A 144,179-nucleotide genomic window follows, 5' to 3' on the forward strand; every position below is an offset into this window, starting at 1 on the left:
TGCAGAAAAGGGCCATAGGAATGGATGAAGACGGGAGGAGGGACAGCAGAGACAGTGCTGGGATTGGTGGGGAGATGTGTATCTGTGACCAGGGAAGTGAATATGGTATGTCATGGAGGACAGAGACCTACTGAAGCCAAGGGAAAAAGTTGAGAAAAGTACAATGCCGCACAGTTAAGTCATGGGGAAAAGAAACAATGACCTGGATATGAGAAGAGAGTTTCCATATACCAGAGAGTTAAGTTCCTGGAGCAGCTTTCAGAAGGTAACCAAGCAGTGTCAGAATGAAGCTGATGTATTTATAAAAAAAAATTATATAAGCGGGATGTTACAGCTGGCAGGAAACTGATCATACCGGTCAACAGATCCTCTGAAGGATCTGTTTGTCAGTGTTATCCCAAGTACACATCTTATCCAAATTAAATTCTTGAAAGGGGCCTTGGTCTTGAATCCTCACTGTAGCGCAACATGGGAAAAGTCGTTGCCCCTCTTACCCATCACGCATGCACCAAAGCCCTTCCCCACCACCGTGGAGGTGACCAGCTGAGGCTTTGCTATGTTACACCTTGCTTGTCCTCTGGGATGAGCCAGTTGGGCCCTTCCCAGTGCGAGCACCCTCAGGGCTCGCCGGGGTGTGAGGTGGGCTACAAACTGGCAATGAGAAATAAAGGACAATTAACACATTGTAGTTAGATAAAGATGTCCAGTGGCCAAAGTGTAGGTTAGGAAGCCAAAGCATACACAGCCAGAAGGGTCATCCTTGTGAGCTGCAGCTAATGCATTATCTGTCGTTCTTAATAAAACCAGTTTTAATCAAGAGATGGATCAAATGCCAATGTGTCTTGACAGCAGGGATGGTTAGGTGATGAAGAAATATTTCCAATAGCAAGGAAATGCTGTAATCCACCTGGTCCGTGCTAGAAATGAGAGGTGGCTTTGAGATGTGTTTGCTTTTTACTGCAAATGTATTGTACAAGTGTTGAGTTTCACTTATGCTGCTGGCCTCTGATGACGAATTAATTTGAATAAACACATTTTCCATTTCAAAGAAAACCAAGATTTTTCTCATCCTTTCTATAGCACAGAAAAATTTTCTATGAGCTTCTCCACTTTATAATAGTTTGTTATAACATTATTTAAGCAATGCAAATATAAAACAATTTAGGGATACAGTTGCATATTTCACACTATTTTCGGTCTTATTTTACATATCTTTGTGACGAAAAGATACAGAATGGAATGCTGCAGATTTTCAGAAAAATGTATCTTTTATGCATTGTACCTTTTTGCATTTGCTGAACAAGACATTTTTATTTTTCTTTTGTGGAATATCCAGTGTCCTTTGAAGGTTCAGTTAGTAGAAACTGTCTATGGAGTTATTAAAAATATATGCTTGGCAAGAATAGTCTATTGTGAGTAATGTCTAAATATTTGTCTCCTTTAATAGGCAGTTTACAGATTTAATGCTGGAGTATTTTATACATATATACATGTATATGTATTTTTATATATAAATTTTTCAAATGTATCAGCTCCAAAATAATTTCCAGGATTGTTTTAAGTTATTGGGTGCAATAAAAAGATAATTTGTTGTGATGCAATTCAACCTTTTCCAGAAATTTAAACCAAATTGCTATGTGAAACTGCTCATAAATATTTAGTAAGCTCTCCAGAACTTTTGAAATTATGTACAGCATTATTTCTGCTGCGGACTTGAGAACAAAATAAATTATATCTATATTGCTGCAGTGTATATCAGTATTTAGCATCACTGCCTGTCCCTCAACGCCCCAGCCAAGTTCCTCAGCACCCTCCATAGTTTTATGATCAAAGAAACTTACTCCAAAAGACCCAAATAATACAGATATCACTACTGGTATTTTGATGCTTTATCATAAATTCTCCCCGCTCCCAGAATGAGATACAGTTTGTCCTGGCTTTGTCAAGCTATGGAGACCCAATAGATGTCTGTTGATTAAGGGGATCGCTATCTCTTCATTAGCATTGCCTCTCATGAGTTAAGTTATTGCTCAATAAAGGAGCAGCACCACAAAACAGCTTCCCCATCCACACTATAACTGCACCAAGCTCTGCTATCCCATTCACAGAAAATGTCTCAGAGCTACTTGAACTTTTTTAGCTCACTCACAAAATCCTTTTAGTATAGAAATATCTTTTTTTGAGCTTGTACACAGAACATAGCTACTACCCAGGAGGCAAAGAAAGTATCAGGGACATCAGCTGGATATTTTTCTGTCCTGCCAGCTGTAAATGGCATCATCGCAAAAACATGGCAATGTTTTTTGCAAAAAAAAACTCTGGGAAAAAATTGGCTTCCTCTGGGTCCAGGCTACAACAGTGCAGGTACAGACAGGAACGCTCTCTATCCACATTAGCTGAGCCCTTCATTTCCATGGTGGGTACCACATAACCCTGCCACTGTTTGCTCTCACCCACCCCAGAAAGCTTGCTGGCTGCAATGGCACTCCTACTTTCTGTCCTTCCTTTTAACAGAATTTTCATATTGCATCTTCTCAGGTGTGTAGTAGCATATATATATACTCATCTTCCTGGGAGGAACAGAGGAAATGACCATCCCTTCACCTCTATTTATTATGACTTAAGTGTGCCATACTGTTGAGACCTAGTGGTGAGCTGATGAGGAAGGAACCTGTTTGGCTGAAGGTCAGATGTACTAGGTACTGCTCCTCACCAATGCCTCTGATGCTTCCATTTGACCCAGGAGGAAGAGGAGAACAGAACAAGTTCAACACAGAAGGAAGGAGTTCCTTCCCATGCCATTGCACAAATTCAGCTTCAGCCATGCAGGTACTCTTCTAGCTGCACTGTGAATTTAACCTCTCCAAGCATGAGTAAGTAAAGTATCACCCACAAAGAAAACCCCAGCAGTGTGTGCCTTGCAGCAGTACCAGGAGTTCAGGTATTTTTTTCAAAGGTAACTCTTTCCCTGTGAAGAAAGAGGCCAGACATCAACAGCATCAGCATGAAGACAGTCTGTTGTTTTGACTAAGCAAATCCTACACTCATATACTAATATGACTCAATCCATCATTCTTTCATTGATTCTGGCAGCCAAGATATCAGACATCTGATTGCTGCAGATTCTTGAAGTTAAGAAGTTGTATTTAACTTTTCTTTGCTAAATGTCTACTTATAACACATGGGAACTTCAGGTACTCTGAGGGTCTTTACATCTGGTTGATCGTTCCCCTTCAAAAAGGAAGGACGGAAGTACATGTTGCACAACAGTGGCTTTGGAATAAATGTAATATCATATCCCTTCATCTTTGAAGAGACAATACATAGTTTTTATGACAATGGCGTAATAATTACTCTGTTATTATTTTATTGTAACTCTCATATAACCAATTTCTTTTTCCATTCTGAGTTGTTGACATTGAGCTAACCTTGCTGATAGCTGTATCGTGTGAGTAATTTTCTTCAGCATGATCTTTTACTTTGCCGTGCTTTTACTTATATCCAATGTGTGATGTCTCTTCTAACATCAAGAGCTGAAGAAGCAACTCGATATCACAAAGCCATAAAATGAATTTATGTATTGATAGAAGAGGTTGGTAAATGGCTGAAAACCTGCATTTCTGCAATGAATTTGTTCAGAATGTGTTTAAATACTTCTCTGGAATCCTGAGCACTCAAACATTCTCCACTACAAGACTTTCCTGCATGTGATACCTTCTCTAGTAAAACCCTTTCATCTTGTCTTTATTACATACCATGTCCCCCTTCCCTTAACTCCAGTAAGTGTGTGCGTGGTAGACATAATTTTTCTTTTTAAAACAGAATCAGTCTTAGCATAAAAGGATCCTCCTGTTTTGTTAGTTACACAAAGGCAAAATAACTTGTTGCATAGCTAGCTTATTTCCACTTTCTGAATGGGTTTGTTCAGAAAAGATTATTGAGCTTAATAAGATAAAACAGTCAGAAGGCAGTAAAGGAAATAATATCTAGACCTTTTAGCAACATATACTTTAATTAAGCACTTTCAATAAGAAATTTTTACCCTTGTAAGTGGTGGCCTATCTCCTGGATATTCTCCTCGGTGAATGATTCATCTGAAGTCAAACCAGGCTTATCTGACACAAATAAGGTAAGTTTTCACCTCTTTACTGCTTACAGATGTCATTCATATCATGACATTGAATTTGGGTAGCTTAACAGGGTCCCTCTGCATTTTACAGATGTGCTGAAGCTGTTCTGTGTACCTCACCTGGGATCTTGGGGCTTGTCAATGTGGAGAATTTAGTGCACAAGCTGTAGTGTTAATTTACAGATCCATAGTGCTCTTTGCTGATTTATTGTGTGGACTGTAGGTGCACATCAAGTGTACGGAAGCATTATCCTGTCTCTAAGGGATCAACATACTTTATAAAACATCATGACTAGGATATCTTGTAAAAGACCTTGAAAAGGTCAGAGCTCAATGTGTCCTACTGGCTATTATCCCTGATGGGAATAGAAATTTGAAAGACCAAATTTGCCAACGTCTGTTTGTTCATCATAATTAAGACCATAATTAAAGACAATAAACAGTTTTTGGTGAGCTGTGGCGCTGCAATAGTCTTAGTAAAGACAAGTAAATATACATAAGACTGTGTCATCTATACCTGACATATATTTTCTACCATTCTTGCTGAACGTTACATACCCAAAGATTACAATCAATGTCCTTGGCTGTCAGGAAAGGTATGAGATCTTCACAAGATTCATACCCTATAGAAATATTTTAATGAACCAATTCCCAGCTGTTCTATAATCAATTATTACTCACTGCTATCGTAATGTTCTTGAGGTTCATCAGAAGCTTACAACATCATTGCTTCAGCATTAGGGGAAATTGGTTCTCACTTCATGGTAGGAAAAGAGACGTAATTCTTACTGTAGGCTAATATATATTACATACATCATTAGATAACAATCCACATAGGGGTTTGGTGCCGACTTATTAATATGCTGTAAATTTGCATTCTAATTTACTCTGTGTAATAAGAAAAATGTTATATAAGCAAGCCTCATATAACTTCAGGAGTAGAAAGTCCTTTCTGTAAAGTTGTATGCATCCTATATGTAGACTGCAAGAAAATTTAGCATAGCCTTTAGGAGAAGTTTTACAATAAAAATACAATAAAGCTGATCACAGCATTACTATCACTTGTTTCCTTTCCAGAAGCATACCTTTAGGAAGACAGAGAGTAGTGTTTTGTTATTTATTATTTTTGCTTCTTATTGCTTATGGGTCCACTGAGACAAGAAATGGAGCTTTTGCCTGGAACGTTTACATTGCCTAGGGAAAGGGAAGCCGTACGTAGAAATGCAATCAGCTGGCAGTGGAGCATAGGCAGAGCTGGTGTGCCTTTTGTTATTACTGATCCTTACCAACAGCTGAGGCTTCGTAACCGAACCCACCATTTATACTCATCTATAACTTTTCCAAACCTAAATCACACGATATTTCCATGCTAGCTTTCTGACTTTAATAATGGTATTTCAGAATGAGAAAGAGCTCTCAGAGATAGTTCATGATTTATGTACGAATTTCCTGTGTTCCTGCCTAGGACAAGGCTTACAAGGTCAGAGGCTTATGTGATACTTTTATTAGTTGGAGAGATGCACTTGCAGGCAGGAATAAATAGCCTTCAGACAACTGATTTGGCTTCTTTTATTTGTTACTGCAAGGTGATGTTGGAGAACAGCTCATGAGAAAATGAAACGTGATTCTACTGAAATGTTTTGTTTTGTTTTAATTAATGTAAACGACCATTCTTAGGATTTTTGATGACGTAGCTGCCTGTCTGAGTGAGCTTCCACAAACCTGTCAGGTATGTGGCTGTACACAAATATCTCTTGGACTCAAACATCTGCCTAAGCACAAGATCCTCATTATCAGGAGTGGAGGGTGGGTGAGGAAGGCTGAAGTGAGAGTGGGCAGTGCTTCTCTGAACGCATGCAGGTGAAGTTTACTCATTCTCTAATGAGCATCAGAAGTGCTTTAACCAAGGTGATGCACTCCTGACTTACTACTGCTCCCCCCCAGACCTACTGTTTGCAAGACATGGGAATGGATCTAGTAGCTATTATCAAATAGGTATCTGCTCTCTCTGCACCTCCCACGGGTAGCAACAGTTAAGTTCAAGCTCTGTGGGGAAAGCAGAGCTAGGTATTCAGGTATTTTCTCTTCACAAATTGTTTCAGTCTTCCTCCTACGTGTCAAAATGCTTCTCTGCAGCTCTGTGCCAGAGCTTTCTTCCGGTCTTCTTGCAATGCACATCAAGGCTTACCAGTACATCTGCTCCATTCTGCTATGCCCTAGCAACTTGTGTAATAGGCCGTTATGTGACTCAGGATGACACCAGCAGCTGTGGCTTATTCTCCCAAACTGTTTTTAAATTATTTATTCAATTTACCGAATTTGATGGGTTTTATATCAACTTATCGTACTGTTTACTCATATTTTGAAAGTTTATCCACCACTGCCCTGCTCATTGCTGCATTTCTTTTTATTTTTATTTAATTCTGAAATTTAAGAAATAGAATATACTGCACAAGCAGTTCTGACTTCCTTAGAGAGATTTTAATAAACATACAAATTTAAGATGCTTTATTTATATTACTATAAACCCTCGTCACAACTAATTCTAAATGTAGATGTCTACTTAAATTTTCTTATCACCCTTTCCCTGCTCCCATTTTTCTTACAGTAACATTAGTTCTTTGACATAGGCATCATTAGTTTGTACGACCGGTAAAACCATTTCCTTTACATCTCTGTACTAAACAAGACTAATTCATCCATTGCTTTGATTGTCAGGGTTAATACGTTACTTTGAAAAATACTTGCTGAGAAATATTTGCATTATTAAAGATTATGAATAAACTGAAATGAGGGCAATTCATCTGATGAATAGCAGCATACTCTGCGAAATAACCTTCCTTTTGAATGATGACCTGCAAAGCGGGTAGTGCAGGCCAACCAGGGTGAGGGATGCCATGGAAACTTGCCCAGAGCACTGTTGGAAAACTGGGGCTTTCCAGGTCCCTGCCACACACACTTTGAAAATTTTCCTACATTTCAGACCCCAAAGCCTCGGACCTGACAGTTCATGCTGCTACTTGCCTGCCATTTCAAGAGCAGGCAGGCAACCTGGGCAAGGGTGTGGCTGGAGATCTGGGGTCATGGGGCCCTCGGAAAGTCCACGTTGCACCAGCTTGGTGAGACAAGCTCTGGGGGAACACCTCGCCATCATACCCCTCCTGCTTCCAGCGCAATGAAAAAACTCAAATACACCTACCTCGCCCGACGCACTGGAAACACGAACTGAGAAAAATTTTTTAAATGAGATGAGAAACAATGAATTTGAAGATGTGCAGACCAACGGAGGCAACTTCTATCCCTGTGACTGCTAATGGCAGCAGAGCAGGGGATTCTGTGAGAGTTGAATGCAGTACATGTACTGTGTCCTGGCCTGGCACAGCCAAGTCCTTGATTAAATTCTTAGTTTGCACATCTTTCCTTTATCATGAACAAATCAGCCTGTCTTACACAGTAAGAGGGGTTAATTGTGCTCTTTTACTGAAGATCAACTGAGTACTTAACAAAATAATTAGGCAGGCTGACAGGTAAATGGATCTGGGACCTTGTCAGGAGTGACTCCTAGTATATCTTTACAAAATAATCTTCAAGCTCAGTCAGACCAATTACCAAGTGAATGTTTCAGTGAGCATGGCATGATTAAATTTCCCACTCATTTTCCATATCATCTTACTTCCGTCCCATGGGAGTCAACCTTATATGACCCACCATTAACACCACGTAAATGCAAGATAATTAAAACATAAGTGTGATCAATTTTTGCAAGTGTATGCTTTGTGTTTCGTAAATAGAATACAGGATACATGCCTATAATTTTTTTTATATCCCACTGAGTATGTTTTATAAGCCTAGAGCCAATGATGTAGCATAAGATTAAAAGATTATATCACTTTATATTTTGCCCTCTCCTAATCCTGATGTATTTATAATTGCTACGTTACATGTTGCATTTTATTCATTACATATCATTAATCAATTAAATGTAATTTAGATTGGTCTATAAGTTTTTTCCACCTCTTCCCCCCCCGGCTTGCTATTCTGTATTTCAGTCTCTGCTACATTCTGCTTGTGTTTAACATGAATCATTGTTGCTGTTGGAAACTGTGAAATGATTGCCTGTGAGCCTTCAAATTTGCTATCATAGGACTGAAAATTATATTAAAAATGGTCTATTACTTCTTTGGCCAAAAATTCTAGTAGCAGAATTTAACTGAAATCAGTGGAATTATGCCAGCACATAATTTCTGCCTAATATCAGACTAGCATCAAAGAGTCTTACAAAATCAAAGTTATCATGGAACAGTTTTTGTCTCTATCAGTTCTGCATTACTATGCACATGGAGTTATTTTGTAATTGTGTTATTGAATATCCATGACAGTCAGAAGAGGTTCACACTTCAGTTACCAGCACTTCTTATTTCTAATGTGAGAATCACAAAGAAACACAAAAATGTCTCTCGCTAGTCGTCTCAGCAATTGTTGATGATTCCACAGAACATAGTGAGTTTAGGTGTGACTTTGGGTGACTTCAGGAAGGTCATGTGCCATGCCAAGATTTCAAAAGTTTAACTCAAAGGTTCTGAATTTGACTGAGTTCTCAATGAAAACCTAATTTAGTAAGCAAAGACCTTGGGTGACTTATTAATATCAGATTGATCTAGATTCTGAGTTTTCTCCATCTTAGTGACATTTCTTCTTCCCTTTTCAACATTACAAACCAAAGATATTCATAGCATTAAAAGATAGAATAATTTATTTAAATTTATTGAAAAACACATCTTTTTTCTTGGAAAAATCTAACAGATTTTAGTGCAAAACTGCTCCAATTATGCATTTAATAAGTATTCACATGTAACCTCTGTATCACTTGCAATACTTTCTTTAATAATTCTATAACCAGAATTATTTGACTGGGTACCACATATTCACACGGTGTTTGTTCTGTTTTGTGGGAGTTTTGAAAAACAAATAATCTGGCTAATATTCTCACAAGTATTTGTCTAAGGCCTCAAGAACAACTAACAAAATGAGAGAAAGGATATCAGGCATCCCACAATCATGAATGAAACTTCTCGGTTCATTTTTCCATTATTTGACTACTTCTGCTTTAGGTCTATTGCATATCATATGGAAATTCTAGAAAGACTGAACATATAATAAGAAACAACCTCTTCCTCTGTGCCTATCCCTTCCGAAGAGTTTACAGCCATGCATTGCAGCACTCCAGTTGTGCGAGTCATCCCACCATGTGCCTGCGACTGCAACTATATCACCGTTTTCCAGCTCTACAGTGGCTTCCAGCTCCTCCTGCTTGTTGCCCATGCCGCATGCATTGGTGTAGGTGCACCTTAGCTGGGCTACCGATCCCACCACATTTGGTTGGGGAGAAGCCCTAATTCCTGTGCAACTGCTCTCCGCTGCTTCTGTGATTTCTAATGCAATGACAACCCTCGTGTCTTTGCTGCCGCGTGGATCTCCATCCCCTACTGACCCTGAGCCAGCTAAGGTGCTGCACGCATTAGTACAGGGACATTTCAAATTGTCGTGGTTTAGGCCTGGTTGGCAGCCAACCACAATGCAGCAGCTCTCTCTCCCTTCCCCTCTGGCAATGAGAAGGGACAGAGAGCCAGGCTTGGGGTTCAAGATAGGACTGGGATGGGGGAAAATCCCCCTTTTATGATCACGAGCAAAAGGCAGACTCGTTAGGGGAAGAAAAAAAAGAACATACATTTATTACAGACACTAACAACACATAACAGAGTAGGACAGTGAGAAGCATTGCCACATCTTGAGAACACCTTCCCCCCACCCCTCCCTTCTTCCCAGGCTCAGCTCTGCTCCCGATATCTCTACCTCCTCCCCCAGGGGCGCAGGGGCAGGGAATGGGGGGTGCAGTCAGTGCTGCCACTTCCTTCATCTTCGGTGAGGGGAGTGTCCAAAACTTGTTACCCCCTGCTCCATCGTGGTCCCCCTCTCACAGCAGACAGTCCTCCACAAACTTTCTATGACATGAATTCCTCCCACGGGCCGCAGCGTTCCCCACACTGCTCCGTCATGGGTCACTAACTTCCTCCGACTGGATTCCCTCCCACGGCTGCAGCCCTTCCCGAGCTGCTCCGGCGTGGGACTCCCCCGCATGCTGCAATCCTCCCAGCACTGAATTACAGCAGCAGGGCTACCTTTTTCCCATGAGACCCCAGCCTTCTTCGGGCACAGAACCTTGATCATCCGAGCAGGAACAACAGGCTGTAAATCAATGTCTGCTCCACCGTAGATCTTCATGGGTGGCAGGGGGGGCGCCCTGCCATCTCCCCACAGGATACAGGGGTGTCTCTGCTCCAGCACACCTCCCCCCTCCTTTCTTCCTCCGTTCCTCCACTGACCTTGGTGTTCATGCAGCTGCAGCAACTCCTCCTCACAAGTCCCACTGCCCGTCACCACGTCCCTTCTTAAATACGTTATCGCAGAGGTGCAGCCGATTGGCTCAATTTCCCAAACAGAAGTGGAGCTGACGTGGAGCTGGGGGAGCTTCGAGAAGCTTCTCACAGGGGGCCGCCCCGATAGCCCCCTCCCCTGCCACCAAAAAACTCCACCACTCACTCAACCCAGGACACAAATGTGCTCCAGTGTACTCAGCACGTTGTGGTGGAGACCTCAGTAGCATACTGCCCCTCTAACTTTGGCATGCTGCCGTCAGGCTTCTCTCTAGTGACCCTGGCTTCACCCCTTTCCCCCTTCAAATCTAGTTCATTATTTCATTGGTTTATTATATTATTATTATTATTTCATTATTTATTAGTTTATTAGCAGGCACCCAGTTTTCATATATGTATCAATTGATGCTGAATGCTGAAGTGGATGAGGGGTGAGGATGGCATAACCCTCTCTACACAGTCTGTCATCTGTACTTTTAGCACTTTATGTGAACTTTGAGAAACTGGAGGCAAGGAGGCAAAGATATTCGAGTTTGATAGTATGAAATATTTCTTGTGATATACAAAGGAATTATATAGGATATTCCTTACGTAACCCTGTAAAGAGCTGTAACAGCCTCGGGTATGCTCTAACTGGGAAGATTTATTGGTTAGAGGGACTGCTCTGTTTAAGAAAGGGACTGTTCTGTCTGAGGTACACAGATCAGTATTTACTTTGAAGGAACACCAGGGACCTGAACAATCTCACTGTGAATTTGGCATCCAAAGAAATGGTACAGAAAAGAAATAGTACTACAACTGTATGTAGCCTCACCCCTCAAACTGAATTTGTATTGGTTGAAATATCCAAGAGGGAAGTTTTAAAGAAAAGGGCAGAAACTGATTGCATGGTAAGCAAAAGGAAGAAGAAATATGCTTAGAAAACACCTCAATGATATGGGCTCCCTAGGGTGAAGGTAGGAGATAATTAGTATCATTTCACACCCTAGGAAATGCCCCTTACATGACTGAGACAGTAAAACTACTGTTTAGGAACCTTCTTCCTAGGTATAGTTTAATTTTACAGTTTATTAGATTTAGCAGCTGAGACATTCAGTTTAGTATATAACCTGTTAATTAAGATTTCCCTCTTTGCTTTGCAAGAATAAACTTGTTATTGTTATTTTTCTCAAGCTTGTCTCATTTTTCAAGTGAGTCCAGAATAATTTAACTCTTTTAACCATGTTCTTACTTCCAAAAAGAGACTGAATACAAACAAAGTGAAAGGCACAGGGCAATCCTTTGGGAGCCTGCAACCATGAGCCCAAGAGCAGCAAGATTCGGGGATAAATTTTCCTTGGTGGGCTTAATCCAAGGAGCAAGCTTGTCTTTGCAAAGTGAAGCCTGGCTGTAGGTAGCTCCCAGCTATTACAGGTAGCACGGGCACTGGGCTTTATGTCTTCCAAACTGAGGGCTGAAGCACTGGTTCAGCAGCGTGAGGTTTGCTGCTCCATGCCAGTTCCAGCTTTCACATCCTGCAGAGCAGGTGGTACAAGAGCTAATGGACCTTGAGATTTTTGAAGTGCCCAACCAGAGCCATATGCTGTCGAACAGTTTGTCTCAGATTCATTTCAGCAGGCTGATGAAAGCAGAGACATATTTTCTGCTCTGAGAGGCTCTCTCCAATCAATAGAGCGTGTTGCAACCTTTGCAGAAGGGCCTGGATGAACTGCCACAGCCATGGGGAACAAGAATGGTGGAAAGCCAAACAAATGGCTTATTTTACATCAGAAAACACCCATGGTTTCAAACAGCTTTATATGCTGGAAACTCTGAAAACAACTTTCTGTAATGACACCAGGCTCAGTCTTCAGTCACAAAGATGGAAAAGTGCACCTCCAAATAGTCTTTTCTGCCACGGTTCTTCTCTTGCACCAAGCACAGCAGTATAACCAAGCTCCAAAATACGTTGGAAGCAGGTGCTGATCGAGCCCTTCCACTTTTCTGTCTGAGAAAACACTGTGTACAATACAGTATAATGGGTATCAGTGAATAAATTTTAAATAGACTATCACTACTGTCAGAAACAGAGGGTAATTTTCTTTAGAGCACAGTATCTTAAGAGTCATAAACTTGTAATGAAGTTATTCAATGCTCTGAATCATGAATATATACAGGAATAAAGAAATCTTATTTTTCAATTTGATTCCAATGGAGAAGCCACTTTCTGCTACCAAGTAGCCTAAAGATATACAATCAAGCAACCAAAATCACTCCTGAGACAGCATGATATCAAACATGCTACACATCCTAATTTAATAGTCAATATATTCTAGATGTTTAACAAAACACCTTGAAATGTGTGAAATTCAAAGCTATTCTGAAAAGGCATGTTGGAACAGTGTAGGAGAAATAAAGAGTTGGTTTCTACTGCAAAAGCGTATATCAAAATAGAAGATTACACAGTGGGGTTCTTTTCTAATAAGACAATAAATAGAAAACAATCACTGGGATGTAACACCTGTCTGCATGAAGCCCCTTAAGTATTGAATTTGCTTAATAATATTTTGTTTGTTTTACTGTAAGCATATGTTAGGACTAACTTAAATATAGTTGCTTTTTCCTTGAGATAGAGAAAAGACTGTATTATCCCATGAGCTCCTTTCCAGCAGAATTTTCCTTTGATTCTCTAGGGTTTTTAGGTGCATGGAGAGGAGTTATCTTCTCAGTGACTTTGGTATGGGATATGATTAGAGACATGGGGTTTGTCTTGTGCGTCAGATCACCTGAAAATGGGATTGTACAGATCACATTTAGGTAATGCTTCCTGTGGTAGAGCTTACCCAAGTCCTGTATAGGCAACAAAGAATGTAGTCTGTACCCATGGCAAAGTGGAAATGGATTTTCACGTGAGAGATTACCAGATTGCAGGCTAAGAACTGTTCAGAAGGGACAGTCAAGGAAGGGGGGTCAGCGAGATTGCCGTTTATGTAGAAGAATGGATTGACTGTACAGATCTGTCTTTGAGAAACTAGTGACAACTGACATGGAGAAGTCCAAGGTATTCAACAATGTTTCTGACTCAGTTTTCAATAGTAATCTCCCTTCCCAAATATTTAAATCCCCTGAACCTCAAGGCAGGGACTAGGGCAACAAAGACTCTTCCATTGTAGAAAAAGATAAGGTCCTAGACCACCTGAGGAATGGCGACATCTACGAGGAATGGCAACATCTACAAGTCCACAGGTACCAATGTGATGCATTCCAGAGTCATGAAGGAATTGGCTGCTGTGGTTACCAGGCCACTCTCTATCATATTTGAAAAGTCATGCCAGTCAGGCAAAGTCCTCAGCGACTGGAAAAAAAGGAAACATCACACTCACTTTTAAAAACAGTAAAAAGGAAGACAGTGGGAATTACCGATTGGTCAGCATTAACTCCATTCCCGGTAAGATCATGGAGCAGATCCTCCTGGAAGACATGTTGAAACATATAGAAGACAGGGAGGTAATTGGAGACAGACAACATGGCTTAATCAAGGTCAAATTGTGCCTGTGTAAACTAGTGGCCTTCTACCGTGGAGTGACTGCATCAGTGGACAAGAGAAGACCTACAGATGTCATCTCCCTAGACTTCTGTAAGGCCTTTGATATAGTCCATCACAACATCCAAATTAAAGAAATATGGGTTTGATGAGTTGAACGGGTAATAAATTGACTGGATGACTTTGTCCAAAAAGTTATAGTCAATGGATCAATGTGCAAGTGGAAACCAGTAACAAGTGGTGTCCCTCAAGGTTCCGTACTGTGACCAGTACCATTTGACATCTTCAACAACAGCATAGATCATGGGATCAAGTGCACCCTCAGCACCATGCTAAGCTGTGAGGTGCAGTTGACACACTGGAGGGAAGTGATGCCATCCAGAGAGATGCTGACAGGCTTGAGAGGTGGGCCTGTGCAAACCTCATGAAGTTCAAAAAGGCCAAGTGCAAGATCCTGTACATGGATTGTCACAGTCCCATGCACAAATACAGGCTGGGCGAAGAGTGGATTGAGAGCAGCCCTGTGGAGAAAGACTTGAGGGTGTTGGTGGATGAAAAACTGAATACGAGCCAGCAATGTGCACTCACAGCCCAAAAAGCCAACCGTGTCCTTGGCTGCATCAAGAGAAGTGTGGCCAGCAGGTCAAGGGAGGTGATTCTCCCCCTCTGCTCTTGTGAGATCCCACCTGGACTATTGTGTCCAGCTCCGGGGCCCCAGCACAAAAAACACATGGACCTGTTGGAGTGGGTCCAGAGAAGGGTCACAAAGATGATCAGAGTTCTGGAACACCTCTCTGATGAGGTCAGGTTGAGAGAGTTGGGGTTGTTCAGCCTGGAGAGGAGAAGGTTCTGGGAACACCTTATTGAGGTCTTTCAATACATAAAGGGGGATTATAAGAAAGATGGAGAGAGGCTTTTTACCACAGCCTGTAGTGACAGGACAAAGGGCAATGGTTTTAAACTGAAAGAGGGTACATTTAGATTAGAGTTAAGGAAGAAATTGTTTACAATGAGGGTGATGAGAGACTCAAACATGTTTCCCAGAGAAGCTGTGGATGCCTCATCATTGGAGTGTTGAAGTCGGATGGGGCTTTGAGCAACCTGATCTAGTGAGCTAGTGAGAGATGTCTCTGCCCATGGCAGGGATATTGGAATAGATGATCTTTAAAGGTTGCTTCCAACACAACTATGATTCTGTGATTCTAAACACTGAGAGGAACATAGGCCACCTAAGCATGGAGAGAAGGCTTAGGTTAAACACTGATATCTGTAAATGTCAGAAAAAACTGGGACTGTGATTTTTTTAAAACTAAAAAGCACAGGGATTTTGTAGCAGTCCAGACTTAGCGTCAGCTTGTACAGATCTGAGTGTCCTGACTGCCGCATTTCTGCCATCGTGTCTGCTGGAACCAATAAGTAATTTATAATGAGCAAAACTTAGCTTAAAATGTAGCAAACACATTACAAAAAATAGCGTTTTATTTGCATGTTCTAACCCTCTGGAAGTGAGTTTCTGGTGACTTTGACAAATGCCAAAAATAGCCAGCATAGGTTTATACATTACTTTTATCTTCCATATAACATTTTGTGGGCAAAAGATATTCGATCAGGTTCTAGAGAACACATTTAAATATTTTAGGACCCTTTGCAGTGTGTGTGTGGTGGCTGAACTCTGATCAAACATGAGAGTATTTGTGACAGGTAGACTTTCAAGATGTATGGCTAATTGTCTACTCATAGTTCAAGTTAATTTTAACATGTACAGAAAGAGTACTTTCTCCAGGAAAGTTTAATTTTCCTTTGTCTGTCATTGGCTAGAGTTAAAACCTGAAAGAAATCAAGGGCACAGTTATTTAAGTGGAGGACTCAACACATATATTGTATTCTGTATCAAATAAATTACCAACCCTCTTTTCGCCTTCTGCTGAACATACGACATGCATTAAAGAGTAGTTTCTAGGATCTTAGGATGAATTGAGGACAGAACCATGGGTTACAGGACACGTAACATTTAAAATCAAACAACTTTCAGTAAAGGAAATTAACATAATTCACATCCTTTCTTTTTCCCAGAAATTATAATGTAGAAAAGTTATATACTTGACAATTTTTAGAGGCATAACATGTACAGCATTTTTTTCCCCAAGTCAAAATAGGGAAAGAAATAAATTTCAAAGACATCATACTTCAAGGGGTGCCAGAATTTAACACCTCCTACCATGGTCTTTCACTTTCATTTTCCTTTCCTCCCAGAATATAATTGCATGCCCTCAAGGTGATGAAAACAGGTAAAGAAAGTTGGTCATGGTCAATTATTTGCAACAGGGTTCATCTGTGTAAAATCTTATGTCTATATTTGAGTTACCTAACCTTGGTTCCCTTTATAGTAAGTGAAGGGAGATTTTCAACTATATTAAGGAGATATTCAAGATAGGTTAGATAAATTGAATTCAAAAAGCATCACTTTCTTTCTGCTGACTTGAAAGGGAGCCTAGCTCAGCTGAGGATGTAGTAAGGTCAGATGAGTCCCATTCTGGATGTTTCCTTTCTTGTCAGCCCTCCAACAGATAATAGATTTTCTCATGGCATCTACAGCAATAATCAAAATCCAAAAGGTCACTCTGAAAGCCTGATGAATCTGTCTTCTTTTCAGTTTCTTTTGAGGAAGGTTCATACTCTGAAACCAAACCCCATCTAAAATGAGACAGTCAAAATTGCCTTGGTTTTATGGAATGGTATGAACCTATAGTCTTGGTTTTACAGTTTTTACAGTCCTTGTCCTGGGAAACACACCTTGACCATACCTTGACTGTGACATATGTTGAAACCCGGATATATTTAGATCCCTGTTATGCCTGTTATGATTCCTTTTAGAATAAACTCATATGCCCCCAGGGTGAGAACCAGAATGTGCTTCATAACAGTTCTCTCTTATGTGTGATTAGGGGACCAGGCTTGCACCACTGAATTCAGTGTAGGCACAGACAGGTGCATTGCTATTAAAAAAAAATTACCTCTTTGGATGTATGAAAAGAAATAAGAATAGTAGTGAGATCCTACCTCTGCATTTGTGAGGCTCACACCAGAATGCCACACATGGGTGTAGTGTCATAATATCATAGAAGCAATTTGCAAAACTGAAGAAAGACAAAATGAAGGTGTAAATGATGCCCTACAGAGATAGTCACCTATCAGGTGTTTAAAAAAAGACTGCAGGTTGCATTAGGACTATTAAATCAATGTTTGGTAAGGAAAAAAAAAAAAAAGTCAAGCAGTAAGAAGTATCCACCTGGAGATGCAAGGCATTGAAAGAAACAGCAACACTCTTGAGAAGTGGCAGGATCTTTTTATTAAAAGTGCACCAGCAGGATTAACAACTGAAACAAACTGTAAGGACAGTAGTTGGTTCCCTCCCATGATGTCTTCAAAGCAAGACTTGACTTCTTTCTGGAAGATTTTATAGACTATGTTTTGTAACAAGTGAAACTAGAAGGTGTAATGATCCCCTCCAGCCTTGGAACCAATGAACCCATTAGCGACTTGGAAAGTGTGTTAGAGTTAGCACATTATCCTGCCATCAGGCTGTATTATCTTCCCTGTTCTTTAAATGCACTGCACTCTAAATCCCTACTTCTAATTTCAGGTTATCTTCTCGAGGAACCAGGCTGCTTTTCCTTCTCTGTTAACTCACAGAACAACTCAGTATTAGCAGCCAGAAATTGCTTGTCATGCGCCTCAGCTGGTATTAACTAAAAAGGTGAGTGTGAGTGACAGTGAATCTCTAAGTGGTTAGAGAACCTAATATTCCCTGCAGCTTCTGTCTCTTTGAATGTACTGAACATCCACTATTTAAATTTTTTTTTTTTTTTTTTTTTTTTGCTTAAAACTGAAGAAGTTGTTAGGTTTTGTTGTTCACTGCAGTGGAAGAACAAATGCCTTTCTGTTAAGGAAACTGAAACAATTATGCAAGGACTGTTCACAATTGGTAATATCACCCTGACCATCCAGACTTCTGCCTGTCATCCCATTCACCCTTTTTCATACCACTTTTTATATAAAAAAATCCCTTCTGCATGGCAGGTACTCCCTAATTCTGCTTCAGATCCCTGCTGAGGCCCCATTTCTTACTGGAATTGTAGAGCAATGAGTCAAATATATTAATTCAATTTTTCTATGCAGTCAGAGAATTGTGCACAAGGGCTAATCTGTGCCAGCTGCCCTCCCTGAGAAGTCATATATGTCACAGAGCCTTGTAATTATTCTTGTGTATTTATTCTCTGATTTTCCTATTGTTTTTGTAGCCTTTTCCCCCTTCTCCTCAGAATCTTATTAATCATGAATAAGGGCATCTGTGGAGCTCCACCGCTAGCCATGAGAATTTGCATATGTATGAAGTTTTGCCCCGTTGTACTTCCAATGCAGGAGAAGAACTGAAACTAAAAATCTTAAGGGGAAAATTAAATACTGAGCTCTTGCATCTCATTAAACTCGGGGGAGATCCAGTTGCTATGGAGAGTTATTCAGATCATGCTAAAGTGGATATGTACATGTGGTCAGCTGGAGAGCCCCTGGGTTCCATTGACTTAGCTACCTCGTGCACACGGAGATACCTACATCATAGACACTTAATCTGAATCTCACCTTACTGTGATTTTTCCAGCCGTCGTTTTCATTGAAGTCTTCACACAACAGCCTGGGTTTCAACAGAAGTTTTGAAAATTACCTTCATTCAGAGTAGCCTTGTTGACAGACACCTCTAGTAGGAAGGGAAAGAAATGGACATGGAGCTGTTCAAGTTAAGGATGGCTATAGATCCAAGCTTTTCACTTTATGGGCAAGCTCTCAGACCACTATTTTGTAATAAATAAGGGAGATATAACACCACCATCTCTGCTTTGAAAGAAAACTCCATTTTGTTGGCTCTGTGATTTTGATGATGTGTGTTAGGTGTGTGAATGTCTACTCAGTAGGATCTTCAGCTGACAGATAATTGGAAACATCTGCTTTCTGGGTCCTGTTACTCTTGTGTGTGTCATTTGAAGATACGTGCTGTGCTTATCTTAAGCACCAGGCTTGCAGAGATGGGTACTAAACCTATTTTCACATCTAAGACATTGAGTCAATTTAGCCTGTTTTTGTTCCAGAAGCTAGCTCAGTGCAAGGATGCAGGAACTATTCTCTTCTATAGCTTGTCCCCAGTAGTGTCTCAGTTTCATGCCCCTCTTTTCTCTGACGTTGCTATGAGCCTGCTTAAGACCTTCCTTGGTTTGACTCAGTATCACATCATCTGACTCATGAAGGAAACTCTGTTCTTATGCATTCCATAGCGAACTATTATAACATTATGTTTCATGGTTTTTACCTGTGTTTTATGGGTTTTAGGACACGAGTCAGAGAATCACAGCTGAGTTTGAAAGGCACCTCTGGAGGTTGTCTTGTCAAATTACCCTCCTCAAACAGAGACACCCAGAATCAGTTGCTCAGGACTGTGTCTAGACAGTTTTTTAATATCTTTAAGGAGGGAGACTCCACAACATTCCCGGGCAACCTGTGCCACCCTCACAGTAAAAAAGGCTTTTCTGATGTTCGGACAGAATCTCCTTTGTTTCAAGTTGTGCCCATTTCCTCTGGTCCCGTCACTAGGCACCACTGTGAAGATCCTGACTCCATCCTCTTTGCACCTTTCTTTCAGTTATTTATTTCTATTAATAAGATTCCCCCTGAGTCTTCTATTCTCTAGACTGAACAGTCTTAGTTCTCTCAGACTTTCCATACTTCACGTGCTCTAGTCTCTCAACCATCTTCGTGGTCCTTTGTTGGACTGGCTCCAGTATGTCCATGTCTCTCTTGTACTGAGGAGCCCAGAGCTGGACACACTAAATGGTAGGTTCTCAGTCATGGTATACTGGCACAGCTCTGGAGGAGTCAGCCCTCACCCACTACAAGTTATTCCCTGGAAAGTTTCAACTCTTTGTTTCCAGAATTCACTGAGATGTCATTTGTCAAACACTATTCAACTTTAGTTTAGTTTAGCTTTGTTCAATCACTGCTTTGCTGAATAGTAAATCAATGTCAGAAAAGGTTTATGAATGTAATGGAAAATTGAACATCAGTTAATGAAAGAGTATGAATAGATAATCAGGTTATAAATCAAGTCAGAGTTTTAGACAGAATTACAAACTGTGCGAATAAAGCTTGGATGGTTAGTCATAGCTTCAAAAACTCATCTGTAGCTATCACTTTCTCAAAATTCGATTATTGTTCTCTGGACAGAGTTGTGCTTGTGTTTGTGTATATGGGCTTATGTTGTCTGGCCAGATTCCAATTTAAATAATTATATTTGCATACATCAAATTTCCTGTTATGTTTCACATTGTTCCGCATTTCCCTCTCTAAAGCTTTCATTAACATGAGAAAACGATAAAATGGTCTTGTGTTGCTAATGCATTCTAACAGCTGTAATTTGGTGATGAACAAATAGTCTTTTCTGATAGGTATAGATGCAGATATATAAATCTACCAACACATTTTGTATACTTTATTGGTGAAAAACATGAACAACCTGGTCATTGTTGATGCATACTTATCTAATTATTGAACTGTAGGGCAAGAGAATACATCCTGGCCTTCAATTGCCATCTCCACATTTTGCCCACTGATTTATTTCCCCAAGTCTTTTTTTACCAGTTGACACTACTCTGACAAAGATGATGCAATACCAGTGAAATGTTAAGGTCTAATATTAATAATTGTATTTTTAAAATTTATAATTTATTATAACAGTTTAAAGTTAAAATCTTCTCATTTTGGCATATATTATCTCCCATCCTACTCCTAGTGCCAGCTCTGTTCTATGTGACTCGTAAAGGTAGTTACAGATTTGCTCACTGCTGATGTATCTTATACCCAGGATTTCTGGAAATGCGAAACCTCTCTGACCATAGCAGGAATGAAATAATCATCATTGGTAGGAACATTTAGGATTTTATGCTTTTTCCATGGAAGTAAATTGGGTTATAGTCTAAGTGATTTCATAGACATGTATCAAGTACTAGGGAAAGGAAGTTTTTATTTTCACAGTACATGGTGAAGCGAACTGTAGTAAATTGATTTCCTCATGCGCTAGATAATTTGATTTTGCTAACCAAATATCTTCAAAGGAAATTAATAAAATTAATATCCCCACAGAGTGCCAGGATTCTCACTCTTTCTTTCAAACTGCTATCTACCACCTTCTACCTGGTTTTGCCTGTATCCCAAAAATATCTTCAGTGGATGTGAATAGGTTGCCTTTAGTGTAATTGTCTTTAGTGACTCATCCCTGCACATAAGATGAGAAAAGCCCTCCAGACTTCCTCCAGAGGACTTCTAGACATAAGCAGTCTAACTGCTGATTCTGATTCATCCCCTGGAAATGTCATATTTGAAAGTTCACTGGGTTTGTTGGCAAAGACATCTATGTCTTTGATAGCTTTCATCTGGGGCTGGAAGTGTGGTACATTCGCTATTGTACTGTACGTTTGAGGAAGACAGGACCCCATCTCTTGGAAGCAGCATGATAACATGAGTCAGACAGATTTTTAAGACCCTTCCTGTGACAAGGGGGAAAATAAGCAGAAAGAAAAGGGAAATAATTTTTCATGCCCAAAGCAGTATGCCAAAAAGGCTTCTAAATCAAAACAAGGTTGTTCTAGATAACATTTCTCCTTCCCGATTCAAAGTCAAAGGAAGGGAATTGGAAATCAATGATCCATGAAAATATGTATTTTTAGAAATGTATTAAACGAAAGGAAAACAAAATTCTGCTGAGATCTGAAACACTGGTAGAATGGCTTATTTTCCACAGGATGAAAAACATTTCTTCCACCTCCCTGGCTTACAAAAGAGATGTGTAGGTTTTTTATAACTAATTTTAAAAGAATTTGAGTTTATTTGTTGTAATGTACAAAATTGAAAATTAAAACCACACTGAGATTATATCAGACTACCCCTCCATCTTTTTCAATGATTAAAATTCTGTATTGAAAGTGGTTTTATTGTTGGTGGGTTTTGTTTTTTTGTTTTTTTTTTTTTTTTTTTTGAAGTGATTGAATTATACTTATAAATAAAACAATATACAGGGCCATTTCCTGACCAGTTGGAATATATCTCAGCAGAGATTTCATCCCAGCTAGATTAGCCATCCAAAAAAAGTAATTCTAATTCTGAAAACATACTTTAACATCTGTCCATCTCAACATCTCATCAGGAAAAAGTGTTCTGCTGACTGATTTTTCAGCACTGTTTTGAGCAGACAATGCTCACCAGAAGCATATGCTCACCATACCAGCACCCTTTGTGGAATGTGGATCTCTCCACTGGAGGTAACTCAGGAGATTTTCATCAAAGACGATGAGGCAGTTGCAAAGCTGTAGTTGGTTATTTTATTAAAGGACGGCAATTTGTAATTTGTTTATACATTCCTTCTATCACTCAGTGAGACATCTCTGGCACTAGACAGGATACAATTATATATTTGTTTTAGTCTTTATCCTCCATCCTTAGCAGTTTTTCACAACACATTGTCTGTTATCCTTCAGGCCATCTATCTTCTCCACCAGAACCAATGATAATCTGAAAGCATCCCTGTTCCTAAAGAAAATTATTCAGAAAATAGTAAATATTTAAATACATGCAGCTAACTCACAGAGAGATTTTGTTGTTTGCAAATCCCAACTGGTAAGTGCCTTGCTATAGGTGCAGAAGTAGTCAGAGTGCCTGCACATGCACGGATCAGAGCCAGATGGGCAGGAGGGCCAGTGCAGAGACACCCAAGCTGTTTGCATTAGGATCTGAGCAATGCTGTGCTGTCTCATGTGGCTTTACCACTTTGATCTCTGAGAGCTCAGATCCTTACACCACACATTACAGCTTATATACATGCCCTTGCAAGCCAGGAAAGTGCCCTAATTACCAACCAAAAAGCAATCACTACTATAAAGAAATCGACTAAATCAAATATGAAGCCAAGATTTAACAGGAATACTGCACCACATGTGCTATTTCATTAAAAAGGTGCACATCTACTTTCCACAGTCACCTGCAACAATCTGTAAACACCTGGCCAGATGATCCAGGTTTTTTATGAGTGAGTAGATAGAACAGATGCCTCTTTGAGTCTAGCTTCAGTACTGCCAATGTTAGGATCACAGAAAGTAATTTCATTGCTTCACTTCACAGCTCACCCCAATTAGAAAATTGTACTAACAACAGTTTGGGAGTGGATGAATTTTTAACTCTCTACTCTCCTTTTCAAGAAAGTACATAATGTAACACATGATATTTGCCCAGTGCAGAAGTGTTGGTTCTTCCTCTCTACTAGGAAAATCTTACTTGATCAAATCTGATATTTTAACTGTCATATTTCATTAGCTGTTCACAGTCCTTTACATGGCTAAGTAATATAACAACTTTTTCTTTTCACCTGCAGCCTTCCAAATGATGAGTTCCTGGCTTATAACCAAGCTTCTTATGATTGATTACTAAGTGCATTATGTTTGACCCCATTCCTACAATTCCCATGGCCATACAAAACTTCCTTTACTACCTCCTCATCCTTGTATGAATTAATGCCTCCCAACCTTGTGTTAGTAGCAGTTTCTGTTAACATAGTCCTGCTCTTTTTCTCCATTTCTATTCTAATTCTAATTCTAAATAAACTTAAGATCAAAACTGACATTTGAGTAACAACACTGGCAAGAGACTTCTAGTCTCATGGTTTCTCTGCCAAGGAAATCCATCCTTGGCTCCCAGCATCCCTACACAATTTGGATGTTGTGTGAACAATTCATAGAATCATAGAATCACAGAATGGTTTGGGTTGGAAGGAAATTTAAAGATCATCTAGTTCCAACCCCCCTGCCCCGGGCAGGGCCCCCTTCCCCCAGCCCAGGGGGCTCCCAGCCCCGTCCAACCTGGCCTTGAACCCTTCCAGGGAGGGGGCAGCCACAGCTTCTCTGTGTCTCACCACCATCACAGTGAAGAATTGCTTCCTTCCAATTTCTGCACTCTCATGTGGCTATACTTTCTGTTGAAGTCCGTGTTCAAAATGATCACCATATTAAAACACACTCAGGTATCTGACTCTAATCAGATTTGTCTTATACAGAACAGGTGCTTCAAGATCAACAGCAGCTATTTTAAAGAAACATTTCAAAGGTTTTAAAAACATAAGTGGAAACTATTTTTAATTATTTTCTGATCTATTTGCCTAGGGAAATGAGTGTATTAGTTACCATGAAAGCAATTACCAAGACTTCTAAGCGAGAGGAAAATTAAAAGAATAAATATAAAACTCCAAAATGATCCAAACAGACTCTTAATACGTGAGATTGTCTTAGCTTTAACTCCCAGTGTCCTGTAATCTGCCAACACTTTTCCCACAAAATACTAGTCTTCTCTTGAGAAGCTCCTTTTCCTTAGTCTCATTGATTCCATTTATGCATTTCTTGTGTTCTGTTTGTAATGGTTATGAAAGTATAAGCCACAATTAAGTTTTTGAGACATCTATCTGAAACCTAGTTCCCACAACAAGCACCAGGCTATTTGATATAACAAAGAAGAACCAAGATAGAACCTTGGTTGTAAAATGTATAGTGGTTTGTCTTTAATGTAAAAAGGGTGTGTAAAGTCTGTTAATGGAGTAGTTAACAAAGAAAAAAAAAAAAAGAAAAAAAAAAAAACCTCCTTGATAATTTGGTAGTTCAGCATGTGTTAAATTAAAAAAAAAACACAGATGTTTTCATGTGAAGAGACCTTACAAGACATCATTGAAATCCAGCTCTGCTTTTTACTATTTTTTAAAATAAACATTTCAGAACTCTGTGATTCTAGTAATGTTGGCGATGGAATGACATGTATGTAGCATTAACCAGCAGAATAATACAGCACAGGCATGTTACAAAGAATATGTAGATCAGGTGGTTTTACAGAGAATGGTTAGAAAAGAATGCTGACATCTTCATTTATCTAACTCTTACCAAATGAGAGGTGTGGTCTGTATAAAAGTTGCTAGAGTTTCGCTTTATTAAAATGCTTACATAATGTTGGTAATAGTGTTAATTACATATTTTTCTGTACTTAATGTGCACATACTATATTTCCTATAATTTTAATAACTTTCCTACCACTGTTTTAGAGAGATGAACCTCCTTAAAAAATAAGAATATGTAACCTGTGCCTTTCTAACACTCAGTAGCCCAGCAGCCAGGGAGGATTTGGTATTTAAAGCTGCAATATCTGATACATATAAATCTTGTGTTATCAGGGATGGATCTTTAGGAACAGGGCAGAAATTTCACATTTGGAAGAGAGAGAAGTAGTTTCTCTGAAAGGCTGATGCATTTAAAAAGTAATAAATAATTTTAATGACCATCTAATGGTAGACGTTACACAATGTTCTCTAATTATTAATCCACTGTAGGCATGATCACTGCTCAGAGAAAGTCTTTCTGGTACATAACTTCCTGCAGTTTGATAAGGTCACAGTTCATTGTTTCTGATTGAGATCTGGCACTGAAGAGGTTCTCTCATGTCTTTGCTGCTTTCCTCTGCTGGGTGAAAAAAATCCTGTCAGAAAGGTGTATCCATTGCTGTTAAACCTGAGATGACTGTTATCACACTGTGCCACCTTCTCTGGAAATTTTCCCTTCTTCCCCACCTCCATTCATTGTGTAGTATTTTGTCACCTGTAGTCCCCATCCCTTCCCACCATTTCCAGGGTTTAATGGTCTCAAGGTTTCTCAGCCCCCGTCATTACAGGAGTCTATCCTGGTGCTTTAGGTCTCACTGCACGTCATGTCTCCTTGACTTTTTTGTCACTTTTTGTCTTATGAGATAGACTAGATGAGCAGTTATACACTTGAATCAATGTAGTGCTGTGGAGAAGATAAAAGTTGATGCAATGCTGTACATGAGCTACATAATACTCCTATTAATCTACAAGATAAAGTCAAGCATTTCCAGTATGGGATTATGGTGATATGCCTAATTCCTCAGCTAGGTTGGATATTTTCAGATCATATATATCTTCACCTTGCTTCACCATGCAGTAAGTCAGATGCTGATACCAGACATAAATTTTTCAGGTCTGTCACCCCTCAAAACTCTGGTACATCAATAATTCTCTTTTTCTTCTGCATCGGTAATTTCCTTTCTTTCTCGGCTGCTCTGGGACTCTGTTTTTCTCTGTAGCAAGTGTATTTCTATAGACTATATTCAAACTTTTAAAAGATAAAATATTCCTTAGCAAAAAAGTCTTTCTTATCAAAATTCTTGTTGACAAACAACTAATCCATAATGTTTATCCTAATTCCTGATATAAAACATAACTAGAATTTACTTATGAGTTTTGACTTGACTATGAAAGACTTCAATAAGTCTAAATGCTGTACAATGCTTAATTGGAGAAGTGAATTTCATATCAATTTAAACCTCTCAGATTTCTTTTGCTAGTCCCCATGTTTCCCCATCTCACTTGTTATGACAATATTTTCTTTCTCTCTCTCAGAAGAAGCCAGGACTTGCATATAAAAAGAAAACAGGGAAATAGAATAAAGCCAATGTTTTTTCAACCATCTTGAAAGCCTGCAAGGGTAGCAGGCTGAGTGTGTCAAATTACTGTTTGTCATTTTCTTTTCTATGCTGTAAAGAGTTTTTCTGCTTGTCTCTGCTCATTTTCTTTGTGAGTTGTTCAAAACCATATGCTTCAGTGTACCATCAATCAGAATGGATTTTACTGCTTATACACTATTGGGCATATATTTGCAATATAACAAAAGATCTTGACTTCAGATATTCCAGAGAAGAGCCATGAAACTTTCCTTTCTGCTTAACGATGCAGAAAATTTTCCTCTTTGGACTGAAGAAATTCTCAAGAAGATTGCAGTTTGCCCTGAAGTATTCAGCTTTACATTTAACCTGAGTCTTTCAATCTCTTCATAATACAGAAATCGTATGCTGCATGGTCTACCCACTGATCAGCCTGGGAATTTGGCTCTTTGTAAAAATGAAGGATTCTGATATATTACAATTTTATCCTCTTTTTTTTTAGGGAAAAGCTACAGTAAGATTTTAACTACAGCTTTTCATACTTATTTTCCATATTTAACATCTGATACCTATTTCATATAAAAAGAGTAAGAAAATATCTTCTTCTTCCTATGTCTGGAAGATCAATAGCTTGAAATTAAGCCACGCAAAGATAGTTTAAAGCTAATGAAGATGGCAAATAAAGTTGGTAAATTTAATTAAAGTGAATTTGAATTATTTTTTATTAGAACCTTATGAAATGTAATATGATATTGCAAAAAGCACGCTTAATGATAATTGCCAATAGATGAAAGTAGAAAGTCAGGAAGAGACTGCTGTTTTGAAGAAATACTTAGAGTTGACCTACATGTCAAAAAATTTAGTCTAACTAAACCATGTCAAACAAACAATGGGAGAAAGGACAGATGTGTCAATGTCTGATAAACTGAGACACAGTCACAGACCATCACCTTGCAAACAGCACTTCGGTGTGCAGGTGCAGCAATGACAGTGGTCCTGTTACAGGCCCCGGGATTATTTATGTGTTTAAAATCTTCAGCAGAACTAGGAGGTAAGAGCTGTCCCCCTTCCTTTGCTGACAGCACATGGCACTTCACAGGCTCTCTCCACAGATGAGTATTCGAGCTGTCCTTTCCTTTGAAAAAGCACCGCTCATCAAATGTCTTTTGTGTAACCAGAAAATTGTCTAGGAGAAAAAAAAACAAAAACCAAAAAAACCAACAACAACAACCAAAACAAAAACAAAGCAAAAAAAAAATCGCAAAAAACAAACAAACAAACAAAAAAACACCAAACAAACACCTCAGATTTAGAGGGAATTGATTTTTTACCTGACAGGTATTGCTGAAATGGTCTTGGAACATGGGTCAGCTAGTTAAGAAACCAGGCTGACACAACCACTTGTGGAAATGCGCATGTGTGTTCTCACTTGTCAGCTGTTTGGAGAATTGCAGCCAAATTTGGCAAAGGGGGAAAAGAAAGGAAAAAAAAAAACAACAACAACAAAAAAAAAAAAGAGGCTTGTATAGTTTTAATGAAAAACAAGCTTCTAAAAAGAGGAGAAGGTGCCTACAAGTGCCTTGACTGGTGAACAGGGTGGCGTCCTCGTGCAAACCCTGTTAGACACAGCAGAATCCGTGTGGTATAAATGCCTTACCTCTATAAATGCCTAAAACATGTAACCACAGCAAAAGCTGCAGAGGAGCTCACTCTCCACCGCCAGCCATAAAAAACATCCTCGTTTCTTATGCTTAGAGAATTTTTCTTCTGGAAACATTTGGGAACAGCTATTGCTGTTAATTAACGTGTTAATTAATTGTTAATTAACATTCACTCTGACTTTCTACGGAGATGCCTGTTGGAACACAAACAACGCCGCCAAACCAAACTGTTGGTGAGCAATTGCGTGCGAACTGGGCGGGGGACCCACCATGGCCGGGGGTGGGGGGGACCCCCAGGAGCCCCCCCAGGTCACTGGGGTCCCCCCGCCATTCCCAGTGCCACAGGAGCCCCCGGTGGCCCCGGGGACCAGGCCAGACCCACCTGGGCCCACAGCAGAGGCTGCGGGGTGTGAGCAGGGCCCGGTCGGTCAGTTGAAGCCGGGAAGGCCCGGTAGTGCCCTCGCAGGGCCCCAACGGTGTCCCCAAAATCCCTGCTTTTCTGAGGAATGCGCAGTAAGCCCAGATTAATGGCAGCTATTTGGGAAATTGTGCGCATCTCTGAAATGCGTTCGTAAGCTTTTTGTTTCAGTCTTGATGACGGGGATGCACTTGAACTCCTCACAAAGAAATTTTATATCAAAAAATACCTTTCCGCAATACACAAAATGAGGCATCTGGGGAAAACAAAACGAAACAAAACCAAACCAAAACAAACAACAAATAAACAAACAAACAAAAAAATCCAACCAACAAAACCACCTTTCTTGTCACCTAAAGGGTGCATTTCGGTGTAATATGTTTGTGAACTCGCTCTCCTCTGAACCCTCTCCTGCAGCACCCAGTCCTGTGCACAGCTACCCGTGTCCTTCCAGTAGGTAATGCAGTTTGCCCAGAGTACAAGGTAGAGCTAATAGAAGCATGTAAAAATTAACAGGCGGGAAGGCAGGCAGAAGCTTGACAAGCCACTCAGGAGACACTTTAAACTGTGGCTGTTACATTATACTTTTGAAGCACCCCATTAGTGTGTTCAGCTCTGTAGCATGCACAGATACTGCTATGGTCTGCTGGCTGAAAAGACAAGCAGTTGACAGCCCCATGTGTAACCTAGACCTAACAGAGATCCCAGCCCCGAATCCTCTCTCTGCAATAACCTATAAATCCGTTTGTCTGTCCGGACATGACTGTATCCCATTTGTTGCAAGATGCATGCATAACCCTTCGCTAAATCTTGATATACACACAATGATTTTTTAAAATGCTGGAACAATTTTTGTACTTCAATAATAGTGTGATGTGGGAAAAATGCTTACGTTTATGAGAAGTCTCCTGTAGTTTTTGCTTGGTAGCTGTAGGCTCTGTAAGATATGCTAAATAAAAAGGAGGAGCAACATACAAGGAGAGAATCATGTTACATGGCATTCATACAGAATTCACAGAGAACCAGAGTAAACGCATGACATCTCATAAGCTAGCCTCAAATGCAACACCATGCATAGCTTCTTAGGGTCACAGCATGAACACTTAAATACTTGAAAAACTAATTGACAAAAGCATCTTATGTTTTCTTTTAAATTAAATGATCATGCAAGGGAAAGTCCTTCCTGGAATACTAATCAGGAAATAAGGATCAACTTTAAACATAGAGGCAGCTATGAGCTAATTCATAAAGAGGTAAGTTTCGAAAAGGTTTAATAATCCAGCTCAGAAGAGTTTTGTTGTTTTTGTTTTGGTTTGGTTTTTTTTTTTTTTCCCAAATTTATATTTTAAGGATGTACTTTGAAACATCTTGTACAATGAAGATAAACTGTTGCAACATTCTTCTGTAGAGATTCTCTTTTTCCTTATTAAATTTTAGTTCTGTTCCTACCTGCCACTTTCTAACCAAAACATTTTTTCTCCCACATCAAGTTGTAGTTCTTCCTTTTTTTATTGCAATTTCACCCAACTTTCCCACAGGGTTATTGTTTAATCTGGTGTTTCTCCTCAGCTGCAGTTCTGTAAAGATGGTCATCTGTGTAGACATTTAGTAAAGCTCCAGCAAAAGATACTCTGTCTGCCTTAATTTTCTCCAAGTTTTTCTTGCTTATGCAAGTTGGAATCCATCAATTTTTTTTCCCCTTCAAGAGACGTAATGCTTCATAAAATGAGTAGAATCCAAAGTTTCTTTAAAAAATATTATAGCAGGAAAATCTGGGCTTTGTTAACTCATTTAGCAAGTGTTATATGATCTATCCAGGCCCAGAAATTTTGCTGCCTGTTCTTCCGGGTCTTTGACAAAGTTGCAAAATACTCCCCTGTAGATTACACGTAGGCTAAAAAATACATGAAATCTAATGCAGTGAGTTCAGATTTGCAAAACAAACCTGAGGTTTAGAAGTTTTGCTGCAGAGGATCTCAGGAAAACTAGAGAGGAGACAACCTAGTAAAGTTGTCAAATTCAGTGCAAATATTTGACTGTTGTCACAAGTGTATTGGCCAATTCACAGAGGACAAAACATAGAAGTTATCTAGTAAACTAGTCATCTGACAACTTTATCAAGATCACAGTACCAAAATTATGTGAATAAACACGAGATTTCGGACTTACCATCATAGATGCCAATCATGCTTCCTCTTCCTTCTCTGCAAAGCATCAAAGCCTGAACTCTGTCACTTCAACTTTTAGTCCTTGCCACTTAAATCCAACACATAAGAAACATAATTTTGCTTACAAGAAAGGGGCTTGCTTTAAACTTGTGCCTGCGGTCCTTGAGAAGTTAATGTAATAGCGAGTTGTTCAATGCAGTGCTTTGAAATAGACCGTCCTCCTCTCCCCTCATTATTTCTATGAAATGGGCAAAATAAAAGCATAAAAAACCAGAGTATGTACTTACTTAGTTTATAGAGGTTTCATGGGGGAAGTGTTGCGTAAATACTAGCATTAATGGGGCTATTCCTTTTGCATACTAACCACCAGGATATGTAAAAGGCTGTTGGTCCTCTTTTCAGTGACAAAATAGATCTTCAGAGGAAGAGGAAGTCAGAAAAAACAGAGTAGAGCTGAAAATGAAAATGTCAGGGAAAAAGAGAGAATACAGGGAAAATGGGAGCAAGAATTGTCTTTTCCTGTGTCCTGTATAACCATTTATAAATCTAAGTTGCAGAAGGTGGGTGAGCAGAAGCAAAAATCCATCCATTTTACCTAAATCAGTTCACCCATCCTGTTAATGCTGCTATATACATTATTGCAGCTATTAATCTATTAATGACACCATTCTTATTGTAAATCTACACTTGTTACATAGCCCTCGGGGAAAATGTCAAGTGTTATTATTTAAAAGAATAATTAGGGAACTTACTGAGTTCAATCAGTGTGTATGTGTGAGGGAGAAAAAGAATTAGCAATGGGCTTTATGAATTTGAAGACTCTTGATATTCCTCCATTCTTCCTAAATACTAAAGCTTTTTTACCACTCCCAAGAATAGTGGAAGACAACCAGCAAATGTTAGATAGACGTCAAGTCACAGTATCAGGGATATATTAAATTTCAGAAGATACTTATTGGGAAAAGTTTTCCCAGGCACTGCCATAGACCCAGGCTGATCTGACAGCTTGTGTGACGACAGAACTGTGCCTTACTTCTAGCTAACAGGACTCTTCAACTCATCCGGCTTCTAGCCCTGCAATGCATGCTTCACATATGAAGTCCTCTGCTGTGGAGGTGTGTAGGACTCATCTTTACAGCACCACCTGAAGCACAGAAGGACACCAAGGGAACGCATCCTGGTATCATCCATTCAGCATGTGCATGGCAGGCCAGCAATAGTGCTTCTGTGCAGCGGTCAGCGTGCCAGTGGAAGGTTAGGGAATGGTGATACCGAGCAGGCAGCATTTGTACAGAGCTCTCTTATCTTGGTTAAGAGCAATAAGACCCTAGTGTTTCTGCAGCTTGGGAATAGGGACTCATTCCCTTACAGGATGATCTAAAATGTGTTTGCCACTGTGAACTGAATCAAGGAAATGAACTTGCTGAAATACAGAAAAATCCTGCCTTTCCCTAGACATTTTTCACCCATATCAGTCCTTGGCTTAGGTTCATAAGGAGTCCCAACGAGCCCTGTGGGCAAAACTGAAGGCAGCCCCCTCACCTGAGGGCTGGAGGAGAAGGGAGAGGAACAACATAGTCAGCATGGTAGGAATGCCTAATGCTAAATATTGCCCATGAATTTGGGCCCTCACTGTATACATTATACTGGTAAAAGTAATAATTTTTATCTGGAATTTTACCTGTATCCCCAAGGATGGAGGCTGTTGGCCTGTCCAGCTATGTGGGATTGTTTTTGGAGGACAATGGCCACATTGGACAAGAGCAAGACTTTGGCTACATCGCAATAGAGTAGGCTGCGACCTTGAAGAGCCCTTGAGGACGTGCAAAGAGGAAGAAGAACTGAGAGAGTGCTGTACAGTTAGTGAATGATGAGGACATCTTGACCCTGGTTGGCCAGAAGCCTTGGGAGCAGCAAACAGGAATGTAGAAAAACAAGATAAGGATGCTGAGCTTTGTCTGAAGAAAAGGAAAACATCTGGCCATTTCTTAAACAGTGGAAAGTTTTCTACCTTGAGCTAAAAGTGTATAGAGCATTGTGTTTGTGCTTGTAAGATTTAATTAGCCAATAGGCTTAGGATAGCAGTAATTAACTTGCAGCCAATGAGTTGTCTGGTGTATTATGGACAGAGGGTAATGACCAATCAAATGTTAGTCTTAGGCGCGTGGACAGCGTGTGGAGAATGCATGTAACCAATCAAGCTTATTGTTTATGTGTGATCAGTTGCTAGTAAGATATATAAATGCGCTTGTATCGACAGTAAAGGTCTTCGATTTATGATTCTTACAGAGTTGCCAGCGTCCGTTATTCTCCTCACAGCTACACGAGCTCGGTCCCTGGTCTAACGGAGCAGGTCAGGGAGCACGCTGAGCCTCTGCAGCTATGGAGCTGGATCAGCCCCGGGCCGCGGCAGCATGCAGCCTGCACCGTGGCCCCCCCTGAGCGGCCGGAGCAGAGCTCCCCACTGTGGGGCACGCCAGCCACGGCTACGTGGCTGCTGCTTCAGAGAAAAGGCAGAGGGAACATACGTCTGATCCCAAAAGGCCACGCAGACACCCTCAGCGGGATGTGAAACATGTAGTGAGCCGTAGTAACTCCTGCCTCATACCAACAGCTAGAATTTCAAGCTAGGTTATAAAGAGCAAATAACAGATTTTATTTCTTCGCCAACATTTGTCTGCGTGTTTTTCTAAACATGTATATATCACCCTCACATTATCTATCAAAGGCAAACACTCACTGAAGATAAGCATTTCACTTATACTGTAAGCATCCTTTAGTTTGCATAAGTATATTTATGAGCCGTCAGAAAATCCCCAGCACGTCACGACTGCTTTTTACATAATCTAAGAGGCCACATTATTTTATAACTAATCCCCACTCCATCTGTTGACACACTCAAACTGAGGAATGCATCAGAAATGAGGAAACATTTTTCCCCTTGTTCCCTGTTAAAACTCTGATTCTGCCAACTTGACCCGTCAGGAAATCAGAAGCATCTAATTCTGAGAGCAGCCTCCTGAGTCTGTGGAGATGAGTTTACTGCTGGAGCAAAGCAGCAGCTGGCATGAACAAGGGTGGCAGAATTAGGTCATAAACAACTTGTACAAGTGTCTTTTTTTGGAGGCATATGGTCATTTAGTAGCATACTAACAGTGGTGGTTTGGAGCTGGCAGTAAATTATGCTTTTTCAGGACTGAATCTAACAAGTCTAAGCATCTTCTATGATTACTTCTATGAAGTCTTTTACTTCTCTCTAAATATTGTTCATAATTTTTGCTTTTCAGAAATTGAGGAGACTTTTCTGGGGATCGTGCGCATAAATAATTCTGAAAGCCTGAGTCTGCTCCAGGGCTGCCTTACCACCATGGTGTGTCTCTGGCTGCAACTGTATAGTACTGAGACATTTTCTCCAATTTTTGGCACAGAGTTCTCAATCTTTTCTGGAATGTAATGGTTACCAAAAGAGAACTTTATGAACATCATATGTCCCCAGGTGGTCCTTCACAGAAGAGCTCAGAACAACACTCTGAGGAACAGACCCATTAAATCATGCTTTTGGAAGAATTTTCTAGCTGCATGTGTCTCTGTGTTTACCAGTTTTCATATAAGCTGTGCCCACTGAATACGACCCAGGTAGAACTCACACAATGCCTTATCCACCAGAAACAGCCCCAGAGGAGCACTTTATCCCAACATGTTTTACTCACGGGGAATCAGAGTCAACACAAGGGCATGTCACTGCTTTGTTTTATGCTTAGGGCAGTAGTATTCATGCTGTGGTTAAAAAAATCCCAACAGTCTGAGATCTGTGCTGAAGGCACTACACAATAGGCAATGAAGGCTACAGTTCAGCACATGCTTTAGATCATCATCAGCCAGGACTTCTGGTAAAAAAAAAAAAAAAAAAAAAGCAACCCAGACCATAATTTCTGTCCCCAAATTACCTTTTGCAACGTTCTGGCACAAATGTTTATGTGGTTACTTTGTAAGCTAGAACAAGGAGCTGCCCTGACAGATTTGCTTTAGGCAGGTTGCTCTTCAGCCAGATTGGTACTCTGGTCCTGTTCACTAAACAGTTATAAAAATGGACTCACTGACTTAAATTATTCATCAAACAGCAGATTAAAAAAAAGCCAGCCTAGTGTCGGTAAGTTTAAATTCATGAAGTAGAAATTCGGATACACCAGCCTGCCATATCTAGGGTCTGCCAGTGGAAAAGTATTGAAGACCATGTATATATAAAGCATGATGTGCACTCATCTGCATTTGCAGTCAAAGTTGTGATAGGGGATCTGCTCCCAGCAGGGAACATGGGAGCCTGTGGCAGTCACAGCTCAGGAGCAGGTTACTGCCTGACACGCTAGTTATCTCCCACAGGCTGTTTGCTAAGAGAAGAAAAATTAGTCACTAATGAGGAGCCAAGGCTGTCTGCAGTTAGGCAGCCCCATCCGTTGCCTCTGTAAGGCTCCCAAGAGACTCCGTGGAGGCAGGATGTCATTTGGTGCCCCGGCTGGGGATTTGTCACGTACGCTGCACAAGCATGTCTCACCATGGAGCCTTTTAGTGTTCCCATGGGACGTTTCTGCCCGTAACAGCTGCCGGGGCTGTGGCCAGAGGGAGACGTGCCCTGTGAGCACTAGGGCTGCGGGTTCAGCCATCACCTCCTTGGCATGCAGGGATCCAGATCTGGGCCCCATCTGCTCTGGAGTCACCCGCAGTTGGGACCCTGCTAATGTCTTTCATACTAGTTTTTTCCCTTTGCTTTCTTGGAGTAGTCTTTTAACGGGGAGAATACAGTTCAGAAGAGATTGCCTGCTGCCAGAATTATTAGTGGAAATATCAACTGTGCCCTTCCATAGTGTCCTGGTTCATTTCCCTCCCTCTTCCCTGTTGATTAAATGTCAGCTCCTTTCTTTGTTCTCTTCCAAAGGAAGATAATTCTCTCCTCCAGCTGCTACAGATCCCTTTAGCAGCACAAAGCAATGCTGCCCAGCAGTTTTACAAACCTTTCCAGCACACCACTCCTTCCCCTGTTGCCTCCCCAGACCAGAATGTGGCAGCCTGGAGAAAAGGCCAGGCACTTGTCTTTTATGATATACCATGTGTGTGCCACCACAGGACCCAGATGGCTAAACAGATGAGAAAAGTACAGCAATGACTGTCTGGAAAAAATTGGTATAACAGTGCCGGAAGAGCAGAGGCCAAACTAAGCATTAAAAATGATAGTGCAAATAAAAGCCTGCAGATTCTTAAGGGTATGATTTATAAAAATGTCATTTTGTTGAAAATCTCCCTTTTTAAAGTGCACCTCTCCTACTGTGGTTTAAGCTTAGTGACATTTCCTAAAGCTAATGTTGGTAAATAATTTACAGTGAGCAATTTCACTTAATTTAACTTCTGTGCTATGTGAAGCATCTGGGTCAAGGTCCAAAGAGCACTTAGCAGCTTCCAAAGGCATGTGAGTGAAATTCAGAAATCACATTACTGATCCCAAATATTCCACTTATCTCACCACATTATCCCAGACACCTGTCTGAAATATCAAAACATTGCTTATGTGATTAAAGCATTGCATTTGCACTCTGTCCAGAACTGTTTTCTTGCATGAGCTAAGCGAGTACGCAGTGGCGCTCTCAGGTGGAATCTAGTTCTCTGACTAAGTCTCTGTTTTGGTTTTTTTTTTTTTTTTTTTAGGAATACTCATCAATCAAAGCATACTTTGCTGTCTCAAGTCACCTATTGACAAAAGGATGAATGCTTCTCACATCACAGTATAGTGTGTAAAGCCCTGCTCCAAGATTTGAGGAGCCTGTCTTCTTAACTGTAACCACAATCCCAACCAGTAGGAATGCTTCGTACTGAAAGGTTTAGAGCAGGAAAATATCTTCCAGTTCTGAAAGGTTTAGAGCAGGAAAATATCTTCCAGTTCTCCCACTGGAGCCTGGTCATGCTGCAAAAAGAGTCTTAAGTTTGGAACGAGAACTGAAGCATGAGGAAGAGCCTAAATAACAGATGAGGCACTCGGCTAGCAGTATAAACAGCTTACCTAGATTTTACTTAAAGTCTCATAAAAAATAGCAGCCATCACCACCTGTTTAATATATCATCTAATTCCCTTTGCTCTCTGAAACCCAATCCCTGCCTGGGAACGCAAAATAACTTTATTGAAAAGTTGAAAGTAGGAGCAATTTTAATAACTGGAAGTGACACTGTATAATTGGAATGCTTTAGAAATGCTAATGATGGGTTTCAGCAGGCATAGCACCCTCAGAAGAATGATCACATCTCATGCTGGTAAAATCTCTATGGATTTTCTCAGGAGGGCAATGCAGCTGGGATTCTACTCCAATCATTTCATGCAAGATGGTTTCAGATGGGAAATGAAAAACAGCTTATTTAATTGAAACAATGGGGGTGGCGATGAATTTTTACTAATTAGGCAAGTTCTTACATGGTAAGAGTTTAGAATTTATATACCTCACAGAAATATGGGATACAGTAGATGATCTAATCACTTGGTCTTCTCCTGTACATCATTTATACATTTATATCTTTGAAATTTTTGGTATAATCAGAATAGGAGTTTTCAATAAACTGCTGCAGTGTTTCATACAACATATGCAAGACCTCACAGTGGGATGGGTGTGTCATACAAGCCAAAACCAGGGAAGGCAGCACTCTGTGGCATATGACACAGGCAACACTGATACTCAAAAAGATTCCAAGGTCCTACTCGCTTCTGCAATTGTGGGTTACACCTGAAACTTGACTTCTTGCAAGAAGAAACATAGCAGGTCATCAGGAAAAGAGTTGTATGTTGTTATTTTGACCAGTTTTTCTTTGGACCCCGCTTAAGTCTTTTTTACAGAAATGCAATGTACATATCAGGTCAGGAAAATGTGCAATGTTAGGGATCCACTTAACATAAAGCTAGTTCCTCACAGGCACTAATCAATGTTTAGGTACTCCTTGCTTGCACCATGTTTTTAAAATGGGATTCAGTCGATAACTTGTTATTTGCTAACTACTGCAGCCATTAATTCTCACTGATATTTTGTCCCATATTTGAAAAATACCTGATATTATCTCAGTAAATTTATATTTTCCTATTTCTTTGTCCTGAAATTCTGAGTCCAACAACTTCAGAGGATGATTTTCCATTGCCTGAAACAAGGCAAAGACCTTACAGTTGTGTTTTTGAAAGTCAGAAGGACTCCTGTATTACGTAAACTTAACGATCATATCCTGTAGTCCCTGAAGTGGAAGTTTTTGCTCCTTCTAAAGCAATTAATCACTTCTGGATTCAAGAGCTATGGTTCAGCTGGAACATCTTTTCTATTGCAAGTCACAGTGTGCCATTAGGAACACTCAGAATAACCTTGGATGTATGCATCTCATTGTAATATCTTTTGCTGGCTTTTTTGTTTTACCACTTTATGTAGTTTATGCCGTTTCCTCCAGTTAAAACAATTCCAGTGTTATATGTATGCACATATGTATTTGTACACACACTTTCCATTTTGTAGAGCAGCTAAAAATAGCTCAAGGGACACATTTTGCCCTTATAGCCAGCTCATAATTAGAGTTGATTTTGTACTGGGCATAGATAAAGCAATAACCCTTCCACACAATGACACACACATATATCCTCACCCGATCCTTCATTAGATAAATTGTGTTGTTAACTTCCTTAGCCTGAAGCACACATTGGCATAAGCCACTCACTGGTTAACCTTCCTGCTGTCAAATCCATTCACAAAGTATTCCTTGTTTGAATATCTTCAGAAATGCCAGGAGCAGGACCAACGATTGCAAGGAAATTGTTTTGTAGCATTGCAAAGGGTTAAAATGAAAACCAGAGACTTGCATGGCACGGTCCAGTTCCCATGAATTTCACAGGAGGAGACATACATTATGGCAGGAAAACAGATTGAAATTAGTAGGATTTAAAGGGTGCATGAGGAGTAAACAGCCAAGTAAGTGCCTGTAAAGCAGTATACGTTGTGCAAAGTCTGAGGACCATACTGAAGTCAAGGGTAATTGACTTACATATGGTCCTATGGAAATTAAGAAGACTAATGTCAGAGAAGGTGAGTGTCTTCTTTGCATGAGTAGTTGCAAGATGAAACTCCTAGGAATGAATCCTTTCTTACCTACTTTCTTTCTACCTACCATTGGCTCTGCCTCCAGTCACACAGGTATTTATTTACAGGCAAAGAGGAAAAGTTATGGCCCTTCTTCTCTACCACACCTGTTTTTACAGCTTGATAAGTTACACATGCTCCAGCTTATACAATTTAACCTTGAAGAGCTTATTTCCCTTGTCCGAGTCACCCCTGAGGCTGGCCATGGTCCCCTCAGGTCTGGAACAAATTTCTATAAATAGGGTTTAAGTATTAGGTACACTGACAGACTTTATTATAAAGCAGCATTACCAGTTCTGCCAATGGTACTGTCTTTCTCAAGAAACCTTTCGGAGTACTCCATCATTTAAAACACAGAGAGTAAACCCTGCTCACGTTAGCAAGGCACAGATTCAGTTAAGAGCATGCAATATTGAAGGAGTGAAAATGAGAAACTTTAGGTTAGGGAGCGGTTATTTTCCAGTACTGCTATTTAGGGAGTCTTAGTAAATGAATGATGTCAAGCTTCCTGCTAAATGCACTTGCTTAGAAATTATTTTTAAAATTAAAAAAAAAAAAAAAGAGATTGTGTAGAATTAATTTTTGCCCAAATATGAAACTGCAAAAGATCAGGCTCTACCAGTTGTTTTTCTATTTATTTATAACATTCTTCTACTGGAAATAAAATTTCCAATCAATTGAGCAAGTATTGTGATAAAACATTCTTGAAAACTGTAGTTAAACTTGTACCTAGAAATATGCAAGTCTGTAAATTATTTTGTATGTATTTTGGACCTGATTAAATGAATCAATATTTTAAAAATTTAAAAATGAAAAAGCCAGCTAAACAAAATCAATTCCACTGAATTTAATTTTGCACTACAAAGAAAACTTGAAAACTTTGTAAATATATTGTATTGCTTGGAGGTACAAACATCCTGGGCACTGATGATCTGACTCCTGCAGTGCTGTTTAGATGTTGAATTACAAAAGAAACACAGGTGATCAGCTCCTCTACCAATTTTCCAAGGTAAAGCAGTGATACCAATATAAATAAGGCAATCTGGCGGCCCAGGTTAGCTCTGCTTCTATGATTTTATGGAATGGTGGTTTTATGAATTGAAAATTGGTGAGCTTAGTCTCTTCCTTTTAAAAAACACAACAGTGCAGTAGGCCAGTGCAGTGCATTGAACAGTCTCAAACCTAGTAGTGACAAAGTTTTGTTTGCTTTGAATTTATAGATATAAATTCATCTTTCTGAAAAACAACCATCACAGTCTAAAGCAAGTGCCTTCTATATATAATATTTTGGGGTTTATATTGTCTGTTTATTAATTTTTAAAAATCATTTAAATTGTTTGCATAAACTAATGTTTGCAGTGTACATAAAATTCAATGCATTAAACCAGAGTACATTATACGTAAATTGTGTATTCATATATAAGCAGCAGTATCTGTCTTTTCTGAATAAAACTCAACAGGTATATTCACTTCATAGTTGATATTAATCTTGTGATTTCCCATCAGATTTTAGCACAAGTGTGTCTTAGCTCAGTTAATAATTCACGTTCCCTTGGGTTTCTAGGATGAGTTATTTCATAATTGAAAAAATGCAGATGAGCTTAACAACAAACAGCAAGGGCAGGTGCTGTCATTTTCATATTTCTTTAGGAAGGAGACTATCACATTAAACAGAGAACAAGGGCTTCAGTTATATCCAAGTCGCTAATCTTCATAATCCAACCATTCAGTTTATCTACCTCTCTATAAATCAAAGCAGTCAATAACAAGGCACGAGCTTTTGAGCACTACAGGGAAGACGCAAAATGTATGAACATATAAAGATGTCATTCACAGATCTTATTTTCTTAAGTTTGTAATTTAGTGTCATGGGGAAAATAACAGAAATTGCATAAATTTTCAAGTATGCAAGTGTTTAGAGATTAGTTGAGTTAATGGCTTGCTGGTTAAAATGCAGTCCCTGTCACACCTAAAGGATGCAGAGAAGGACAGAGCTACCCGCACCTAAATAGCCACTAATTTTAGTTTAATACAATACTGTTTATTGATGATGTCTTCAAGAAGTGATACACAAAACAAACTTCAGAGAAGTTGTTGGATAAATTTATTTACAATTTAATCAGTACTCCATACGGAGTAATGGTAACGATAGTAGTAAAGACACTAACTAAAAGGCAGAAACAAAGAAAGAATGAGAACTATAAGCCACCAATTGCTTCCTTGGTTTATGATTTAACCCAAAGGTTTCCACTGACACTTCCTACTCTTTTCTAGTGATATTTCTGAATAGCTGTTGGACCCCAGCGCATCACAGAATATTTCAGATCAGGTTGTGGAGCTGCTTTGTAAGCAGATCTGTAATTACCAGCATCTTTCTAATTTTATGGAAAAAGTGTGACAGGTCTTACAAAGTGATATAAATCCTATGGGAGGTAGCATTTATAGCCACACATAATTTAAGGACTTCTGGCTTATTTCCATAGTTGAGACACCCATTTTACAGTCCTCCTCTCTCTAAATAATAAAGGAGAAATACATTGCTGAAGTAGATCTATAAGAAAAAAATGTAGTGCAGTAGGGAGGTGAAGTCAGCGCATAATTTAAGGTCATGCCTATATTAGAAAGTTTTAATAGCAACATTACTGCTGGCATCTATTTTCTGAGTATATCTATTTAATATTTATATTATCTGAAAATATCTATCTTCAGAACATTTGCTTCTACCTGTGTAATGCACCATCATAGCAGTGTCCTCAACTGACAGAAGATATAGTTTACTGTGTTGTAGAGAGTCATCCCTTGTTCCCCATTGGGCTCCATGTCCTAAAAAATTGTAGAATACCAATATTTTTTGCAGGGAACTGTGAGATTTTGCGGTCCTTTTCCCATTACCCTACTTGCCCAACATCACAATTTCCTCTTTTCTTTTTCTAAGAAGTTTTTTAAGAAGTCCTGCATCTTTGCACCAAATAATTTTCTCATTGTCAGTCTCTGTCACTTCATTGCTGTGTTCATGGGTGAGTCAATTCTGAGGACACTCTTGTCTTTTTCAGACCTACAGTACCTGATACTGTCAAGCTGTGAAACTTTATTATCTTAGAGGTAGTCCACTATGTTACATCCTACTGATCAATCAAGATATAAAATTTTAAGATGGTCACAGTCCTGTAATTATTTGGTAATCACGAATACTGAGACAACAAAATAAAAGTTTTGTAAAAGATATAACCACAGTAGAAACATAAAACTACACGTTGCTATCAGGCCGTATGTGATCAGTTTAGACTTGGTTAATCTTTGCAAGCTGATTAGAAGCTGAAAAAGAATTGCCATCGCTCTCACAGACACTTAGCTTCTGGACAAAAGAGAATGTAAAAGTAATGGGGTCATTTAAAGAGGGGAAAATAGTCTAAAACATTATACCTAGGACTTTCAGCTGGTAGAGTAAAAAGGTAAAGGCTGTTCCTACTTCCTGATGCTGTTACCATTTTTTGAATATATTTAAGTATTCACTGCACAGTCTGGAGACAGATGTGATACCAAAGGTGGAACTTCAGACTCCCCCTGTAAGGGTCTTAACCACAAATCCCGAGTCACACACGCTCTTGTACTCCAGCTTTTTAGTATCATAAATCTTCACTCCTACCTGCACTGGCTCAAAAAAAAAGTAACGCAGAGCTTTTTTATTTTTTTGTGGATGAAGAAGTGAAACTCTACTTGCCAAGAGAATTCTAACATGAAATAAAGTAACCCCAGATGTGAACAGCCCCAGAGCCCTAGGCTTTTCATGTTGTTTGGAATTAAGGTATTAAAAACTAACTAAATCCTGAATTTGTTGTCCGTGTCCCTTTTGACTCTGAACAACTAACTACAGAAATTGGTGTTAGAAATGAGAACTTGACACAAATGTATTCTTTCTCAATTAAGTTTTTAATTTCTAGATCCAACCTCTTGTTTAGAACTCAGAATCTTTCTGGTTTACATACATCATGCACATAGTTAAGATTGTTCAAATTCAAGTTTATATTTTCATTCACCTTTTGTCATCCCTTTTATATCAATATTTCTATTTTATTTTTCATAGCCCATCTTCAGTCAAAGTCCCTCACTAATGTATCTAGTACATTCCCTTCTTATACAGCTGAGAACATGTGTGAGTGATACTGCTTTATTTTAAGTTACAGGGGAAGGCTGCAATCCATGGCTTTCTCAGCTGAGGCTGTGAAGAATCAGGATTGCAATGAATAAATGTAATAGAAAAACAGAAGCCTTAGGGCTGTTCTGAGAAGGATTTATAATGTATCCTAAAGACAGACTACGAGAGTTTCACCAGTGAGTGCAAGCTATGGAAGAGAGAATCTGAGCTGCTACCTTTAACTTTCTCAGTATCATATATGCAGGTTGGCATGTCCTACCATTTTTTTTTTTTTTTTTTCCTCTTCAGTTGCCATAGCTTTGCAATGAAAAAAGTAAATCAACATATATTGTGGAAATATCAGAATGTAATTTTCACCACGTACAAAAGGGATTTAAAAATTTGTTCTTAAAATTATTATTTTAATGAGACTACAACTGAATTATAAATTGTTTGTTAGCTAATGCAAGTAAATGGAACGAAACAGGGTAAAACATAGTTGAGCAATTGCTCTGGGTTTCATGACACGCAGTCTCTAAAATATGCTAATAAGTATCATATACACATTTCAAAAGACAAAGTGAATCCAGCCTATTCATACTAGCTCACATTTAGGACAGGTACAAGGAAGACGTCAATGTTTCAGCCTCCTTTGAGGTAAGATTTTCTTGTGTACACTTTATTCAGTAAAACTCCTAGAGAAATGAATGAGAACCACTATAGACGAGTGATTTGACTAGACCACTGTCTAGCCAAGTAACTGGAAATCAAAATAAAGATTCAGCAATATTTCTTCCTGTAATTCAGGCACTGGAGTGCTCCTTATCCAGGGGAGTTTCAATGGAAACCACTGGGTACATCCCCTCTTGCGCTCAAGTGCAGCAAAACAAACCACTACAGGAGAAAATGCGGTACACTCATTTCACAAAGTGGAATAAGACAAGGGAAACTGTAGGAAGGAGGAAAATGATCATTTTTTACCAATTTCTGTAATTGCTGTGTCACCATGGCAGCATGAACAAAATGCAGGTGTCTCAATTAAAATAATACCATTGCCTGAGACAGAGGTGCATCTAAAATACCAAAGATAAATACTTCTAGGCTCGCCTAACTTTGAAACTGTTCAGAATAAGTTTGCAGATAAGTTGAAAAGATTTTATTCACCAGCAGTACTTTGAACTGGATCCTGAGAGTATCTCTCCGTTGACTAAGACTTTTACTAGGATGCTGCAGAGGCATATTTCAAATGTTGTGCCATGGTGCAGGTTTCTGCCTTGTACACTCACTGAATGGTTCTAATAAAATTGATAGCAAACTGCATTTGGCAGAGGAGCTACCGTTTTCTTCCTCAATACTAGGGAAAAACTGACAGAATAGCAGGCTGGGAAGGGATATCTCTATATATCTAAAACAATGCAATATTGTGCAGAGAAGCCCAAGCTGAACCAGCTACCTTTTTTCCCAGGTATTAGGTTAATGTAGCCTCCCACTTACATTAACTATCCTTTCTGATGAACTACAGAGAGGGGGAAAATCTTTGAAGATTACAGTGCAGTAAAAGAGAAAAGTAAAAGACAGAGTAGCACAATGAGGCAATCGCATAGCTAGCTAGATTCTGTCAAGATCTCTTACAAAGAATATGACCGGTAAAGGTAAATATGTAATCAATTTTAGAAGCAAGTGTATCAGTTGGAGTACAGCAGTATGTCATGAATTAAGAAATTAGACTGTTCTCTTTTCCTCGAAAGCATGAAAATTGCCTTGTGACCTTGCTGTATGTTACAGTTTATAATTCAGTACAGATTTACATGGGCCCATCTTATTTTAGATGTCTGGTAAGTGAAATTTCACTCTTGCTGAAGGACAGTACCTTTGCAAATGGAGGTTAATACAACATGCATACCAAAAGAGTTTGTTATGTCCATCACTATTACAGAGAGCCAAGTGAATCCATAGTGGCTGGGCTATGAAGTGTGACTTAACTCTGTGATAACAGAGAATGATGTTTTTATAAGTATGCTTGCTGTGTGCTGTTAAGATATAGTCAAATTGACAGCCATCACTGTGAGCAGGATTTCTTTAAATGTAGACACTATTGAAGAGTTAAAAAATAGTAATTGTCATCTGCAATAATTCAGAGTTTTCATGATTAAGATCACATTTCGTTATAATAAATAGAGAGAAACAAGTTTTGGTTAAGTTTTGATTATAAGAAGGGTTGAGGTGACTAGGCTGGAAAGAAATACCTGTTTTTCATACCTGGATTCAAAAAACCTGCAGGTTCATCAGCTGAATCCTCTCTGGTCTGCCTGTTCTTCCCTGTTCTCCTACTTTACATTGTGTAACAGCCTTTTCTACTATTGCAGTATTTACATCTATAGTGTATTTGTTAAGTTCTGCAATATAGTCTTCACCTTTACACCTTCACCACTGTAGAACGCAAAGGCAATGGAACGGAAAGAAATAAGAGAGTCTTGTTTTTATTGAACAGCACTACCTCTCACGTCTTTAAAGATAGATCTTTTTGACTGGGGCTATCCACTCGTGAATCAGCAAACACCATATCAACCTAACACAAATCATCAGAACCCTATATTCACCTGAGTCATATGAGCAGGTAACTAGAATCAAAAAGAAAGATCTCTCTTTAAAGCTGTCAGTTGCCACTGTGACAAAAACCAGTGGGATCACATCAGTAGCACTTTTGCCAATCCCTTCTCCTGCTGCAGCAAATGATACACGTGTTCATAAACACTCCAGAGGATTTATCAGCTCATCCTGCACATCTTCCCAGAATGCAAAAATGAGCTATAAAGTTTTTACTTAAGAGGAAGACACTGTTTTCCCTGTTCCTGTTCCTCAGAGTGCCACACTGCATCAGATAGATATAAAAAAGATTTCAGCAATCCATGCTTAATAATAAAGCTGCGTGATGTGCTCCAAGACTTAACTTGGAATTACTTCACAGAGAAGCTCTGCAGAGCGCCGAGGCTGTGTTTGTTACGATAGACGTGCAATGTGAAATACCCACCACCAGTGCAGGTCGTGGTCCGAAACCAGTGCGATGCAGTGGTGTTAAACCAGGAGATCTCCACCCTGCAGAGCCCCAAAGAGAGACACTTACTGTTTTGGGGACGAGCACGGGGATGGGTGCTTGAACCACCTTGCAAGCTTTATTTACCAATCTACAAACTTCATCTACCGACACTTTGTATTTGGTTTAAATTATACCTGCTTTCTGGCTTGATTTTTCAAATAAGCTACTAGGTGACTGTTATTATCCAAGGCTTTTTACCAAGCCCCTTATATATATGAGTGAAGTTACAAATCTCAGAAAATACTACGAACAAAATTAATCTGATTTTATGTAGTTCAAATTCAACCCACATAAGCCTGAACATTTACAGCAGTTCAAATTAGAGTCAGCGCAGTTTTATTTCCTTCATCTTCGCTTTCTGTCACAATAAATTATGTTTGTTGTTTTGAGATTTGTATTGTTTTCTGTGTTCTTGCTGCTTAAATTAAAGACCCTTCAAATCTGTGACATGATGTCTAACAACCTCAGAAATAAGTTATGACATCAATAGGATTATACTTTTACGAAAACGATGGCAAGTCACAATCAATAAGATATTCCACAATGTTATCAGCAAAACAGAAGAAATATGAGCAAGATTTGAGAACTTAAACTCATATGAGAGAAGAGTAATATAAATATGTAGGCATATTTTCACTTGATATTTTGGAAGTTGTAGTTGTAATTAAAACCTAATAAATGATTAATGGATTGATATATGCAACAAATTAAACTTTTGTAGAATAACCACATATGGCACCAGAAAAATTGATTATTCAATTTATAGTGTTTGTCTGGTTTGTTCTGAGCTTGATTTATGTATTACTTAGGTGTAATGGGTCAGAGAAGATACATGTTATGATTCCTACTCATTATCTGGGTAAGTAGCTTCCCAAATCTTCTAAAGAACACATTTGAATTTGGTAATAGAAAATGTGTTTTCTATGATTGATTCCACAATATGAAAAAAAAAAAAAAAAAAGCAATGTTTTTGCCATTAAAAAAATAAAAAGATTGCTTGAATAATTAATTGTGCCCTTTAGAAATGTATTTCCTTCTTCTTTTGTTCACATTTAGCTTGCTAATATCCCTACCACAGAAAAAGCTGTCTGGGCTGTATGTGGCATTTTTGTGATGTATACAACACCACTACATTTCATCAGCAAAGACAATGACAGATCAGATGTCCTCTGCTTGTAGTTACATGGCAGTTCTCAAATGATGGATAATTACCAGTGGCAGACCCAAGACTGGAATGGGCGGAATCAAGGGTCAGGAGAAAAGATGGAAGTGACAGTGCAGAGCACTCTAGGCAGTGGGCATAGAGACAGGAAGCAACAACAAAAATCTGTACACAGGCCACATTATTCATTTATTTATTTTCACAGGAAATGCAATATCGCAAGCTAGAAGCTGCTCATTCTGCCCGTATTTGTGGTTTGTGGTTCAGAAATTCTTGACAAGGGGAAATCATTGCTTTCTTCTTGCCTCTCTAACTGGCAGCAATTAGCTACAGCTGAATGAGAGGCATTTCTGTAACCTCAGGCAATGGTAGTTGGAAAACTTGTCAGGGAGATTTCTCCATTTATAGCAGAGTAGAGAGTAACACTTTGTAGTTGTGGGAATACAATAACTTCAGGATTACAACTTGCTCATAAGGACAGGCAACCTTTATGGTATAAAAGTTGTGTTTAAAAAAGAGTGTTAGCAAAAAGTAAATTGTGTATTTTTCCTCATGAGCCTGTGCGGAGCCACGGACGAATGACACGCCGAGACGGGGTCCGGGTACATATATTTATACAGACAACGCTAATTATTATGCCTACTAGTCACTAGCTGATTGGCTTAAGCTCTAAAGGTCGTATTCGCACGGTCCACCTACTTGCAGTTAGCTTACAGCACAAGCTTCTCATAACACTAAGTTTCCCATGCTACTATTTCTAATTCCTCTTGACTTGTTTTCAGTACACGACAGTACCGTAACACAATGTTTCTCAGACCACCGTTACCATAACACTGGGTTTCTCAGACCACTATTCCTAATTCCCCTTAGCCTGTTTTCGACACACCACGGTACACAGGGCTGAAGCGTCCTTGACATTCCTCCTGTATCAGCAGCTGCGAGCAGCTGCAGGCAAACCCCAGTGAGGCCCGGCATCAGCAGCTAGAGCAGGCTCTGATCATACAATTGCTCGGTGGGCTCAGGACCCTTGTCTCTGAGCCATTCTCCAACAATTCCCCCTTTTTCTTTTTGTATGAGCAGAGCCTGCGCCAACGTTCGTTCAAAGATTTTCTTAATACATGACAAGGCACAACTTAGGCACGCAGGCTTACAATCTATTGGCTAAAGGCACAGGACCCTTGTCTCCGAGCCATTCTCCAACAAGCCTGCTGTGAGGTAACCCTGCCTGATCAACAGGGAAGCAGAGCTGCAAAGTCACTTGTGGCCATCTATTGTAATGAAACTCAGAAAAAAAACTTGTTCCAGGACTTGTCTTTGAGCTGAAGAAGCAACCTGTTCAGAAAAGACAGAGCTGATTGAAAGCACAGTGCTGGTTTTACTGACAGTTCCTTAAAACAAATATGAATATCTTCCTTACATGGGCTACTTGATCTTGCATATGATCACTAAAGATACTATTTGGAAGAAAAGCCATTGACAAAGTTGTCTTTTGTACTCAACACCTATATCATGGCTGTGCACCTTCTGGGCACAGAGGTTGCCAGTCGTTTGCCAGCAGTACCTATTAGAAGACAATTGATAGTAAAATCCTATCATTATCCTGCTTCAGTGATCTAATTAGTCAAGTCTGACTAGTCAGGTGTGAGTAGGAGCTTCTGCCTTGGTCTGAGAAAATGAGGGTGCTTCCAATGTTTGCTTGCTCTGGGAAATCCCAAAAGGATCCAGCTTCCTGGGAAACCCACGTACACACATGTTGTGCAGATAATCGGTTAAAGATGTCATGGTTTATGTCTAATATGACAAAAAGACTTAGCTAGCAGAGCTTCTCAGAAATAATAAATAGTTACATACCAGAATGGAAAGCATGAATGGAGAAAGTGAATGCCATAACCTTCTAAAAATCTATCCCTACTGGTAAGTGTGAAGACTTTTCACTGAAAAACTCCACAAATGTCAAGCATTACCTCAACCATAAAGCTGGTAGCTCTCCCTGAGGAGGAGTGCCATCATTCAGCAGCCGAACAACACGAGGTAGAAGAAGGTTTGTGAGGATGTTGACTTACCCTGTGGCTTCTGCACTTTCCCCCACGTGAATTCCTCTGCTTCTTACATCCTCACTCTTGTCACCATCACTTTGTGACCTTAGAGAAACCAACTGCCCTTCAGCTTTGCGGAGGAAGGAATAGAAACCAAAAGGCCCTGGAGTACCAAAGCTATGAAACCAGAGGAAGTTGCCTCGCTCAACCAAATCCCTTCTTGCCCCCCTCCTGAGAGCCTGCCGTGGGACACAGCCAGAACTCCCGTGACTCAGGGGCTGCCTAAGGCCTGGGGGGGACCCCCCCTGGAAGGACCCCCCCAGGCGGAGGCTGCCCACTGGGTTTGCCCAGGACATGCAGCTGCTCAACATCTGCCTGCAACGCATCCACGTTGGGTGCTGCTTACTGCAGTTGGATATGCCTTTACAGTTAGTGACTGGGAAAGAGAAAAGAAGCTTTGAAAGCTTTGTCCAGCAGTGTGGAAAATGGTATGTAAGTTGAACAACAGTTGTACATGTAGAAGTGCTAAAAAGAGACTATCCTTTAATTTTATGGCCAAAACATAACTTAGAATTTGAGAGATAAATATCCCTAGCACATGCCAAGAGGTAGAGGCAGCTACCCCCAAAGAGAAAAAGGGAAGCTGCTGGAGGAAAATATAAAATTATATTCAAAGAATATCTATTGATTGACACTATTTCAGTAGCAAAGGACTTCAAATAGCCCCTTCTAGAAGATCTCAAAAATAACCAGGGAGTGTTTCAGATATTTGACTCTCCATAATTAATATTCCTCTTATATGTGTGGTGAGTAATTTTATTTCCCTTAATTTTGCTGGCTTATGTTAATATCTTTTTGCCTTTTATTGATTTCATTCTCAGAATTTAATTTGCCCGAGAGGATTTATAGTGTGAATCTCTTGCATTCCCTGTATCTTATCCATCATCATTAGTATTGGGTTTACTACTGCCAACTATCACTATTACCTGATACAGAAAGGTGTAAGACAGAAACTTCTTTACATGTTTTGACTTACTTTTAAAAACATTTTTTCCTTATTTACATAATTGCATAACTTCTTAGAGATAAGATTTCCTTTACATCACTAAATTTCCTTTTGCTCATTGGTCATCTATGCTCAATGAAATTCACTTCATTCCCAAACAGAGTGATGTTTAGTTGTTGTTTTGCGTTTAGAAATTGGTTCATGACCCCTAGGGATATTTGTTTCACTCTTGTCTATGCAAAGTGAATTCTAACTATGCTGTGTTTTCCTATAGGCCATAATAATTAAATTAAAGCTTATAAAATAAAACCAAAACTTACAAAATCTATGCATAAGTTGGTTTCTCATCACTAGAAAAACATGATCTTCAAAGAACTCTTTTCTCAACAGAAATGTCAAGCAGAATAAAGAGGACAAGGCATGTTAATTCTGTGGTATTAAGGAAAGGCTGATTGGAGCTAACAATAAGCTTACATGTGGACATGTGTACAGGTGTGAGAAGCTGAGATTTTGGATCAACGGTTCTGAAGTCTAGTCATTTTGGACTAAAAGTCAGGTCCAAACTCTTCTAAAATAGGAGGATTTTCTCCCAGGACTGAAAAAAAAAATATACTCTATCCTGAAAATCTTCCACCCATTTTCTTTTTCTTTCAACATAACATCCCAAAGTGATTTTCTTTTGTTTGGCATTTCATTTCATCTTATTTTGACTACTTGTTATCCCATTTTCGCTTGATTACAGAATCCTCTGTTGCTCTCCTGTATCTCTTGTAATTTTCAAAAGGTGAAAAAATCATATTGAATTTCATATCCCACTGAAGAATTTTCATTTACAGTTAGAAGAAACATATACTCTTTTTAATGTGTATATAAATCACAGAAATAGAAAACTGTTGAGTTATAGAATGCACATAATCCTATGGTGCTGTTTGACAGAATCCATTTTCAGAGTAGAAACACATTTAATCTCTAAAGATATCATGACACATTTATGATTTACTTAAAGACTGGTCCTCACAGCCTTACTAGTTTTCATGTAAACTCTCAAGCACACATTAATTTTCATTAGTCCCTGTATGATTTTGACAGCCTCTTAAGTCTAACGATCGAGAAACAATTTCATCCATGGATTCTGTTTGAGAAAACATTTACCCTGAAGTGCTCCACACACAAATTATGTCATTAAAAGAAGAAATAAAAAGAGCTCATAGTTGAGTTTGACCTGAAGTCCTCAGGAGTACCATAGCCCTAACAATTTCTAAATATCCCTCTTCCCTGGGTATCACTTAGGAGAAAATTCCTGGCTCTTTTCGACTATGGCAGAGAACTGGGGAGCCGGATGGAGGAGGGAGGCCCGGTGTGATTCGGCACATCGCCTGCCCCGGATGATGGGCAGCAAGGCCAAGCTGTCAAGCCCCTGCCCTGCCCTACCATGTAGAAATACCCTTGCGGATCTCTTAGCATACGCCTCAGAGCTTTTCAGTTATTTTAAGCATAACTATAGCGTAGTATGACTATTTTCTGAAAATTTAACAAATCTGAGAGTTTTTATATACGTTCCTTGTTTTATATTTTCCTTTCAAAACTTCAGACTGGTGTTTGCTGAATATGATGACTGAATGGCATATCAATATTTCTTAATTTCTCCATGCACAGAATTACAGTTTTGGTATTTTCTAAGCAGAAGCTTTTCAGTGTATGGTTTCTGTTGCAAGGGAACAAAAGAAAAAATTTTAATAATGTCCCTCACAGTTTCTTGAGAAAAATTTGCCTTTGAGTTTGGTCATAAGGTGCGTGGCCTAGGTGGTTTATCATTGTGTTTTTTGTGCTTTTTTTCTTTGTTTATTTTACTGATTTATCATAATTGAAAACATTATGATCCTACAAATATTTTCACATTTTGAAAACTACAGGAGATGAAGGAGAGCAACAGAGGTCGTTCACATTAGGAGAATATGGAACAACAATTAATACATTAGGCATTCCCTGCAATTAGATTACTTCAATTTTTTCTGACCTTTTTTCAAAGAAAGGCTTAAATTAAATAATATTTGAATGGGCAGCAACAATGTGTCCAACAGGAATTACACTTGTTTAAGTTAAGGATGAACTTAGTCCACTCACTACAATATACAGGCCAGTGCAGAGCATGCAAAAAAAAATTTGCTTTTTTCTCAACATATCACCTTTCAGACCTGAGAAAAGTTGCTTTGTGGATAACCTTACATTTTTCTCCTTATGAATTATCTGTGTACAAACACTGATTTAAGTGGATATTAATTTTATGCTGTTATTGAGGAAAGGTGTTTCAGTCTTTTTGTTCTTCACAAATCCTTTGTCTGGCCTGTATAAGAAATGGTTTCACATGATCAGGATTAAATGTTGTCACATTTTCAGTGTTAGCTCTTCTACAACCTGTTTACTTTATTGGATGCATTTGCCCACATAATTCACCCTAAACTGCAATTTATTTAGATCAGAGACCGACCTGACAGTTAGGGATTGTGATTCAGACCATTAGATATTTTTCTGTCCAATATTCATTTCCGCATTTGCCAAAATCTCTTTTTCTAAGTATCTATTTAAAACCCTTTCATTTACTGATTTACTTTTGGCTTCCTATATGGATTCATACTGATCTAGCTGCCTTAATCAATAATTCATTATTCCCTGAAGCGGAATTCTTTTTTTTTTTGGCTCCAATATGTTGTGATTACAGAAACAAAATGAAATAAGAAAAAGTCAAATTTATGGGCCCAAATGTGTTAATTGAAATTAAATTATATTTTATTGAAACTGTTCCTATTTGAAGTTGAATATTCCCTTGGTAGTTGAAATGGTCATACCTTTTAAATATATATGTTACTAGCATCCCTTTTGAGGTAGACTTGGCACATGGATTACAAAGCAGAGTTGCAATTTGGCTCCTGTAGTGCAGTGCAGGGATGCTGTTTGATATGAGGGACTCTGTGTGATCTCCATGTGACCGAAAATTTAATTAGGAAGAAAACGTAGGTCTGTCCGGTTCACCCATCTGATGGCCTTACTCCAGTAAAAGACTTGCAAACCACAGCAGTTTGGTATGAACAATCAATTTGCAGGAAAGGTGCATGATCCTCTGCCTGTGTGGCATCGTGTTTAGGTAAGAAACCCTTGAGTCTGGTTTCCAGGGGTCAGGCAGGCACACAGTAGATCGCTCAGCAAGTCTGATCACGTGTCTCATCTGACAAAGGATATATATGTCAGGGCATCTGAGGAGAGCAAGAAGAAACAGAGCAGAAGAAAACCAGCTGCACAGGAGACAGAGAAAGTCCTATGATTTGGAGGAGAAAAACAATGAAAGATGGGGATAACAAACTCTTTGGAATTACAAGGTTCAGAGAGCACATGGTGGTGTGGTGAAAATATTAGTTTTCTTTTGTATATTCCTTAGCTCAGCGATTAGGTTTCAGCACCTATATGTATCTTTGATATTGGTTCGCTTCAGTTATGACGTGTGTCTGAAGAGGGGAATTTTGAACCCAAACCTCCCAGAATACTTTCAAGATCTCGAAAAAGAGTCATCGTTAGGCTTCAGGGCAGCCCACATGGCTCCTGAATGCCCTAAGGTGGTGGACCCGTAGGACCAGGCGGTTTCTGTCCTCCCCCCCCTCCACCAGCTCTGCCCCTCCGGCCCGCAGTGCCTGCCCGGTGGCAGGGGACCCCGAGGTAAGCCACCTCCACCCGCCTCGCACCGCAGCTTGCAGCCTGGCACAGGTACACAAACACGTGTTGCCAGAGAGCAGTGTGCCACGGAGACCGAGGGAGCGTTGCGGGTAGGGAGGAGGCGGAGATGAAAGGCTGAAAACCTTGCTTCCAGTATTACACCGTGTGGTAACGCGCTTTCTTTCCACTGTACAATAGGGCAGAGATTGCGTCTCCACTCAGCCCACACTATAGCTACTGCAGGATCATGCCCAGGCTAGATTTTTTTTTCCAGATTTTGCAAGAGAGAATCATGCTTTAAAGTTCCTCCTTGGCAGGCACAACATCAATCATCCAGCGGGTTGTTTGTCTTCTCCTCACCGCCGAGACACTGAGAGGGATTCATCAAGTATTCATAAGTCCTCTAGGTTGCTTGCCGTGAGCTATAAAACTGCAGCCTGTAATTCCATGCTTTGAAAAGAATATATCTCTCTGTCTCAGTGTATGTTAAAGCTGCTTTGTGAAATAATTAAAAAACAGAAAGACAGGGTATGGCCAAAACACTAAAACCAGGAGCCCAGTAGCTTCCCATGTTATTCTTCAATTACTTTGTTGAAACCTTTTCATCTCTACCCATGATAACACCTCTACACAGATGTGCCAGACAACATAGGCTTGGCACTGAAATAATATTGAAGAAAACTGTGACGGGAATTGGTGAGAAGCAGCTCTAGAAACACACTGCCCAGTGGAAGAAAAATACTTTGTCAATGCTTGGTATATACGGCTTATCATACCTGATACAAGGATGCTCTGAAAATATGGTTCCTGTGGTCTTATTAAGTGATTTGATATATCATCAAAATACAATTAAAAATTCTAATGTCCTCTGATAAATAGACTTATAAAAGTAAAACATTAATCCAAAGCTCTGTGTGTGAGCATGATGTGTGCATGCTCAAGTGTGTATTCACACTCATGTGTGTGTTCACATATCATAGCAAAAGTGAAGGGAGCATGTCTGAATAAAAAACATTAGATGTCTTAATGTCACAAAAGTTGGAAAATCAAATGGGGGACAATAAGGATGACAGAAGTAGTTCCTGTCTATATTTATGTGGAGGTTAGAAATGTGATTCTGGGATCAGAGCTATGGGTTGCTCTGGGGAAAATATATGTATTAAGGTTCTCTTTCTGTAACATTATTGAAGACCTTACTGCCTCATTTCATTTGCACAAAATATAAATGTATGAATATTAAACAAAACATTCTTAGGTTTACTCTATTTATCTCCTTACTACCAGTAAACCTTCTTATTTCAATGAAATTGCTGTTCAGACAAACTGCCCTTGAGGAACAAATCAGCGTTCAGAGGAATACACAGAAGGCAAGTGAAGTTCTAGTTTCTGATGGCTAAGTGATGCAATAGCTGTTACTGTAGCATATTGCCAAAAAACTGGGATAGCCAACAACCAAGATTTTACCCCAGGACCAGAGAGAAGGATAGAGTTAGTGTCAGTATTCAGTATGCTTTACATTTCTTAACAGTGATTAGATTAATGGTCATATAATTTGATTAAATCTCAGACTGTTTATGTTTTCTTTTACTTCTCCAATAGCACTCTCATTTTGAACCAGACATCTGAAGGAGAGTCTTCATAGAACAGGAGCAAATAATTCTCTCCCTAGGATCCAATCACTGCTATGAATATCCCATCATAGTAAAAGCAGCATGAGAGGTGTCTTGATAAAATAAGAACACTCTGAGGATACTCAGTAAAATAAAAACAGTTTATCTCCTGGAAAAAAATATAATAATTAAGCCCAAATTGCACATCTGGACTTTATTTTCTGTTACTGATTTATAGTTGGGGATAAAAATTGTGGGTTTTTTTCTTCATGTTTGTATGGATCACAGCTCATTAAAACTTATCATGAAATCACAAAATAAGGTGACCATATAAGCATATGGTTATTTAATGCAATTCATAAGTAATTCCAGAATTCTACAACACAAACATGACTATGGATTAGATATTGGTTATTCATCATATTTTGTGGCCCTTTATGTGAATAAATGATGATAGTATTCTAAAGGTCAAATGTGAAATGTAAGAGGCAAAAAGAGCCAAACTTATTTTCTTGTAGTTGAACATTTTGTTTGTGCTGTGCATAAATTGCCCTAAGGATTTCTTGCTGTCCTCAGAAAATCAACAAGCAAACGATTTGAAAACAATTAATATTGATTTTACAAGAGTCCTGTTGGAATTCTTCTGTCTACTGCAGAAAGTTATATTTATTGTTTTGAACAAAGGACAATTCATATAGTAGAAGGGAACCCAGAAATATTGGTCTAGACTACTTCCCTTGTTTAAATTTTTCCAGCTACTTTTGTTCAATTGGTTTTATGAGTGTAGCTGAGAATAGCTATTACACTTGGCGATCTCACTAGGGATTCCATCAAGGCTTAGTCAGATGAACACATCAAGGAACAATGTGCAGAAAGTAGCGGGTGTTCCCGCGGTTAATGACAAAGCCTCTCACTGCACCTTGTGCGGGTTGTGTTTGGCTGTAGTGATACAGATACTGGACTTGGTGTAGCACGATTACAGAATGTCTCTAAATACATTCCCGGGGTATGTCTTCTGCAAGAAGAGGGGTGTTTGCTGAGGGTTGGTTGAATCCACGTTCAGGGCAGGAAGTGCAAAACCGAGTAGATGGGTGTCCTCTTCCCGTAATTTCTGAGCTGGGAAATCCCTAGCCCAGCTTTGCACTGACTCAGCTGCCATTGCCCACAAGTGCTGGCGCCCAATGTGCAAAGCCAGGGCCCACTGGGAGACCTGGCAAACACTAACAAGAGAGAACCAGGGCTGCAAATATCTTGCTGCTCTTGCATTAACCCAAGGGATGTCAGCAACAAGCTGTGTGGCCATGGGGCCCTGGCATGTTTCAGATCAGGCTTCACCTGCCTCGGTCCTGGTGGCTGAGAGGCATTGAAAGATATTGCAAATTCCTGATGTAGCCTCCCATGAATTTGGGGTTTGGATTCTTGTTTGTTTGTTTGTTTGTTTGTTTTTGTTTGGTTGGTTTGTTATTTTTTTTCCCTCAGGAATACTGATGACCACTTAACAGTCTGAAGTTTATTTTGTCTTATTCATTTTTCCGTGAAAATTATTTCAGAAGATAAACAGTTTTTTATCGTTTAACTTAAAGAAGGTTTAGCTCAAACTCTTAGGTTTCATGGGATCTCCTTCATATCCCTTAGGGAATGGGCTCTTGCCAGAATTACCAACATCCATTCGTTACCTCTATCATCAGATGAAGGAAAAGGTATAGACCCTGTGCTAGGTCAAAGCAAAGAGAATAATTCACTGTCTCAACAAAAAGCTTTTTCTATGGAAACCTATTTTATCTGTGGGATTTCCGAATGTAATTATAGATTTACATAACCTTTGCACTGGATCACAGCTCAGGAAGCTTACTGAAAATTTACATGCCAGATAAGCTTATTGAAATTTTACATTGGCTATTCAAAAATCATACTTGCTACGAAGGAAGTATCCATCTTCCTTGGCTGCATTCTGTGCATTTTTGATCCGTTTTCTTCAGGAAAAGGATATAAAAGCCAATAGTAGTTCTATAATATTTGAATATGATAATTCAAATAATTCATGTTCTCACAGCTGTAAATTCACCAACAAACAGCTTTTGAACTCTGTTTCAAATACAGTGGAAGACTGTATTCACTGGTTAAAAAAAAAATTGCTTCCACATACAGTGACAAGATCTTGTTTTATACAGCCATTGCTTTGATAAAAACAGAGCAAAAATCTTGCCATTCCATTCTCCCTCCCATACTCTGATTGAAAAATGAATTTTTTGATAGTGAATTTATAGCTAATTTGAAAAAGAATCTTATTTGTCACCATGCCATCTGTTTTACCTTCTCTTTCTCTGTCACATGCAAGCAACTTTTTTCTTTCTATTTAATTAGCTCTTAAGGTTGCACTGTTATTTCATACATGTTAGGACATTTACAGTGTTGTAAAATATGTCATATTAGAATATTCAAGATAGTTAAGGAAAAGTGTTTTCCATATATTTGTCTACTGCTTTCAAAGAGAAGAAACAAGCTCTTATAAAACGTTACACAATGACCACACTAAAGTGGAAATTAACAAGAAATTTGATTCTGCCGAAAGAATTTATTTTTATTTGTCAAACCAAAAGTTTTATCAGCTTGAAACCGGTAATATCTAAAATATCAGAGAACTTCAAGAGTATTTCTGAGGACTGATGTACTGTCTTTTAATCTGTGAGAAATTAGTAGTTAAACACCCTTGAATAATTAAACATCTCAACTTTAATATTATTGTCATAGTTGATAACACCAGATGGCACTGTTACATCTTGGTGTCCAAGTTCTTTCTGAGAGCAAATCTTGAATCTTTGGAAGACAGGCTGGAAGTTGTTATCCATTTTTGCTTTTGTGAGTTACATTATGGAAAGTATGAGACAGCTGTTGTTGAAAAGAATCTGCACAAGCAGCAGTTCACCCTGATAACAATTCATTCTTCAGCCAGGGACTTAAACATTGAAATAAGACCACTGGAGATACTGAAAAAGGGTTTATAAGTAGGATTTGCCCCTCTCTGTTCCTGTAATGTGTATCTCTAACAGGAAAGTTATAAATAGAATATGTCCACTCTCTGATTCATAATTTCTCCTTCACTACACATTGCTTTTTGCTTGGCTAGGTTGACTGTCAGATGCAGACATTCACCATGCTGAGACAACAAGGCAAATGCCATCAGTATATCTAAGATCTTCTTTAAACAGGATTGTGTACAACACAGTACCACAAATGGTTGTTTCTCCCAACTTGTCCATCAGCTGGGCAGTGTTAATAGTGAACAGTCTCAATGGGCAGGACTCAACTGTGCCTTGCACCCAGGGAGGAAAAATGCTGTTTAGCTGTCATTCATGCAAACACTGTTTTCCATTCCTTTAGGGGGTTCTTTCATCAGTATTACTTCTTCCTTGGGATTTTGAGTCACTTTGTCAGGTGTTCTAGGCTTGCTTGATTGAGTGCCTGACAGAGACAGACAAAAAGAACTGGAAATGGCTCACTAAACTCAGTTATTTCCTCAGAAAACATCTGTAATATTGGAACCTGGTCAAAGGCAAAACATTTGGTCTAAATCCACACCAAATATTACAACTTTGCCTCAAAGTGCACTGCTGGCTGAGGCATGAATAGAGAAGCAAAGACACTCACTGTAAAACACAAGTTGAACACAATCTTTACTGAGCAATAAGTTGACAGTATTCTAAACTTGAAACCAGATGACCTTTCTTTTTTTCTTAATAAATATCTTTGATGATGTTTACTGTATGGCAGATTCTTATTTGCAATAGCTGCTGCGAAAATCACCTCACATGTAATGTCTGACAGGCCCACTTGTCAACACACATGGTCTGACATAATATTGGTAAAAAATTAAAAGAAACTGAAAATTCAGACTTTGTGAATGTCAGAAAGCAGGTAGCTGCCTGACATCTTGACTCTAATATGATCTCTACATCAAAATATGTTACTTTATCTACCAGAATATCAAGATTGGACAAACATTTTTGTCAGCAGAAAACTGTTGCCAGTATGAGTTTTTCTGTCTATTCATAAACTAAAGTCTGTTAATGACCAATGACTTCTAATGATTAATAGCAATACAAATGCAACTGTTCAGATTAGTACCAGCTTCCTTGATCAGACTTGAGGTAATGGAGAAGAAGTGAATAGTCATTGTACTACTGGGAAGCATGAATCCCAACAACTGCTGTCTCTATCTACTCTTCCTCAAGTCAGGTTTCTCCGGTGTAACTGGCTAGGTGCCCTAATCACTTTCTACACACTTCTTAGTATAATCCAAAGTAATGATGACTGGTCTTTCCAGCTATCATTAATAGCATCTGCCAGTTGTTGACAAAATATATCACAGTCTGTACTGCTAGACTGAATCTTGATAGAAAGACATACCACAGTGATCTGAACTGGCCCCGGTTGCTCTGAAATCAAATGGTGGTGAGTAATGTAGGGTTACACTGTAAGTAAGTATACTCACGAAATATGCAGCAAGCCTGAAATACCATTTTGGCATGGAGAGAAAGTAGAGCAGCCAAGCTCTACTGAAGCAGTCTATTGAATAAGCCTACAAAGGGAAATGATTGACTATTTCAGTGAGTTTCTCTTTTTAACCAGTAGTTTTCATCTGTTGTCAGATGAATATGTTTGAATAGGTACTGATAAGGGACTCTTAAACTGTCAATAGCAAATCTGTCTTGAACGATCCTCACTGACAGACTCATATGATTTTGATATATTTACAGCATGTTAAAAGTGAAATCCAAACACTAAGGGATTTAGGCACTGAGCAAAGTGGCATGCAGTCCAAAATTGCGAACACCAAGTTTACATGCATTTTCACATCGTGTATTCATTTTATGTTCATAGCATAAACCTTAAGAGCATAAATCTGTTGCCTTGCACACCTTTATAAAATCTTCTAAAGAGTCTTTTAAATCTAAACTTCATGGCTTTACTGTACTCATGCTTTGTAAATACATAGGCATTTTCTCAACGAGCTCTACATCGTTTCTAAGCCAGGATACTTCAAATCAAGCTTTTTACCTAATAAGGAAGATGGCAGCAGGTGTTCTGATGAAAAGCAGCGCAAATACCAGTTTTATATTTTGTGACTGATGTGCTTTTACCAGAATGGCCTGTTTGCAAGATCTTCTTGATCATTGTCAGCTCAGAAGGAGGTAAAACCTCCTGGCCGTTTCAGCTACAAGGCTAGCAGCTTGGTGGTGGAGGTGTCTGACAGACACATTATCATGCTATGACCACATCAGTCATGTCATGAGAGCTGTAATCAAGGTACAGCAGATAAATAATTTTGACACATCAAAAAAGTTACTGTCTTCAAAGTGGCTTATTTTAATTTTATTTGATCCTGTAATACTGTTATTTCATTCATATACCAACACTACCAGCCAGAGATATATGAGACATTAGGCTCTTGCAATCATATTTCCGGTAGAGAACTAGGGGTGGTAGAACTGGAGATACTGTGAATGTAATTCATTTTATTTTCAAATAAAAATTAGTCACGGAACACAGATTATTAACCACCATGCTGGGAATTGGTCCTTTCAGGAATTGCAGCACAGTATTAGAACAATATTGCACAAAGAGCAATGAGAACTACAGGCCAAGGCATAGAGAAAATATTTCTGTTGCTCACAGCAAAGACTAAACATTGTGCAAAACACAGCTATCTTGGCAAGTTCTTATTAAGTACTTGGAACAGTATTTTATTTTTATGGTACTTTTACATGCAACTGATATTTAGTTCACTCAATGGGCTTAAAATAAAATCCAACTGAAAAAAAAAATAAATTATCTTGACTGACCTCAACAAATTAATGTATCTGTTGTATCTATGAAGATGTTTCATAAAATGCCAGTTTTGCAATCCAAAAGTAAGCAATTAATCAGAACTGAGTAGGTAGAAAAGGGCACTTTGTAGACTCTCACTTTTCTAGAATGTAGACATTCAAGCAAGTGAAATGTTCACCATTTGTTTCAATTTCTTTCCAGTGAAAGTTTTTTTGGGAAAAGCATAGTGTGAAACACTGTGGAAATTAGTTTCCTTCTATTTGGAAAAAAGGTATTAACTGTTGTTTTAGTATTTACATAATATCTTATTCTGACAGTGAAAACCCAGCCCATTAAATACAATATGTGGTCAACTGGTTTTGGTTTAATCTGAAATGATCCTTTTCCCAAGAAGATGTTAATATGCCTGAACTTGTATCTGTTTGTTTTCACTCTGTTCTGGTGTCTGTTTGTTTAATTTTAATACTTTGCAGATACATATGGTAATCTGCCTTTTGCTTCTTCCAACAATGAAATAATTTACCCTTTGGTGGGCGTTCTAGTTTTGATTTTCAATTTCTAGGATATCCTTTGACCAAAAGAGTGTGGCTAATAAAATGAACTTTTGGTTTCTCATTTGAGATCAGCGTATATTTTTTTGATTCTTTATCATGCTTCCTGTTTCTTCAAAGAGAAGTTAACCTTGAGATATTCTTGGGTTCCGGGTCATATTTTCCTTCCCCAAACTTCTCGACATTCACATGCAGAACTAGTTAATAAAGTCCTCCAGATACTATCATGCAAAGCAAAACAGGTAAGTCCAAATTTAACATCTGAACTAACTGACTAGTAATATAGGTCTGAATAGAGAATGCCAAAAAGATTTTCTTCTCCACAGGATCGTTTAAGCCCATCCCTCCACATTCCTCCTTCTTAGAGCCTGGGGTGTGTCCTTAGATGATGACCTCTTTCAACACTCAAGCTGCTCTTGTGTTGCATATTGAAAATACGTTTGTGTAGCCACAACCACTAGTAATCCTTTGGATGAATAATTGTCCATGAACCATGATAGTACCATGGTATATCCAAAAGAGGGACTTGGATGTTCTCCCTGCAAACAGAGGGAAAGTGGCCTGCTGAAAGGCATCTAAGTTTCTTGCAGAAAGAATAGTGGTTCTCTTTACTTTTGCTCCAGCCTATCTTTCTATATCAGAGCTACCTCATGTCTTTGTTTCATGATCCAACCCTCACTGGCAGATCATTGTCTACTTCCCTACATTAATATCCATATCTTGCCATTAGCTCCTAGGATCTGTTTTGCTTCTTTTCTGAACTATGCCTCAAATCTCTGCCCCACTTCTGCCTTGACTTTCTGCTCTAAACATCACGCAGGACCATTGCTTTGCCTGACTGCTAAAACTATCAATTTAAAAGCTTTTTTTGTGCAAAAATAATGTTGTTTGGTAGAACCATTACATAAATTTCTGAGTGTATTTAGTCTGTCCATCTACATTTATTTTCAGAAATAGATTAAAAATCATGTCTTGCCTTTGTTAGATTTATTTTACACATTGCAGATTCAAGAAAATAAAAATATTTAGATGAAATGTATATATTGTCATGTATGCATACTTTAAACATATTTACACAGGATGGCTCCACTGAGCCACTACAGCTCTCATCAGCAGTCCTATCATCATCCTTCTCAGATATGGATCTGTTAAATCTTTTCATCACAATTTTGCCTGGAGAATTTTTTTCCAGAGCAGTAGTTCTTGCCAAATCTAATACAAAGCCAGCAAATAGAAATGCTGTATATATGTCTGTGAAATCTAATCAGCAGCAAAATCGTTGAGACAAAAAAGCATTCCAATGCAATGGCAATTTATTATTTTAAACCTATTTCTAACACCCTGACAAGTACATTCTTAAATAACACAAAATACCATTTTTTCTCAACATTTTTAATTAGAATCTGTGTAGTGCTGAACCACTTCAGCATCTCTGGCGAGAATTTAAATGTGTCCACCTGTGAAGGAAGACAATAATTTTTGCATTATCAACATGCACGTTCAGCTTAACATTTTTGTTATCAAATCTAACGCCGTGAAGAAAATCAGTCACTGTATCAGTCTTCACGAATGCTCCTCACACCTAACATATGACTTGCTCACATGCCCCCATCAAAAATCAGAAGGTTTTGTTTTCAAAGAGAAAGGAAGTATATACAAATGTGATTCACTAACAGTTCCTGAGGGAGAAAATAATTGCTCCAGGCTATTTGGTCTTTCTCCAGCAAAGTAAATTAAGAAATAACTCAAGTACACAGGTGGTACTATAATCTTAAGGAAAAAATAACTTTACATAGATGTGTAAAAAAGACATACAATAGCTTTTTGGGGAAAGAGTAAAGATAGTGTTTGTAAAATATTCAGCCATGGAAAATAAAGGCTTCATAACCAGAGATTAGGCAAAATGTTCCTGTGGCAACTCAGCCTTTCCTGATATTAGTCAGCTTTCCCTGCAGCTGGGAAATCACATCAAGGGATGAAGGGGCACCCCGGCATTTAAGTTTCTTTGGTGAACCGACCCTGAAGAATCCTGGTGGTGCAGTGTTTCGGTACCATGAGTATCATCTGCCTATTCATCAGGGCTTGGACAGAGCACACCAACAGTTTCTATACAAGCTCCTGAGCACCTAACAGCAAAACTATTCAGTCCAGGTCTGACCGTGTCAAACGTTTACTTGGAAATGTGTGCATGCGACGTAAGGACAAGCAGTACAAATCTAGGGGAACCGTGACTTGACCATTACACACTTGCAGTGTTGTCGGGCAGAGTTCACTGGAGACCTCGCATCTTTTCCCACAGTCTGACAGTTCCCAAAATTTGAAGTATTAACTGAACAAAAATTCACTTTCCTTGCCAGTTCACACTAGAAAGCATCCATCCAAGAGGCACTCTTTTGATGTCTGCATTTTTGCTAAGGACTGCACTGTACCCAGTATTCATTTTTGGGGAAAAGGTCGTTAAAACTGTCATATTAGCTGGAAAATGAATGATTCTATGGGCGTGGTTAATTTTGGTCCTGAGAACTGGTAGAAATTACGTTAGTGATAATTATTTACCTCTTATGATGAAGAGTAATATTTTTTTGTCTGTCTATTCCCTTTCTTTCTCTCCTTTTACCTCTCCACCCTTCCCGATGGTGCTCTGTTAACATCACAGGAGTGTTGACATCAGCTGGCCACTGCTACCTTCGGCTGCCTCCCCCTCCCTTTTCACAGCCAGTTTGTGCGAGTTGCTCCCAATAAATGTTCCTCTAGGATCTGAATTGCCAGACCTCGCGTAGCTCGTGCATAAAAGGCTGCTATAGCAGTCAGTACAGCGTTACTAGCTGCATTGCAGCTCTTGGTGTTTTGCAGAGTGGAGCAGACGATCAGAGTTGGAAAGGGACTAGATTTTGGACAAAAGCTCTCTGTTTTTAGTCTGCCTCTGAAAAGGCTGGACAAGGAAGGTAGAGTTTTCGCTTGAAAGACCTTGTCAAGTAATTTTGGTCACATTTCTGCCATAATGTCACACTTCTGTCACATTTTCACTCCTATTTTATTCTTACTTTAAAATTATTTGAATACATCTAAAGCTAAATGCTTTCATAAACAAAAATTTAAATAGATAAACATATTTCATAGATTTTAAACTGAAATAAAACTATTCCTGCTCTTACTGAAGTCTCCGAGGACAGTGTGAGGCAGATATTTCACAGTCTAAAAAGGCACAGTAAGACTCGACAATGATCTTGTGGCAATACATAACACTAATCTGAGACACAAGAGTCCGTGAAGTGAATATGCAATAAATGGAAAATGAAAAAGCAAGGCAAGGACAAATATATCCATAAAGATTTAACAGAATTATTATTATCATTAGGAGCTGTTAGCTCAATGAAATTGCTGTTAGTTTTACCAACCAAATACAGTATCCCTGCAGGAGTTACTGTAAGCAACACCACTGGAATCTCTGAACAACAATGGATTAATTATCAAAGTAATTATTTCTTTTTTTTTTTTTTTTTTTCCCTTAATAACCAGACTTTTCCTTGTCAGTCTCATTAGAGAGGTCAGTCTCATTAGAGAGGGTATTAGTCTTGTAGCTTTATCATCTCTAATAGACAGAAAAGGGCAGACAGAGTAAGATGGTGCTTTGACATCAGCTGTTCCCTCACAGCCCACAGGGGCATGTAGCACATCCTTGTCCATAATTTGAAAGGAGAATGAAGTGTTTGAGTTTTTAACCTAGCCATCGTTCTCTCTGACTTTTCTTTTTGCCGGAGCGTGGAGGTTCTTGCTGCTGGCACAGATATCAGCAAGTTTATTGGCCTCAGTAAGTTACTTCAGTGGTTCAGAAGAAATCGTTTCGGCACCACCTTGGTGGTCACCTATCGTACCTTAAGAGCACAAGAGAGCTGCCCTTGTCCAGCGCTTCCCAGACAGGATGGCCCTTGGTCCTGGTTCCTCTTTTTGTCTCTCAGTCGGCCCCGAGGAAAGCTGCGGGCAGTGAGGTGTCCCTGCCTGGGTGTCCAGCTCCTGGAGACACCCTGTCCACCTCAGCTGCCAGCAGTGCCAGTCCTGGGCCACGGCCTGAAATCCGGCGTAGGTGTTCGCAGCCCTTCCCCGTTTTTGATGTTGGGAAGAGCCGCACTTGAGTTGCCGAGGGCAATCCTGCCCGCCACCTGCCTTAGCTTTCTGCCCGCTACCAAAGAGCTGCATGTCATTTCTTTTCGCTCATCCACTCGGCAAATCATCTCTCGGTCAACACCACAGAGTTCAAAGGGCTTTGATCTGCCTAAGCTCGTGTTCGTCGGAAATGTGTCAGACGTGAGTAGCACTCACTGGCCATCACCATATTTGTTCTGCCCAAAACATACAGAACACAATGGCCTTAAATAAATCAGCCTGGAACATTCCTTTCTAAAATGTTGATTATAAAGTAAATTTAGCTACCTAAATCCTAAGTGTCAGATTAAAAGCACTTTCATACAGATTAGATTTAACTCAGTTTGTCATTTATACTCGAGGAGATTTCTCTTTGGTATTTAGATCAAGCCTTCACTTCTGAGTAATAGGAAATTTTTAGAACATCTGACAGAAGTGTCATCTCATTCTGATCAAAGAAAATGCAGAAAAAGTTAAATTAGACTTAAACTATTTATAATTCACAATGAATAATTTGACTTTGATTACTCCTTTATTAATTATGGGGTTTTGCTAGTTAATAGCTTAGATATCTGTTTTAATTATGTTTGCCATCCATACCTGTCATACCCACAATGTATGAGTGCATAACGTATCTAACACATATGCATGCTTGAAGGGACAGAGCATAATCTGTTCTCCATGTTCGTGTTTGGATATCACTGTGCGGGGTCTGGCAGGGGTGGAGTTAACTTTCTTCACAGCAGCCTAGTATGGTGGTGCATTTTGGATTCATGAACAAAACAGTGTTGGTAACACGGGGATGTTTTAGTTACTGCTGAGCAGTGCCCACACAGAGTCAAGACCTTTTCTGCTCCTCACACCCCCTCCACCAGCGAGGAGGCTGGGGGGGCACAAGGAGTTGGGAGGGGGCACAGCCGGGACAGCTGGCCCCAACTGACCCAAGGGATGTCCCACACCGTGTGACATCATGCTCAACAATAACTTGGGGGAAAGCAGGAGGAAAGGAGGACATTCAGAGTGATGGTGTTTGTCTTCCCAAGTAGACATCACATGTGATGGAGCCGGGCTGTCCTAGCGATGGCTGAGCCCCTGCCTGCCCGTGGGAAGCAGTGAATTAATTCCTTATTCTGCTTCGCTTGCGTGCACAGTGTTTGCTTTATTTATTAAACTGTCTTTGTCTCAATCTATGTGTTCTTGCCCTTTTACCCTTCTGACTCTCTCTCTCATCCCACCAGGGGGGAGAGAGACCGAGTGGCTGGGTGGGACTGAGCTGCTTACCAGGGTTAAACCACAACACGCTATGGCTTTAAAAACCTTTCTTAAAGTGTGTTTCGTTTTTGTGTTGATTTGGAGTGTGACTAGCTTTAAAAATGCTTGTTTCATGTATTCATATGCTCTTACACAAATTACAGGACTTGCAAGACACAAGACACTTTTTTTTTTTTTTTTTTTTTTTTTTTTTTTTCTGCTGAGGCAGTCCTATGGGATACAAGCCTTTTAAAACAGTAGAATGAAATTTGTCTGAGCTCATGACTTCCTTGGAAACTTGTTGCTTTAGAGGTTTATGTTTAGAAAGGAGACAGACAACTGTCACCCCAGACTCTCAATATCTAACTTTCAAAATCAATATTTAAATCTAGTTATCAATATATAACTCCTGGTCAGAGTCCTCCGACAGCAGCACATGGTGAGCAGTCAACAAGTCTTACAAACTTTTCTTGAGCACAAATATCTATGTCAGTAGGTAGCCATAAAACCTTTTAAAAATATTGACAGATGTGGCAAATAATGTACCAGAGAGTATTCCTGAGTAGTGCCCCATCTCCTTGTAACATTTCTGCATGTAAATTTTCTACAAGGACAGACCTGTTTTCAACTGCATAATGGTCATGGTGGTTCCATTCAGTACTTACCTATCACACTATCCTGCTAATTGGACCTTTTCTGAAGTATGCTTATTCCTAATAAAATAATACTACAAACATAAATGAAATCACTTAATTATAACTTATTTTCTTTAAGCATAACTTAGACTCAAGTCTAATTTATATTTTTCATTTACAGAAGAAGTTGAAACCCCTTGGTTGTTAAAATTTGATTGTTAAAATCACTTTAATTTCATTACGGAGAAGAAAAGGCTGAAACAGATGGTCATTTTCTTAGAGGACTAATTTTCATTTATGAGTCAGCAATCTACATGGCTAGCAAAATAATTCTGTACATGTAAAACACTTGTTTTGGGGGAAGGAAAAACAGTGTTTTACACATGATGAAAAATAGAAAATAAAAAAGATGTTGAATCAATGCTTTGAGTACAACACATTGTTCCTGAAGAATCAGAAATGGTACTACCATATGTGCTTCTGATATCAGCAACCTACTCAGTACACACACTATACCCAGAAGTATTTTGTTCTTTTTCTGGTATTTCAGATGTGGTATTTGATTAGTCTCCTTCTGGAGCTGAAATAAGTTTTGCGTAATTATTATTTGCATTTTTTTTTTTTTTATTCTGGTGTGTGAGTTCCAGTACTCAAAAACTAAGACTTACTTTATTTATTATTGAATATTTTCGTGGGTGTTAATTTTTCTGGATATGCAAATAATCTTTTGCAATTTTTTTATTCAAATGACATACAACCAGTTCTAGTTGCAGGCAAGTTTGGTATGTTTAGTATAATTAGCCTTTAGATTTAGAATGGATTATTATGAGTTATAAAATGTTAATACTCAGGTTCATTGTATTGAATTTTGAAATACAGTATGTTTCTAGACCCAGAGGGCTAACCAGAGAGACTCAGCTTCAGCACTGACTTCCCAGAAACATTACGATTGATCTTTTGATGTGAAACTAGAGAGAGCTTCCTATCTAGGTCACCTGAAAGATATAAATGGCCAATGTGCAGAAGAGTACCTCTCAATTTATATGATAGGGAAGGAGCTCTCTCTTGTTACATCATTTCTCACCAGCGTGACAGCATCAGGCACATATCTGTGAGGCATTAAGTAGAAACTAAAAGGTCTGTAGCCCCACCTGAGAACCCTCCCCACTGACAAGCATCTCAGATGACACTGGATGCAGGAGACCCTGGTCAGCTCTCTCCTCCCCCAGCAATGACATCCCACACTGCTGCTCTCTTCTGTTCACTGACATGGGAGAGTAGTTCTACAGTCTACAAAAATGTCCTGTTGATACAGCTTGCTCGCCTTGCCATGCAACAGTAAACTACATTTTGGGGTGCTGCAAGGTAAAGGTTGTATTTTAAACACTAGCATGAGTAGAGCAACAGAAGTGTTGCAGTAAAGCATTAATTTGCCTGTGAGAAACTTGGACATTTCTCAATTGATCTTAGGGTATAATGTAATTTAAATGTTTCACAAGTCTCCTCAGATCATTTGGAAAATGCATACAATTAGTATTTAAGTATCTGAAAGGAGTATGTGATTAATAGTTGGTAATTATTTTCTTCAGCTATAAGATATACTCTCAAGAACCCTTAATGCTAATTAATAGTTGGAATACAGATGCTTAATAGATGCCAAGTACTGGATCTATTCCACTTTTTTTCACAGTGTAGAAAAATATGCTGCAAGTAGCAAAGACAGAATGCAAACCTGAGTCAGATGAGTTTCTTTAACACTCCAGGCCAAGAAATTACCAGGAAAATGTGAAAACCCAAGGTCTTGGAAGGCAGCTTCAACCACTCTGGAGACCATGGAAAGGCAAGCACAGTAGAAAAACTATTGTCATGGGAAAACATGAGTTAGGACACGGTGGCTAGTCACTAGTGAGGGGATTTGATGTGACTTCCTAATTATAGCTGAATAATGATTATGCTGATAACTGGTTGAAAGGAGGAAGCTGAGTCTGTTAAGAGCCCCAGTGGTAAAAAGGCCCTGGAGGGAAGAGATGGATGAAGAAGCTATGTGGGATAAGAAGGGACCATACTTATTTTACTACTCTTGAGCAGTTAGAAGTGGCGTGGGAGCAAAGTAGCAGGGGATATAGGTGCTTAACATGCTTCTGGGGCAGAGAGAGCCATTACATGAATGATACAATCGCATGCTTTTCCTGCTGGAAAGCAATCAGGAGAGTGCATCACATTGTGACTGTGTAGCAGGGAACTGCACACCCTTTGTCTTCTCTTCTCCTTCCCTTCCCCTGGTATATCAGTCCTCATCCACCCCAAGGAATAGAATGTTAGCAGCAAAAGATGGTATTGATTGGCATTTAGTTGTTGAGGTACTTTTCCCAGAGTATAATACAGCTGAACGGCAATTTCGTGCATTTTGGTGGTATCTGAACCCACTCTGATGCCCAGAGTGATGTTTACATACCCAGATTTTCCTGTCAACGTAATGAATTATTTTCAGATAAACTCAGGTCTTAGTGGTTGTGTCTATACTGTGGTATCTGGGAGCACTCCCAGCCCCTGGGCCCAGGTGTGAACGCTGGCCAGACGCCAAGGCTATGTCAGGACAAGATCAAGCTGGCCCCATCCCTTCTCAGCCCACACCTTGCTTACCTTGAGAAGGAAACCTGGGCCATGAATGCCTCCTCTCAGATCCCTGCTTCAAACAATTGAGGCACCAGTACAACAGAGCAGCGTAGTTTGTGGAACACTAGCCACTGAAAACTACACAGCATATTAACGTCTCTTTCGTATGCTAGAAAATGAGTATGGTGCTTCCCAGGTGTGAGTCCATGCCATAGAAACCACCCCTGCTACAACAGGCTCTTCTGAGGGGTATCTATTTATTTAGAAACTGTGGCATAACAAGCAAGGGACCAGGATGCGTCCTCTCTCTTTCCCACTGGGCAAGTGGGATTGTGCTACATAAACTCTACAATTAGTACCTCACATTTCTGGAGGCTTCGCAGGATATTGAATACAGCTTACAAAATGAAGGCAACTAGCATGAAGAAGGAGCTGAAGCTAAAGTTTTTAATTCTTCTCTGCCATTTACGTTTCCTTCCGTTAAGACAAAGAAGTCAGCTCGGGCTGTTGTGTGAAATGAATGCAATCCAGACACAATGCTTGAGCTCAGGGATAGCTTGAAACAATCATTTTGAGCAGTGAATGCCCATTCAATGGACACTGGGTCAGAAGCCAAGGACCACCACTGCTGGCAGTATTATCAGTTTCTGTCATATTTTCTAAGACCCAAAGAGACAAGTCCCAAAGATGCAAGACACAATCTTGGATTCAAAAGAGCACATAAAATAAGACAATTCTAGGTGTTGAGATAGTTGTGAAAATCTTGAAGATGTGAAATAGGAGATTCATAAAGACTCTAAAGCTAGAAAGTGAAGTAAAAGAACGTTGTTGATTTTTTGGCAATGGATGATGGAGAGGATCAGTTGAGTATTGTGAAAACTAGGATAGGCGACCTGGCCACATCGTAAGTTGTTTCACTGTCACTTACTGAGGTTCTAAGAAGTGAGAAGAGCCTTTAAGTCCTCATGGCAGGACTCTGTGGGGCATATGAGTAGTTTCATTTTCCTATGGGAGGATTCAATGTTCAAAGTTTGAAACCTGAACCCTTAATTGTCATCCTGAAAATAACGAGACAACAAGCAATAACACTCCAGCTCACCCAAATGTTCCTCTTCATCTTTTTTCAGACTTTTAATTCTCACTGCTCTTCCCAGAACTTTTTTACTCTGGAGGCTGTCCAAGTAAACTCCTATCTTCCTTGGATTTCATTGCTCAATGCTCAATGTTGCTGCACTTCAGCAGAGGTCAGTGCTGAAAGGAGCAGGGTTACTTGAAATGTCTTGTTAGCTATGACAGTTTATTAATCATTGTGGGTGATTAATTGCATGAGGTTTGCCTTTGCACAATCATTTTGATTCCTATTGAAGCTGTGATTCACAACAATTCTAAATATACTCCTGCAGCGCTCCAACTTAGTCCTTTGTTCCCTTTCCTGTATTTGTGCAGTGAGTTGTTCTTACCCGAGTTCATCATCTAGCATTTGCCCTTATTATCTTTTCTTATTTTATAGCATTTCCCTGTGTATCAGAATCCCACTGAACTCTAATCCTGTTTCCCAATATACACTATCAGCTTACTGGTGACTTCAAATACAATCAGCATATTTTTTATTAAATCATTAAAGAAAATATCTGATAGTACCACTTCCTTGGTACTGATCCCTGCAGAGCATTACTCAGTCCTTTTCAGAATGTACCTGAACCACTGTTAATGAATTCCCAAATAGATTTTTCACACGACTTTGGCAACCACCTTTTTTCATCTAAATATTCCTTAGTTTGGTTACCGAAACACTATGCAGTATAGTGTCAGAAGTCTTATATAAGTGGAGGTATACGACATATATTGTCTCTCCTCTCTGTTATCTATGGTAGAAGAAACTGATTTGATTTGATATGATGTCTTTTTATAAAATTCACTCTGGCTATTACTCCTCTCCATGTTTTCTTTTACATCCTCAGAAGTAGTCTGTATGCTAGTTTGTCATATAGTTTTTGGTCCACCAGTAGGAACTATTAGGAACTAGGAGTTTCTGTATAATTATTTTTGCTGCCTGGTACCTGGCAGCAGGCACTCAAGCACCTCTAGCAGTGGTGGCAGTGGAAACCAGGTTTCATAACCTCAGAGGCACCTGGGCTAACGAGGGTGGCTTTGAGTGGGCATATCACATCCTTTATCATGCACCAGCCCCTGGGAAAATCAAAAGGTACAAGGGAGATGGAGGAGACTGAAGAGTTGTCCACCTTGTCTGGTCTGTCGAAGGACCCTCCTCTTGTGGGGTTGCTGAGGGTTGAAGAATGAAAAGTCCCAGTGACTTCCACAGTGGTGCCCCAGTGGCAATATTGCACCAACCCTGATTCCCATCCATACGCTGACTCATCAGCTGGAGGGCCAAGGGGTGATCAGAAGGACTCGCTCCCCCTTTAACAGCCCCATATGGCCAGTGCCAAAGTCGAATGGAGAGTGGAGACTAAGAGTAGACTATCGTGTCCTGAATGAAGTCATGCCGCCACTGAGCGCTGCTGTGCTGAACACGTTGGGGCTTCAATATGAACTGGAGTTGAAGGCAGCCGGGTGGTACACGACAGCTGATATTGCCAACGTATCCTTCTCAATCCCTTTGGCAGAAAGCTTAGGCTGTGTGCAATTAAAATTGCTACTGATAAAGCAAACCGTGCTCAAATAACCACCTACTGCACATGACTGCACCAGCAGAGGCTTTATTGTGAGCAGAACTATAACAACATGAAAAAAAGGACAAGCAATTAATACTTAAAACTTCATTCTGTTTTGTTCAATTGAGAAGAAATCCTCAGTCTTTAAGAATGAACCTGGGTTGGTCCTCTATCCTCATCTGTTCTCTGTGTTTGTCCTAGCCAGCCTTCCTCTCCAGAGATTGATGGTTATTGCTATTCCACTAGCAAGTAGATATTCAAGCTATTAAAAAAAAAATGAATAGAAACACCTTCTAAGGCTGGTATGTCGATAAAAATTGTTCCTGCTACTAGCCATTCTCTTAGCACATAAGGTGAATATGGATTGTACAGTCTTAAGACTGAGCCCTGGTGATGATTTTCCTTTCTATCCTTCTTCATATAACAAAGTTCTTTGCAGTATTTTTAAAAATAAATATTAGGGTGCTAATTATGAAATACAAAACTTATAAAATCATGTTTCAACTAATCCTGGTTTTGATTACTTTTTAAGATGTAAGTTTTAATAAAATTAGAAGGAACGGTTCACTCAGAAATATTTCCCATTTGCCGAAAGTAAGGACAGTGAATGTGATAAAGATGTGGCAGAAGAGACATACAGTCTTGTTTCAGGAGTCTGGGATAGGATGTAAAATGAATTGGATCTCTGATGCCAAGCACAGTTATTAGCATGCACACAGAAGATATCAGTCTTAAAGCTGGCATTTCCTATCTTTTTAATGTTTGGTGAGCAAGTCTAACATTCTTTAGCAAGAGACATTAATATTTCTTTCTGTAGTTTATTATTTGAAAGTAGCAAAATTTCTCAAAACAGTGATAGATTTCTTCCTGCCTTCATGGAACTGCTGACTTTTTAACTATACCTTGCTCGGTAACATTTTTAATATTTTTCTCTGTAGATACAGAACAGGTTTTTTTTTTTATAAAATGTGCAGACTAAAATTAAAAATTGTAAGATTTTCTATTTTCCATACGACTGTCTGAACTGTAAGAAAATAATAAGATCATTTTCAATCTCTAACAATATTTGAAAAGTGCACTCTATTGTGTCAAGATATACCATGGGAACTGACAGTCTACATACAACTCAACCTTAATGTCTTATGATATCCATGAGCAACTGCATCAAAACTCACTGCATGTTTTTATTTTTTTTACTTTTCAAGTACTTCCAGATGGAGAAAAGAATATTTCTGTATTTTTGATGCTACTGATTATAGGTTTTAAAATATTGTTTATTTTATATGTTGCAAAATACAAAACCAGAATTTTGGTACTTAGAAATGAAAGTTTGTTGTTTTACTATAAATATAATATCTAAAACATAACACTGAAAAAATTAATTTCAATGAATTTCCTATTGTATACAATAGAATGACATATACGGCTTGTGTATATGTTCAATTCACAGATTGAACTTAATGTTCATGCCAAATGAGAGAAAAATGTTGATTTATTTACATGGTGTCATGGGAATGAATACTTTTAGCAATCAGTATTTAGTTAGTGGATTTGGCTTATTGTAGATCAATATGAATCAAAATAGAAAATGACATTGTATTGTACCGGCTTGATAAGACTTGTCACGGTATTAGAATATATTAGTTACTCTCTAATAATTTCAGAATGATGTTAGGAAGTTGCCTGGGAGACGGGAGATATGTTGTACACATCTTACTAAAACTGCCTTCTCAGCGTCCATCATTATGGCTATACCTTGGACAGCCAAAGCACTGTTTAGATCTTCTGCCTTTGCTGTTCTTGTAGCTTTTCTTGTTGTTATGAGACAACATGACAAGCTTATATTTCCTGACACCTTAAGAATAAATTGTCTGCATCAGTAGAGAATATTCCAGTGCAAAAAGGAGAGAAAACCATTCCTGCTTAACTTGCCTTCCTCAGTCAGGTCAGTTTTGCAACATATAAGGACCCACTTGCCATTACTGTAAGGAATTCTTCACAGCAAGCTGATTATACAAATTGCAGCTATTTCCACCGACCCTGATGTTGTTATGAGGGTTCAAAGGCTGCAAGAGCATTTCAGCCTCTGGTGCACCCTCAGATGTTACAAACACAAGACAGCAAAACCCGCTGCTGAGCTGAGCTAAGAAATCATCCGTCTGAGCCATTAGCAAAGTTAAGATTGGTTCATACCTTATGTTGGTACCCAAACCAGTGGAAAGAAGGAAAAGGGAGGTGAGGAGCCCCTGCAGACACCCTTCTGCCATGTGCAGAGCGCACACGTGGGCACAGCTACAACGGTGCTCTCAGTGCAAAAGCCGTGGCTGTTCAAGGCTGACCAAATTCAGCTGGGGCTGTCGGTGTGCCCCCCACGGATGGCTGGAACGACTTTTTCCTGTGCCGTGGCCCGTGCTGATGGAACACAAGGCACTTCCAGCCCAGTCGCAGGAGCGTGGTGCTGCTCTTAGCCTCCCGCTGGTGCTGGGCCAGGCAAAGCTCTGCCCGCTCTGTGCACGCACCTCTCCCCGTTCAGCAAATGCTGCCTCCAAATTCCCCTCAGCACAGCATACAGCTCAGCTGAACTCTGAGTGTTCCGCATCTTAGCAGAGGCTTCAAACAAGATTCAGTATCCAGCTTGGAAGATAAACAGCAATTAGTAATGTAGTGGGTAGGGGGACAGTCTTTCTAACAGCTAACCTACCAAAATATTTACGTATTTACATTTTTTTGGCAGTTACCCTGGATTTGTGACTTCCCATTTTCCTTTGCACCAATGGTTTATTCCAGGTAGTTTTTCTTGTTGGAGACAGATTGTCCTGGGTTGAGTGAGTGGTGGAGTTTTTTGGTGGCAGGGGAGGGGGCTGTCGGGGCGGCCCCCTGTGAGAAACTTCTCGAAGCTCCCCCAGCTCCACGTCAGCTCCACTTCTGTTTGGGAAATTGAGCCAATCGGCTGCGCCTCTGCGATAACGTATTTAAGAAGGGACGTGGTGACGGGCAGTGGGACTGGTGAGGAGGAGTTGCTGCAGCTGCGTGAACACCAAGGTCAGTGGAGGAACGGAGGAAGAAAGGAGGGGGGAGGTATGCCGGAGCAGAGACCCCCCTGTATCCTGTGGTGAGACGGCAGGGCGGCCCCCCCCCCGCCACCCATGAAGATCTACGGTGGAGCAGACACTGATTTATGGCCTGTTGCTCCTGCTCGCCTAATCAAGGTTCTGTGCCCGAAGAAGGCCGGGGTCTCATGGGAAAAGGCAGCCCCGCTGCTGTAATTCAGCGCTGGGAGGATTGCAGCATGCGGGGGAGTCCCACGCTGGAGCAGCTCGGGAAGGGCTGCAGCCGTGGGAGGGAATCCAGTCGGAGGAAGTTAGTGACCCATGACGGAGCAGTGTGGGGAACGCTGCGGCCTGTGGGAGGAACTCATGTCGGAGAAAGTTTGTGGAGGACTGTCTGCTGTGAGAGGGGGACCACGATGGAGCAGGGGGAACAAGTTACGGACACTCCCCTCATCGAAGATAAAGAAAGTGGCAGCACTGACTGCACCCCCCATTCCCTGCCCCTGCGGCACTGGGGGAGGAGGTAGAGATATCGGGAGCAGAGCTGAGCCCGGGAAGGAGGGAGGGGTGGGGGGAAGGTGTTCTCAAGATGTGGCAATGCTTCTCACTGTCCTACTCTGTTAGGTGTTGTTAGTGTCTGTAATAAATGTATGTTCTTTTTTTCTTCCCCTAATGAGTCTGCCTTTTGCTCGTGATGATAAAGGAGATTTTTTCCCCATCCCAGTCCTATCTTGAACCCCAAGCCCAGCTCTCTGTCCCTTCTCATGGCCGGAGGGAAAGGGAGAGAGCTGCTGCATTGTGGTTGGCTGCCAACCAGGCCTAAACCACGACAATCATCCAAATAACAGTAACACTGGCCAAGGGAACACGCAGAATGTGGAAGACCTTGAGATTAAAGCTGTCTCTGCAACCTTTCTGCAGGAGTTCTCAGTGATGCCCATCACCCGTGACCCCCCGTGGAGCCCCTTGCCTTGATCAGTGCAGCAGGCCTTAGCACAATGCACTTACAGAGACACTAAACTGACTCTGAGCTCTGGCATTTCCTTAATTTCAGTGTCGGGTCTCGTCTGTACAAGATGTCAATTATTCAAAGAACATGATTGTTGCAGTTCCCTAGGTTAAGACAACTGGGGAGCAAGAGGGTCTGTCAGGCAATGGCATGCTAATTCCCCATGGACACTTCCACAAGTTTCAGCCGGTTCAGAGCCAGAAAGATGCAGCTGAAAAACTTACTCAAGATGTGTGCTTACAAATATACAGAGATTTCTGCCTGGTAGCACATCAGTTTGGGTCGGTCATATACACTACTCCATTAAGACGCTCCCCAAAAGGAGTACAGCATAGCCTTAAGACTTTCTCCTGCCCTGATTCAAGCTGGCTGCCAGTGGCTTCAGCGAGGACTTTTGTGTGCATGTAAAAAATCTTGACCTGGACACGGGAAACCATAGCAGCACGCTTTCCCCTGCCTTCTCCCCTTTCTTCTCTTGGCAGTGGTGCCAGCAGTGCTCCTACAACAAATCCCAGGCCACAGCTGACTCCTTGCCTGAATATCTGTCCCCCGAGGTCCCTCTCCCAGCTCCACCATCCACCCGGATCCACTAGTGGCCCCACAGGCAGCCGTGTACTGGTGCCGGGGTGGCCACTGGGACCCTCACGGGATCCAGATGCCTCGTCCTCTTAGAGACGGGTCTTGTTTGGGCTTTGGGGTTTGTGCAACGTTTTCTTCTGTGTGAGAAAAGATAGTTGTTATTTTCTATTGTTGTTATTTTCCATTTCCATGCAAGGAGGATTTTTTTTTTTTTAAGAGAGGCTCACTCCATGGACCTACATAGTTATTAAACAGAAATCTGTTTCCTGTACTCAGGGGTTAGGTAGCATATATCTGCACTTAATCTGTAAGCAGATACTTCCATCTCCTTGCTGCATTTAAAAGAATAGATGGAAAGTCCTTTATATTGCTTTTACATCACTTAACAGGATCCTACACTGACTGATTTCCTGAAATACTAAGATGTTATCTCACTCCCCTTTATTGCTAATAGGGTATTTTCACCATTTCAGTGTTACTATTGTCAAGGCCAAGTTTGTATTCTTTGTCTAATACTATTGGATTTTTTTTTGTGTTGAGGAAATTCAACATTGTCTCCTATATTTCATCTTCAGAACTACACAGGCATGTGCATTTCTGCAAGTAAATGAACATCAAGTGGCTAAATATTCAGTTACTGTCAGACATTTCAAGGTCTGAAAGGCAAAATCAGAGGATAATTATGGGTTACAAGAACACATCAAAAATGTAGTTATTAAACAGAAAAATGTATTAATTTGCAGCATATCATTAGGAGGGTTAGTGTTCACCAGACTTTCTTATTTACGACATGTGCTGGACTATCCCATTTAGAGCATAAAAGGTTCTGTAAGAGTCAGTATTGTACCTGTCATTCACAAAATAGAAGAAATGTGAATATACTGGATTTTGAGCAAGTGTAAGGGAACAGTGGCTAAAACATTTACATTACCTGATACAGAAGTTCCATTTTGTTTGCTGTCATAATTCCAAAGGTAACAATGAGTTTATGATAATTTTGACCTGAAAAGATTCTGCTTCATTATTCTAACAGCATTAATGTTCATCTGCATTTTCTCTTAATACCAGATACTTTCTATGGTTAAAATCTGAAGGAGCAAGACTCATTTGCCTCTTTGGCCAACTTCTCACCTTCTGCTTCTGTTTTCTTATTTTTTAAGTCTCTTTTAGAGAAGAAAAAGGAAGGAAAAAGTGTGGGTGTGATGATGTCAGGTAGTCAGAGGTGAGCGAGGCTGTAGAGTGCCATGGCCTTCAAAGGCACCCTGGGATTCATATGACTCTATGGGTTAAGGAACATCCTCAGAAAATAACTGAAAGAAAACATGTATCTGCAGGTAATCTAACTATTTTTTTTTCCCTTTCTGACCTGTTCTTATGACAGGGAACTATCTGGTCTACTGAAACAAATATTATTTTACTATCACCTACTCAATAAATGTTTAAATAAAATTTCTTCACCAAAATGCAACCCATGAAAGTTAATGAATGATCACTTATCCGGGCCAGGTTCTTAACAGCCAAGACCGGTGAGTGTATAGCTCCAATATAAAATGCAGTTCCTCATATAAGATGCTGCTGCATGCTACTAATTCAACTCACAGAATGGGAGCTAGATAAAGAAAGAAGCAAACAACCTGAAAAAGAGCGAACAGCAATAGTGGTTGCAATTTACTTTAAATGTTTTTATTGTTTTCTATCTATATAATTGAGTTTTGTGTAGTCAGGCTTCAGACTCTACCACCGCCTTGGGCTGTCTTTTCTGCTTGACCTTCGTGTTTCCCATTGGCCTCGTCCATCGGTCAATTACTTTCTCCCTTTCAGGGGGCCAAGCTAGAGCAACACTCCCCGTGCTCCTCCTGAATTTCCCCCTGCTGATGCGGGCTGGGCTGGGCAGGATCAGCATTGGTGCAGCACAGGCTGCTCCGTGGGCTCACCAAGGCAGAGGGTGTCCGGCCACACACACCCCTGCACGCACGCTCGGCGTGTGAGCGTGGTCTTACACGTCTGTGAGATCCACAGGTGACGTGCAGCATTCAAACCACTGCGTTTTTAAGATTTATAGTTTATATTGAAAGGTGTCTTCTGCTTTAAGCCGTTTTGATGCGCCTCCATTGTCAGAAATACTTTGTAGCATTAAGTTTAGAGAAACCACATTTTAAAAAAAGAGGAATGGAAAGAGAATTTTCCAGATATTTGTACTGAAATTGGGTAATATTAATACCTCACACTAAAGCAACCTTATTATTTCTACAGAGATCTTCATTGAGAGGACTATTTTACCGCTCACATGGGAGTGTTTGGTCTCTTCACGTGAAGAAGGGTAGGACTCTGCTAATTTCAATCAGAGACAATCACATAATTAATTTACCCAGCAGGAAACCAGAGTTCATTGAGCAAGTGTGCCCAGAGCTGTTAGTGCCAGGGAATGACCTCTCACATCTGATTTCACGTTGTAATAAGTAATGGCACATCTCTCTGCAATTACATCTTTGTTCAGTAAACTTAAAGTGAAAGTGCTTTTAATACATTTAAGCACAGCTCCTGTTTTGGCCCCTCCAAAAACACCTGCACCTGTCACAGTATGGGCTTGGAAATTTCCAGAGAGCAGTGTTTCCTCTTCTGAAAAATTGCTTTTTGGTTTGGTCTGGGTTTTTTGGTAGACCCTGTTTCTTCGGAAACTACACTGAGGAAAGATGGTTACATTTTTTCCCTCTTAATTTCTTATGGGATCATGTCATATTTTCATCCCATGTGCTGTTGCCTTGCAGATTCTGATCAAATCTTATTTTGTCCCTAAAATCCCCATTTATTAGGTGCAGTGATCATCTTGACAGGAACACTGAGTAAGAATAGGTCTGCTTCCTGCCACTGCAGTTCCCATTAGTCTCTCAAAATCTTGACATAACAGGAGGACATTGCTTGTCCTGATCTTAGTCATCTACTCTCTATTTCCAGAACCATTTACAGAAATCAGACTAGAGGCATATGCAGCTAGGCTACAGATGGGATAACCGATCACCTCACATTTCCACTTTGGTTTGTTTTTACCTGTTCTCCTTTAAACCTTTTGGTACATAGTCTGCTGTCTGGGTGTTATGACTTTAATCTCATATGAAGTAGTTTTTAGAAAATAACTTTGCAAGTTCAGAGCAACGCTCGTCCCTGTACAGAGATAGGAAAGAATGTTCCTCCTCAGTGAAATAAGGTTCTCAAACAGATGTTACGCATTATTATGCAACACAAAAAGCAGGCAAAAAACAATGCCAAGAGAGGGTATGTAAAGAAATCATGATTTAGCAGATTAAATAGTGCCACAGGATATTCCCAGACACTGAAACTTGGAAATCATTCTCTCAGACAATCCCCAGGTGTGGTTGGAGGGTCAGTGTAGGCCAGAGAGCATTTCCAGTAGGCAATAGGATGTTGCCACCATCTTTTACAGAGTGGGAGCTCAATAATATAGACGCGGGTCACCCTTTGCCAGTTGTTTCCAGTGCTATGTAGTTAATCCACTGCTGTAGACATAATCTGGAAACCCGTACATCAGCTTGGTCTGTTTGCCTGTTGGCCTGCTGGATAGTTGTGAGGATTCAGGGAGGATTTCCTCCAGGTCCTGCTCTGACAGACAGACACAGAGCCTTTCAGTCTGCTCACTATGAGCACCCCTCCTCTCCCTCCTGCCGGCTGGCCACCACAGGCCTCACCCCCACTGCAGAAACTCGCTGGCTCTGTTCTGGAGGGGTGAAATATGGGTTTGAGTCCAAACACTCATATCACCCATTCTGCTCAGATGCAAGCCCAAGCTGAGGCCAGGTCAAGTTGGACCAAAACCTGGAAGGAGAAAATTCATGTAGAGCAAGCCCAAGCTGTCAGTCACGTAGTCTGGGTGGATCAGGAATCAGTAATAAGAGTCTAAGCACTACCTAAGTACTACCCAAGCACAGAAGCTCCAAATATTACCAAACCTGCAGTCTTTCAGTGAGCACCAAATATCAGAAAGACATACCTTTGATAAATCTGCCTGACATTTTAAACCTTTACGTCTAACCCACAATAGTAACCCTAGACTGCCACCCCCTACACAGTGCATGCAGGTTCACATAAAAGGAGAAAGCTATGAAAGATGCAAGCAAATTTAATTGGAGGATCCACACCTCTATCCACAGGACAAGAGCTGACCTTTTTTTTTTTTTTCTTCTCTAGGTCTAACAATGCAGGGTTTGATAAAAGCTGACAGGAACATGGGGGAAGGCCTCTATTCTTCTCTCTCTGCGCCTCTAAGGTTTTCTTCTACTGGAGAGTACCACATAGATAGAGACAACAGAAGAAATCGATAAAGAGCAAAAACCATACCCTTTTAACTTCCTTTTAGGTAAAAAATGCAGTGCAGGCCCATCAATGGCCATTAGCCTTCTCGTTGTGATCTCACTTTTGTCATGTCATGAAGATGCTCCTTCAACAGGTATTACAGACTGCATCAGAGGGCTGGTAAGGTGAGGCTTCAGTGAGATACTACTTCCACATAAAAATGACAGATTGCAGTGACAAGCTGGTATCAGTAGCTTGGGAGATAGAGAAATGAAATCTCTTCAGAAAACAGACTGCACAGAGTGGTTCTGCTGAAAGCTGCCGGTGCCACAGGGTGACCTCGCACAGCTGATTCCCCACCAGTGAAGGCAGATGGGGCTATGCGGTGTGCTGTAGGCACTAGGTTGCTTCCTTTGCATGATCAAATACAAGGGCTGAAGCAATGACTGAGGCAGATAATTGCTCCTGTCTGCAACTCCTATCTGCAAACTGTCTACAGAGGATCTTACGAAAAAGAAGTGATCAGGAAGAAATGAAGATAACAATGCAAATTTCTTTTGCATAGTGCTTTCAGATCGCCAGATAAAGCAACATGTGAAACCTAAGCATAGTACTATTAGTAATACTATTTGACAAAACTAATGGATTACAACATTTTGAACAAGGAAATTTAGAGTGATTACAATTTTTGAAAGGAAAAAAAAGCTCCCAAGAGACAGATACAGAGCTGCTCCTAGCTTGAAGAAGTAACACTAGACAATACTTCAGAATTTTACTTAACACCTGCTCTTCAATGTTGTTTTAACTTGCTTGCTTGTCATATTTTCTCTTCTCATTTTAAAGTCATCTTTGAAAGTAAGCAATAGCTGGAGAATGGCACAAACAAAGTGTACTGGAACAGGAATGACAGACTGCAGGACAGCTTTAATTAATAAATGGTTTGCCTTGCCAGGCTCTAAGAAGTTGGGTATTGACTGCCAAAGAAATGGAGATTTTTCGTGAGTAGTATAGTACTAATGAAGGTGGTGTATATGTGTTTTAAGAAAGTACATAGCAGAGGGCTGTCTGAAAGAAGGAAGGTTGTTGGGGTTTTGTTTCTTTATTTATTGCTTCTTCTTTTGCTGTGCGCTTTTCAGTCTGAAACTGGAAGGGTAGCTAACAGGGAGATATTCTTCTGCAGCAGCAAAAGGATCTACCACAGCCCTCATTCCTATGATGCCCTCACTCTCCATGTGCACTCACCCAGAGAAAAGACCAGCACAGAGCACTGCCGAAGTAAAAAAGTCTTGCATGAGGTTACAGGCACTTCCTGGAGGAAGATGTGTGTACTTCAGAGTATGATTTGTCATTAGAAAGGTTTATTTATGATGACCCTATGCAGGCCTCTGTTAAAGTGAACCACCAAATATCAATATAGGTTTTATTCCATTCTGTGTATGTGTGAAAACCCGCAGGTGATATTTGTCTTGTGCACCCACACTTCTTTCTTTGTTGTTAAAATCTCCCTGGGCATCACTAGGACTTCCGCTTTGGGGGAAATACACAACTTTTTCAATGTATAGACAGGACTGATTAGAAATGGGGAGTGACTGGCTGAGAGTTGGGTGTTCAGCTTGATGGCAGTTGGGAGTCAGGGATGCTTTAACTGTTGCAAAGTGCAAACCATCAGGTTTGGTTGCAAACCAGCTGTGTATCCATAGATGCCTCTTGGGGATCTTTCAGGCTGGAAAGCCTGAGGTCTACGACGTATGAGCATTGGGGTTCCAATTCTCAGAGATTTTTTCTTATCTATATTTTTTTTCTATTCACTGTTTCTTTCAAAACTTTTCACAGAGCTGACTAAACTCTCCTTAAGACACCATGAGCCTTAAAACTCTCCTTATAAAAGGTTCTATGGGCCTTTTCTGCTCCATACAGATCTTTAAACTCCCTACAGCATACACCAAAGTTTTACCATGGCTTGTTGTGCTCACATAGCCTTCTGGCAAGACTTTGTTTGTCTTGGGCTTCCTCCAAAGTCCTATGCCCACACCTCTACAAATATGCTAGTGGCGTAGCAATACTCCATTCTGCATCTCTGTCCTCAGGCTGGGCTGGTTCGGAGGTTGCTTCTTGTCTGGGAGACACAACAGTGGAGGCAAATTTGTGTAAGCACTGGAGAAAGATTTTCAATACAAAATGTGTTGTGCAAACAAGGAGGAGGCAAAATAATAATAATAATCTGTAAATTGGTCTTGGTCTGTTTTTATTCATAACTAAAGTATTCTTTGGGGTTTCATCAATCATCTTCCATGATTCCTGATCTTCCTGTTTTGAGGTTTCTCACATATTTACCTACGGTTTAGGAGTTTTTTGCCCTTTGTCCCATCTATAGCCAGCTTGCTTTGGCTGACAAAGCAATTCATTCACCAGTTCCATTGCACCCAGAAAAAGACTGCTTTTCTTCCAATCCAAATACACGTTATTTCTTGAGAGGGAGGAGGAAACCTGCTTCCTCGGTTTCACATTTCATGCCTGTTCTAGATGACCTGGTAAAGCTTGATCTTGCCAGGACACACACCTGTCATAACCATATCAAAAGTCATTTAGTCAAATTCAAGGTTTAAGTTACATATAAAACTTAAGATCACAAATCAATAAAAGACCTTAAAAAAAAAAAAAAAAAAAACAGAAAAAAAACAACCAACCAAACAAAAAAAAAACAACAACAAAACATCTTCCCTTCAAATAAAATTAACATAGAAAGGCCTCCAAAATACTATTCACTAAGTGTATATTAAGGTCAAAAGTTAAACAGTCAGTTCTACAGATCCTTCTCACATAAGAGTGATATCTTGAGCAATAAAACCCAAGTTAGGATCATAGTTTTAGAGACTGGCTTCATTTCACTTGGTGCAGCCATCTGCAGCACACACATCCACATATAAGCTATTTGGTCACTCATAGATATTTCTAGAGAGCAACTTACCCGATCTGTTGCAGATATCTACTTGCATATCATCTTCTGTAAGTGCCTCCATCTCTACCTTAAATACCCAGTGCCTCTGGGTGAGAGTCTTAGGAACCTCGCCTCAGATCTTTATGACTGTGTCTTGCAATTTCAAGATTACACATTTAAAATGATGGGATGATATATCCTGGTAATTACACTGAAATCATTATCAAGGACACATTTGCTTCTACAATTGCAACAATGGAATTACATTTCTGCCATAAAATTGGGCTCTGTTAAACGAGATGGTGGTTTTCCACCTTCAAGGTGCAACCAATCTCCATATCCTATTTTCCGTGTGCACAGATAAAAAAGGATTTTATCATCTAGATCCCCAGACTCATCTCAGATTTCAACAGTTCTCTTGTGTTTTTTCCAGTTCATGCACCATCATGTCTGCAAGTTCTTAGACAGTAAATGGGGTTGCAAAGGGAATCCTTAGAAACAACGGTTAGATAACAGTTACGCAGGTACAATAAGATCTGTTTTCATTTACAGCGAACTAATGAGATGACAAGCATGCTACTATTACAAGATAAGCTGTATCAATTAAGAAAAGCAAGGCAAAGTTTATAGTGAGCTTGTATGATATACAAAACTCACAGGTTTTGCTGTGATTATATTTTTAAACACAAATATCTATAAGTTATTTCCATATGTATTTAAAATTAAATAGAAGACTTTTCTGTAAAAAAAAATATGGAAATAGAAATGTTTTTTTTTCAGATTTATTACCAAAGAAATACGAACTTGTCATTTGGCAAGCACTTACCTATTACTGAACCTCCTAGACATGTGTTGAATAGTCTGTTGGTACCAGAGGATGGAATAAGTCTTGCAATTAGAACAGACAGTCAACACCAAAGACGTTAACTTAATATCTAATTTTAGCACAAAAAAAATACCATTTGTAAAAGCTTTTATCCACTAGGAAAAAATGCCAGACATTGAGAACAAAGACACAGTTTAATACTTGTACAAATTTTTCATAATAATAAATTTGTAATTGTCATTCCAAAACCCCACATTGCTGTCATGGAGTCTGCTCCTGTGCCCCAAGTATCCTGGATTTAGAAATAATAAGCAGAAAATACTGCTGAGGAGAACCGGTTTGTTAGGAAACATTTGTTTGGCATAGCAGTTTCTGTTACACAAATTGTTTGGTGCATATTTCCATCACAAACCTTGTGATAGATCTGTAATGGGAGTAGATCTAATTCCTTGTCAGGCCAGATCTACTAGGAGAGCCTTGCATTCAGTAGCAAGTAGTATGGCAAAATAGGAACCAATTTCTAGAGCACCAGTTGCTACTGAAGACCTAACTTCCAAACTACATGCAGTTCAAGAGGTCTTTTCTTTGGATTAACTCTGCTTTGGTCATGGTGTCCGAATACCCACTGAAGCGTGTTTTAGAATCCTGTTTTGGTTTAGCATCAGCTGAGAATGAGTTGAAGTGCTGTGAATAGTTTCTGGACGAGAACCAAGGCGCAATAGGTGGGGAAATTGAAAGATTCACTTCCAGACCTCATTTCCAGTTTGAATGGGAACACTAATGCAGGTGGACCCAGTAAGCAGTATGCACAAAGGTTAATTTAGCTGATCTCCCCAAACTCCTTGTACAATAAATTGAGTAAAATAGAAAAGTGGTCTTGAGCTTCATTTCTGGCTGTACCAGTAGCAGCGTCTGCTCTGCAGGGAGCAGTGAGCAGGTACTGCAGGGTAAGCACAGAACAGTACCACTGAGGCATACAGGAGTAATAGGGCAGTTAAAAATAAACTGGCATTCAAGTGTTTAGCTGGACCAGTCTTGGTTACATTATCAGTCTTTAAGAACGGATTTTTCAAAGCCACATGCTTCATGAAGGAGCATATCCCCGCCTATCTCAGGTTCACAAGGAGATAGTCCACTGCGCTGTGTCTTACAGAGGTCCAGGATGGGCTGGTTCCCAGCAAAGCCAACCCCACCTTTGACCAGTCTATAAGGATTCAGAGAGCTCTTACGCTCAAATACGACACTGGAAAAGAAGATGAAAAAGTCTTACTGTTTTTCTTATGCTCCCAGAAGAACAACCTCCCTGACAGATACAAGACCTACAACTACTGAAACTCTACTGATGAGACAGCCGTCCACTGAAACTTAAATCTGTCAGGATTAGTATCCTGTTTTTTTCGTGATGCTTCCCTGATAAAACTGGAAATAAGAATTGTATTAATTAAGCTTAGTTAATTTTATTTACATTGTTGCATTTTAATGTACATTTAAAAGCATTTAAATATACTTCCTTGTTCTATATTAAGATTTCTATCTTCCTGAGACACAGAAATTTTGGTTTTCTGAACTGAGATGTTATGGAATTTCCTACGGGTCCATGAAAAATTTAGAATTTCAACTTTTGCTTTGATTTAGAAAAGAAACATGGTTTGAAACAGATTACTCATGAGAACAAAATTATCTTCTCAGTCCACCTCTAGCCCATAATTCTCTATTCTTCAAGTTCTTACTAGTAATACTTTATTATGACTGGCTTTGGTGAAGAGCTTACAGAGTGTGCTGAATCCTGCTTCTTTGTGTTTTATCTACCGCTCACCTCTGTTCCTTTATCTGTACTTCTGTTACTTTGGGTTCAACCTGCAGCCTTTGAAGGAAACAGTAAGAGATCAGCAGGAGCAAAGCTAAGGTCTAAGGCTCATAGTACTTGAAATGACAGCTCATGAACTGATTGATTCATCCTCAAACTACCTTTTGTCTTCAAGGACACTCCATTTAGAAACATTCCTCCTGTGTGATATCAGTGTCAGGATCATGGCCACAGGCTTACTGTAAGTGCTTTGGGCAGAGAAATGTCTCCCTGCATTTGTCTGAAAAGTGACATTAAAACCCAAGGATGTTGTGGCAATGAAGTAATAATAACATTGAATTTTAACTAGAGTACACAGTTTGCATCTTTTCCCTTCCAAATTCAGTGCACATTTTCAAATGCATTATATGCAGCCAGGTTCAAGCCTTTAGAACCTGTCCTTGAGAAATTTCTGCTAATGGTGTACTTTATCTCAGTAAAATGTACTTACAGAAATATACATCATAAAACTATTGTGTTCCTTAATACTTTTAAATTCCCATTTACAATGAAATTTAATGCACTGGTTTTATACCATTGACTTATTTCATTCTAATGTTTTGCAATGTTGACCAAATTGATTTGAGAGTACTGAAGATGTTGCATTATGATACGGTTACTTATACCTCCATCTTACACAAATTCACAGTTTATTTTAAAATTGGCAATAAAAATAAGTGATTAGCATCTAAGTCGAAAATATTTCTGGAGCAATGGTTGGCTGTGTGGTCCATTTCTACCAGGATCATATATATACACCTATCAACACTGCTTTTGTGCTCTCAGCACAGATTACTTATAAGCAACCAATTTAGTAGGGATTGAATTATTAGAACAACACAAAATGGTTTTCATGCTTGGACTGAGCCCATGTAGATTTTCAGATCATGAGTAAGAGAAAAAACAGGATTCGGAACGTTCTATCAGGCATGCAGAGGCAAAGATGTGTCACGGTCCTTTCACTTGGTTTACCCTGCAAAACAACTGTTTCTTAATCTCCTCATAGTAAAATCTTTATCTAACAACTCTTCAGTAAATTAGAAAGCATGATCTTTGAAGGTGATCATTCGCTTAATAAAGGAGGCTAAGAAGCTTGCCAGAAGGGACCCATAAATATTGTTGTAATTATCTCATATAAAAAATGTTATTGCCATCTATAAAGGTATTATTATATAAGCAGATGAAAATGCCTACTAGATTTTAGTATATTTGAAGACTATATTGTAGGTGACATTTACTTCATGACACACAGGTATAAAACATATTATCTGCATCAGTAGTCTAAAAAAATGCAAATATCTGCCTGCAATTAGTTTTCTGATTGCTGGAATACAAACTACGTCAGCTGGTCTGCTGGAGACTGGAAAGCTCAGTCAGAAAACACAAAGCTGGAAACATGCACTGAGATATTCAGCAGAGTTGGAAATTATAAGTTATTAAGAATGATGAGGGACCTGAATGTTAGTATTCAACTCTGCAGCTTTTAAACACCATGACACTGCACACTCCTGAGACCTTACTCTTCAGAGTAAGTCCTACTCAGTTTAGTATGGAGTGCAGAACCAATTGCCAAAACAATTTCCTTCTCATGAGGACAGTTGTTACACATGATTTCTGTTACTAAAAATTACTGGCTGTCTTTTAGCCTAAGAAATCTCTGCTGCATGAGAATCTAGATTTACATGCTCTGAATTGCCCTCTGGAGTAAGCTGTTTCTCTCCATCAGCTATGCTGACCAGGGAGATGAGGCTTGCAAAATTAAAGTAGTCTTTTAATTGAGCTCATAAGAAGCTTCACTTTCTAATTATTTTCCTCTGGTTTCGTTTTGCAGAGGATGTCTTCTGGGACACATTCTTAGTTCCTACTGCAGCCCTATGACATAAATAGTTGACTTCCAATAGAATCTGCACTCGGTTTCCTCATAATATCTGTGCACTTGACTGTCTCTAGGCAGTATTATGTAAGTGAAAATGCGACTAGAAATGAGAGAATAATATTTTAAGATAGATCCAGAAATGTCTGCTTTAATTTTCAAATGAATTAGCTTTGGCAGTCTAACTCTTCTTTTGTGTTTTGTGTATGAATGTTCCAAAGCCCAGGGTGGTAGAAATGTTGGTTAAAAAAAAAAAAAAAAAAAATTGGAACTAAATAGCAAAATATGGAAGAAAATTATTGTCATATATTAATCAAGGATACTCACAGTGGAAATCCAAGCCTACGAGGTGTACTTAATTATGAACATAAATATTCCACATGATCAATAGAACCAAACGGCATAAATCAAACCCAATAGTCAATACATCAAGTGAATCTTCAGTTCAGGAATCTCTTCTAGAAATTTTTGCTGTAAGGTTCATCCCACTTGACTGTAGTCATTGTAAATAAAGATAGTTAGGTCAGATCCAATGGACACTGTTTACTTGCCCTAGTCAGGGGGGAGAAATAACAGCACTGTAGTCATCTGTATGAGAAAATGATGAGCTTTCCTGACAGAGACTGCAGTGTCTATTTCACATTCACAAGTTTTAGAAACCTAAGTGAAGATGTCACCAGTGAATAACTTCCAGCAGTGCACACTTACAAGTCCTGAAAACTGTAATCTGCTAACAATGAAAGCCAGCAAGCTACAGCTCAAACAGATGATCTGATCCACAGGTAATGGAAAGCATAGAACAAGAGGCAGAGAAGATGGTGAGGAAATAATAAAATAAGACACTTGAAAGCCAGAACAATGGGAATAGCACTATAAATTATTTAAATAAGTATAACCCGCTTCATTCGCATGAACCTGCCTTTGAGGGAGGGTGAAGGTACTCTTTCTACAAAGAAGGTACATTCATATCTTACAGTGCAGAAACCCAGGTAGCATATAGCTCATGGAGATGAGACTGCAAGACCGATCATTATCATTTAAAATCTCATTTTTCATTTCTTATTTCAGATCATATTTTTGGTGGGAACTATCAGCTGATATTGGATGATAATTAGAATGGACTGGGGCAACGTGAAGGCAAACTGTTTTTAAATACGTTTCTTTCTGAACATTTACTATTTAAACGAGCAGAAACTTAACATTTACTTGTATGACCCCAGGATTAGGCCCTGACTCTTTTCCAGCAATGTTTGATCTGTAGAGAATACAGTACACAGCAACACTGCTACAGCCCTTCACACTGATATCCTTGGCCACTTGTGCATTGTTTCATCATGAATCTTCAACAGAATTTCGTCTACTTGATCCACTTAAATTTTCATAATTTGGGGCATAAATACCTATTCTTATATAGATCATTTATCCTGTCAGAAGGATGTAGTCTATCAAAACTAAAGCTTTTGTGAAGAATTTTTCTAATTTTATTTACAGGGGTAGATGTAAATCTGGACCTCTCACATAACAAGTGGGTGTCCTAGGCTACTGGCCAGTGTGTGGTTTCTGTGTTTTCAGGAATACCAAGCAGGTTCCATCCTACTATTTTTGTTCTCTTCCGGCTCACCCTTTCCTCACTTTCAGCAGGAGCTGGGACTGCTTCAAACAGGACACAGGTTTGTCATCTTTATTTTTGGTAAGTGCTTAGCTTTTGAATATTTCATTTGCCCTCTCTAAGCAATACTTATTCTGATCCTTTCCTGTATTTCAAAGGATTATTCTAGACTGGATTCAGAATGTGGAAATAATGTACATGCACAGCTGACAAGATATTGCCGGTTGGGAAGTGTGCTGCCCTTGATATTTGGCAGACAATGAGATCCAGCAGCCTAAAAAAATCCTCAAAACTTTGATCACTGCTATTACTTTAGTGAATTAAAATTGATGATCAATTGTCAAAAATAAAGTCAAGGGAACATTTTTTTTATATTGCTTCCTGTAACATATTTGCTTTTCTTTTCTCAGAAAATATAAAACCAGTAGTAAGCATTTGGGATATAACCCTGTGGCTTTTCTATCTAATACCATCAGGTCTGACAGAGACCAGTAAAAAATGTTTTATAGGAAGGTCCAATAATAAAGTCCAAAGAATGGATATTTATTTGTTCACGGGAGAAGTCCTTCCCCTGTTCCTACCAACTGATATTTGATTAATTCCTGAAGCATAAAGTTTATATCCTTCTTCAGTTTTTCAGTTTGTTTGTTTGTAATATGCTTGGGCATTCAGCTGTTTTACCCTATCAAACATAAGCAGAATGTCTAAATCTATATATCATTTTCTTTGCTTGTGTGAGTTTTTTTCATTAACTTGAAACAAAAACCTTGTGAAAGAGTACGACAATACTTTAGCTACCAAGAACTTATCCTAAAGGCCAGACATATGCAGCTGGCAGAAGCTCACATGTGGGGAAGCTGGGTGCCATGGGACATGAAGCTCTGCTGCAGGGATGTACTAAGTATGTAACAGGTATTTCAGACCGGTTATGCCACTTGGCCCTGCAGGTGCAGATCCTGCCTCCTTTCTCCCATTTTCCTCCCTTTCTGAATAATGTGTACCCAAGGAGTTTCCTGGAGAAATCCCCGTGCTCGATGGAAGATCTGCTGCTTGTGCAGAGGCCCTGAGGGGAGTGGTAGTCCTTTCCCATACGCAAACCATGGCCAGCGTCACCCTCTTCTGACGATTATATTTTCATCTAATTTCAGCAAATGTTAAGTCCTTCCATTTCAGCCAGCCCATCCATTATAGTACCTCACCAAGTTCAACTACTACACAGGCCCCAGCCAAAAATCAGTGTTAACTCCTGCCCACTCATGTCTCCCCACTAAAGCCCCAGTAAAGGCTCTGGCGGCTTTACTGACTCACTGCTCACTTAGCCTTCTTGCCTGACAGCAAACCAATTTTGATATATAGGAAACATATCTGTGAACAATCTTGTTAAATCTCTACATGCAGGAAACAAAAGGATATATTAGGTTTTATCTTTTTGGGAAAACGGGCAAGCCATAAAAGCTGAGGTTGTGCAATCATAAGTGATACAGTGTATACAGTGATAACATGCACTGCAATGTTTACTGATGTACTGTGAAATTTCAAATGACTTTTTTTCATTAAAAACTTGATAACTCCATTGGAAGCAGTGAGAACTACATGCTAATTTTACAATATTTCCTGTCATTACTGCAAGAGAGTTTTGCACAGTTTTCATTGAAGCAACAGAGCAGAAATATCATTTTAAACTTCATAGCCATTTATCTCCATTACTTTGTTAATATGCTGTGCCATTGCCACATCTCCAATCAACTGAGAAACATCCTGAATAGTAATAAGAGGATCAGCACCTTCCAAAATAACTGTTTGATCAGGTATGAAGCTTTTCTTTCATACAGAGTCTTTACATTAATGACTGGGTTTAATTAGACTGGTTAGAAGACAGAAAGAAGCAATTCTTTCTCAGCATAATAAACTGCTAATTACTAACTGCACAAAAAAGGTTATGGATAAAGAGGACTTTTGCTATGAAGGTACATAGCAGAACAACTTCCATTCCCCTCACATTTCCTGCATTTATTACAAATAATTGCAAGACTCCTTTCAAGGTTTATTGGTCTCTCTTCCACTACACCACTCTGAGATAAAGAAGCAGCTTTAATGCCAACAGTGTCATTTCCATTTTCATAGATGGTGTAGAGGTATTTTAAGCAACATTCTCAAGACCAGTGATTATAGACCCTCAGAATTTCTATTTTGCTGGATTTTTTTTTTTCTCATTCAGAAACCAAATAACAGACACTTCAAACACTCCTGTAAGAATGATATTTGCAAGCATCGTTATAGAAATTCTCTTAATTTCAAACCACTGAGATTTGGGGCCAGGGAATGTCAAAGTAATCATGATTACAATAGTGAGTGACACTGTAATATGATCTTAAAACAAAAGTAGCAGCTACTTAATAAATCTTTGAATATTTTCTTTTTCTTCCTAAGTCAAAGTAGTTTCTATTCACATTTTAGTGCCACACTATTTATTTGTATGACTTCATACACAGTGACACTTCTTAGTACTTCCATGACACAATGACATCATGTAGCAAAATAAAAATAGTTTAATAGAATTTTAAGTGACTTTACAAAATGGAAAAAAAAAAAAAAGTTTTAGATTTTCCAAAACAAGATAATATTTAAAATATTGTTTGGAGTTGGCAACATTCTTCTTATGAAAACATGGTTTTGGCAAAAATTCACAGCTGCTGTAGTCATGTGTCTAATTTGGTGAAGGAAAACAGACCACAGATAAAACTTTCTTCTAGATATGTTTCCTATTTTGCCATTAGTAGCTTCCAGTGTGTAAGCTGAGGATGCTGCTCTAAGCTATCAAATTCTCTGTGGCCAAACTATGAATGTGCCTTATTCTCTGTTTTTGTACTCATGTCCCAGCTCACAAGAGCTCAAAGGTACTATTCTGACTGCTGAAGTCAAGGGAACTTCAGTGGAAATACATTAAAGAACAATTCCAGAAGTAAAGAAGAACTGAATGTCAATGAGAGTTTATTAGATGTTCATGTTTTGAAATCCAAGGAACAAAAGGTCTATATACAAGATGGGAATTTTCCTTTTAAAAAGTGGGGCTATGGAGGTGAGACATTACAAAAGCACTTTTTCAATATAAGGACCTTTTCCTTATTTCTTTTTTCTTTTATCTGTGTGTTTGATTTCCTCCCTCCCCCCATTTCATTCTGAGATGGATTGCCAGCTAACATTATCTACCCACAGGTACTCAGAGGGAATTGTATGCAAACACTTCATCTCGGCACAACAACCTCCAGCCTAGCTCAGACTCTGGAGTTCTCAAGCAGTAGAGAGCTCTGCAGAAGCAATCCCACCCTAACACAGGGATGGGAGTCCCCATGCCGGCCACCCATGTCCTTCCAGCATGGGGGCCTCACCCATGTTTTCATCCCTGGGGGGCAGTGACATAGCCTGCTCTTCCTGTGGGATAATTCAAGCTGGGAAGAGCCTCAGGAGGTCTCTAGTCAACCCCCCTGCCCAAAGCTGGTCCAGCTCCAGGGTCAGACCAGGATGGTGAGGACTTGGTCCAGTCATGGCTTGAAAACCTTGAAGGACAAATATGGCACAGCCTCTGGGGACAGCCTGCTCCTCTGCTCATGGGGGAAAGTTTTCCCTTTATACCCAGTCTGAACCCGTCTCGTTTCAGTCTATGCCTGTTGTTTCCTGCCCTTCCACCATGCAGCACCATGAGGAACCTGGCTTTGTCATCTCAAACAGCTCCTCTCAGACATCAGAAATTTGTCATTAAATTCTACCACAAGCCCAACTAGCATGCTAATGGAGGGCATGCAGGCTATAGTGAAGCAGCGTCCACATGCTGTTGATAAAATAAGTTCTGCTATTAAGTCTCTTCAACAATAGTGATTTTCTGGGGAAAAAAAAAAAAAAAAAGTCACACAATAAGTTATGGAAAAGTAACCCACTCAAACACAAGGCAGAAAACAGGAGTATGACTATGTCCAGCAGAACTCTTTCTCAAAACACTAATTGAAATTGCAGTTCTAAAATCAAATAATTGCATACATGGTTATTCTTAGTATAGAAATCCATTATTATCATTAGGAAAAGTACTGTGTTGCTGTAGAAAAATATAAATGCATTTCCTGTGTCTGATTCTTTCACGCTAACATACATATGAATGGAACACTAACAGATCTGTTTTTTTCCAGGTATCCATGAGCAGTTCAATGAGTTTGACCCTAATCATAGATAATTTCAAAATAGCACAATGAATGAAGAAGTGTTATTGATTCTCCATGAGTTTAGATTGATTATCTTGTGTAGTATACTGTTCAGCTATGAGTTCAGGCAAAAGGCACAAATGACTAGTATATTACCTTTTCCAAGTAATTTTAATACTGAAACAAAGAAATGTAGTTCAAGTTATTACTATTGCAAAGAACCTACCCAAGGCCTCACTTCACCTGGCCTTTCAGACCCAGAGCAGAGATTTAAATTTTTTTGTCTTCACTTAGTGTTGACTTTAGATTCTAGAACATCCCTTGGCATAGAGGGTCCTATCTGATTGGTAGAGGTTCATTGCATTAACCAGGCCACATAAACACAGAAAGCTCCAAGTATATGCTGACCTCTGCTTTCATGATCCTCCAGCCAAATAGACTGTCATACATCAGAAAAATTCTCCCAAAGAAAAAATTCCTGGTGTCCCCTTTTGACACTACAATTGCTTTCATTGTGCCTCTCTGTCAGCTGCAAGGGACTACAGCTTCTGACTGGATCAGATTAGGCTTCCTTTAGGAAACTTCCATCCCTCGGATTTATATTGTCATGTTACTAAGAGCTCCTTTGGGCAAAGGATTCCCCACACTCTATAAATAGCAGTCCAGTTGGATTCTAAGTATTATGTTTTAACTACATTTAACTAGGACAATGGTTTACAGTTTACCATCTTAATTCACCATCTGATTCATATCTGAAGTTGTTGGAGGGACAAAGATGAAAAATTCTTCAGTTGCTGATGTTACCATGATTTAAACACGTTTTCTCCAGAAGCTAATTTAATCTCTTTGCTTTTATTAAATGCATTCTTTTATTTAAAATATAGTCACTCTTCCAACTGTTGCATTTGTTTTGCTACTATAGTAACAAAAGCAAGGGAAAAAAAAAATAGTAAAAGAATAGCAACTAGTTATTTCTGTTCCCACTGAGCCACAGCATAAAGTCACAAAGGAAAATCAGGTTATAAACTCCATTAGCAGATTGCGGGCTTTGTAGGTCTATCTCCCACATGTAGTGTTAAAAATATATCCTATTACAAAATGTCTGTGGCTTTGCTGCTGAAAGCAATACTTAGCAAGGCCTGTGATGAAGAATAGTAAATGTCTAAAATGAATGGGCACTGATTATGTTGTTGACTAGGTACTTCCATTGACTATAATATCCTAATAGTATTTCCCATGAGACTGCATTCCTGCTCCCACTGGAACATATCAGGAAAGACAGTCTTGCCACACATTTGCTTTCACTTCTCTTATTTTCCAGTCCTATTGTTGAAAACCATTCTTCATGGAAAAGACACAGGTTTTAGAAATATGATAAGCAGGTTGACAGGTGGATAGATAAGAAGCATTTAGAGTTCTGTGCAGAAACCACTGGGTGAACAGGCAAATGTTTGATAGCTAGTTAGAAGGCCATACCGGGTTTCGTCATTAAAGAAGGCAGAAAACATTCTGGTATGTCAAAATTCAGACAGCTGCCTACTCACTTTACATACTTCAAAACAAATAGCATGTCTGGAAAATCTCACTGTAGTGGGTTGTAACTCAAATCATGCACCAAAACTCCATGTAATAGGAAACCCCTTTAAATATAGTATACCTGCAGTATTCCTTAGTAATCCATGTGGTTATACCACTGAGGTGACCAGATGATGAGGCTGAAGTCCTTTACAGCAGAGGAAGAATTCAGCCTCCTGTCTTCAGAGGGCCATGAAATAACAAGCAAAAATCCCTCACTACGTCCCTGTGATAACTGCTGCTCAGAACTTGCTTGATAAGCACTTTCAGTCAAGGGAGGAAAGCTGCTACCAATCAGAGCTGCTAACGACTAGGGCCATCACAGGCCACAAAGGTTCGTCAGGTGTCTCAACTTCCAGGCAAAGTGAAGGCCATTGTCGACTTCCTTTACCGATACTATGACAATGCACTTAGATTGGGTTGGCTGTTTTAAAAGAAATACAAATAGATTGTTTCATATATATATATACACAAGTATATACACACATCTGTATACACAAAGGCATATAGAGATTGTACAGATTTTTTATACAGATATGTGAAAAGAAAGCCACTTTTCTTTCTCCCTCTAGATAAATATACATTTAAGTGTGAATTGATTTTAATCTTTATTTCCTCATATCTCCTGTTTAATTTAGTGTAATTTTCTTTAAATAATGAAGAATGTGAACAGTTATGTTGTCTAACGTGTTTTAGTTCAAAGTTTACACAGTAGAATTTGCCTTTGTATAATCCAACATTAAGGCCAAAATTCAGGTCATGCTTTCCTCACAGGGTTATTGTGTCTTGGAAATATTTTACAGGATTGCTCACCTTCCGCCCAAAGCATTCTCCCTTGAGAGAAGTGCCCCTGCACCTTTGCAACCCATTTGAAGTCGTGGTGAATCACACTGAGGCAGCGCGTCCTGAGATGAAAACCTCCTGTTAAAAGGGCAATTTCTTCCAGCCAAACTTCATCAAATGGGCAATATGAATCTTTTCTTACAATATTCAGACGTTTTGTGGGGTTTTAGTGAACTTTAGAATATATCTGGTGCATGTTCAGCCTTAAAACAGCTCTTCCTTGGGTCTGGGGCTCAGTCCATTGGGTCGTGAATTTTAAGACTCTTATACCCAAACAGAACCCAAGCAATGCTTCTGGCTTGGGGTTTTAAAGCCGAGTCTTGGTGTGCAAATCTTCTGACAACCACCGCTGCAGTATGAAGATTGTGACTGCTGAGAAGTGAGAGGCCTCCAAGGATCCTGTTTGAAGAAGCACAGCTTCAGTGGGGTTGGGGGCAGGCACTTTGACTTTTCAGAGGGGTGCCATGGGGAAATCCTCATGTTTTGGTGACAGTTTAGAACAAGACCCTGAAACACCCTTATTCCTTTCTTAGCAATGGGAGATGGTGGACTGTACAGACTTCCCAAGAAACCTCTGCCTCTGCTTTCTAGTGGCCAATGACTCCGTGCCCATGTCCCCCATCCAGCAGAACACCACTCACCTTCTGAGCTCCAAAGGCTCAGCTGTCTGCTCCGGGGTCCCTTGTGCAATCCTACCAGCCAGTCTGCTCTCCACACACTCTTCTTCCTTGTGACTTTGTCCACCTCTTTCTATAAACGTGGTACTTCATTAAAATGTGAGGCATTATAATTTGCTAGCAGTTGTCAAGTACAGACCACACCAAGTATCGAAGAATCACAAGCAAGAGGAATGGGAACAGACATCAAGAGCAAGACAAACAAAACCAAATAAGTACATGTCAGAAAAATTACTAAGTATGCTAAATATCCTTGTCTTCAAGAAGTCTGATATTAGATCCACAAAAGTTATGTTTGCAGTCCAGATCCCACTGAGATTAACAATGAATTCCAATTCACCAAAGAAAATTGACTTAATTTTTGAAGACAGCTATGTTGTTTATGCTTCAGCAGAAGTTCAGGCCATTTTTTCTCTAGATAGTTGTTCTCAATATTTTTTGCAGAGTGAAAATTATTCTTTGTAACTGCTTACACTGATTGCAGAAGTCAAAAACTTTCTGGATCTCTTCAAATATTTCTAATCTGAAATATTATTATAAAAGTGATATCATAATATCCCTTCTACATCTTTTCTACTTGTTTTCTGATATGAGTATAGTTAATAAAATAAAAAATATTTATTTATTCACAATTTCAGAAATAAGGGTGTTTACTGTAGTCAGTGAAGATGTGTCTTTCTGAAGTATGATCAGTAAAAGGAAAACACACTTTGCAACTTAAGGAGAAACCGTATGTTCTATTTATTTTCTCACATTAGTTTTTTTTGTTTAACCTGGGCACAAATTAGTTAGCTAATTCTTCTTCTCTAGAGAGCTTTATTCATAAGAGTAGTAAACAAAAATAAACATAAAATTACCAAGGAAAATACAGAATTAAACTCTGAAGAAAAACAATATTTTTTTTCTGAGTATCAGTTGCTTCCTGCATAACTTTTGCCTTCTGTAGAAATGGGCATAATTCTTCCAAGGGAAGAAAACCCATGAAGTTCATCAGTGGATGAAATTCATTTAGTTTCTTTCTCTACAGTAGACTTCAGTTTTCTTAAATAGAAGAATAACCATTCACATCGCATAAAGGGCGCAATGTAGAAAGTGTTTGGTGCATGTAATTTCTCAGTGACACAAAGCAAAGAAAACCAAATGAGACAGCTGGAATTTTTGATTTTTGCTTTTTTTACTCCTTGTCCAGCAACTTTTTCAAATCAAAATGGAGATTCACATGTTCCTGAATGACAGTGGAACAATAAGAATCAGAAAATTCATCCCAGTCTATTTAATGTACTGCTCAATGGTAATTACAGGCAACTATACTCTGCTTCTTTCTTTCAGATTCAATAGACAGATGCTGTCATAAAAGATATTGACTGTATAAAGATTATATTGTGGCCAGGTATAGACTATTTCAGTGCAGAAATGCAGTAACTTGAACTGTTTCAGATGCTATTAACCTGACCATTCCTATTACAGAAAGCAAGAAAATTTCTAAAAGTCAACCCAAAGCTTTTATAGCTACAGGAAACGTAGCTACATAGTTTGAAGTGCAATGTAAGGAAGCACATTCAGGTGATTTGAAAGGCCCAGAGACCTGAATCTATGCCATAAATGAGAAGAATAAATTCTGCTACAGAAAATAGATTTCTGTTTAAGTTCAAGTAACACTGAGACCTTTAAAATTTAAACTTCCATTCTCAAAATGAAAACAGAATACAGTTGGAGATGGCTTGTCATTATAGGTGTGGTGTATGGGCTGCAAAGCCTATTGTCATTATATTACACTAATATAACCTGACGACAGTGGTCATATTTGCATTTTCCACATGACACATACTATTTTTCTGTAACCAGAGAGACTAAATTCATCTGATGAAATAGTATTATTTGTGATGATTTTATAGAACAAGTATTTCTTGCTATGCACTACAGTGCGTTCCATGTATTATGGATGATTTTGCTGTTAATCAAAAGATTTTCAGTTTGTAAGAGAAGTCAAAATTGACATATGATAGAAAACTATGGGAGTCCTTTTATCAGACAAAGCTTAGTATGTCAGAAATTGTTTCTTTCCCCAAAGAGACCAGTGAATTGTCAAAGGCAATAGTTGATGTTCCAGGGAGCCTGTCATCCAGGGAAAATTATTTACAGCACTTACTAACTACAAAAGAGTTGTGTATTTTTGATGCCCTCAGGATGATTGAAACTGTGAAAGATCAGTTTCACAAAGAGCCACAGCGGGATATAATTTAAACAACAGCAACAAAAATCTTCTAGTGTATATTCCCCATATTTTAAAATATGGCCTTCGTTTTTACATCTTTCAAATTCCATTTTTAATATAATCAACATAAAATCATAAGAAAGGTTAGGCCAAAAAAAGTATAGCCAGGCCTGCGTCATCCAGCAGTGCCCAGGAGGGCTGAAAATATTAAAGCAGTATAAAAATTTAACAGTAAAAATTATTTAGCAATATTACCATACTCAGAAATACTTTTTCAAAATATTCTTCCAGTCTTTTGCAACTTGTGTCTTGGAGACTTCCTGAGGAGGCACATGGTCTTTGTCTTTGCTAGTTACTAGTGCATTTTTTGTCCCCTTGATTTGTCCAGCTGCTTCTTGACCTCATGCAAACTTTTAACTCCACCACTCCCAGCTGTAAGATTCATGGTTTACATACGCAACATGTAAAAAACAGTCTCCTTTTTCTTGTTTTAAATCTGCCACTTCTTAGTTTCATTAGGTCCCCCTTGCTTCTTGCATTGAGAGATAGGGAAAATCCATTCCCTATTGATGTTCAGGTCAGTCAGCATATTACCTGTGCTGTGCCCCAATTAATTTCCCATCTGGTGAGCCTTTAGACTATTTAGTCATTCCACATTTAAAATCACTCCCCTCCTTTGGGCCTTCTCATTGCCTTCACTGAGTCTTTACTACTTTATCTCTTCTGAGATGGAGACTTAAGATGTCTATTAAGTGTTCAAGAGGCAAACACCCTACAGATTTATCCTGTGCCATGATTATGATGTTGTTTTGCTTCGTCTCCCTTCCTAATACCTCCCAACACTTGGTGTACGTTCTGACAACTGCTGCCTGCTGATCTGGTGTCATGAAACAGCTGTCCCTGCAGCCCCAACCCTCGGGCCCAGGGGACGGCAGCTGCCTTAGAGGAATCAGAGACCATGGCCATCTCAGTATTTAGGCAAGGTTCTAATGAATGACACCATTAAAAACTCAGGCTCTAGGACTTGGTTAAAGATTCATGGAAATCGCTGGCAGTCTTTCAGTGGTGTGACCAAGCTTTCCATCACGCAGCTTTCTCTAGAGGAAGGCATGGACTGTATTTTTGGCCAGTCCTTGGCCATGTCGGTAAACTCTTCCCATCTTTACCAGCACACTTAGACTGACAGCAGTCTAGTCCACACCCTAATGCTCTCCCAGACTTGCTGTTGTAGTTTTATTTTAAAATGTTCTGCATTGGAGACGTGTTTAATGTTTTATATCCTAGTTACACTAGTTGAAGTGTTGTTGAGCACAGTGTGATGCTTATTATTTTAATCTTGTTAGGCCCCATTTGGGAGCTAAATTGTGCACAGTTACTGTGGGCTTTTTATCTCTCAGGTTTGGTTTCTCTACCCTTTTTAGGAGGATGAAAGATTTTAATGAAACAGCCTGTTCAGAGAGCGCTGTAATGGGTACTAGAAGCATGACACTGTTCCCTTTCAGGGCAAGAGCCACGGGGTGATCTGTTTTTTTGTTTTTCATCTAAAGAAACACAGTTATAGAACTTACAATCTGCTGGCAGGACTCCTGGACGTGCACAATATCTATTTTGAAATGTGAGGAGCTAATCAAATTCCCTTTAAAAAGCATAGAACAGACGTGCAGGACCAATTGAGATCTTAAATTAAGAAATAAGGTGCAAAAATTAAACATACTAGAGCCACGTGATTTTATTTAAGTATCAGATTATAATGTATTATGCATTTGAGGAGATCACATCATCATTAGTGTGTTCTCTAATAAAAAAAAAAAAAAAGGATTGGCAGATTTTGGTCCATTTTGCTTTCTCTGTTGGGCTTTGACTTGAGCAAGACTCACATAAAAACATGGCTTTGGCAGAAGGGGACTAAATTTTGCTTTATTACATTGAGGTAAGTGGAGACAGTGAAAGCACACCAATTTGAAAGAACTAACTTAAGGGATTCAGTGAGGAATCCAGGAAACTAATAATTATTGTCCTTGTCTGGTAGAGAAAGTGTTAAATGAATACAAAGAAAAGGGCAAAGCGAGGAATGAGATTTGTTGCTGTATATAATTTCGAGGATACTTGAATTTTTGTCTGCCAGATGTTACCTTCCTTGCTTAACTTTGAACAGAAGCAAGGTAGTCATCTGAAAAGGAATTTAAATCCAAGCATGACTAAGTAGAGTATGTTGCTGTTTCCAAAACAAATAGCCCTTTTCAGCCTTTTATATTCTTAATTCTTGTTTACTCCTTCACATTCCTTTGATTTTAATTTTTATGAACGTGACCTTGGACAGGAAGATACTGACAACCTGAGGTGGGACTTTCATCAGTCAGGCCGGGAGCTAGATTTGGAAAATGGAGCCTGACACCAGCAATCACTTGCCTTGGCACCATTCATTCATTACTTCAGATTCACTCATCCTTTAGATTAAATTTGGGAAGAACAAGCAATATTTTGGCTTAGCATGTAAGTGTGATATAAATTAACTATTAATTAAAAAAAAAAAAATCAAAGTATTTTGGTTGCAAAACAAGATGTATTAAATTCGGTAAACTGGTTTCGGTTTCTACAGTAGCATTAGGAAAAAAAAAATCAGGTGGAATAAAACCTGATAGCTTTCTTGACAACTGTAACTACCCATCTTGACAGCGAATAAAATTACAGTTCATTTAAATCTGAATTTTGGTTGAAATATTTATGAATATGAGCAACCTGGCATGGCAGAAAAACATAACAGTAAATGATAAGGGAGAGTTTGACGCACTTTCAATAGGAAACCAAAATTAGTATTTTACTTTGCTGTCACTTTAAAATGCCTCTCTTTCCTGTGACAATCCTTTTTTTCTCTTTCACAAAGGCTTAATAATTATGCACCCAAGGCAGCAGAAGGCTCTCCAGCAGTTTTAAAAACTAGGGCACCTTACCATCTCTGTGACTGTCATTATGAAATCGGGACACTCATGAAACTGGGGCACCTGGTGACCTTAGCAGAGATTTATATTGAAAATAGTAATGTTAAAAGCATATAGACAACCTAAATGAATCGCATTTTTAGAAAGCTAAAATTATTCCTGTGTAAGTGATGGTAGAAATGAAATCTGGAAAGTTATTGCACATATATTTGCAATCAGCCTGTGTCTGCATACACACAAACTGGGTGTTTCCATGAGCCCCCGGACAGAAAGCCAACAGGCATTTGCAAATGGCAAAGGGACCACTTCTGGGTGAGAAGAGCTGACGCTGTGGCACCGAGGACAGCTGACAGCAAGGCAACCTCTTCACCATTGGGACCGGAGCCTCTTGGCACACCTCAGCAGCACAGCTCGTTCAAGAAGCTCTTCCCCAGCCCCTCTTACCCCTCACTGCTCAGTGCTTCTCTGGGCATCCCCTGAGCTTTACTCACATCACTTCTTCGTGGGGGCTTTCTGAGGACTGGCTCACTGACACCTAGGTTGACATGAAACGCACAGACGCAAACCGGTTCACAGGGGAGGTCTCACATCCCAGCTCCGCAAGCAGCCGTGTTGGTGCAACCAGAGGAGCCGTGGGGCAGCCCCGTCAGCCAGCAGCACTGGTGAACTCACCAGGACGCGAGATTCCAGCTCCGGGGAAGACTCCGGACCCCTGCTTGAGCTGGTCCTGAACGGAGGTGTGTCGTGGTTTGAGCCTGGTCAGCAGCCAGCCACCCCGCAGCCGGTCACCCACCCTTCCCCTCCCACACCTGGGAATGGGGGAGGGAATTGGAGGGGTAAAGGGAGACTCGCAGGTTGAGATAGAAACAGTTTAATAATGGTATAACAATAACAATGACAATAATAGAAAAAAAAAAATATAAACGGGCAAGGCACAATGTAATTGCTCACCACCCACTGACCAGTCCCCAGCCCGTTCCTGGCCAGTGACCCCCAGATACCAAGATCCCTCAATCACAATCCCAGAAGCGAGCGAGAGAGAGCTCCTTCCCAACCACCCCTCCTCTATACAGTGAGCATGACGTTCCATGATATGGAATATTTCACTGGCCAGTGTGGGGCTGGTGCTCTGGCCGTGCTCCCTCCCTGCTTCTTGCGCACGGGCAGGACATGGGGAGTCGGAGAGTCCTTGAAATCTCAGCAGCAGCTGAAAACATCAGTGTGCTCTCAGCATTCTTCCCATACCAAACCCTGTGCTAAATCCAAAACACAGCACTCTTCTAGCTCCCCAAAAGGAATATTAACTCTATTTCAGCCCAAACCAGGACAAGGTGTCCCGCCCAACCTGGGGCACGGGCAAGGCAGTGGGGCCTTAACCCACCTGAGCTATGCTGGGGGATCTGTGGGAAGAGGGAGCTGGGGATTCAGAGGAGTATCAAATATAGCTCCTTCAGAGGAGCAGTTTCAAAATAACTTTTACCAGACTTTTCTTCAGTTAGTCAAGGAGACAGAGAGTCGGTGAGGGGATCTGGGGGAATCTGCATAAATAAAGCTTATGCACACCAAATTTATTAGAAAACTGTGCTATTATGGAAGCCCTCAGTAAATATACAGTTTGCACTCTGCCTGCAGTGCTGCACTGTTCATCAGCCAGGCAGGAGAGAGCACTATTTATTCAACTGACAGAGTAGAGACGTCTTGGTGGTGTGGAGAAGGCCACTTTAAGGACAGGAACTTTCACCTTAGAGGTATGAGAAGATGAGGGAAAAGAGTGTGGACAAATAATCAGCAGCAGAACAAAGCATCCAAAGCACTCACCCTAGCTTTAGGGAAGGGGAGAGTTGTATATTATCTATTTATCTGTTGATGCCACTGTAGCATTTCTGTAGTAGGCATAAAGAACTTACTGTTTTTATAACCTTGTACGCAGATCACCTGTGTTGTGTTACACCTGCATGTGCCCCTGAAAAAGCAAAGCTGTAAACAGCACTGACACCAGTCATCTTTCCAGAAAATAATGTGCTTAATTATTAAAGCAGCTTGGGGTTCCCAGCTCATGCCGGAGGCCTGAGGAGACTGGCTAGGCTTTGATTTGAGGACTGTTGTGGTCTCATTTCATGTTTCCCCGAAGAGGTTTTTGTCCTGATTCCAGGGCAGGACAGCCCTGTGGGGATGTGTGTGGAAGAGGAGGAGAAGAGCGAGCCTGCTGGTCTGGATGTGTAGGGTAGTTGCAGAGCTCACCCCCCATTTTATTACACTTTTAGAAAATGTGTGCGTAGTATCCTAAAAGCTGGTGGCACTGAGTAATTTCTACTAGGCATCATAGAGTTTTAACACAGTCACTTGAAATATAAGTGTGGTTCAATATTCCCAAATGTTCTGATGATTTTTTTTTATGGTACTGTATCACTTAATCCTTTGTCTTTATTTATTAATACAATGCATTTTCTACAAGAATTTAATTGCAATCCTCAAATTATTCCTGAAATAGTTATTCCTAGCTTATATGACATTTCAAACAAAATTTTGTCTTTAATTTTTAATCTCTACTGTATTTGAAGAACTTAGCCTTTTGGCATTTATATCTTCTCTTGAGGTAAAAACAAAACTTAAACAGGAGAAGAAAAGCAGCTACTGCTTTCTTAGGTATTTTACAGTTTGGGGATCTTACCAAGAAACTGTAATGTTCTTGATGTACGAGCTCAACTCCTGGCTTTGTTCTGTCAGAAGATTTGGCACCAACAATGAATGTGGGATCTAGTGTTCACAAAGTCAAGAAAAAAGGAGTACAGAAATATGTCAGTCCTTCCAGCTTGATAATGTAGAGGTTTTATTGTTCATTAAATTTAAGGACAACAGTATGGAACAAACCAGAGTGGCTTAAACCTGCATGTTTTCAAATGCCGCTGTAGCATGACATTTTTAATTAAAGCACAGTGGCTGTGGTGGGACAATTCAATGGAGCATTAATCACTGCACACTGTGAAAACAAAGCTCTGTTTCACAGTTACTTACTAACTTCTGTTCAGTATGTAGTGCTAAGAAAAGTGTGCTGCAAGAGTACTAGTGCTCTTCTAGTTACCAGAGACAAATCTGGAGCACTTAACTATTACTAACTTGGATTTTGCGTTTGTCAGTGACTGTTACTAAGGTCTATTTTCTTTTAGTGTTTATCAGCATCTTCTGGCAAAGCTGAGCACCTGAAGTTACCAGCAGTGAATACTAACTCAGGAGCTACTTATGGCTGTTTACACCTTGACTTTGACAGTATCCAGTTTAGAGGGCAGAAGCAGCCTCTTCCTCCCTCCCTCTGTTTCAGTCGCTTACCACATTTGCAATATCCACATTAATGTAGATCTCCAAAGGAGAATCAATTTTGCAAGTTTTGACATGAGAAAATTTATCTCATTGCCTTTTGTTTGACCCCTCTCTTATTTTAGTTCTTATTTAAATTCACACAGAGTCTTTATCACAAAGGTTATCCTAACATTCATCTTTTGTATTTGTCACTGGAACAACTTGTTCTTGTCTATTATATGAATATAGCACTCAGATCTCCTTGAAGATCTCCTTCTGCAACATACTCCTCAACAAGAGGAATTATTTCAGCAGTGTCCCTTTAAAAAAAAAAATAAAATAAACAAGAAAAGAAAAACAGAACAAAACCTCATCATTCAACAGAGATGAGGTCACAGCCAGGAATAGCTTAAGAAAGTGACTGAACTAGACTTTCTATACCTGCAGAGAGTCATGATGAATAAAACTTACTGAAGCCTGGCATATTTTCCATATATGATGGTTAGTGCAGTGTAGAAAATATCAGCATAAAGGACTAGGTTGTCCCATAATAATGACATCTGCTGATAATAAATTCTCAAACGACAGATCTGTTGAGGTTGTGGACCAAAAAGGAATTTAGCTCCACTTAATGGCTTTAACTGAAATAATTCAAAAACGACATATGAATTTTTACTAAAATTTAGAATTAATATATAATAATAAATATTACCCTAGCAAAAAATCATACATTGCTGAAACTTGCCAAAGGTCTCATTTTCTCATAGAGGATAGAAGACATCTTCACAGATACCTAAAAATATTTAGGGGTTTTCCCCTATACAATAAACATGGATATTTGTTAAGTGATGAATACAAAAAGCATAAGCAGAGATAGTAATTTCCAGTGCTCCTACACCTACCGTTAAGGTGTTTAAGTACACAGACCATTCACTTCACTGCTCAGAAAAGCATATCAAGTCACCTTGAAACCTGTAAAACACATGTCCAAGGAAAGCAGGGGAACCTGCCCTCCAGAGGCAACTATTTTTCTCCATTGACTGTAGAGGGAGCCTAGAAACTAACTTTGACTTGATGCCTAACATGCTTGGTAAAGTTGAGGTGCAATTCCTCTTGCTTGTGTGCAGAGTCATGCATATTGCAAGCATGAAAATGGCAGAAAATAACTATAACCTTGTGTGTCTTCTCTTCCTTCCTGTGTCTTCAGTAGTTTTACTCAGGAAACATCCATCTTCAAATTTTTTTTAACTTCCATTGCATGACCAGTTTGTTCCAGCCAGACCCTAAATGCTACTGCTTAGCAAAGATTTTAGGAAAAAATGAAAAGCTACGTAAAGCTTGTAGAGGGGTGGATGCCTGCTGTTAGGAGTAGGTAAAGAAATTTGTAATACAAAGGTAAGATTTCTTCTCCCCTTTCACTCTTCAAAATATAAACAAAACAAAATAAGAAAAATCTGTCATTTTTATTTTTAGTGTGTACTAATTTTATCTTGATAATCATGTATTTTGAATTATCATTTTCTATTTAAAAATATTTCTGTGACCTGACTGCAAAATATGTACAAAAATGTAGCAGCAGATGCTAGTCTTGCAGATGTGCTGATCAAAACACACAGAAGAGAGTAAGATTTATCTTGCTTGCTGTGCACTTGACAGCTGATTTAAAAAAAAAAAAAAAAAAAAAAAAAAAAAAGGCATTTATCTGTATTGGAATAATATAACAGACTACACAGTTTGATGTATCTTACTGCTTAAAATGGATTCTCACCCTTCTGACAACTCATTGTTTGGATCTTACATGGCATAAGAATGGAACTAGGCAACAGTGATTAACAGATAGTACCTTTTCTAGTCCACATGCCTCCTCAAGGCCATTATTGTGAGCCACTCCTTCAGAAAGTGAAAGATGGTCACCCATGGTGTCCATTCAGAACAAGACTTTCAGTGATGAAGGATAGGGTGGAATTAAGTTCAAAGTTTCTTCCACTCCAGAATGGAAATAAAGCTTCTAGAAGCTCCCTGTAACTTTTACAATTATTTGGGGGCTGATATGGGTCATTTCATTTTGAGGAGTGAAAACTAAATGTTCCAGTTTGTCACCATGTCCAAGGAGCAAAACCAGCTCTGGCTTTTACCCAGGATTTGCCTCTTTATTGCTCAACCCTGACTCCTCTCCTAAACAAGGCTCCTGCTGTGGGCTCTTTTAGGTCTCACAGTGACTTCCAGCAGCTGCACTGCAGCCAGGACACAAGTCAGGTCTGTAATCACCTTTAAAAAGAAGGCAATAGCTATTAAGAGTGCCTTCAGCTTTAAATGCAGAAAACAAAATATGCATACAGGTCCATGCTGGCAGAATTACTCACTTCCCTCGCTCACCACCCCCAGAATTCATTCACTCCCTGCACCAGGCAATCACCTTCCTAGTAAAGCGTCCAGGGACCCCGGTCCTTGGTATGAAACTCCAGATAGAGCGTTTCCACATGCTCTGTCCCCCCCTGGCTGGCAGCTGTTAAGAAATCAATGTCCAGTTGTTGCCTGTCATTGTTATCCCCAAGAGAGCACCATATCTCGTCAGTGTGCGGGTAGGCATGCCTAGACACATACGAATGTGCTCCCACCAGCACACTGGCTTTCACTCCTCTGGCCCAGAGAAGACACGAATCACATCTAATGCCCAGCAGATACTAACAGAAGGCAAACACGCTGCAAGCACTGCTCTGTTCTTTACAATTGGCATACGTTTAACAGTAACGTTATTTAATACAAACAAAAAAGAGAAATGTCCTTAAAAGGTTCCTCTTTAAAATCTAATCTTCTACCAGAGTTGACTTTTCAGCAAGACACATCAGATTTCTATTACTTAGCCTCTTAAAAACAAACAAACTTACCCCACCAAACCACCAAATAAAACAAGTCTCTGAAAATTTCAGGCTAGATCCCTCCCCGTTCCCTCATGCAGCAGATGGGAAAGGGTCACATTCTGCTCCTGGCACCTTCACAGGGAGAACTGCGCATGTGCCCATGGCACGTCTGGATGTATAGGGGGTGAGGGGGGAAGGACCAAGTGGTTCCACAGCATTGGAAAAGGATTTCTGGATCACAGCTCTCCTAAAAGCTGCTAGGCACTTGCCCACCGACTATTCCAACTCATGCAGGGGTACTGAACTAGAAACAGAACTCTGTTATTGATATCATAAGGGAGGCAAAAAAAAAAAAAAAAAAGTTATTTCTGACTCCGAACACCTAAGCTTGACCTTTTCCAGAAAATTACCTGCAAAACATTAGATTGAAGAAACTTTAATATGAGCAGGCATCCAATTGTATGCATCCACTACCCACAGCAATATTGTCAGGCAGTTCATAGGATCACATCCAGAACCTGCCTTGGTCCTGTCCTTTTCCATCCCAATCTTTAACCTTATAAAAAGTCAGTTTTCCATCTTAGCCTTCAAAATTCCAGGTAAGAGGAATAGACTTGGTTTCAGCCATAGTTACGGCAATTCTTTGCAAGCTATTTGCTCTGTGATCTTGTCTCTGGTGCTATTTTATACCCTAAGAGTTTGCACTGTGTGGTTCTTGGTGTATTCAGGCAGGATAATATATTACAAACTGGGGTAAAAAGTCAGACAGTGCTCTCATTTTACAGAGGGACATCCTGGAAAGAGGAAACCAGCAGTTTGGAGGTAAGCAAATCTATCTAGTGCCTAGAAAACAGCCATACTATGATTAAATCATAGCTCTAATATTATGTATATTTATTTGCAGTGTGATTCAAATGGGTACCTCAGTCTTTATGCATGCACAGTTGGAGACCTTGAAAGAATTTCGTTTCTTAGACTTCATCACTCTAAATTGCTGCCTTTCCAAGGCAGTACACAAAGTCACCAGTCACCTTTCAAAGGTTTGACAGGTGTGTCTTATCATATCAGTTAGATCCATGCAAGAAAACCCTTGGCTAGGAAACCTGCATCCAAGTGCAGTAGCAGCACAGCAGTTAACTCCTTCCCTGCCTCCCTGGCCTCATGTTCACCTCTAACAATCAGCCCAGCAATACACCGATTAACCATAGAATATTTAGAAAGGCAGAAATATGAACAGAGGGAGCACTGAAAGCCAACCATCAGAAGACTGTGCTGGCATTTTATTCCTCACAGCTGATTTTCATCCAGAAGATTGCTCAGTCACCCTTACAAGAAGCACTGCAATATTGCATAATGAAAACCTCGCTGTAGGGTGACTTTTAGTGTTTCCTGTCTGTGCTCGGCTCTACTCTTTCCGTGCATCACAGAAAACAGGGCCATATATGCTTTATAAGGAATATAATTCACTTGTTTGAAGGAGAAGTAGCAGTCTCATCCATAATTGCTTCCCATGTGTAAATAAAGAACATCCTTCACTCTGCTGCAGTTTGTGCCACGGCTCAGCTTGAGGCAGCCTTTCTAGAGTCAGGGAGAGCATGTACAGGGTGTTTTTCAGACTTCAGCATCTCTTGCCCAAGCTGATGCAAAGTTAGAAACCTCTGCAACTGGGAATGGGTAGCCAGGGCAGTGTGGTCCTTCCAACGCTGCGCAGGGACCAGGCAGAAGATGGGGAACGTCAGCTTGTTCCCACTGTAGCAGCTTTTGTGATAGATATGTCTGTAGTCTAGGACTGCCACCACGAAATTTAAGTTTTCATGAAAAAACAACGCAGGTATGTACAACATATCAACTAGTGTGGGGTGGATACGCCATTTGGTTCTCAGGGTACATATAGCTTTTAACTAAACTACAAGAATGTTATCTACACTGTAGATGTAAAGTTACATCAAACAGTCCTGACCTCTGCACTGGCATCATTCAAACCAGCCATTAAGATGCTCTGAATTTCTGCCAGAACTTGGTTAGAAGCCAAACTCAGGGACAGGGCATGTGAAAGGAGGCTTAGTTCCAGAAGCCAGGAGCTTGCAAAAAGAATTAATTATTTTTAAACATCGTGATCATTATAACTGTTCCTTTTGAGACATCTGTGAGGGAGTTAATTTATAATGGATAACTTTCTAGTCCTTTTTTGAAATGGAGATGCCATATGTCAGAGCTGGTTTTCTGAGAAGTTGCTTCTTTGGCTGACTTTTTCAAAGTTTCTGCTTCCTATTTATTTTTTGTGTGTTGAACTGAAACTTAGTTAGGCTACATTCAGGAACTGAGCCCTATATGGCTCTTAGTAAGGATCAGCTTTTCTTTTTCCTGGTCCTCCATTTTCTGATTCTCAGTCATGAATATTTCTCTTCTCAGATATAACATAAATGCAGGAGAACTGCACAGATATATCTGCTTTTAGTGATGCAATCTAGCTTTAGATAAGGAAAATACTACATGGCCTTCCCCCTACCACCACCAGATGATCATGCAATTTGTGCTTTAGGTTGTGAACAGCTTCACTTACACTGTTTATTTACCTGCTCCCTTTTTCCACTTTTAACACTACTGGTAGTAAAGGAAGTTTTACCTAACAGAGACTGAAGCAAGTGTTTACCATTAAGTTTCCCAGAAATGCCAATGACACCAGTAGTCCTCGAGCATGAGCTTAAGTACTTTGCCGATTTTTTTTAAGTTGGTAAAATAGGTACTACAAACCTAATTTTCTCCATTTCTTAGTTTTACCAACCAAGCAATCTGGTTTCTTCTTCATTCTGTCAAACAGAATGTGGTGCATCACCAGAGATGGAAACTGCAAGCAAAAATAGCAATGAAAGCTACCATACTGCCCCAGAGCATCAAAGGAAAAGTTCAGTCCAAAGCATCTGGGCTTAGTAGCGCAAAAATTAAAAGAACAATAAGACAAATCTGCTTAAATGACAGGAATAATATGGTTCACACTGTGATTTGTCGCACTGCATCAGTTCCTGTGGCATTATGTACTGCTACAGCACCCTTCTTAGCTTAATTCAGTACAAATCCTTATATGATAGCTCACATTTTAATCAAAAGTTGAGAACAACATTTTAACTCCCATTTTATCCTAAAAAGGATTAATTCCTATATGAGCTGGAAGAAAATGAATAGTCAAAATATTCTGGCTAACGTCAGAGAATATAAATTTTTTTTCAATTTTATTAATGTTTTCAGATACATGTTTCTCAACTCTGTAAGGATGGAAGAAGTAGAATTTCAGCATAGGAGATAGAAGAGACAGGGACTGAATATGGTATGTGGTACTAATGGGTGACAGCTGGCCATGCCAACTTGGATCTGGTATGATTTGAAGACTCTAGTAAGAGGGTCTTTTCAATCTGTTTTCAACATTGATGTTATTTTCTTAAGTATTAGGGGAATTTCTTTTTCTGTGTATTGAGAATGTAGGTTCCATTTTTAATATCAAATATTAAAGCCAGCCCTTTTCATTAATCTCCATCCATAAAGAAAAATAATCTTTAAATTTCCTGTTTTGTTTTTTTGGGTTTTTTTTTTTTTTTTTTAATAGATTAATTTATACTTAAAATTTTCAGGACACAAGGACTGTAATTCCGTGATCTAGCAGAACATTTGGACCTTCCTGAAATCTGGGGAATTTTACTATAGGCAGATGAGGTACTGAATTTTCTTTCTGTGCTGAGTATCTTTTGCCAGTACCAGTTCCCAGCTGCAACAGTAAATATACCAAGCTTTAAAGATGACTAAATTAGGTACAAAGCCACAGGGGATTTCCTATTACCTCTGTAAATGTAAGTATCTCCTGCTGATTAAATGTCCTGTAAACATTCTTAGACAGTTACTCATGCAGGTTGATTGTACAGTATGACTAAAGAAAAACACCTACTTAACTGAACAAGATATTCTGAAAACATTTTTAAAGCAATAAGATGGCTACAAGAACTACCACAATTTTAACACTGAGAGGAAAAGAACAGCTGGATGCTGTTTGGAAGGGTTGTGCATCTGTCCTCTTCATGCTTCCCTCATCTGACTGTACTGAACCTTAAGTTATTAGGATCCTGTCCCCAATCCCATCAGATATTTGTACCTAGATAATAGGGTAAAATAGGACTATTGTTTCATTACTGAATAACTTAAATGAATGGGAGAAACGACGTAAAATGTTCCATCTTAAAGTATATAGAAATAGATATATTTGAATGGCTTTGTGTAAAAAAAAAAAATGGAATATATTTGTATGTGAAATTACCTTTACATTTTATTTTGCTATCACACATTCACCATAAAATTTAGAATAGAATTAACTGTCACGTAAATGTGCTTATAGCTCTAATGAAATTATTTCTGTTTCTTTTCAGTTTTATGTGCCTGTTTTGGGGCATCTAGATGGGGTTTTTTAGTTATGCAAAGATAACCAAACATTACAACACTTTTGAAAATGAGGCCTGCAGTGAATATTTTATGTAAAACACATTGTTTCTGCTTGTAATGGTCTTGGATTTGGGGGTGGGGCTTGTTTTGGTTTTGGTTCTAGGTTTTTTTTACAGTTCAGGAGTTTCACGCACAAGGAAATTAAACCTTTGAGGAGTATTGATGATTGAGGATGTAGCAATATTAAAATTTAGAGTTTACTGTTAAATCTTTGGAAGAAAATAAATACTGGGGAGAGGGGTGAACTGAACAGTGATGAACAGTCCCCAGTATGAGTGGAGCACAAAGTCCCACTTGACAATATTCCCAAGTTCCCCTCACTGCTGTGCCCCCATCGACCTGTGAAGAGCACACCAGGCACAGACAGACAAATACTCCCTCAGCTCAGAACTATTCTGCACCTTTTGCTGAGCCCACAGGAACCAGAAGTCAGCCCCTCTGACCAGAAAGAGATCGTCCTCCCCTGCCTCCTCCTAACAGAAATCTTGAGGTTGATCTCAAACGGATATCTTTTCAGGAGTCTTGTATGATTTCTGAATTGTCTTCAAGTTCCTACCCTGGGAGAGTTAACAGTGGGATGGTGCAGCTAGAATCGCATTTGGCTGCTTTTTCTCCTTCAGTCACCATTTTCTCCTTGTCCTCATGCTACCTTCAAGGTGCCATCCTGCTAGACTTTAGCTTAATGTTTGTATAGATGAGGGCACTTTGTTCTTTTATGATTCATGAAGATGTGCTGGCCCATTAGCATCAGCAAGGATAAAATCCACTTTTCCTTTCATTTAAATAAATCTCTTGCCTCAGTCTGACAGTCTTAATGCTGATGTACCTTTCTTTAAGTACATACAAAATCAAAACCAAAGGATAAAACATAGAGCAAACAGGGAGCTCTATAATTCTTCTAACTTCAGAACAGAAAATGAAGCAGACTGAGATTACACAAGGTGTTGACATATGTAGATTTCTGTAAGGCATCTGAAATGTTATACTGCACTAAATCATTTAGGAGACTGAGTGATTTGAAAGAAGCATGCCTTTCATTAGAAGGTTGATTGGTATGTCTCTACCTATAATCATAAAGAGTAAATCACTTTAAAGGGACATTTTTAAAAATGAGATCCTTCTAGCCTTTGGAAGACAACATAAAAACAATTCTCTTATATTATTACACAGCTTTCTGATATTCAAAGACTGAAAAAATTGGAACCATAATGAGAACATGGTTTGGGGGTATTCTAATTTGCTCAGTAAAGTGGAAATTTCAGCACCAACTGAAGTGTATAACCAAAGCCAAGAAAAATAGTAAGACTGTAGGACAAGCAGGATAACAGCTGTTAGCCTAGGAAGAAATGACTCAGGGAAGAAGAAAAAAAATTAGATTAATATAATTTCCCATAAAATGTTATGATCAAGAGATTAATGTGATAGAGAGGATGTATGCATTAACTGATAAACTGTGGGTAGGGACACTGTGAGTAAAACTCAGCTGCCTGAAGAGGTGTCTGGTGCCATATGAAGTGCTGTTCAGTAGCCAAAACACCCAAGCATGTCACACAGGTATGACAAAGGACCTACCAGAGATGAAGACCCATTTGGGATGGCAGATAGAAGCTACACAAGATCTACATTTTCACTAGATACCTCTACTTACGCAAACAAACTGAACAAACCCTATTCTAATTTCAACACCTCAAAAGATAGTGTAAAGACAACTCATAGACACCTGTGAACGATGCAGTGAATGAGGAGATACATCTTTTGATAGTTACAGGGAACTCACCAAATTTTTAGGAGACTTAAAGAAAAGTACAATTGACCACAGACTAGAGTTCACATATTGGAAAGTCAAGTCTGAGAATGTACAGTTTTTCAATCTATAAGATGAAATTCTGATAACTGTAGGTCAAAGTTAGATACATTCTTGGCAAAAAATGAAATCAGAGTTTTCACACAGATGTCAAGGGTTATAGCTTAAGAGGAGGGAAAGAGCCTTTTTTGTTTGTTTTCACTTATTAATGGAAAATGGCAATTCCAATTGAATACTTCTCTAAAAGACCAGCTCTGGTTCAAACAAAAAATAAGGTTTGGTCTTTGTAATGCATATGGATTGGTTTTTTTAATCCGAGTTCATGAACTTGTTTCATTATATATGAAAATTACCTGAAAAGCACATTAAAGACCTGGGTTCATGTTGACAGTGACCTTGGGAGGCTGGAGAAATGGGCCAACCAGAATCTCATGATGTTCAACAAAGGGAAAAACAAAGCCTTTCACCTAGAGAGGAATAACCTCATGTACCAGCACAGGCTGGGGACCCACCAGCTGGAAAGAAGCTTTGCAGAAAAGGCCCTGAGGGTCCTGATGTGCAACAAGTCAACCTGATCCAGGAATTCACCCTCGTGGCAAAAAGGCCAACAGTCTGCTGGCCTGCATTAGGAGGAGTGTTGCCAGCAGGTTGGGGCAGGTGACCCTTCCCCTCTGCTCAGCACTGGTGAGACACATCTGGAGTACCAGGTCCAGTTCTGGGCTCCCCAGTACAGGAGAGACATGGACATACTGGAGCGAGTAGAGCAAAGGGCCACAAAGGTAGTTAAGGGATTAGAGCATCTCTGATATGAGGAGAGGCTGAGAGAGCTGGGACTACTTGGAGAGGATAAGACTCAGAGGAATCTTATCCATGTGTAAAAATACCTAATGGTGGGAGTAAAGATGGAGCCAGGCTCTTTTCAGTGATGCCCAGTGAGGGAACAAAAGGCATCGGGCACAGACTGAAACACGGGATGTTCCATTTAAAGATTAAAAAACCCCAGACTCTTACTTACCGTGAGGATGGTCAAGGGTGGTCAAACACTGCTGCCTGAAATGGGTTTAAATTAGCCCAAAAGTGAGACTTTGGAAACACAGAAGTGTGATCAGAGAGTAATCAAATGCATAAGCATGTTCCTATAACTCCTTTCAGTGAATTACATGGTCAGGGTGAAGGAGGACACAACAAAGCTTTTTTCGTCATTTGGACTATTGCTAGCACTTTTGAACTTTCTCTCATCATTGAACTTTCAAAAGTTGAAAGGAAAGAACCATTCCTTGGAGAACTCAAACCAAGTAGAAGCATTTTAGAGGGGAGAAGATATTTGCGGACAATTCTTTTTATAGAGAGATTGAATTATTCTTAGCACAAAGCTAGATTTTCTGATTTATATAAATGGTGATTCATTGTTCTTGTGATTTGCAGTTCTGCATGGCTGAATTAAGTACTGTTTAGTGGCCAGTCTCTGTGAAATTACTTTATAAAACACACAGGTGATTTAAAGGTAAACTTCACTTGCACGTGGCAAGAAGATACACTGGCTTCTTGAGCAATTTACAGAAAATAATTGCAGAAATGAATACAACAGGCTAGTAGGAAAGAAAGACGGGCTAGGAACAAGCCTGTCCACCTCAGGTATCTAACTGGCACCTAGGACTTTGCAGTCTGGTGACTCAGTCTCTTCCTATCCTTTCTTACCTGCATGTGAAGAGGTGGCTGAAAGCCTCCAAAGGGACAGCTGAGCTGACTTACCTAGGTGCTTCAACTGAGGATTTGAGGCCTTCAGAGGTGCTTCTTTCTCCCTTGCACCAAGGGAACTGAAGCACTTCAGAAAGCTACTTCCCTCTGAGCCTAAGATTTTTGTCCTTATTATTTGCCTGAGCAACATACTCTGGATCCCATCATTTTTTATGTTGTTTTATCACCATGGAGTGGATCCCATATTCAATGTCCTGTCCTGCCTGATTTACTAAATGGCTTTTTAGCTTTCATTTTTTAAAAGTTTGTCTGCAGTAAGTCTCCAGGAAAGCAATGACTCTTGCATCCACAAAGTCTTTTTACCCAGTACGAAAGTAAAGCACACACTGATCTGCTCCACACCTAAGATCTCTGTTGTAGCCTCCACTAAAGTTCCCAGCTCTTTTACACAGTGGTCAGTATTGCCATCCTTGCATACTGAGAACTGGACTGCCAAACCTTTTACATTATCACTAGCACTATCAGTCTCACACTACTCACCTAAGACAAATGTTAATGAACTGTCTGGTGGTCAAAAATCCAAATGGTAATTCCAGTTACAAGTCATTTGCTATGCAACAGAGATATATGTACATTGTGGCTGGACACAGCTGTTTAATTGGAAATTAACTATCTGCTCAGTCAGGGAGAAGACATTTTCATTGGTACTTTTAGAGTAAAGAAGGGAGAACATAAAATCACTGAGATGTTTCACATGTCGGAAGGGGATGAAAACTGCATTATGAATGAAGCAAAGTAATCAACCCAGCTGTCCTTTTTCCATCAGCTTCATCCTCTGTGGTATAAATTAGGGATGCTCAACTGGCTTGGATAAAATAAAGATAAATATGCACAAAATTTTCATTATATTTCAGATCAACTAATTCAGAAATTTAAAAAGTATGAGGAGCTTTTGATTTAGATTGCTTTTTTAGTTCTGTGAATTTTCTTTGGCTTGTATAATTCTGTGGGAGGTGCATTTTTAGACCTTCATGCTGTGGGGAGTCCTCACTCAGATGAGACTAAATCCACAATATGTAAGTACTTATCAGATTATTCCGAGGCTTGCCCTTTTTATTGTGAAAGCTGTGGGAGGAGGAGAAGTTGAAGTTAAGAGAGGGAAATCTGAAAAACAGTGAAGATTTTGGAGACCGGTTCGTATATTTGGTGGCTATTTTTCACTCTTTTGATAATTTTGCCGACCCCTGGAATTATGAGAAGCAATGTACTCAGAAATAGGGTTTGCTGCTGCACTTGCTCTCTGCCTCTGGCAGAAAGTCTTGGGTTCATTGACATGTGATTGTCAACTTTGTACACTTTTAAGGAAAGGGATCTCTATAAAAAGACTTCCAACTTGAAAAATGCCAAGGGAGTAAAAGGTGTCAAAGGTGTTAAATTGAATGCATGGGGTTCATTATTTCAGTAATATGCTGTATGGAATATAAACTGAAGCTGTGGATAAAGTTGATGTATACACATGGCCTTCACATACTGTATCCTCTTATAAAATGCCATTTTTAATGTAAGGTAATATTTGTTGCCACTATAGTTATACAGTCGTACCATTTTGGTTTAGGAAAAGACTGAATACTCTCAGTTTTTAGATGTGTTCGCCATTTACACTCAACAATGAAGGTGACATGATTCCACACAAATATGATACTTCTAAGAGTTAAAAAGATTATATTTATAATTAGTCTGTTGCCTCTTATTTTTTACTTCTCTAAAACAAGGAACTGACATGCTGTAGGGGGTTGACATTAACCCTGGCCATCAACTAAGCACAGACCAGCCGCTCACTCACTCTCCTCCAGAGGGATCTGGGAGACAATCAGAAGAGCAAAAGCAAAAAACCCTCGAGGCTTGAGTTAAAGAGAGTTGAAGTGAAGCAAAGAGGGGGAAAAACACAAACAAGTGATGCAAAGACCATCACCCACTACCTCCAACTAGCAGACCTATGCTCAGCCAGACTCTGAGCAGCAGCTACCTTGGAAAAACTACCCCCCACCCCCTCCCCAGTTTTTACTGATGAGCATGATGTTATATGACATGGGACAGCATTTTGGGCAGCTGAGGTCAGCTGGCATGGCTGTGTTCCCCCAGTCTCTTGCCCACCCCCAGCCTCCTCACTGAAGGGGGCAGAGTAAGAAACAGAGAAAACCTTGACAGTCTACAAGCACTGATCAGCAACAGCTAAAACATCCCTATGTTATCAACACTCTTTTGGTCCTAAACCCAAACCAGCACTATACGTACTGCCAAGAAGAAAGTTAACTCCATCCCAGCCAGACCCAGTACACTTCTATAAATTAATACCTGAGTCATATCCTTCTTTCTTTAGGTTGTCAGCCACTGCTGTCCTTTCACATATTCAAGCGTACAAACCAAATATAGTCAGACTGCAGTGTAGAGTAGAAATGGTTTCAGAGTGCTTGAACTCCTCCACTTGTATTGACGAGTTAAGCTCCTATGCTACTTCCTATTTAACAAGACATGACTTTCTTGGCCACTGTATGGCATAGCAGTGTTATGTGTTTTTTGTCTAACAATGGAAAATTACATTTCATATTCTCTCTTCCATTTCAGTTGGCAGGCATATCGCTTAAGTCACAACTGCAGCAGCTAGAAACTGAGACTCTTCAGTAAAGAGGCTAAGGATTGAGCAGGGACAGACAACCTTCTTATTTTTAAGGTTATGTCTATGTCAGAATTTAGCAGATAAATTGCAGCTCATAGAGACTTTTAAACTTGTCAGCTTGGGACTTGACAACAGTGAAGACAAGATAACAAGAGGCTAAGGACAGACTACAGGACCTATCAAGATCCCAAAGTAGATATTTATGCAGTCTATATCAAACTAGCTGAGGTATCTGTACAACTCAAAAGGTTTCAGTGTAGTAGTTCCTTTGTACAGTATAAAGGAAAAAAGCTTGCATAGTTGATGCCCTGTCATAGCTGTTCTGCCTGAGAGGCTGTACTGGAGGGCAGATGTAACAAAGAAATAGATTCTATGTAACTGGAAAAAAACAATCTTATCTGAAGTATATAGATAATCAAGGTGTTGGGAGTTGTATCTAGGAAAAATTATGGAAAAAATCCATGAGCATAGAGGATCTAAGACACTTTCAGGATGTTGTACTCAATGGATGTCTCCAAGGCCTTGCAATCAAGGAGAACGGGAATGGTAGGATATGTAAAGGTGTGGTTTAATAGATAAAAGAACATGCTCACAATAGAACCTGTTGTGAAATCCAATATCAAAGGTCCGGAGAACTCAATTAATTTTGCAGCATTTTAATTATTTATTTCTGCGAATTCCCACAAACAGAATGGGCACTGCATTATCTAGTTACACTGAGCATCATTCCATTTTATTGGGTCCACTTAATGACATATCAGTGGCATAGAAAACCCACGAGCCCATTACATATTGTATTCTAAGGGTGCATGTATGGCACCCAATAAATCCCACTGCTAATACAAATTTGTCTAGTAAGGACAGCTTTTCTGGTAAAAGAATGTTTTGAGGCAAGGGGCGCTAACCGTGGCAAATATGCTATTTTTCACTTAATTAGACTTCTCAACGTTCTGTATCAAAACAGAACAGCCGAGCTTTGGAGAAAGAGTACCTCGGCATCTGCAGTCACCAAAATGTCAAACTGGACTGTTAGGCCTCCAGTAGCTGCTGAAACATGTTGTACCTGATGGAGAAATACACGTGATAGGCACTAGGCAGATGCTGAGACAGGAGACCAGAACTAGGGCTCAGTTGCTGCCTTCAAAATAAGGCTAATATTAAAGATAAATAATTTTCAGCAGATCCTCTTATTGATGTTTCCTCTTACTATCTTGAAGTTTCTTTTCCAGGAGATGGAAGTATGACGGCCCTTGGTTTGAACAGTAGAAACAGATTCCAGAAACCTCTGGTATCTTGAGTGTATTGCTTCTGGAGTTGTTTATTGCATACTGATATTTGGATTTGTCCTCTCTTCCAAACCACTAGGGAGTGACTGCCATAACACCTGTACAGATCCAGATCTAGATTACCTCTGTGTACTACTCTGCAGTTGAAAAAATGTTATTTGTTCAAATGAGTGCGTATTTCTTTCTCCTATGAACTAAGATCCATGTCTTGTTAAATGAAATTGAGCAGTATTTTATTGGCTGGACATGGGCAACTCACCAAAACTTGTGAGCTTTTCTCTTTCTACTCACATCTCAGTTCACTGACTTCATACTCTCATGTCCATTGACTTATGACCGTCTTAATTTCCACCAGCCTATGTTTCTGAAAAAGTTGGACACCAGCTCCAGAAGTCAATCAGGCTCCTTCTGTTATCAGCTGACACGGCAGGCATCCCCAGAGCTGGTACATACCTCCAGATACGTCCAGTAGACTTAATGGGGCGTTCATGGGTTACTTTAGACTACATGCAATAGGTTAGATGTCTTCACTCTGTGTCGCATTCACATCAACATTAGTCTGGAACATAACAAGTCACGTTGAAAACATTGTTCTTCCCAGGTCCAGCACACTACATCAGTAACACAAATTAAAAAAAAAAAAGAAAACAACATTTCACTGACCTGAATTTGGCCAGCAGGGGTCTAAGGCCAGACAGTATACAGGATATTAGATGTTTCTGAGAGAGAAGTGGGCTTTGGATATCTGAAACAAAACACGGAGTCTTCACTATTAAAAGTAAAAAAAAAAAAAAAAAAAAAAAAAAAAAAGCCTCTTGCTCTGTTGTGTTTTTTTTTCTTCTGCTGCTTGAAGAGACTTTTTATCCAGTTCTGGTTACAAGAAATGTTCTAATGAAGATATCTTTAAAATCTGGTTTGTTATTTGTCAGCTCCCTTTGGAACTAACAGCAATGTCTCTAAATATGGCATGCCTCACATCCACATTTGAAAACACACTTTGATTTCTAGAGAATGAAGGAAGTAGTTCTATATACTTCAAGTTTCACAGGACTTCGTTTTTCTTAAGGTGACAGATTTGCTTGAAAGAAAGATCAGCTCTACTTCACTAAGTATTCAAATGATACTGTTTGCACAAATAGTGAAAAAAACCCAACTCCATTATGATTGGGCTCTTTAGTTTTGTTTCATGCTCTACAGAAAAGAATCTGAACGTTCATCTAAAAGTTGACACACAGTTTATTTGGGCACACAGGAAGCAATATACCTACGCACAATGCTAAATGTTTGCTCTATATGGGTCACTTAATGAGGGCTGTTTAAGATTTGTAAAGCCTAAAGGCCAATCAAAGTATACCTTAGTAAGATGTTTGTGCAGCTTTCCTAGTCAACGTTGCTGAAATTGTTGTGAAACTCAGGGGAGTAAATTAGAGCAGGTATGAACCTGCAGGCTACCCTGGCTCTCTTTGCTTGTCTCCAGGGCCATCCAAGTCAGAGCAGGGATACCAGCTGCCAGAGCCTGTTGTTTACTGATTGTGCAGACAGAGCCAATGGAAAAAAATCCTCTGCTTTCCACCGCAGCAAGGAACCATGTGCGCGTGCTTTTGGTTGGCAGGGTGACTTCTTTGAGCTGCCTGTTTTGTCATTTGGCAGTGAACCGGCCTGAGGGCAAGGACACAAAAAGCCTAGGTTGCCAGGCTGCCTTGGCAAAACTGTTTGAAGCAGAAGCAGCAGGAGGTCTCTGAGGATGAGATTTTGCAGCTCACATGCTAGGAAAGTGGATGTGGTCGGCTGACTCCTCTCCTGAATTTCTCTCTAGTCTTGATAGGATGCAACGTCAACAATATGAAAATATACGCCTTAGCTACTGTCCCTGAGACTTTGCATGCAGAATCACTAAAATCTGGACTGATTTAATGAATTACACACTGTCAACAACTTACACATCACACTGAGAATATCCAGTGTTAGGATAGGTTTCCCTCTATAGCCAGTGAGAAAAAGAGGCTTCTCAAAACCTTCCTTCAACCACTGTAGTTTGACGGACTGAATTTCCATACAACTGCTTGTTGTAGCTAAGGAAGGGTGGTTTAGATACATAAATAGGCATCTAAGTACCCCTTCTATCTACAAAAAATCAAGTGGAAAGATCTATGTGGCTTCCATGGCTATTCAGTGAAGATCCATTCCTTTTTTTTTTGTAGCTATTTCCCAGCTGTGACCCTGGATCTCAACATTCAAGAAATTTTCTGTAAGTGCTTAGTGCTAAGGCAAAACTGCAAAGAAAACTCTTCATGTTTGAGTAGCATGCAGCACAATAAATATTTTCCTGACACTCATTAGTTTAATGTGCAATTAAAAAAAAAAAAACAAAACAAAACACTTTTTTTATTAGTAATATAAAGTAAAACAGAGAAAATGAATAAAACATCTGTCTCAGAGCTCATCTACTTCTTTAATATATCATTAAAATCCACTATTCACTAGTCTTTGCTTAGATCATTTCATGTGAACAGCTTCAAACCTTTCTTTAATCCCAGACATCTTCAGTAGTTTGCTGTATTGCTCTTTGTATTGTTCTAGTGAAATCCATTTCACCCACACATAGAAAAAAGGGGGGTTTGCCCTGTAGAATTATTTTGATTTTTACTGATCCAATTTAAATTTAATTTTTTGTCATTTGAATTAAGGAAACATTCCCTGCCCCCAAAACCAGACACATTTTGTCTTTAGGAAATTGCAGAAAGCTGTACATGAATACTTTCGGTGGGGACTATCAGCAAGGCATCATGATATGATGAAATGGGGGGATTAACCTTTTTGAGATTGGGACGCTGTTGCTAGGGCTCCCAGCACAATAGATCCTGTCTTACTGTTGTACTCTCTTGCTGTTATCAGAGTGTAAATATCAAAGAAATATTGTTAATTCTGCAGTATGTTGTTGTGGGATTCAAAATACCCCAGAAGGATTCCAAACATGAATAAGACTACTCTAGAGGTAACAGGGACTTTGTACTGAAGTATGACGATGTCTCCAGCATGATGAAAGCTTTTGTCTACAATTATCCTAGGTGATAAAAAACAAAAAAAAATAAAAAGGGATGTGTGATTCTAAGTCAAAGTATTGTAAAATTCTAATGTGTTTATTTTTTATTCTTATATTTTGCTATCACTCCCTCCTCTTTGTATTCATAACCCTTGTTCCATTTCTTATGGCCCGTGTGCATGTGCTCAGTTATGTGTATCTATGTGCTTAAGCATATAGTTACCTTTCTACAGTCTTAAATCATTCTATTTGCCAGAACACAAAGAGCTCTGTGCAGAACATTAGGCATCTGTGTAAGCCACTGGCAGCTGTCAGCCTAGGTGTGAAGTCTTCTGTGGAGCCTGGGCTTCTTTATATAAAGGTGAAGCCTCTAAGAGCCAAGAGGAAAGGATGGCCAAATGAGCTACAAAACTTTTCCAGTAATATCATTAAAGAGGGAGCAGCTAAACGTTTCCGCATAATTATCATAAAACGTTTCACCAATCAATATTTGCAAGTTTAAGTGCCCAACTGTAATTAGAGGCTGAAGGCCAGGAGCCAGGTGCCATGCAGTAGTTGCAATTAGTCCTATGCCCAGCTGCAGCTATCAGCTGCACGCCGGAGACAGCCCTTGCTCTGTTGCTCCGTGCTTCCTCAAATGGCTGGGGGAGCTCAGGGCAGAGAAGAAAATGGTTGTTGAGTGCTTAAAATCTTACAGAATATTTGGCCGGTGCAGTGTGGGTCTGAATTGTTAATAATGCTAGGTAACTTTATACTCACTCACAGGAGAAATGACATACCCAGTGAGAAGAAAACAAATGCCACTGAGGCATTCTGTTTGGGTGTTGCCAGGTTGTCTTCTACTTGTCTCCCAGAGCTTAGGAGGAATAGGACTGGAAACGTGAACTAATATCACAAAATGAACATCCCAGAGTTCTGTGGTATCAAGATGAGAACTCACCCAGACACTGCTGCTGTTGACCGAACCTCATCTTTTTCCAGCTCAGGATTCTAAGACCAACGAAAGTCCCCAAATTATATAAGTATTTATCTCCTGGAAGGAGCCTTACATCATTCTAGAAGCAAAGGACCTACGGGTAACTGTGAAGCTGTTGCTAGGATGAAAGGAGCAATTTTCTTCGAGTGGTAAAGAGCTTCTTCCTCTTTTTTTGTTGTGTCTGTCACTTAACCCATCCTCCTTGGTACATTGCACGTGCCACTTGCCCTGCCTGGTAGGGTAGCGGTCATAAGATAATGAGCACTAATGAGTTTCTGCAGTGAATGTTTTGACTTGGCTGACCCATTTAAATATTACAAGCAGCCACTTGAATAATGAATGATAAAGAAAATGAAGGCAACCTGCTCTTAGCACTTTGGCCTTTGAATGTTTTAAGTTTCTTACCATTAGTTTTGTCATTTAGCACAGGTATAACACAGCCAGCAGAAATCAGAAAACAGTAAAAATGTCAAAAGTTGTTTCAATGCACAGCGTAGTACATGCTTTGAAAACTGTCTGTTCTCCATTGGATTTGAAGTAATTTTTTTTTTTTTCCCTGACTGTTACGTAGATATATAAGTCTGTTTTGACTATGTAAGTGTACAGACTTGTGGGAGGAGCACTTAAAAATTAACTCATCGGGGTTATTTTTGTTCTGTTCCCCTTCAGGAACAGCTCTGAAATTTTTGGATGTGGTATTGGAAATGACAACTCATTTTTGTTACTTATGTTATGAGCAGAACTGTGTGATTTTAAAATTTTCTATAAAAGTACTGTTTAGGTTGATTCAGAGCTATTTTAAAATTCTACTCAGATTTTCCAAATAGTCTTGAACAAATAAAATGTCATATCAGAAATTTTGAGAGAAACCATCCTGATTTTTTTCAGAACATATCTCCAAAAAAAATTTCAGTGGTAGTTAGATAAACTTGGAGGCAAAATGGAGGAAGAAATAGTAAATATTTATTGGCCAAAGAAAGAACTGAAAAGTCTTCTAAAATATTAGAATGCTTGCCTGGGAAGCAAGAGGTTTGTGTTTCAGTTCATACTCCCTTTGCGATTAAATGTTTAATTAAAAAATCAAAAAGCTCCAGCAGAGGAGAATGAGAAAAGCCTTAACACATAATCTCATATAGTCCAACAGTGAGGGTGTTCAATGATGTACCTATTATAAAACTAGTTCTTTGTTTTTATTAAAAGTGTTCTTAGTTAAATATTTTGCTTGTCCACATTGTTTTGATTTGATAACTTTATTGACAAAATTGTTTGAAGTCAATTTGGGAAAACAAAAATGAGTAACTCTTTTTACTTTGATACCAACCAAAAGGCAACCACAGCCATATCCATAGCTGTAAGTATAAATTTTTCCTAACAAGGGAAGAATTCTTTACACTCTCACCAAGAAAGAAGCAGAGCTAGTGGTTAGAAGAAAAAGGCTTTTTATATTCAAGTGTCTGCCGTATAAATATCTTGCTGCTTACCAGAACTCGTGAAAAGTTGATTTCTTTGGTTTGCTACAAGCTAACGAGCATAGAAACTATAGCCAAGGGGCAGTTGCGTTCATGGGCAGCACTAGAATGGTTACACCGCCTTTTAGTTTAGGGTTGGCGTGGGGAGGGGTGTGGTTTGTTGTGTTTTTTGTTTTTGTTTTTGTTTTTTTTTTTTTAATATTGGGATTTGTGATGCTGTTTTGAGTTTTTTCCTTATAATGACTTTTTATCCATCAGAATCGTATGAATTTGAAGTCATTTTATTTAGACAATTTTAGACAAAAATATTTCCAATGAATTTTGCTTTTATTGAGTGATGTATTTGGGGGGAGGAGTGGTTTTTTCATTATCGTTTCTTCAGGTGAAAATATTGGTTCTATTAACTTGGGGGGATTGTAGGGGCTATTACATTTACTTTTGTATCTATGCATGTTTCTTATACAAGTTTAATTGATTTCCCTACCTTCCTGCTGTGATTTCTGTCTGCCTTCTCAATGTTTGTCTGTGTTATTTCGGACCATTTTCATTCTCTGCATCTCACTCCCATGCCAACGCTGAAAAAAAACATTTCTGTATGGCTTGGTCTCTGTCTTCCATTTAGATAAAAAGCATCTAGTGTTTGTTATTATTCATAAATGAAATGTTTCTTACACATATCCTGAATATAGGGTGGTATTTATACTATCTCCACTTCTTACTTAGCAATACATCAATTCACTCTACATCTTACTTTTGTTATTTTGTTTTGCACACTAGTGTTAAAGAGTTAGCTTTGAGTATTTCTATAATATAGCTATTTAAGTCTCCTTAATTATTACCTAATCTATATACTACCATCTTTATATAATATTAATAACAATAATATTTTTTGGGGGGCAGGGAATTATTGTTATTCTTTGTGCTGTGGCCTGTAGTGGAAATAAGTAATAGTAGTGCTGGAAAGGGCCAAAATGCTTGGTTCTTGGAGGTATGCCAACAGAAATAAATGCACCTTCCTCTCCCAGATAATCTTTCTGGTGCTGACTGGGACGTAGAAGAAATTATTCCAATCAAGTTTCTTTCGGTTGAGATGTTTGTGCTGGCAGAGAAACATTCTCAAATGCCTATTTATCCCAGGAACCAGTATCCTGAAGTTTTGCTCTTCTGCTTATTTGCAGAGTAATCTGCTTTACGTGTGTGAAACACGGAAGAAAGAGAAGTCAACCCACCTCGCACAGCCTCTGCCATTCATACACAGACTTAGACACTTGTTTGCAAACTTGGCTTGTGGCTCGTCTGCCTAGGCTTCTTCTGATGGGGAGATAACACTGCTCTTGGAAGTGGTTTAACATAACACTGAAAGTTGTATTGCTAAGTGACTTTGTCATCAATTTATTCCTTCTCCGGCTAACAAAGATCTTCTGGGAGAAACATGAAAGAAATCAGGTATCAGACATGTTCCCTGGACAAGACAAGGAAATGCACTTAACAGTTTACTTGCTTTCGTTAAAGTATTCCTATCCACTCTTCTAGGTTGAAACAAATGACACTAATTTCCTTCATCTTCCTTGCTTCTTATGGATAAAGAACTTATTCTATTTGTGTGAGTAACTTTCATGATGTGTAATTCAGCTCGACTTCTGGCAGTTCTCACATTTCTGTGTCTCAGGTGATACACATCTAGGAATTAAAATCTCATTAAGGGCATAACTTTTACTATTTATTCATCTCTCCAGGCACATTACCAAGATCCTTCATCCTTATATACATTTAACCCTCAGGGTTTATCACTGGTTCATAAAATTGTCTCAGGAGAATTTTTTTAACATCCTTTCCTACAGACCCTCCAACACCTAATCTTCTACTGAATCCTCATTCACCTGAGCCCTCTTCAGCTAAGTTTTAACACTGTGGTGATCCAGAAGTGTCTCCAGGTCACTTCACTTCTCCACTCTTCCATTTCTCACTTTTAAGTCATCTATATCACATCTCGGTATCCCAGATACCTGCATGGTGTCAATCCTTCAAGAAAAACTGTTTTTACCTGATTGTGTTTCTGTAACTGTAAGTCAAATCTTTCTCATCATAACCAGTCCCTGTTCGTTTTTAAATTTTCTTGCTTTGCATTTACATTCGTCTCTTGGGTATGGGATGAATTTCAGAGAGATAACTTAAAGATTCTCTTTTTGATCATTCTAGCCTAGTGTAGTCAACCTTGACCCACTCCTTGTCCTGATGTGAAAAACACTCATTAGGGTCCTCCCTGCTATTTTCAAGATCTTCTTAGTTCCAATCCTGTTTCTCAGCTCTTGTCTTCTCTACATCAGCTCCTGTGGTGGGATATTAAATTTATTTTTCCTAATAAGGGCCTCTTCCTGGTTCAAGTTCTAGTTTTCTCTATACCAGCTACCAAGGGCTCCTTGGCTGCCCAACTCTCTCTCTTTGTTGGATTAAATGTGCTGTCCTTCTCACTTGCCAACTTATCTTGTCTCCCACAGATTCTTGTTCTTCCCTGAAGCAAACCTATTCTCCAGCTCTGAGTGCCCAGGCACATGTTTTCAGGTTCACTGTCTTGTACTGGAATTTGCTCTGTAGTTCTGTTATACAGTACATTTGCTCAACCTCACTATGCCCCAAAGTCAAGAGATCTGTAACTCAAGCATATTGCCAAGTGTTACATCTTCCCTCTCTTGAACATCCTCAGATCCTGAAGTAAAGTCTACCACCACCTTTGGTTATGCTGCCCGTTTATTTGCCTCCTCTCTCATGAGTTCCAGCTGATGACCCTTCAGCCAAAAACAACTTCCAGCTTGTGTACTGCTGGCAGGGAAAGAGAGGAAATCATATCACTGGAGGTTTTAATAAACTAAGAGTAATTCAGCAGACTTGGGCTTTTCTGACAGGCTTGCTTTTTTTTTTTTTTTTTTTTTTTTTTTTCTTGAGGAAGGCTCTGTCAAACTCATGAATTCACAATATGTTCTGGAGTCCTGAAGCAACTTGAATCATTATAGCAATAATGCATAAAGCTTTAGATTTAATTTTCATTATATGTATGCTATATATATGTATATTTCTTTGTGGGGGAGGGTTTAAAAAGAACCCTGGAATTTTTTTTTTTACCCTTGCTTCATTTTCTTTTTTTCCTGCTGCAGAAAAACTAGTATCAGGTTAAGATCTGTGCAGCAATAAACCTTTGCCACTGGCAGGAACCTAGCAGTCACAAACAATTAGTTCTTTCCGTGAATGGTCCAAGGTTAATTTTAGCCTCCTAAACTGTCTCCTGCCAGATCTGATAAGTTTTCTCCTTTAGCTCCAGCTGTCTGGTCCCCGATGGGATTCGGCTACAAGGAGGATGGCATTATCAGCCCATTAACTATCACTAGCAGGAGAACTGTGATGCTGATGAATATTGATCACCTGTCCCACGGGGTCATCGGATGATGCTGAGTGAACCTGACTTGGTTGTTTCCGTGGGCTGCTTTTACTTTTTACTGGCTGACGGCACCTCTCCCCCTGACCCTGCCCGTGGAGGAGAGCTGAGGGCAGCAGGGCATCTCGGCTTTTGCCATCGACAGGCTCAGCCTGACTGCAGGAAGGGATTGGAGCGGATGCTCTGCCCTGTCCGGGTCAAAATCCGGGTACGACCCATGCAGCTCTGCCTCCCTTACCACACAGCTCTGCAAAATGTTTTCACTAGCGAAGCAGGGAGAGTCCCAGTAGCTTAGAAAGGATTGGGAATGGTCTCTCGGGCACTGGAGGGATCTGTCTAGGCTGTGGATGACTTGCATCAGGGTGGAGACTTACCTACCCCCCACAGGCACAGCTATAAAAGATGTGGAAAGCTTGCCCGTGAGACCCAGCCGGACGGGACAGCGGTGTGCAACCCAGCTTCCCGCAGACACCTGAAATCACTGGGTTGGTTTGTTTATCTGAGGAGAAAATGATGGAAAAAAATCTATAGAACGCCAGCGTTTTCTTCCTAATCAAAGCAATATTGCTTAGGGCTCTGGAGACTAAACAATACTTGCTTGGTGTTTTTATTTCTAAAACAAACCGTCTGGTAAAAATAAATATTATATTTCCTTTCCAGGCGCCGCAACACAAATTCTGTCACTAAAACCAGGGCCAACACATTATTTATTAACACATAAAATATCCAGTCAATTAATCAAGTTAAAATTTGATAAATAATTTATTTTGGATATTATTTACCCATTTATTTAATTACTTTGGCAGTCACAATTCATTCAATAGATATTTGGGGGGGGTGGGGTGGAAAAAACAAACAACAATAAAATAGGATCATCATATGAAGACAAACAGATATTGAAGAGGTATTTCCTAGAAGTAAGTAGTACCTTGGAATACAGATGAAAAAAAAAAAGTGTGGTTTAGTACCTTATAGAAAAGAAGAAAGAAAAAAAAAAAAAAAAAGATATTGTTTGAAATAACCCCACTGTTTGTTTCATTTGTTTGTTTTATCTTGCTCCTCTGCAGATTTTCTGTTTAGAATAACTGTTTCCCCTTTTAATTCTAAAGTAAATGTCCAGTGGAATTTTAAAATATTAGTAACACCTCTTGTCATTTAATTTCATAGTTTTAGGGGGCATTAAAGTTCTATTTTTTCTTTTTTCCTTATGCTTCTTCATACAAGCATTTAAAAGGTATTGTCTTAATGTATAATTTCTAATCACAGAAAAACATAGCATCAATCAGCATTTCCTCAACTCTTTTTTTTTCCAGCTTGATCAGTTAACTTGGTATCAGCTCTGCTATGAGAACATACAGACATGAATGGTGGAGGAAAAGGAGATTGCAGTGTCTGAAATGGAGGTGATTTAAGTGTTGTATTGCTAGTTTGGAAAAAAAAAAAAATTCTGAAAAAAAGATTTTTCTAATTTAGGAAGAAAAGTTAAAGTTTTGGGCCTTTCAGCAGAGGGAAGATTTGGAAAGCATATGAATTTCAGCTGCAGCCAACTTGCTGTGACCTGTAGGCAAATCTTCCCCAGTGTCACGAGGAAAACCTGGTCCCTCCAAAATGTAAAACATGAGGAAACAAAGGCTGCCCATCAGACTTACACCTCTGCTCCACTCAAAGCTCATCACAACCAACAGCTTATGCAAGTACATTTGTTTTGACACGTCAGCCCCTTTTGTAAACAGTAGGTTTTCTTTGAGAAAATGTCTTGCCAAGAGGCTCAGGTACTTCAGTGTTTAACCTCAGTAGCATTAGAAGGATGCAGAAAGGTGAATGAGAAAGGGGGATAGGAAGAGAAACAAACAAAAGGGAAGAAAATAGAAGAAAGGAATTGGGTTGGTTGGGTTTTTTTAAAGTTAGAGATCAATATCACTGTGATGGTTTTGGTTACTCAGTGGAAATAGTTTGAGGAAAGCACAGAAGTGTAAATTGAAATGCTCAGCCACCAGTTACAAATGTGCTCCTCTTGACTGCAGAATATTTTCATACCTATAAATTTGCAAGCACTGTTTAGCTGGACTTTGCATGTCCTTGATTTTTGGCTTTAGTTAGCAAAGCAAAAAGAATACAGAATCAGCTAGCACAAAATTACGAAGAGCGTGAAATAATTAAATACTAATTGTTGTGTGACTTCCAGCCAAAACCCTGTTCCCTGCTATCTGCAGTGTTTTCTCCCAGTTTGTATACTCTGCAGCTTATTATAAGATCTAGTTATGAAGCCTAAAACTTGAAAACGACAAAAGATCTGTTTTGATCAAATATCACCTGTCATAACAGAAGAAATCAGGAAGAAATCAATAAATGATACTTTTGACATAAATGTAATGGGTGAAAGCTAATGTTCCTTGCACTTCTTGATTTTTGACAGCTGATTTCTGAAGGTATGTTGCAGTAACACCAGTAGCATCCTGTCAAGCTTCATACCACCATTCTAGCATTTACGTACCTGTGTCCCCATGTACGTTTCAAAAAAAAACATAAAACCTTTCCAAGATTATTTAACGTTTGAAAATCTTAATTCAATTAATGCTTCCATTTTTATGCTAGAAGTTTCCTGAATGTTGACTTTCATCACCAAACTTTGATGCCTACTCTGGTGCTGCATCCATTAATTTAGTGTCAAAAGTTCTCTTATAATCTGCATTTAGAAGAACAGGTACCCTGACTTCACATAAAATCCATGAGAAAGGGCCAAAATGCTAAATGCTGTCAGTAGTGTACATAATTTTGGTAGGCAGAAGCAGCACAACCCACCTTGACTACCTGGAAGTTCTAGGTATTACTCCGCTCAAAGGGTACTGAGGTCACTCCTTCAATACACCCAGCCAGCAGGCCATTGGGGTATGTTGTTCAGACCTATAGCAGAAGTCAATCCACCGTGCAGATGGGGATTTAAGAGTACCAGAGGACCAAAAAAAAAAAAAAAAAAAAAAAAACAAAAAACAAAAAAAAAAACCTACCTAAACAAACAAATAGATTGGAGATCCTGCCTGAGTGGTTAAGGCTGGACATAGGCTGTGTTTCCAGACTCATCACTTTTGAGGGTGCATACATTTGACCATCAGGGCTTGATGACTAGCAGTTCTTGGGGAAGGACCAGAGCACGAGTTATGCCTATGTCCTAGCAGTACAGTTCAGGACCATCTCAGGCGACATGATGTGACACCCACAGGCTGTTCAAAAAAAAAACCCAAAACCAAAGAAGTGCAGAAACAAACAGAACAAGAAAACCTCTACTCTCATTCTTCTTTTGCATTACTTTTCCCTTTCCATCTCAGAACAGGGCTAGGCAGAACAAGTGCTGGGTATATGGACCCAGACAGTATTGCCTACTGGTTCTTGTAAACTCTCTGTGGGTGTCACTGGAGTCCAATAGACCAGATCACCTTCTGGAGGTGACCAAGTTCTCTATTCAGCAAAGGAACACTAAATAATGAAGATTGGAGCAGTGTCTGGAGAACACAAAGGTGTCTTCTTCACCTCGTTAACTGTGCGACTGTGGCTGGTAAGGGGCCCCAGTTAGGGACCTAAACAATGGGAGCATAATTCCCTGCCCTCCACTAGTTTTCCATACCTCAGCTAAAAGAGAAAGGCAAAGCTGTCACCATTTTGTTGGTTTCTGAAATAAAGAGAATACAACTTCCCTTTGACTGGTGGTATACATTCAAGCTTATTCCTATACCAAAAAATGGGAACTGTGGCTCCCATAAAAACATTCATATCTTCCAGAGTGCCTTACTCTATCTGGGTTTGGTCCAGCTTCCAAATGAGCAGGAGCAATTCAGTCACTCTGGAACAGCAGCACCTACCTATGGCATGGTTCAAAAGCAGTAACTGTGCTTTGAATCCATAATTTGTTTGAATGTGATTTAGCTTTCAAGTGCAAAGAAGCATTAACGTACATGAAGTCAGAGGCAAAAATACAAATTCCAGAGAAATGTGATCGAGGGTTATTGTGCTGATTTTGCTCTCTTGTGGATATCGCCCTATTTCAGAAGATTCAGGGAAACTGCTTGATCAGAAGTTTGTTTTCAGGCAAAAGCTTTCTTGAGCCTTTTGAATTTTGCGTTTGGAAGCTTTGAAGCTGTCTCATGCTCTCATGCTGAGCCTAGTAGGGTATGGATGTGCATACTGGCTTTCTTGCCTGTGAATCTTCTTAAACCTTACATATGTTTAATGTTTTTGAAAAGCCACCAGAAAGCCTATTAGACACAATAGCTCAAGGCATAGCTATAGAATATATACTTCAATGTGGCATTACACATCAAAGGGCTGTGATAGAGCAGGACTTTGAAAACACAGATATTAGGCCAAGTAAAATACAGTTATAAAGTAGGACTGTGTTTCTCTGTGACCTCAAAAGTCTGTGTTCAACAGGCAAAAGGAGAGCGCAGTGAAGTGATGTTTGTAAATTAAAATCTGGGACGTCCATCAATATCAATGCATTTTGTAGCCTCTTGAAATGTTTTCTACAGTTTGCAGAATTAGCTCCCGTTTTTGTTTCTGATAAAATCATCTGTTCTGGCTGTGCTAGTGGTGGACATCTTGGAAGAAAGGCAACATCTTTCAAACATACATATCGATACTACACTGCAGGAAAAGGCAGCTGCACACAACTTCTTGAGGCTGTCTTTCTGCTACCTGTTGTGCTCCGTTCCCCTTTGGTTATGGTTAAGCTCAGCACAATCAATTTTACACTTAAATCAGGGATCAAAATTGCAGGTGAAATGGGTAAGAGGCCACGGTCATGTCACTCATTAATTTCTATTAATTGACATTAGCATGGTAAAGCAACGCTGATTTCAGAATTGGATATTTTGCCTGTTTAATGACATCAAGTGTTTCCTAGCCCTCTCTGCCCACTGCCTATTGATGCTTCCTTCCCCTTTGCTGTGAATGTTTGTAGCACAATTTTTAAATTTGGGTGCAGTGGCTGGCCCTCCAGCAGGGAAGAAGCTGCTCGGGAGCTAGCTATTCCATATAATCCTTTGTCTCTTGGCTTGGTGGGGACTACTGGCATAAATAATGAGGAAGGTATTGGGAACCATAGGAGTGATTATGCAGTGACCACTCAGGGAAGAACACTTCTGAGCTGCTGAAATAGAAAACACTCTGCACAATGTATTAGATAGAGAGGTGGAAACTGTCATTAAAACAGTCTCTTCTGAGAAATTTAGGAAAGAGCAAAGACAGAATAAGTCCTAATAGCATCAAAAAGATTGACAAGCTGCCACAGAAAGATATAGCTCTAAAGAACAGTTCATGACTTAGAAAGACATCGAGAGAAATCACTGACAAATTGGTTCCCTTTTAGATGCTGGGAGTATTGGGCAGAGAACTATTCTGCTGTCCTACATATAGTGCCATCAGCTGATACAGATTCACTTTGAGACTTTTTCAAGTTTTGAAGGTGGAGAGAGCCTCCCTTTCCTCCAGGTTATACAACAGCAGAAAGCTTTAGAGAGTATGCAACCATCAGATCAGACTGGGTACTTGCCTGGCAGGCAAATGTTTCAGGTTCTACCCCATACATAAAGCAGTGCAAGGCCCTGGACACCTAGTCTCCTTACCTCAGGTAAGTACCCTAACCATTTGTCACAGTCTGTTACCAGAAGTCCATCCTGCCCTAAGGAATCCTTCTGAAAACATTTAATTGCAAACATATGTTCCCATTAGAAGCTTGAACAAGTCAGCATTTCCTTTGCTTGTCATCAAAACTATCACACAGCAATCACCAAATTATCAAAAGGGTTTGTGGAGACAACTAAAGAAGTGTATTGCTCATCCTCAATTAAATCCTTGCCTCGACACTGGTTGCAGGCACTGATAATCTGGCCGAAGCTGCTGCAAATCCTTCCTACTCAAATCAACCTCGACAGCAGGCTGTGATGTGGCCAGGGCTTGGGAGGAGGCAGGGGAGGGCACGTGTAAAGGCAGTGAAACACTTGGCATGTATCAAGGGGCTGGCTGGCCTCTTTTGCCCATCCTTCTCTCACCCACATTTGCTGGTTCTTTAGAAAAGTTGAACTAAACCAGAAGGTAGCAAAGTGTTCTCTGAAAGATTACTACAATGCCAGAGTTTTAGCTGATGGCTCAAGGAGAGCTGCCTGTTGTGAGGACAGAGCTGGAGGACATCTCATGGGGCCTTAAAGAAAGCTGAGAGAAATGACAGCTGATGGTTAGGAAATCTAAGATGCACAGGAACTTACATCTGCTATTAAGGAATTTCTGCTTCTGTTCAGAACATTGACTCCAAATGGTGGGAATATTTTGCTCATCAGGTCCTACTGTCATAGGTCTTTACCCACATTTGCTTAATTTCTATGGAAAGCAGATGAATGTGTTTTCTCTTGTTCATTAGATTTGTCCTGTATGATCTAATATTAGACTGACAATAACTGAAATAATAAATACTTATTGATTCTTTGGCCTTATTTCTGACCATTAATGGTAGCTGTTTTTCATATCCATGTATATTTGTAGTAGCTACCCTTGTGAAGGTCCCTGGTTATAGCTGTGCTTTCAGGGTGTAATTCCATCTGTTTCATTCACCATTCAGACTTTAAAACTGTCACATATTAATAAGCTACTAAACCCCATAAAACCTGTGCGTTACCTACATCTGTAGCCATAGAAATGCAGCTTTTCCTTCTGCATTAATCGTGATCTGCTTGTTTTGGGTTAAGCAGCAATAAGGGACAACTTTGTCAAATGGTATTCCACTAATGATATGTGTGATGCTTACCTATGGAGCAAAAGAAATAAGACCAAAAAGAAACTACAGTATCTGAAGTAATGAAAACTTCAGAATATGCAGTTTTTAGTAGTATATAACATTTTTCTTTCAGATGATGTTTGATTTATTAATACCAGTACTTTAGAGAAAGAACAATGGCTTGATAGAGAGTTGAGTGTCACCTATTTCAAGAGGGGGTTTCTAGGCAGCAGGGCAATCAGCTTAACAGATGTTCAGAAAGGGGATCACGAGTACATCACCTCACATACACTTTTATAAGAAGCAATGTACTTGTTTTAATGGCTGCATGGATTTCTGTTACCCTGTTGCATATTGCTTTGAAGTCAGTTCAGATATTTATACAAGGATATGATACTGCTAGGCACTGACATAGGAACCAGAGCTCCACTGTGAATTTTATGTGTAAATAGACAGTGTCTGTCCCATGATCAATAACAAGAGGACCAAAGGTAGTTACAAGCAACAGATGGATAAAACACATAAGAGGCAGTCTGGTAGGTAATGAAAAGCAGCAGTTACAACATGCCAGCTGTCTGACTGTCAGACTTTTGGCATTGCAACTGAGACAAGTTTTGAGGGGAAACTTGCATATGGACAATGAAATCACTTTGCAGATAGTTTTCTGCTAGGCATAGGGAGCAACATGGAAGAAAAAGCATGTAACACATTTCCCAGCAAGTAGTTGTGAGTAGTGTGATCACAGCTTCATGAAAACATTTGATATGATGGATAACAAAGATTTAAAACCACATATGACTTAGGCTCCTAAGTCTAATTATAATGTGATAAATGGTACAAGGGAATGAAAAGATTTTTCAGGAGGGTTAACAAGTAAATGATGGCATGAAATGAAGATGATGAATGTGGGAAAGTAAACCCATGTCATGGAAGGGATTTTTTGGCAAGGCTGTGAAGATTCAGACAGATGATTTCAGGGATAACATGAACTGATAAATCTCAAGTATCATGGAAGACCTACATTTGCTCCTTTTAAACTTTAACTTTTTCACTGAGGAAATGAAAGCTCAAGCCTCAGGATTTCTGCTGACTTCATATAAGTTGATGATATAGACTGAAATAACTAAAACATAACATGTTTTTCATATCTTCATATCTCCCTTTCCCACCTGAATAACAAAAAATGTTTGAAATTTTTATGTAGTTACTAATAAGAAAATAGAAATGCTAACTAAGGAAATGGTTGAGAAGATGAATTAATCTTTGCCTCCTTGTAGGGGAAACAGAAAATAGTTAGAATTATCTGTTGCTGGATTTACAAGTCTAGAATAGTACATAGGTTTCGTTTATATCTTATCTCACCATGAGCAATAACGTGTCACAGAAAAAGTTCCCCGGGGGAATCAAAAGGAGAGAGCAAAATCTTAAAGGGAGCTACTTTGTACCAGGGACTCTGAAAAAAATGGCCCTCAGTAAACACAGGGTTTTTAACGCTATGCACAGGAGAGCACGGGCACCAAGCCACTCCACTAAAAACCATCTGAAGCTTTCTCAGATGCTGCCTATCTATACGTTTTTCATTCCCCAGGTACACAAGGGCATGTCTACACTTAGGTACAGACATCTTGGCTGGCTCCACCGCACTCCCCTGAACACAGGAACGTGGAGACGAGATGCATGGTGCCATCCAAACTTGTGATCTTGAAAAACACCAGGTAACCCTGGAGGCACATGTGTGTTTCGGAGTTATGCCTTGTTACATGTCCAGAAATGCCCCAGTTTTGATGGGACTGGGCATCTCAACACCACATTAATTGCAATACAGAAAACAGGCATTCCTCTATCAGTAATCCTGGAAGGATCGGTCCCATAATTGTTCCCCAAATGTGTCCCCACAGTGGGTCTGCATCCAGTGCAGCTACAGGTATGCCTTTTGATGAAAAGGGAAAGAGGATGACTCATGCCCCACCTGCTCTGTGTTGTAACACAGCAGTCTTACAAAATGCCTTGGAGCAGTTCCCACCCCATCCTGAGTGGTTTCGAGCCCATAATGACCTCCATCCATATCAGAAGGCTGTGTGCTCTTCTAGGCTTTTTCATCCTGCAGAGAAGGATCCAAGGCTCCTCCAACCACACAAGAAAGCAATGGCTCCTAGCCTACTGGTTTGGGCACTTGCTTACTCACTACTCCAAACCCTCCAACAGATTTTTTCTGACTGTTTATCATGAAACAGAGAAGCAATGCTGGAAGCAGGTGACAGGATCTCTGCTTTTCCTTGTTCTACCTCTCCATGGCTGGACTGTGCAAAACATTTCCAAGATCTGCATCTCTCATCTCGTCTGCTCATCAATACCTGGTTCTGCATCTTTCTCTCTGTTTGGTTCTGTAGAATAAAGATCTCTAAACATTTTTAAAAAGACCGGTTTAAAAAAGGCAGCTCTGGGTTAACGTGACTTGACTCCAACTGATCCTGTTGGCTGTCAAGTGTGTAATCAAGTACTTGAATGATAATGTTTCCAATGAATTGGCGATGACTTGATATCAATCAAGATTATGGTCCATGCTATTTGATTGCAAAATAAGAAAATGAAATCTTCAAGGCATATTAAAATGACTTTCAAATTATTTTTTTTACACCAGTGCAGCAGTGCAGCTAAAACTAAAGCAGGAGAATCAAACATCAGATTTTATTTCTGAGAAGTACTTTTTGTGAGATCTCCCATTATGCCCTCTAGGATTCTTGCTTTGCAGATCAACAGCAGTGAGAAGACAGGATACGACTTGTTAGCTGCATAATTTCCATTTAAAATTAAAATAGTGTCGGTACTGACTAAGTTGTTCCTGGAACTTATATACATTTCCCAACCCAGCTGACAACAAACTTCAGCTCTGTTATGCTTCTGTGATCTTTCCTTCATTAAAATGTGTAAATAAATGATGTGGTAAATTATCTCATGTCTAACTCTTGTCTTATTATTAATCTAGAGGGAGATGAAGTTCTTAGAACAAGGCAGGAAAGACAGAGAATACAAGATGATTAACTTATCTTCAATTCCACTCACAGCAGATTTTTAAAATATATTTTTGCTCTTTAAAATATGTTTTTCTAATTGCAGAAGAGAGATCCCTTTATGACAATAATCTTTTTTCTTGAAGTGGTGAAGAAAAACACCCTTTATTAGAGGTTCCCACAAATTGAAATTAATGCTGAAGGAGCTCTCTCCAGAGGCATTACAGGAAGCAAAGAAGGTGTGTTTTTTTACCTGATTTCTTTTTCTTCAGAATCCAAACAAATAAACCCCTCCATTGCTCACTCTTAAATAAAAAAAAAAAAAAAAAATAAAAGTAATTATTTTTTTATTCATGCCACATGCAGAAGATTGCTGTTGCCAATAGGCAAATAAAATTAAGCACTCTTTGTCCTGAAGAGTTTATAATTCATGTTTGCATATGATGGATGGGAGAGGGATAAGGAAAATGGAAGAATAATGGCTAGAGAAAAAGGTTCCTGCAGGCCCTTTGGTTTATTTTACATATGTCAAGGTAATATGACAAATAAACATACATCTGCGTGTATGCTGTATTAAGTATATATAATACAGAACCTTGGTAATTGTGACTATAGCTGTCTGTGGATGCCACCTCTGTCGGCTTTGTTTGTGGGCAAAGGACTCGCAGTGAGGGGGGAGAAGCCATGCAACCGGGGCAATGAAAAGCTGATGGAAAAGAAGCAAAGGTTGATGGAGAGGAGGAGTGGGTGGGAACAGGACGGCATCCCAGGAGCTGGTCTCACAGCTCGGGGAAGGGCCATCCCTGCCATCCCCTGCGGCTGGAAGGAGACCCACGAGCTGCGCTAGCAGACGTCCCCGATCCCGCTGTTATGGGGAAGGGGCTCGTGTTCCTCACGCTCTCCAAGAGCCCACAGCCTTCAGAACGCTGCCAGCGCGGTGGGGAAACAAACTGGGGATGCTGAGCTCAGCCACGCCGAGGTGCTTGACAGAAAAGGGGCTCTTGGAGCAATTGTTAAAGGTTCTTTCAGGCAGAAAGAATAAACATGTGTTACGGCTATCAATCAAACGCCAATTAAATACCACAGTAATAGTTAAGTCACATGCAGATCACTCAGGGCAAACTTCTTTGTTGACAGGAGAATGGGCAAAAATATTCCTGCTGGCAGACCAAATGAAAAAGCAGAAATGAAATCCCGGCATCTTTCTTCTATAGTTACACAGGCCCGTTGGCATCTTTCATGAGGAATCCCTTTGCTGTCTTATGAGAGTTCTTGACAGCCAGGAAGCCAAACTTCATTTCAGAAAAATACTCTTGTACCGGTGTGGTTATGCACACAACCCCTGCAAAAAAAAAAAAAAAAACACCTTCCTGGCCACATTGACTACAAGAGCAGACATCTGCCTTTGCATTTGAAAATGACCAAATAGTGCCAGTTGGCATTTTAGTTGGCAAAACGTGCACAAGCAGGGCACAGACTTCGAATGGTTATTAGCCCATTGAAAATGTAATGAAAAATCTGTGCATATGGGTGGCTTAGAGATATTTAAACATGATGATTAAATATAGAATGCCTGTAGTTTAAGAGATTGTCTCAGTGGACATATTTAACCTTGTAAAAATTCCAGAGCTACCAGGATGTTTCATAGCTGTAAAGAAAGAACAGGCTGCTGGTTGTACAGGCAACTGAATATCAGTCTGATGTGACTGGAGGGATGGTGCAAACAGAAAAGGTGTTTCAGCCTTTCGGTGCCCAGCATGGAAATAAACAAGTGCCACTCGTGCTGGGTTGTGAAGGAGACTTTGAAGTCCCTGCCTTCCTACAATAAAGTCACAGCCTCCAACAGGGCCTTAAGAAGGCGATTTGTAACTGGTCACCAGGGGGGGAGGGAGGGGACGGGCCCCTCTTCTGGATGGTGGTGCTTCCTCGCCCACCTAAAGTGGTCATCTGTGAGAAACTGCAAATTTGCAACCTCTCCTGCTGATCGGTCTCCTTGAAAACTTGGGGTTTTGGGAGGAGGGTCGGGAGACCAGAAAGGGGGGGATTGTTGACACCCGGTTGGCTTTGTGAAAGGCTCGATGTGAACTCTAACAACGGTTGCCTCTCGCACAGCAGTCTAGCAATAGCAGGGTTTGGCCAGGACCTGGGTTCCCACGCCCCTGGGGCAGAGGGTGCCCCAAAGACCCCAAGAAGCTCCTTTCCCATAGCTTTGGGCAGCCGCGCCTCTGTACAGCCTAAAGAGCCGGGAGAAAGGTGCAGCAGCAAAATACCCCGTAGCCTTCCGTTCTCGTTGTCCCCTTTTGCTGCCCACTTTCCCCGCGATGTTCCTGTCAGACGTTTCAGCTTGCTTTCACGGTTCACAGGGAGAGCACGGTGACACCTTCCCTACCAGGAGCTGGCCGCTGCGCCGTGCCCTCCCTCCTTCGCTGGGAGCACTGCGCCAGCCCGAGGAGGGACGTCCAGCAGCAAAACCCCAAACGCTGCTCGGTTTCATGCACCTGGGCCGGGGGCACGTCACCCTCCTCGCTGCACGATGCCACTGCCGAGCCCTTTGTAGAGCGTAAACGCATCTGTGCCCCACGGACAGAATCCTGGGAGTGAATGGGCTGCTCTGCAGTTTGCAGCCACCCAGAACCCTGCAGGCTCTCACCCGGATTTCTGCAGCACATGAAACACTGTAGCAGCATCTCTCTAAGGTATGAGAGCAAATTACTTCATTCTCTTGACATAGATTTTAACAAGATTGACTGGCACAACGCTAAATTAATTGACGTTAATGATTTTGATGGTAACAAATGGGGAAAATGGTGCAAGCACAGTCCTTTATAATTAGACTGCAATCTTGCGCTTTTCTCCAAATGCTGCAGCCTGATTCTAAGATGCAGAATAATTTCTGCTTCCAGAGGCCTGAAATTATTTTTCAAGACATAAATCAAAATAATTTTCTCTTTCAGCCTTTCATGTGCCTAATGTCTTTCAGTTCTATGCAACATTCCTATAAAGTTATTTATAAAGCTTCTTAGCTTCAACCAGCCCTGCAAAAGCACTTTGTTAAAACATAAAACACTATTAGAAGTGCCCATCAAAGAACTGCAGTAGATGCTTAGTTGTTGTGGATAGTATTGATTTCACTGAAAACTGTGAAACTGATGATTTATATAAAATCAGTAAAAGCAACTAAAATGGAAAACTGAAATGACAAAGAAAAGTGATAGTTATGGAATTAAGTGATTTCTGTAAGCCCTGAAGAAAAGCAGAAGAACATTCCCAAATGTTTTCAGCTATAGGAAATGTTAATGCAGAGGGCTTGCCAAAGGATGTTTTGCTCCTGTCTGTGCATTTGCAAAGGTGGGCTATTTTAGAAAGAGCTGCTTTGGGGT

The sequence above is a fragment of the Tyto alba genome, unplaced genomic scaffold (genome assembly GCF_018691265.1).
Source record: "Tyto alba isolate M040663 unplaced genomic scaffold, T.alba_DEE_v4.0 Super-Scaffold_14, whole genome shotgun sequence".
In the NCBI taxonomy this organism is placed as follows: Eukaryota; Metazoa; Chordata; class Aves; order Strigiformes; family Tytonidae; genus Tyto; species Tyto alba.